The sequence below is a fragment of the Cetorhinus maximus genome, unplaced genomic scaffold (assembly GCF_964194155.1).
Source record: "Cetorhinus maximus unplaced genomic scaffold, sCetMax3.hap1.1 HAP1_SCAFFOLD_431, whole genome shotgun sequence".
In the NCBI taxonomy this organism is placed as follows: Eukaryota; Metazoa; Chordata; class Chondrichthyes; order Lamniformes; family Cetorhinidae; genus Cetorhinus; species Cetorhinus maximus.
The window spans coordinates 141965-244392 of record NW_027596375.1 but is presented as its reverse complement, the minus strand read 5'-3'; the positions used below and the strand labels follow the sequence as shown (position 1 = coordinate 244392).

At 44.7% G+C, this 102428-nt stretch overlaps 1 protein-coding gene and 3 non-coding genes across 4 annotated transcripts; 1 reads left to right on the top strand and 3 right to left on the bottom strand.

Moving 5' to 3' along the window:
• Positions 1 to 26797: 26797 nt before the first annotated feature.
• On the bottom strand, positions 26798 to 92792 carry LOC144673673 (uncharacterized; the record flags this gene model as incomplete). Its single annotated transcript, XM_078535400.1, is given in 6 exon segments — positions 26798 to 27208; positions 27293 to 27990; positions 32328 to 32833; positions 52989 to 53918; positions 92035 to 92063; positions 92066 to 92792. Coding segments are annotated over 6 exon segments (3156 nt in total), but the record flags the coding sequence as incomplete, so codon positions are not given.
• Positions 67069 to 67142, bottom strand: trnan-guu (transfer RNA asparagine (anticodon GUU)). The gene has a single exon. It is a non-coding gene; the product is annotated as a tRNA-Asn (tRNA).
• trnas-aga (transfer RNA serine (anticodon AGA)) lies at positions 72427 to 72508 on the bottom strand. Its single transcript has one exon. It is a non-coding gene; the product is annotated as a tRNA-Ser (tRNA).
• On the top strand, positions 77461 to 77532 carry trnae-uuc (transfer RNA glutamic acid (anticodon UUC)). The gene has a single exon. It is a non-coding gene; the product is annotated as a tRNA-Glu (tRNA).
• Positions 92793 to 102428: the final 9636 nt, after the last annotated feature.

Sequence of the window (102428 nt, the reverse complement as noted above, 5' to 3'; positions counted from 1 at the left end):
CCTAACAACATTGTGTGAGCACCTTCACCACTCGGACTGCAGCAGTTCAAGAAGGTCAAACATCATCTTCTCCACAAGCAACTGGGGGTCACAATAGGCTCTGTTATCTGTGGACAGTGAAACAGAGTTAACATTTCAGGGTTCACAGAATGAATTACAGGGGATAAAAATGGTGCAGAATTTGATGCTCAATGTAAGTTCAGAAGTGGAAGAGAAATGGACGATAGCGCAGGAAAAACAATTCCTGACTGTGAAAGATACTGTGGGAAGATAAAGCTGGTAAGACAGCAGCGCATGGTCTGGGGATGGGCAGCAGTGGAAACCTCATTTAGACACAGTGGGCAGAAGTTACAGTAAAATCCTAAACATACATCCTAAACAAACACTACACGCAGTATTAGAGACAGAGGATGTCAGGCAATGGTAGAGAGGTGATCAGGGAGGGCAGAGGTGAAACAGAGCAATGGATGGACATGGATTCAGGTCCACAGTGAGGGAGTCACACCAGCCCCAGAGCCATGGAACCTCTCACATATACAAAGCATAGAACTAAAAGCTGTAGCTGAAAGGTGAAAATACTCAGCTCTGAAACAATTTAACAGTTTTCAATTTAAAATCTCCTGCTGGAGCCTGCAGCTGGAAAGCTATCAGAAGCACTGGAGTCAGAGAAAAATCTCCCAGTTGAGGAAATACCCGGGGAGCGGGGTGATGTCACAGTGTAATTGTCGATGTGTGATGATGTCACAGTGTAATTGTCGATGTGTGATGATGTCATAAACACAGAACATCTGGGTTTGTACAAACCAGTCATCACTACACATTATGAAGGATGTGAAGGTGTTGAAGTTTAGATGAGGTAGTTAAAGAAAAACTATTTCCATTAACTGATCGTAAAATGGTTATGGGAGACAGTTTAAAGAGTTTGGGAAGATCTACTAGAGGGATATAAGGAAGAAACTTTACACAGTGAGCGGTAATGACCTGAAACTCAATGCTTACACTCAGAGACCGATAATATCCAGGTCCTGATGAATCGAGTGATTCTTGCTGACTCTCGTGTGATGTTTGGTTTGAATTTCCCACCTGCAAAATCTCATCTTCTAGTATCCTGTAATTGGAGATTACAAAATCCATCATTGTCAGTGCAGGATAGAAATTGAGAAGAGACAAACGTTTCTCTTGGTTTGAGTTTGCTGCGTGTAAATCCTCCCCTTCTAACCCCCTGTAAAAGGAATTTCCAAAATCCATCCCTGTCAGTCCAGGTTAGAAATTCACAACATTCTCTCCTCCTGCTACCTGGACCAGGATGACCGCGCATGCGCCCTGCTGCACATTTCCCCCTAAAAAGATGGCGGCCGTTACCCCGGGCCTGGCGAAGGGAGAAATCCAGACTTTTTCGGCCCGTTCTCTACAAACGCAAGACCGGTACCTTGTTGTTTGTGGTCTGCGGCCTGCACTGTGTCTTTATGAAGCCTCCGTGCCCACTCCGCTGGCTCCATTCCTCCTCACTAACCCACTAACTCTGTTAGTTTGCTCCGCTCGACATTCTCTCCCCCGTTCTGAGCAGCTGCAATCACAGACCAGCACTGCGCATGCTCGTGAAAGAGACAATAGTGCGCATGCTCCAATCACACACCGTAATGCGCATGTGTGGGGAGCTGCTGTAATGAGGATAGAGCACATTCTGTACCGCGGTGAATGCTGGGTGACCGCTCCGCCATTGAAGGCTAACATTGTAGAATGAAACTGAAGTCCAGTAATTAGAATGCGATGGGTGCCATCGAGACAAGGTATAAAGTCTTCGAATGAATTGATACAGCAAGTAAAATGCTCTGGACTCCACATAATTCTCCCCTGGGTGTTATGAACAGCTGAACAAATACCCTGCAGTTAGATCTGAACTCGATGCAGGCTTAGCAGATGGATTATTTTTCACCAGACATGGAACATTTAAACCCTGCCAACAGGAATGCTCTGTCAGAGGATTTAATCCTTTGAATTTTAAAGTTGGTGTGTTTACTGCTTTGCAAACTGAATAAATCGCTTCACACATATGAAGTATCTGGATGGTCTTGTACTGGTGTGACTGTGTTAATGAGTCAGTAATTGGGACAATGGAATGAACCATTTGCATTTTCAGCTTGTGCACGTGAGTTTACTTACACATTTTCAGCTGAAACATCGATCTCAAGCCTTATGGCTTCCACATTCTTTGTGGAATAATTAGTTAAAGAAAATCAAAATGCTGCAGATGCTGGCTTTCTGAAATAGAAAAAACAGAAAATGCTGGAATTCTCAGCAGGTCTGGTCGCGCCTCTGGAGAGAAAAACATAGCTTTTATTTCAGGTCTGTAACATTTCATCAGAACTGCACTCCATCAGTGCACAGGTCTGGCAGGTCAGGAATTGAAACCTAAAATGGGCTTTGGTACAATATCAGACAAGACACCAAAAGGCTCGAAGTGAGAATCTGTTGTATGACAGGTGGTTCCTGGTGACATGGATGTGTCTGCAGTGGGTGAGATCAGACTGGTTCCATGTTTCCATAATCAATGTCCTACCTGCTCTTTTCGAAGAGTGAAATTGATAGAAAACAACTGTCATTCCAGTATTGACAATCTGAAGCTTTAACTCGCTGAGTCAGTTTAAGATAGCTTGCAGGTTTTGATTGTGTGAGCTTCTATTGTATGATTGGTAGGAATTTGGAAGGTAGCCGAAAGGTTAGTGCTTTAAGACCATCAGGGACGAAGCCTTTGCTGTTTTCTCCCATCATCATTCATTGTCACACAGTTCCAGGATAACACCTGGCATTTTGGCTGCAAGAAAATATTCGCCAAACATTGCCAACTCTACTTTTATGCAATGGATTCCCAAACTGACAGTGTTTTTTTCATGAATATTCATTTCAGATATAATGAGAAAACAATCAAACCTACCATGTACCTACGTGTAACCCATTTGAAATCTATGAAGTTATTGGATTTGAACAAACCCATCAATAATTCCCTCGTCCTCAGCTCCACAGTGAGTGAGGCAGGGAAAAGAAGAAAAGCAGCTATATTCCTGCCCCGCAGTCTCCAATCACCCGCTGCCAGCAGAAAGCGGCGACTGCAGCTTCAATCAGCGGGTTACTGCCCATCCCTGGGACACAAGATACTCCAACGCGGGCCAAACCTCCCAATACACCGAGCACAGGCTCAGGAAAACTCAGGTGGATTATATCACGATCACTAAACCTCCGAGCAGCATTTACAGAATACCCGAGTGAGTGAGTCACAAATAAAAGTCACACCAACTTTGTATATCTTTTCAATAAAAATGCTTTCATTTTATTGAAAAGCGGACCATTGTGAATCTGAAAGTGAGCACCATGGGATTAGTGTTACCGTGTCACTTGCTTTCCATTATTTGTCCATCGTGTTAGCAATTCAAATTGTGTTGGATATTGAAGCGAACCCCATTTCAAAATGAGGGCACAAAGCAGGTAAATATTAAATCCAGAAACAAATCCTGAGGAAAATGGACCCCAGTGTTTGGAAGGAGGTGCAGCTAAGAAGCGGAAGCTGTGAATAATGCTATTGATTATTGAGTGGAAAGCAGTGGTCAATTATCATGGCCGAGTGGTTAAATGGATGGTTTCAAAATCTATTGGGGTTTACCCAGGTAGAATCAAATCTTACCAACTGATCATTATGCTGATTTCAACCAGGTGTCTGCAGAACTAACTATCGGGTCAATGGGAGGAAAAGCATTTAAAAATCGTCTTTAGCTCTGAAGAGGAGTCAAACGGACTCGAAACGTTGAATCTGTTTCTCTCTCCAACAGCTGCTGCCAGACCTGTTGAGTTTTCCAGCATTTTCTGTTTTTACTTCATATTTCCAGCATCCACAGCATTTTTCTTTTGTCCACAATTTCTCGTGATTTTTTGACTCTAAGGGAATGCAGGGCCATCGGGATCGGGTGGGAAATTGGTGTTGGGACTGGGGATCCGCCATGATCTTATTAAGTGACGGGGGAGGCTTGTGGGGCCTTATGAAGTATTGTTGCAGCTTTGCTTCTGTTCTATTTCAGTATCAATACCAGCCAAGGCGATGGGGAGTAACAGCCTGAGCTTGATAGTGTGGTCGAGCAGTCTAAGGTGCTGGATCGTGCTTCTACTTTCTGTGGAGGCGTCGGTTTGAAGCTTACAGTTACCAAACTTGCACTTTCGGAACTCCCATTGGTCGAAGAAGTGCCAGCCTAAAGTTGGAGCAGGTGTGTGCGGTGTTTTATTTTAACAGGAAGAGCGAGGAGAGACGATAAAAATATAAATTGCTGTGCAGAAAAGGCGAGTTGGCAAAGTCGCTGAATTCCTCTTCCATCGGCTGGCACGGACACCAGAGGCCGCATGTCCTCCTCCTCTGCTGTCCCCATCTATGCTTGTATACTATAGGGCCAGTCGTCATCGCAGAGTGGTTAAAGCCACTGAGTCCAAATACATTGGTCATTCCCGTTTTTTTTACTATGCCTGGTTTTAACTATGTCTACAGCGTTAATTATTGGTTAAATGGAATAAAATCCATGCAAACACTCGGGCATTTTCCTATTTCTGGTCATTCACGAAACTTACAGTTGGAACTGGAAAATAAAGTTATTGGTCATGCTTGCTGTCTGGGTGTTTGTCTCTCCTAAGAAACAATCCCTTGCCCTCCGTCACTCTTGGTGTAAATGTCTGTGTGTGTTCCTCTGTGTGTGTCAAAGTGGTCCAGTTCCCGAGGGGGTGAACACATGTTTACCATCACAATCTTTATTCACAATAGTTGTGCAGCTTCAGATTAAAATGTTACAGACAAAAATGTCGGGATGAAAGATGCAAGAGAGAGTTTGCAATGTTTGGATGGAGATGCAGCTGGGAAGAGGAAGATGTGAATGATGTTATTGATGATTGAGAGGAATGTATTGCAACCTTGGGGCTTTGGTAGGTCGATTACCTTCTACACTTTGAAATTCAGAACAATCTGAGGCTCCAGGTGGAAAGCAACAGTTGTTTACATATATGTTGTGATATGAATTACTGTTCCCGTATAGCCTGCTAGCTCAGTCGGCAGAGTATGTGACTCTTAATCTCAAGGTTGCGGGTTCAAGCCTTGCTTTTAACGCCAACCCAATCCCTGCGGCAGCTGTGAAACTTACAAGGCAGACATTAACCACTGAAAGCAGCCGATGCTCATAAAATTCAAGTCACTGTCATGTTGCATATCTTTCTGCTTCTGCCCCTCCAGCTCCCTCTGCCCGTCCAGCTCCCAGGTCAATTAGCTGCTTGATGCAGACCCAGTCAGTTGATGGGAATGGAAGACACAATACCATAGATTTGCAGACCATAGAGTAAAAAGACACCAGGATCTCATCTTCCTGATTCTCCCAGATACTGATCACAGTAATGTGCACAGTGCTGATTATGCACAGTCACACTCTCCTTCCAGTCTTGTCTACGTTGTTCAGCTTTGAAATTGCTCATATTTTCACACTGAATTTCAATGTGAAGAAAGCAGAGCTGTCGTTGGCTGAAGAATTGGTTTGTCTTGAGTCTAAACATGCAGTTTTGAGGTAAAAGAGATCTGAAATATTTTTTAAATGGTGAAAGCAGCGTAGATAAGCCACACCGGAAGAAGACTTGACAGCTTTTCTGGTGGTCCAGTGGTTAGGATTCGGTGTTTTTAGCGCCTCAGGTGGTGTTGGATTCTTGGTCAGGGAATGAAGATTTATTGATCTTGTGAAATGGTTATAAACGAGTGTTGCGAATTTATTTATTGAAAACATTTAACATTTGCACCGGAGTCAGTGGAAGGGGAGTTGGAGTTTTGCCTCAGAGCACAAAATGTCACATTGGGAACAGGTCAAGAACGAACACAGTCGCGGAGTGAAGAAATGAAAGAAGGAGAAGAGAAGGGCTGGTTGTAGAGCACTGACAATAGAGATGGTGGTGCCAGGCAAAATATGGGTGGGAGAAGGATATATTTTGCTGATTCCTGTTTGCACTGGCACAGATATTACTCCTGATCGACCAAACAATCAGAACTACTCTTTGAAAGCAGTACACAAGGCCGAATGGCCTCTTCCGATGTTGCAACTTTCTGTAGTTTTATGTTTTCCAACACCACGACTGCTTCTTTCACAATAATTCTGCCATTTTATAGTCCACTCCAGCGAGATGTAATTTCTTACCTTGGAATCGGCTCCTTTGAAACCTAAATACGGAGCAAATTCAGTGAGTTTCCTTGTCATTTCCAGCCCGAGATTTGTCACGAGACTAATTGAGCGACACATTAATGGTGCCAATCCTTCACTGGAGCTCACCACGTCCAAAGAGCACTGTTATCATCAGCCTGTCATATGCCTTCCTACAGTACACCTGCCGATCAATAACAGCTTATCACAACTCTGCTTTCTTCACATTGAAATCCAGTGTGAAAATATGAACAATTTCAAAGCTGAACAACGTACACAAGACTGGAAGGAAAGTGTTACTGTGGATAATCGGCACTGTGCACATTCCTGTAATCAGTATCTGGGAGAATCAGGAAGATGAGATCCTGGTGTCTTTTTACTCAATGGTCTGCAAACCGATCGTATTGTGTCTTACATTCCCATGAACTGACTGTGTCTGAATCAAGCAGCTAATTGACCTGGGAGCTGGGCGTGAAGAGGGATATGGAGGGGCAGAAGCAGAAATAGATGCAACAAGACAATGATTTGATTTTTTTGTGCATCGGTTGCTTTCAGTGTTTAATGTCTGCCTTGTACGTTTCACAGCTGCCACAGGGATTGGGTTGGCGTTAAAAGCAGCAAGATTAAAAGCAAAAGTGAAGCTCGAACCTAAGATTAAGGTTGGCATGCTCTGCCGACTGAACTAGCCGGCATATAGAAAAATCCATCCATATACCAACATACATGGAAACAACTGTTGCTTTCCACCAGGAGCCTCAGATTGTTCTGAATTTCCAAGTGAAGAAGGTCATCGACCTACAAAAGCTCCAAGGTTGTAATGCATTCCTCTCAATCATCAATAACATCATTCACATCTTCCATTTCTTAGCTGCACCTCCTTCCAAACATCGCAAACTCCTCTTGCATCTTTCATCCTGACATTTTTGTCTGTAACATTTTAACGTGAAGCTGCACAACTATTGTGAATAAAGTTTGTGATGGTAAAAATGTGTTCACCCCCTCGGGAACTGAACCACTTTGACACACACAGAGGAACACACACAGACAGAAACACCGAGACAGAGGGCAAGGGATTGTTTCTAAGGAGAGACAAACACCCAGACAGCAAGCATGACCAATAACTTTATTTTCCAGTTCCAACTGTAAGTTTCGTGAATGACCAGAAATAGGAAAACGCCCGAGTGTTTTCATGCATTTTATTCCATTTAACCAATAATAGACTCTGTAGACACACAATTAAAACCAGGCAGAGTAATGAACGGGAAAGACCAATGGATTTGGACTCAATGGCTTTAACCACTCGGCGACGACGACTGGCCCTATGGTATACAAGCATAGATGGGGACAGCAGAGGAGGAAGACATGCGGCCTCTGGTCTCCGTGCCGGCCGTTGGAAGAGGAATTCAGCGACTTTGACAACCCGCCTTTTCTACACAGCAATTTATATTTTTATTGTCTCTCCTCGCTCTTCCTGTTAAAATAAAACACCGCACACACCTGCTCCAACTTTAGGCTGGCATTTCTTCGACCAATGGGAGTTCTGAAAGTGCAATTTTGGTAACTATAAGCTTCAAACCGACGCCTCCACCGAAAGTAGAAGTACGATCGAGCACCTAGACTGCTCGGCCACACTATCAAGCTCAGGCTGTTACTCCCCATCGCCTTGTCTGGTATTGATACTGAAATAGAACAGAAGCAAAGCAGCAACAATACATCATAAGGCCCCACAAGCCTCCGCCGTCACCTTTTGAGATTATGGCGGATCCCCAGCCCCAACAACAATTTCCCACCCGATCCTGATGGCCCTTCATTCCCTTAGAGTTCAAAAATCAGGAGAATTTTTGGATAAAAGCAAAATGCTGTGGATGCTGAAAATATGAAATAAAAACAGAAAATGCTGAAAAACTCAGTGGTCTGGCAGCATCTGTGGAGAGAGAAACAGATTCAAAGTTTCGAGTCCGTATGACCCTTCTTCAGAGCTAAAGGTGATTTTTTGGATGTTTTTCCTTCCATTGATCCGATAGATCTGTAGACAACTGGTTGAAATCAGCAATAATGAGAACCACAGTCGGTAAGACGACTCTGCCTGGGGAAACCCCAACGGATTTTGAAACCATCCATTTAACCACTCGGCCATGATGATTGACCAAGGGCCCACTGCTTTCCACTCAATAATCAATAACATCATTCACAGCTTCCGCTTCTCAGCTGCACCTCCTTCCAAACATTGGGATCCATTTTTCTCAGGATTTGTTCCTGGATGTAATATTTAGCTGCGTTGTGCCCTTATTTTGAAATGGGATTCGCTTCAATTGTGAACACAAACTGAACTCCAAATCTGACCGACAAACAATGGAAAACATGTCACTCTGTAACACTAATCACATGGTACTCATTTTCAGATTCACAAGAGCCGGATTTTCATTAAAATGAACGAATTTTGTAGTGAAAAGATTTAGAAAGTTGGTGTGACTTTTATTTGTGACTCACTCACTCGGTGTTCTGTAAATGCTTAGTAAACAGCATATAATCTACCTGCGTTTTTCTGAGCCTGTGCTCGGTGTATTGGGAGGTTTGGCCTGAGTTGGAGTATCTTGTGTCCCTGGGATGGGCAGCAACCCGCTTATTGAAGCTGCAGTTGCTGCTTTATGCTGGCAGCAGGTGAGTGGAGAGTGTGGGACCTGAATATTGCTGCTTTTCTTCTTTTCCCTGTCTCACTCACTGTGGAGCTGAGGACGTGAGAATTATTGATGGGTTTGAATGTAATAACTTCATAGATTTCAATGGGTTAGACGTAGTTACATGGTAGGTTTGATTGTTTTCTCATTAAATTTCAAATGGATATTCATTAAAAAAAAACAGTCAGTTTGGGAATCCATTGCTTAAAAGTAGAGTTGGCAATGTTTGGTGAATATTTTCTGGTAGCCAAAGTTCCAATTGTCATCCTGGAACTTTGTGACAATGAATGATGATGGGGAGAAAACAGCAAAGGCCTCGTTCCTGATGGTCTTAAACCACCAACCTTTCGTTTACCTGCCAAATTCCTACCAATCATACAACAGAGACACAAACAAAAAAAAAATCTGCAAGATATCTTAAACCAAGTCAGCTATTTAAAGCTTCAGATTGTCAACACCGGAATGACATTTGTTCTCTATCAGTTTCACTCTTCGAAAAGAACAGGTGGGACATTGGTTGATGGAAACATGGAAAAGATCTGATCCTACCCACTGCAGACACATCCATGTCACCAGCAACCAGCTGTAACACAACAGATTCTCCTTTCGAGGCTTTCGGTGTCTTGTCTGTTATTGTCCAAAAGCCCATTTTAGGTTTTAGTTACTATCTGCCAGATTTGTGCACTGATGTAGTGCAGTCCTGATGAAAAGTTACAGACCAGATATAAACAGCGCTGTTCTCTCCAGAGACTCTACCAGATCTGCCGAGAATTCCAGAATTTTCTGGTTTATTTTATTTCAGAAAGCCAAAATCTAAAGCATTTTGATTTTCTTTAATTAATTAGTGCTAAGAATGTGGAACCCATTCCCAGAAGAGTTTAAGATCCATGTTTCAGGTGAAAATGTGTACATAAACTCATGTACACAAGCTGAAAAAGGAAAAGGACTCACTCTATCGTCCCAATTACTGACACAGCAACACAGTCACACCAGTGGGAGACCAACCAGATATTTCACATGTGTAAAGGGATTTATTCAGTTTGCAAAGCAGTAAACACACCAACTTTAAAATTCAAAGGATTTAATCCACAGTCAGAGCATTCCTACTGGCAAGACACGGTTTTAATGTTCCATGTATGGTGAAAAATACCCCATCTGCTGAGTCTCCATTGAGTTCAGATCTTAGTACAGGGGTTTGTTCTGCTGGTCATTACATCCAGGTGAGACTTTATGGCGGATATAGAGCATTTTAATTGCTGTACCAATTAATTCGATAATTTTATATCCTGGCCCTATGGCACCCATCGTATTCTGATTACTGAACCTGAGTTTCGATTTTACAATTTTACCGTTCAATGGCGGAGTGCACACCCAGCATTCGCTGCGGGACAGAATGTGCCCTATCCTCATTACAGCAGCACACTCGCACATACGCATTGCTGTGTGTGTGTGTGTGTGTGTGTGTGTGTGTGTGTGTGTGCTTGGAGCATGCGCATTGCGGGCTGTTTCACGAGCATGCGCAGTGTTGGTCTGTGACTGCAACTGCTCAGAGCGGTTGAGTGAATGTCGAGCGGAGCAAACTAACAGAGTTAGTGGGTGTGTGAGGACGAATGGAGCCAGCCGAGTGGGCATGGAGGCTTCATAAAGACACAGTTCAGGCCGAAGACCCGAAATAACAAGGTATCGGTCTTGTGTTTGGAGAAAACGGGCCGAAAAGGTCTGGATTTCCCCCTTCGCCAGGCCCGGGGTAACGGCCGCCATCTTTATAGGGGGCAATGTGCAGCAGGGCGCATGCGCTGTCATCCTGGCCCATGTAACAGGAGGAGAGAATATTGTGAATTTCTATCCTGGACTGACAGGGATGGATTTTGGAAACTCCTTTTACAGGGGGTTAGAAGGGGAGGATTTATACGAAGTCAGCTCAGACCAAGAAAAATGTTTGTCTCTTCTCAATTTTTATCCTGCACTGACAATGACGGATTTTGTAAATTCCATTTAAAGGATACCAGAAGATGAGGTTTTGCAGATTGGAAATTCAAACCAATCATCACATCAGAGTCAGCAAGAATCACTCGATTCATCCCGACCTGGATATTATCGGTCTCTGAGTGTAAGCATTGACTTCCAGGTCATTACCGCTCACTGTGTGAACTTTTTTCCTCATATCCCCCTTGTAGATCTTCACAAAATCTTTAAACTGTCTCCCATAACCCTTTTATGATCAGTTAACGGAAATCGTTTTCCTTTGTCTACCTCATATATACCTCAGGACCCTCCCATCTTTCATATTGTGTGGTGATCACTGGTTTGTACAGACCCAGATGTTCTGTGTCCGTGTCTATGACATCATCACACATCGACAATTACACTGTGACATCATCACAAATCGACAATTACACGGTGACATCATCTGCTCCCTGGGTATTTCCTCAACTGGGAGATTTTTCTCTGACTCCAGTGCTTCTGATATCTTTCCAGCTGCAGACTCCAGCAGGAGATTTTAAACTTGAAAACTGAAATTGTGTCAGAGGTGAGTATTTTTCACCACTCAGCGACAACTTTTAGTTTAGGTTTTAGTTCTACGCTCTGTATCTGTGAGAGGTTCCATGGCTCTGGAGCTAGTGTGGCTCCATTACTGTGGATCTGAATCCATGTCCATCTATTGCTCTGTTTCACCTCTGACCTCCCTGATCACCTCTCTGCCATTGTCTAACTCCCTCTGTCCCTAATAGTGGGCATATTTTAGCTCTGTTTAGGATTTTACTGCTACTTCTACCAATTGTCTCTCAATGAGGTTTCCTCCGCTGCCCATCCTCCGACCATGTGCTGCTGTCTTACCAGCTTTGTCTTCCCACAGTATCTTTCATAGTCAGAAATTGTTTTTCCTGCGCTATAGTCCATTTCTCTTCCACTTCTGAGCTTATGTTAACCATCAAATTCTGCAGCATTTTTATTCCCTGTAATTCACCCTGCACACCCTGAAACATTAACTGTGTTTCTCTCTCCACAGATACCAGCAGCTATTGCGATCCCCAGTTACCTGTGGGGAAGATGATGTTTGACCATCTTGAACTGCTGCAGTCCGTGTGGTGAAGGTGCTCCCACAATGCTGTTAGGTAAGGAGTTACAGGTTATTCACCCAGCGATGATAATTGAACATTGATATATGTACAAATCAACAACAACAATTTGTGTTTATATCGCACATTTATTGTTGTACAGTTTTCCAAGATATTTCACAGAAATGTTGCAAAACAAGGTTTGACCCTGAGCCACATGAGGAGATGTTTAGGCAGGTGACCAATTATTTGGTCAAAGAGGTTGGTTTGAAGGAACATCTTAAAGGATGAAAATGAAGTAGAGAAAGGAGAGGTTTAGGGAGGGAATTCCAGAGATCGGGCCTTGGAAACTGACAGAATGGCAAACAGGGATGGAGTGATTAAAATCAGGAATTCGGAATTCGAGGAGGGTGGATATCTCAGGGGGTAGATTGTGAGGCTGGAGGAGGTTACAGAGATAGGAATGATCACAACTGTGGGGGAAAACAAGGATGAGAATGTGAAAATTTAGGTGCTTCTTAAATGGGTGCCTTCAAATCATTTTTCTAGTTTGTGAATGGCTGTGGGCCAAGCACTGATCCTTGGGGTACCCCACAAGTAACAGCCTGCCATCCTGAGAATGAGACGTTTATTCCTACTCTCTGTTTCCTGTCTGTTTACTGACATCCTGTGCTTTGTTCACTAACCTCCTTCCTCTGCCTCTCCCACTCCCTTCTCTCTTTTTCTCTCTCTCTCTGTCACATAGAATTCTCTAGCCCAGCGAGTTGTTTATGCTCCAACATTGAATATATTTCCGGCTGAGATGGAGAGATTTTTGGTCTCTAAGGGAGCTGAGGGAAATGGGGAGTGGGCGGGAAAGTGGAGTTGAAGCCCAAGATCAGCCACAATCGTATTGAATGGTGGAGCAGGCTCGATGGGGTGTTAGGTCTTCTCTTGTTCTTATTTCTTCAGTTCTTATAGAAGCCAGAGTCTTGTGTAGGGCCAGACCGGGTGGCAGGTTCCCTCCCCTGAAGGACATTAGTGAACCAGTTGGGTTTTTATGACAATCCAGCAGTTTTCATGGTCACTTTTTCCCAGTGCCAGCCCCACAAATTCCCAGATTCATTCAGCTCAATTTCGCAACCTGCCTTTGTGTTTTGTGGTTCTCTCTCACTCCCTTTTTTCTGTTTTAAATCAATTTCACAGGGGATTAAAAGGGGAGGATTTGCAGTCGGGAAACTGAAACCAAACATCACACCAGGGTCTGACGGAGTCGCCCAATTTATCAAAACCTGAATATCATTGGATTTTGAACATGGAAGGAAAAAGCACTGTTCACAGTGGGGAGAAACCGTACACGTGTTCTGTGTGTGGACGAGGCTTCAGCCAATCATCTGGCCTGTCGAGACACAAGCGCAGTCACAGCGGGGAGAGTGCGTGGAAATGTGGGGAGTGTGGGAAGGGATTCAGATTCCCATCTGAGCTGGAAACTCATCGACGCAGTCACACTGGGGAGAGACCGTTCATCTGCTCCGAGTGTGGGAAGGGATTCACTCAGTCATCCAAACTCCTGAAACACCAGCGAGTTCACACTGGGGAGAGACCTTTTAAATGCTCAGACTGCGGGAAGTGCTATAAAAGCTCCTGGGATCTGATGTTCCATCAACGTGTTCACACTGACGAGAGACCATTCAGCTGCTCTCAGTGTGGGACTGGGTTCAGGTGGTCATCTCAACTCACTGCACACCAGCGCACTCACACTGGGGAGAGGCCGTTCACCTGCCCTCAGTGTGGGGTAAGATTCACTGATTCCTCCACCCTGCTGACACACCAGCAAGTTCATGAGTAACGACAGTAATGGGATTTTGCTGTTCATCCCATCCAGGACTGAACCGTGTTCAGTAGGGTTTGTTTCTGCTGATGTTAGTAAACCCCAACTCAGTTATAAGCCTTAATCACCTGGCTAAAAATCAAATCAATCAGCTTTGTGTTGAATGCACACTTTCTTGAGTGTTTCTAATATCTCTAATACAAGTTAGTTCCTTTTGAAGGGCTCTCCCTCTCCCCCGTCTCCTCCATCCTCACCTCCAACAACAAGTGTGAGGAGCTCATGGAGCTTCTTTGTCACTAAGATTGAGACAATCCGATCAGCTGCCTCTGCTGCTTCCCTCCCTTCCACTAGCCCATCGGGACAAACTGTCTCTAAAGATCCCCCTTGTCTGAGCCCTGAACCCACATCTTTCTCCAGTTTCTCCCCAATCTCCCCTCCTGCCCTCTCAGTGTTCATCTTGTCCATGAGACCCACCTCCTGCTCCATCAACCCTATTCCCACTAAACTGCTGATCACCCAACTTCCCCATGTTCACTGAGATTTTAAACACTTCTTTCTCTCAGGTACTGTCCCTCTCTCCTTCAAATCTGTCATCATCATCCCCCACCACCAAAAAACAAACCTTTCACCCCCACGGTCCTTATCTTAAGGAGGACAGAGTCTTGTGTCGGCCCAGACCGGGTGGCAGGTTCCCTTCCTTGAAGGACATTAGTGAACCAGTTGGGTTTTTATGACAATCCAGCAGTTTTCATGGTCACAGTTTCTCTCCTCTCAGTGCTCATCTTGTCTTCTGCTGTATTGACCCCATTCTCATTAAACTACTGATCACCCAGCTTCCCTATCTCAGCTGATATTGTTAATGGCTCTCTCTCTTTCTTCTGGTACTGTCCCTCTCACCTTTAAATCCACTGTTATCACCTGAAAAAACACTTGACCCCACCATCCTAAAATTCCACCCCATCTCCAAACTCACTTTCCTCTGCAAAGTCCTTCGACTTAGTGTCCCCCAGGGACTTCAATCTCCATGACATCACATGTCCCCACCTGACCCCAGCTCATCTGCTGCTCAAACCCTCATCCCTGCCCTTGTTACCTTGGGACTTGACGATTCCAATACATTCCTGACCAGCTTCTCATATTCACCCCACCCCCACGCGGAAACATGAATCATCGAAAACTCTGCTGCCCATGTGCTTTTTCACACCATGTCCTGTTCACCCATCACCCCTTGCCTCGCTGACATACATTGACTCCTAGTCAAGCAATGCCTCAATTTTAAAACTCACATCCTCGTTTTCAAATCCCTCTGTCACCTCGTCTCTCCCTACCCCTGTAACCTCCATCACATCAGGATATATGTGCCCTTCTCATTCAGGCGTCTTGAACATCCCTGCTTTTAATTACTCCACCACTGTTGGCCATGCCTGGCATGAAGTTCTGAAATTCCCTCCCTGAGCTTCTCCAGCTCTCTCTCCTGATTAAAGGTCCTTGTTGAAATCTGCCTCTCCAATGAAGGTTTTGTCCATTTACTCTAATATGCTATGTGACTTGATGTTAAATTTCTCTTCAGAATGCTTCTCTGAAGCACCTTGGGATGTTTTATTACATTAAACATGTTATATAAATACAAATTGTTACTGTTTACATGTTTGTGCACAGTAAGATTCCACAAATAGCAATCAGACCATCAATCTTTTTTTCATATTAATTCATTCTTGGGATGTAGGCATTGCCGGTTGGGCCAGCGTTTATTGCCCATCCTAGTTGCCTTTGCGAAGTTGGTGATGAGCTGCCTTCTTGAACTGCTGCAGTCCATGTGGTGTAGGTACACCCACAGTGCTGTTAGGGAGGGAGTTTCAGGATTTTGACCCAACAACAGTGAAGGAATTTCCAAGTCAGGATGGTGGGCGGCTTGGAGGGGAACTTCCAGGTGGTGGTGTTCACATGTGTCTATTGCCCTTGTCCTTCTAGATGGTAGTGGTCATGGGTTTGGAAGATACTGTCTAAGGGGGCTTGGTGAGTTCCTGCAGTGCATCTTGTAGATGGTATGCACTGCTGCTACTATGCATCATTGGTGGAGCGAGTGAATGTTTGTGGACGGGGTGCCAATCAAGCAAACTGATTTGTCGCAGATGGTGTCAAGCTTCTTGAGAGTTGTTGGAGATGCACTCATCCAGGCAAATGGGGAGTATTCCATCACACTCCTGACTTGTGGCTTGTAGATGGTGGACAGGCTTTGGGGAGTCAGGAGGTGAGTTACTCGTCACAGGATTCCTAGCCTCTGACCTGCTCTTGTAGTCACATTATTTTTATGGCTAGTCCAGTTCAGTTTCTGGTCAATGGAACCCCCGAGGATATTAATAGTGGGAGATTCAGTGATGGTAATGCCATTGATTGTCAGGGGGCGATGGTTGGATTCTCTCTTGTTGGGAAGATGGTAATTGCCTGGCACTTGTGTGGTGTGGATGTTACTTGCCACTTGTCAGCACAAGCCTGGATATTGTCCAGGTCTTGCTGCATTTGGACATGGACTGCTTCAGTATCTGAGGAGTCACAAATGGTGCTGAACATTGTGCAATCATCAGCAAACATCCCCACTTCTGACCTTATGTTGGAAGGAAGGTCATTGATGAAGCAGCTGAAGATGGTTGGGCCTAGGACACTACCCTGAGGAACTCCTGCAGCTGGATGTCCTGGAGCTGAGATGACTGACCTCCAACAACTACAACATCTTCCTTTGTGCTAGGTATGACTCCAACCAGTGGAGAGTTTCCCCCTGACTCCCATTGAATCTAGTTTTGGTAGGGCTCCTTGATGCCACACTCGGTCAAAGACTGCCTTGATATCAAAGGCAGCCACTCTCACCTCATCTCTGGAGTTCAGCTCTTTTGTCCATGTTGAACCAAGGCTGTAATGAGGTCAGGAGCTGAGTGGCCCCAGCAGAAACCAAACTGGGCGTCAGTGAGCAGTAAGCAAGTGCTGCTTGATAGCGCTGTTGATGACCCCTTCCATCACTTTACTGATGATGGAGAGGAGACTGATGGGGCGGTAATTGGCCAGGTTGGATTTGTCCTGCTTTTTGTGTAGAGGACATACCTGGGCAATTTTCCACATAGCTGGGTAGATGCCAGTGTTGTAGCTGTATTAGAACAGCTTGGCTAGGGGTGCGGCCAGTTCTGGAGCACAAGTCTTAGTACTATTGCTGGAATATTGTCAGGGCCCATTGACTTTGCAGTGTCCAGCGCCTTCAGCCGTTTCTTGGTATCACGTGGAGTGAATCGAATTGGCTGAAGACTGGCATCTGTGATGCTGGGGACCACAGGAGGAGGCCGAGATGGATCGTCCGCTCAGCACTTCTGGCTGAAGGTTGTTGCAAATGGTTCAGCCTTATATTTTGCCCTCTTGTGCTGGGCTGCTGCATCATCGAGGATGTGGATAGTTGGGGAGCCTCATCATCCAATTAGTTGCTTAATTGTCCACCACTATTCATGACTGGATGTGGCAGGACTGTTGAGCTTAGATCCATTGGCTTTGGAGGAAGGAATGGAGTTGGTAGCTCGGGAATGAAAATAATGTCTTCAGTCTTGCCAATATTGAATTGGAAGAAATTTCTGCACATCTACCACTGGATATCAGACAAACAGTCTGATAATTTAACCATAATGGAGAAGCGGAGAGAGGTGGTGATGAGGTAGAGCTGGGTACTGACAGTGTACATGTGATAACTGACACTGTGTTTTCAGATGATGTCGCTGTGGGGAGAATGTTGATGAGAAATAAGAGGCCAAGGCTGGATCCTCTGGGGACACCAGAGGTAACTGTGGGAGTGGGAAGGGAAGACATTCCAAGTGATTCTCTGGCTATGGTTAGATAGAGAAGAATGGAACCAGGAGAGAGCAGCCCCACCCAGCTGGACGACAGTGGAGAGGTGTTGGAGCAGAATGGTGTGGTCAACCTTGTCAAAGGCTGCAGACAGGTTGAGAAGGGATAGTTTCCCTTTGTCACAGTCACATAGGATGTAGTTGGTGGCTTTGATCAGAGCTGTTTCAGTCCAGTGGCAGGGGCAGAAACCTGATTGGAGGGATTCAAACAGGGAGTTCTGGGAAAGCTGGGCACAGATTTGGGAGGTGACAACATGTTCAAGAAGTTTGGAGAGGAGAGGGAGGTTGGAGATTGGGCAATAGTTTGCAAGGATGATGTGGTCAAGGGTTTGATTTTTGAGACAGGCGTGATCATGGCAGACTTGAGGGAGAGATCAACAGTACGTGAAGAGAGAGAACTGGGCTAGTGGAAGGGAGGGAAGCAGCAGAGGCAGCTGATCGGATTGTCTCAATCTTAGTGACAAAAGCTCCATGAGCTCCTCACACTTGTTGGAGGTGAGGATGGAGGAGACAGGGGAGAGGGAGAGACCTTCAAAAGGAACTAACTTGCATTAGAAATAGTAAAAAGATTCAACGCACTGTATTTAACACAAAGCTGATTTATTTTACTTCTATCCAAAATATGAACCACTATATCTGTCCTGGAGCTTACCAACTTCAGCAGAAACATACCCCAATGAAGATGGTTCAGTCTTCGATGTGACTGACAGTAAAATCCCATCACTGTAGTGACCTGTGAACTCGCTGATGTCTGTGTAGGTTGGATGATTGAGTGAATCCTTTCCCACAATCAGAGCAGGTGAACGGCCTCTCCCCAGTGTGAACTCGCTGGTGTACAGTGAGTTCAGATGATCGCCTGAATCCAGCCCCACACTGAGAGCACCTGAACGGTCTCTCATCACTGTGAACACGTTGATGTGCAATTAGGTTCCTGGAACTTTTACAGCACTTCCCACAGTCTGGGCGTTTGAAAGATCTCTTTCCTGTGTGAACTCGCTGGTGTGTCAGAAGGCTGGATGACTGAGTGAATCCCTTCCCACACTCGGAGCAGGTGAAAGGTCTCTCCCCAGTGTGACTGCGCTGATGTTTAGTGAGGTCAGATGATCGCCTGAACCCAGTTCCGCAGTGAGAGCACCTGAATGGTCTCTCGTCAGTGTGAACACATTGATGGGACATCAGTTCTCCGGAACTTTTAAAGCACTTTACGCAGTCTGCACATTTAAAAGGTCTCTCGTCTGCGTGACTTAGCTGGTGTTTGAGCAGGTGGGATGACTGAGCGAATCCTTTGTCACACTCAGAGCAGGTGAACGGCCTTTCCCCAGTGTGACTGCGCCGATGAATTTCCAGCTCAGATAGACATGTGAATCGCTTCCCACAGTCCCCACATTTCCACGGTTTCTCCCCAGTGTGACTGCGCTTGTGTTTTGACAGATCGAATGATCGGCTGAAGCCTCGTCCACACACAGAACACGTGTACGGTTTCTCCCCACTGTGAACGGTGCTTTTTCCTTCCATGTTCAAAATCCAATCATATTCAGGTTATGATAAATTGGGCGACTCCATCAGATCCTGATGTGATGTTTGGTTTCAGTTTCCCGACTGCAAATCCTCCCCTTCTATTCGCCTCTGAAATTGATTTAAAATGAGAGTGAGACAGAACCCACAAAAACACAAAGACAGGTTGTGAAATTGAGCTGAATAAATCTGGGAATTTGTGGGGCCGGCACGAGGAAAAAGTGACCATGAAAACTGCTGGATTGTCATAAAAACCCAACTGGTTCACTAATGTCCTTCAGGGAAGGGAAGCCGCTATTCACTCTGTGCCCACTCAAGACTCTGTCCACAAATTTGAAAATTGAGCCTGAACACCAAGGTCTGTGTCATTTATATATGTTCAGGAGAGCAGGAGTCCTCACAGTGACTCCTGGGGAACTCCACTATAAACCTTATTCCAGTCTGAAAAAATCCATTAACCATGACTCGCTGTTTCCTATACCCAGCCAATTTTGTATCCATGTTGCTGCTGTCCCTTTTATTCCATGAGCTAACTCTGCTCACGTCTGTTGTGCGGCACATTCTCTAATTCCATTCGGAAGTCCATGTACACCACATTAACAGCAGCATCCTCATCACCCACTCTGTTACCTCTCCAAATACCTTAAGCAAGTTTATTAAACACAATTTTCCCTTAACAATTCCATGCTGGTGTTCCTGAATTAGCCCACATTTGCTCACATGACTATTAATTTGGTCCCGAGTTGAGAAGGGGTAACACATGCACATGGATAGAAGATTAGTTAGCTAACAGGAAGCAGAAGAGGGAAACTGGGTTTTTTTCAGGCTGGCAAGAGGTGACGAGTGGAGTTCCACAGGGGCCTCAACTATTTACAATCTATATCAATGGCTTGGATGAAGGGACTGAATGTATGGTTGCTAAATTTGCTGATGACACAAAGATTGGCAGGAAAGTGAGTTGTGAAGAGGACCTAAGGAGCCTGCAGGGGGGATATAGACAGGTTAAGTGAGTAGGCAAAAATTTGGCAGATGGAGTATAATGTGGGGAAATGTGAACTTGTCCACTTTGGTAGGAAGCATAGAAAAACAGCATATTATATAAATGGAGAGAGATTGCAGAACTCTTAGATACAGAGGGATCTGGGTGTCCTGGTACATGAATCAGGAAATGTTAGTATTCAGGTACAGCAAGTGATTAGGAAGTCAAATTGTGTTGTTTTATTGCAAGGGAATGGAATATAAAAGTAGATGACTGAGTGAATCCCTTCCCACACTTGGAACAGGTGAATGGTCTCTCCCCAGTATGAACTCGCTGGTGTCTCAGCAAGTCAGATGACTGAGTGAATCCCTTCCCACACTTGGAGCAGGTGCACTCCAGTGTGAGCACATTGGTCTTTATTGAGTTGGTTTCATTGACAGGTTCCACAGTGAGATCACCTGAAAGGTCTCACGTCAGTGTGAACACATTGATGGGACATCAGCTCCCCAGAACTTTTAAAGCACTTCCTGCAGTCTGGGCATTTAAAATATCTCTTGTTAATGTGAACTCATTGATGGGACTTCAGGTCTTTGGAACTTATATAGCACTTCCTGTAGTTTGGACAACTAAACGGTCTCTCTGCCCTGTGAACTCGCTGATGCTTCAGCAGATTGGATGAGAGACTGAGTTTCTTCCCACACTGAGAGTAGATGAATGGCCTCTCCCCAGTGTAAGTGCGTCGATCTGCTTCCAGCTCAAACGGGTAATTGAATCCCTTGCCACAATCCCCACATTTCGATAGTTTCTCTCGGCTGTAACTGCAGTTATGTTTTGACAGGCCAGATGATTAGCTGAAGCCTCGTCCACACACAGAACACGTGTACCATTTCTCCCCACTGTGAACAGTGCTTTTTCCTTCCATGTTCAAAATCTGATGATATTGAGGTTACGATAAATTGGGCTGCACTGTCAGAACCTGATGTGATGTTTGGTTTCAGTTTCCCAACTGCAAATCCTCCTCTTCTAATACCCTGTGGAATTGATTTAAAACAGAAAAAAGGGAGAGAGAGAGAGAACCCACAAAAACACCAAGGCAGGTTGTGAAATTGTGCTGAATGAATCTGGTAATTTGTGGGGCCGGCACTAGGAAAAAGTGACCATGAAAACTGCTGGATTGTCATAAAAACCCAACTGGTTCAAAAATGTCCTTCAGGGAAGGGAACCTGACACCCCGGTCTGGGTGTACACAAGACTCTGGACCTTCTGGGAGGAGGGGAAGAGAGCAAGAATGAGAGAGGTGGTAGAGGCACCCGGTAAAGCAGGGGGATTTTATATTTCTAGAAATCAACCAGAACTTGGACAGAATCTTCCGAACCCTCAACCTCCACACGCTAGAAGATCTAGGGTAGCAGGTGTATGTGAACACCGTCACCTCCAAGTTACACACTGTCCTGACTTGTCTGACATCCAGTACTGGATGAACAGAAATTTCCACCATTTAAATATTGGGAAGACTTAAGCCATTGTCCTCAGTCCCCGCTACAAACTCCACTCCCTATCCACCGACTCCATCCCTCTCCCTGACAACTGTCTGAGACTGAACCAGACTGTTCACAACCATGGTGAAATATTTCACCCCAAGATGAGCTTCCAACCACATATCCACATCATCACCAAGACCGCCTATTTCCACCTCAGTAACATCGCCCAACTCCAGCCCAGTCTCAGCTCATCTGCTGCTGAAACTCTCATCCATTCCTTTGTAATCTCCTCCAGTCTCACAGTTCCTCCCCCAGAGATCTTCACTTTCTCGAATTCCGGATTGCTGACAATTCCTAACTCTTTTTTTGTCACAGCTGCTGCCCATTGCCCCCTAAAAAGATGGCGGCCGCGCATGCGCATTGCTACCCATTGCCCTATAAAGATGGCGTCCGCGCATGCGCATCAATCGGATCTGATATCGTTTCAAACGCCTCCGTCGCCAAAACGGAGCAAACACGGGGTCGGAAGCTTCCTATTCACGGTTTGCGGCCTGCAGTGTATATTTCTGAAGGCGTCCCACCCGCTCGCCAGTTCCAATCGCCTTCACCTGCCCCCTTGCTGCACTCTTCTTCTGCTCTCCTCCCTGATCCGACCCGACCGCCACTCTCCTTCCAGCACCGCAACTGCGCATGCTCCAGCCACAACCTGACAATGCGCATGCTCCGCCCATAAGACTGGAAATACGCCTGCGCGATTATCTCCCGCAGTGAAGATAGAGCATATTCTGCCTCTCTGTGACTGCTGGGTAACTGCAGCGCCATTAAACCGTGACGTTGTTAAATACAAAATCATATTCCGAGCTCCGATTATGATTGGCGCCAACCATATGTTATTATTATTTCAATTGATACAGCCAGAAAGTGCATGGGAGTGGTTCCTGCCACCTGGTCTGTGTCCATACCTGAGGAGAGAGAGAGAGGGAGACGGGACAAGGTGAAGACGAAGGATTTGAGACATCAGCAACACAACCGGAATTTTTATGGAACCTCCAAACCCTAAGGTTTACGCCACATAGAAGGAGAAAGGTAGCAGATGCTGGGGAACACCCTTATCCCCATCTTTCCATCTCAGTCACACACCTTGTCTTGTGCATATTCTCACTGCTCCTTTATCGCTAAGTGAAAATGGTGGATCTCAGGATTTTACGTCATGACCTTGTGGGAGCACCTTCACTAGACAGTGGGTCAAGGAGAAGGTGGCGCATCATTTCCTGCACAAAGACTAACTGGTGATGCGCAATATAATTAATAGACTTGCTACCAATGCCCATACATCAAGAATGAAAAGCCTGTACAGAAATATTTGTTTCTAAAACAAAACTCCTTTTATATTAGTTGGGGGGGTCGGTGTTTGCTTACTAATTTTAGATTTGATGCGTGAGGGCAGGTGGTTGGGGTTGTTTCTTCAACAAACTTATTTCCCAAGAATCTAACAGAAAATGTTTGAAATACTCAGCTGCTCAGGCAACATCTGTGGAGAAAGAGTCAACCTTTCAGGCCTTTGTTAGGGTTAACAACTGGGGGGTACGGGGAAAGAGGGGGAGTGGGATGAACTGGGTTGGTCTTTGAGCTGGTACAGACTTGATAGGCTGAATAACCTCTGTCGGTCCTGTATTCTCGGATCCTGACACTGCTGGACCTTCCACAATCTCCTGTTTTCATGTGGTTCTTGCTGCTGCCGCTCACCCGCATGGGAGGCTGGTCTGTGTATCACTCCATTTACTGAGATTGTGTTAAACTAACTGCAGCCCCTCAACCAGCTTCCTCCTTCCTGATCAGACATCGGCTGCTTTTTTCTTTTCTAAGACCACTAACTGTCAAAGCAGTATATACTTAAAAAAAATTCTGTTTATCTGCCACATGGAATCTGACTCATTTTCTCCTCTTCAATTAGTTTTTGGTCTCTCTCTCTTTTATTCTCTCTCTCGATCCATCTATCCCTTTAGCCTATCACTATGTTCCTCCCTCTATGCCATCCAACTCCAAAATCTCCCATAACTAACCAAGGGCTCTCTCTGACCATTTCTACTTCCTGTACAGACACACTCTGACCACACCATTTCTTGCTCATTCACATTTCTGTTCATTTACAGACCTTCACTGACAAGTCATATTGCTGTTCTGTTACAGACTCTCCCTGACAAGTCGCATGAGCTGCTCAGTTACAGACTCTCCCTGACAAGTCGCATTGTTGTTCATTTACAGACCCACCCTGACAAATCACGTTGTTGTTCATTAACAGACCCACCCTGACAAGTCACGTTGCTGTTCATTTACAGACCCACCCTGACAAGTCACATTGCTGTTGAGTTCCAAACCCTCCTTGACAATTCACATTGCTGTTCATTTACAAGTCCCTCACTGACAAGTCACATTGCTGTTCATTAACAGACTCTCCTTCAAACGTCACAATTTCTCCTCCATTTATAGATGTTCTCTGACTGGTTCCAATTTCTTCTCCATTTACAGGCGCTCCATAATCAGTCAAAAATTCCCCTTGATGTTTTGTGAATGGGAACAGTTTAAAGGGAGTAGAGGGCCAGAACAGTAAAGAGATGGGTAAATCAGTAGATTTGAGAGTCCAGTGTCAATAATTTTAGTACCTTTTTAAGAAACACAAGCTGAGCAGATTGTCTGTCCTCTACCGTATATTATATTGATCCATCAATCAGAGTAAATATGCATGTCCCATATGTCCACAGTCACTTACACGAGGTCAGCCCGCTGGATGGAACCTCGGGCACTCTGAGCTTGATCTCCGGTGCCTCCAGTCCAGACTGCCCCCTTACATCAGTGTCCCCTCACTTTTATAACCTGTGGTGATGCAGCTCTGGCCCCTGAATCTTCTTTGGATTCTCTGCTGGGTTTTGACAGGAAGTGAGGAAAAGACAGCTGGAATTTCTCTAACCTGTGATTTAAAAGGAGACATTCCCTGGTTCCCAGCAGTTACTTTTCTTCAGGAATTTTCTCATTCTCTCTAAACTCCCTTGCCCATTGTTAATTCTGTTATTTATGATAGTTACACAATTATAGGCATAAACATCACACATTATAATCTGATCTATTCTGTTCCTCACTCTGGTTTCAGTTTATATTGTGGTTAATAACAGGCAAACTTTGAACTTTTCCCTGATCTGATTCGAGTTTCCAAAGAGCTGATTCTGTGCAATGGAATGTCTTATCAGTATTGCCGTGGTGACCTGTCTGCATTGAACAGCCTATTTGAGTTTCTAATTCAGACTAAACTTCTCTATCCCATAACACACATTATATCAGAGAATTTACCTCAAAGTATTTTAGCCATGTTACAAGGGGTTCAGATACACGGATCTTTAAGTTTGAAGGGCAAGTTTAAAATGCTGTTTGAACCTGTTACTCCACTTTTCCTTATGAAATTAACTTGTAAATCATTGGTTAAGCTGCATTTAGAATATTGAGTCAAATCCTGGGCATCTTATAACAGGAATGATGTCAGGGCCATGGAGAGGGTGCAGGGGAGATTCACAGATGACACCACGGATGAGAGCCTCCAGCTAAAAAGGGATCCATTCGGCCCATTGAGCCTTTGACAGCTCTTTGGAAGAGCGATCTGAATAGTCACTCCCCTACTGATTCCCCATGGCCCTGTCAATGTTTTCCTTCAAGCATTTCTCCAATTCCATTTTGAAAGATACTGTTGAACCCGCTCCCACCAAACTTTCAGACAGTGTATTCCAGATGATAACAACTGACTGTGGAATGAAATGTTTTCTCATAGTGACCTGTCTGCTGTGAAGATCCTGTTTGAGTTTCTAACTTAATTACAATTTCTCTTTCCCAGGTGGAGAGACTGGAGAAACTGGGGGTCTTTTCATTAGAACTAAGCAGGATGAGAGAAGGTGTGAGAAAGGAGTTCAAAACTGGATCAAGGACATAATCCAAAATATTCCAGACACTCCTTGTCCTTCAGGATCTGTGTCCAGGGGGAAACTGATGGTTTTATCTCATCATCATTGAGGTCAACAACTACTGTCAGACTCAAACACTCTCCAATCAAATACAGCACGGATTAGGTACAGAGTAAACCCATCAGCCTGTCCCCCGGATACAGATACCGAGGGACAGGGAGTATCCGGGACAATGACATTTCTCACTCAGTAAGGTAGAAATTGACCCTGTATCTCTCCCCATTAATCCTGAGCTCCACACAGCTTGAATCCTCCTCCTGTTTCCCTCCCTGTAACAGCACTGAGCTAAAGCCAGCCCATAATGAGCAGGGCTCAGGGAGAATGGTTACTAGGCACTGCAGAGATGTCATAAAGCAGCATCATTCAGCCCAGCTGGTCCTCTCCCTGTCCCTTTAAAGGTAGAAAACTGGGGCATCCTGTCTCCAAACACATCCCACCCTGTTCACATTGAGAATCCCAGGGTGGAAAACTGGGACATCCTGTCTCCAAACACATCCCACCCTGTTCACACTGAGAATCCCAGGGTGGAGAACTGGGACATCCTTTCTCCAAACACATCCCACCCTGTTCACACTGAGAATCCCAGGGTGGAGAACTGGGACATCCTGTCTCCAAACACATCCCACCCTGTTCACACTGAGAATCCCAGTGTTTGGGAGATGACAGCAGGTTCGAACAGTGTGGAGAGGAGAGGGAGGTTGGAGATGAGGCAGTAAGGATGGTGGGGTGAAAGGTTTGTTTTTTGAGGAGGGGGTGATGATGGCAGATTTGAAGGAGAGAGGGACAGTACCTGGAGAGAAAGAACCATTAACAATCTGATTGAACATGGGGTAGTTGGGTGATCAGCAGTTTAGTGGGAATAGAGTCAATGGAGCAGGAGGTGGGTCTCATGGACAAGATGAGCACTAAGGTGGCATGAGGGGAAATGGGGGTGGGGAAACTAAAGAAAGATGTGGGTTCAGGGCTCAGACAAGGGGGGACTTTAAATACAGTTTGTTCTGGTGGGCTAGTGGAAGGGAGGGAAGCAGCAGAGGCAGCTGATCAGATTGTGTCAATCTTAGTGACAAAGAAGCTCCATGAGCTCCGCACACTTGTTGCTGGTGGTGAGGATGGAGGAGACAGGGGAGAGGGAGAGCACTTTAAAAGAAGCTAACTTGTGTGAGAGATAATAACAGTGTGCATTCAACAAAAAGCTGATTTATTTGATTTTTAGCCAGAATATTAACCCCTATATGTGAGTGGAGCTTATTAACTTCAGCAGAAACAGACTCCAATGAATATGATTCAGTTTTGGATGTGATTAACAGCAAAATCCATTCACTGCAGTTACTTGTGAACTCGCTGGTGTCTCAGCAGGTTTGATGACCGAGTGAATCCCTTCCCACACTGGGAGCAGGTGAATGGCCTCTCCCCAGTGTGAACTCGCTGGTGTCTCAGCGGGTTGGATAAGTGAGTGAATCCTTTCCCACACTCAGAGCAGGTGAACGGCCTCTCCCCAGTGTGAATTCGCTGGTGTACAGTGAGTTCAGATGATGTCTTGAACCCAGTCCCACAGTGAGAGCACCTGAATGGTCGGTCGTCAGTGTGAACACGTTGATGGGACATCAGGTTCTTGGAACTTTTAAAACACTTCCCACAGTCTGGGCATTTAAAATGTCTCTCATCATTGTGAACATGTTGATGGGACATCAGTTCACCAGAATGTTTATAGCACTTCCCACAGTCTGGGCATTTAAAAGGTCTCTCATCAGTGTGAACTCGCTGGTGTATCAGCAGGTGAGATGACTGAGTGAATCCCTTCCCACACTCGGAGCAGGTGAACGGCCTCTCCCCAGTGTGAACTCGCTGGTGTAGAGTGAGTTGAGATGATCGCCTGAATCCAGTCCCGCAGTGAGAGCACCTGAACGGTCTCTCGTCAGTGTGAACACGTTGATGGGACAACAGCTCTCCAGTACTTTTGTAGCACTTCCCACAGTCTTGACATTTAAAAGGTCTCTCCCCAGTGTGAACTCGCTGATGTGACAGCAACTCGGACAACTGAGTGAATCCCTTCCCAAACTCGGAGCAGGTGAATGGCTTCTCCCCAGTGTGAACTCGATGGTGCCTCATCAGGTTGGAAGACTGAGTGAATCCCTTCCCACACTCAGAGCAGGTGAATGGCCTCTCCCCGGTGTGAAGTCGCTGGTGTCGCATCATGGTGGATGACTGAGTGAATGTCTTTCCACACTGGGAGCAGGTGAACGGCCTCTCCCCAGTGTGAACTCGCTGGTGTACAATGAGGTCAGATGATTGCCTGAACCCAGTCCCACAGTGAGAGCACCTGAACGGTCTCTCATCGGTGTGAATATGTTGGTGGGACATCAGATCTCCAAAACTTTTATTGCACTTCTCACAGTCTGGGCATGTAAAAGGCCTCTCCCCAGTGTGAACTCGCTGGTGCCTCAGCAGGTGGGATAACTAAGTGAATCCCTTCCCAAAGGTGAAGCAGGGAAACGGTCTCTCCCCAGTCTGACAGCACCGATGGGTTTCCAGCTGAGAGAGGGATCTGAATCCCTTCCCACAGTCTTCACATTTCTGTGCTTTGTCTCCGTTGTGATCACATTTATGTTTTGACAGATCAGATGATCGGCTGAAGCCACATCCACACACAGAGCACGTGTATCATTTCCCCCCCACTGTGAACAGTACAACTTCTTTCCATGTTCAAACTCCGATGATATTCAGGTTGTGATAAATTGGGCGACTCCGTCAGATCCTGATGTGATGTTTGGTTTCAGTTTCCCGACTGCAAATCATCCCCTTCTAACACCCTGTGAAATTGATTTAAAACAGAAAAAAGGGAGTGAGACAACCCACAAAATCACAAAGGCAGGTTGTGAAATTGAGCTGAATGAATCTGGGAATTTGTGGGGCCGGCACTAAGAAAAAGTGACCATGAAAACTGCTGGATTGTCATAAAAACCCAACTGGTTCACTAATGTCCTTCAGGGAAGGGAACCTGCCACCCGGTCTGGGCTTACATAAGACTCTGGCCTCTATGAGAGCACATAGATAGAGAGAGAAAGAGGTATCTAGGAGCAGCAGGGGGTGAAGGAGAAACATTTCATATTTCTACAACGCAACCAGAACTTCGACAGAATTTCCCAAACCCTCAACCTCCTCCCCCTAGAAGGACCAGGGTAGCAGGTGTATGTGAACACGATAAACTCCAAGTTCCCCTGCGAGTCACACACTGTCCTGACTTGTCTGACATCCAGTACTGGATGAGCAGACATTTTCTCCATTTAAATATTGAGAAGACTGATGCCATTGTCTTCAGCCCCCACTACAAACTCCACTCCCCAGACACCGACTCCATCCCTCTCCCTGATAACTGTCTGAGACTGAATCAGGCTGTTCACAACCATGGTGAAATATTTCACCCCAAGATGAGCTTCCAACCACATATCCACATCATCACCAAGACCGCCTATTTCCACCTCAGTAACATCGCCCGACTCCACCCCAGGCTCAGCTCATCTGCTGCTGAAACTCTCATCCATTCCTTTGTTACCTCTAGACTTAACTATCCTAACACACTCCCGGCCGGCCTCCCACATTCAACCTCCCTGTAATCTTGTGGTCATTCAAAACTCTGCTGCCCGTGTGCTTACTTGCACCAAGTCTTGTTCACCCAGCTCCCCTGTGCTCAGTGACCCAGAAAGGTTCCTCATTAGGAAGCAACTAAACTTTATATTTCTCATCCTTGTTTTCCTCCATGGTTGTGATCATCCCTGTCTCTGTAATCTCCTCCAGCCACACACTCCTCCGAGATCTCTAAACTCATCTAATTCCAGCCTCTTGAGCATTCCTGATTTTAATCACTTCACCATTGGCGACTGTGCTTTCATTTGCCAAGGCCACAAGTTCTGGACTTTTGTCCTTGGACTTCTCCACCTCTCTTTCTCCCCTACAAATCATTCCTTAAAACCGACCTCTTTGACCAAGCTTTTGGTCACTTGCCCTAATATCTCCTTATGTGGCTCAGTGTCAAATGTTACTTTGTAACATTTCTGTGAAATGCCTTGTGAAGTTTTATTATGTTAAAGCCCCAGTATAAAAACGAATTATTGTCACTGACTTGAACATATACCGTTGTTCCAGCTCATCAATAAGACATTGTAACTCAAAGCATGAAGCAGTTTGATGGACAAGTTGTTCTTATTCTGTCAATGAAGATTCCAAAAAGTTGACCCCAATAAAGATGGCCGCCGCGCATGCGCTCCGCCGGGCCTTGCCCCCAATAAAGATGGCGGCAGTTAAGCCTGGGCCTGAAAGTGGGAGAAACCTCGGCGTAAACGAAGGGACGGTCCAAAGTTTACCATAAGTTCTTTTTCTGGGTTCGCCGTTTACACAATAAGTTTACGAAGCCAACCCGCCCACTGGCCTGTTCCATCGCTCCCTTCTCGCCACCATTTTATCCACTCACCGATTGCGGGACTAAGAAACAAGCGTCTTTTCATCGCCATTACTCACACTGCGCATGCTTCACTCCCAGCACGGCCCCGCCCCTCATTCACTCCGATTGGTTGGAGGACCATCCACTCTCGTTCGGTCCTCCAGTCCCGCCCCCTCTTCCTATTGGTCCGGACCTGCCGTCAATCAGCCGGGCATTGTGACGGTTTCAAATGGTGAGAGCGGCCACAGACTCAGCCTGACTTGCTGATTCTTGGCAGCATTTTCTGTTTGGGAATTAGAGCTAGAGATGGATGGTCAGTTCCCCTCTGTCCGGGGGGGATTCACACTCATTTCCTTAGTGCACTGATTATCACCTTTACTTTACATGAGAAAGTCCCCGGTTCAATCCCGGCTGGAAGCTTTGTGTTTACAATTGTTACTGAGGAGGAATTAACAGTGAGTTAACAGGGGGACAGTTATTGTCTCATTCTTTAAAATCCCCTTCTTCACCTTTAAACAGGGAACGATAATTCAGAGAAAACTGATCCACTGTGACCCTGAAACAAGATACTGCAGATGCTGGAAATCCGAGCACAAAACAGAAAATGTTGGAAACATTCAGCAGGTCAACAGCTTCTATGGAGATAGAAACAGAGTGAATGTTTCAGGTCGCTGGCTTTTTATAGAAAATTGAAGAATTTGGAGTTTACAAACAAGTACAGAGTCAGGGAAAAGAGACGAGGAAAGGACAAACGGTCTTGTGATGGGATGGAAGGCTGGAGTGATTAAATGAGAAAGGGGATGATGATACAACATTGGGTGATAATGAGACAAGTAAATAAACTAATGGGACAAGAGGAGAAACAAAAGACAGGTCCAGAGGAGGGATAAATGGCAACAGCAGAACCGACTGTCTGAAAAAAATGGGAGTGGTGGCAATGATCTGAAATTGTTGAAATGAAGCTTGAGTCTAGGAGGTTGTGAAGTGTCAAATAAAAGATGAGCTGCTGTTTCCCGAGCTTCCACTGAGCTTCATTGGAACAGTGCAGGAGGCTGAGGACAGAGAGTTCAGACCAAAAGTGATTCCTAGAATTAAAACAGTAAATGAGCAGAAGCTCAGGATCACAGTTGCAGACTGAATGGTGATGTTCCGCAAAACAGTCACCCAATCGGGAATTAGTCTCCTCAGCGTAGAGGAGATCACATTGTGAGCAGTGAAAACACAATACTGAATAGCAAGAAGTACAAGTAAATGACTGTGTCATCTGGAAAGTGTGTGGAAAATGCCCTCGAATGTGGGAAGGGAGAAGGTGACAATGAATCTGTTTCAATAAGTCTGTAACAGAGCAGTGCAGTGTCGTTCTGCTGTACCTTTCATTTTAAAGGGAATTTTCAGATATTTTTTCTCACTATGTGCTTGGGTTGTGGACGAGAATGTTTTCACTCTTCTCCATTGATCTTAAGAAAGACTTGGTCTGTAAGATACCGTCACTGTGAGACTGATAATGGATCATTTTTATATCTAAGTTCAGTGAGATCTGATCACTTACTGAGTGAGTCAATCTGTGAAATTGTAACTCAAATAGCCACAGTTACTGCAGGTGATTCTCTGGCTACAATGAGATTGATAAGAAAGGAATCAAGAGTGTGCAGTCCCACCCAGCTGGACACCAGTGGACAGGCATTGGAGGAGGAAGATTTGGTCAATGGTGTCAAAGACTGCAGACAGACGGAGAAAGAAGTGAGGGAGAGTTTGGGTGATCAAGAGTTCAGTAGGAATAGGCTTGATGGAGCAGGAGGTGGGTCTCAAGGACAAGGTGAGCACTGAGGGGAAATGGGAGAGAAACTAGATAAAGATGTGGGTTCAGGGCTCAGACAAAGGAAAGCTTTAGAGACAGTTTGTCCCAGTGAGCTAGTGGAAGGGAGGGAAGCAGCAGAGGCAGCTGATCGAATTGTCTCAATCTTAGTGACATAGAAGCTCCATGGGTTCCTCATACTTATTATTGGAGGTGAGGATGGAGGAGCGAGGGAGAGCACTTTGAAAGGAACTAACTTGTGTCAGAGATATTGAAAAGATTCATCACACTGTAAAACACCAAGCGGATTTATTTGAATTTTATCCAGAATATTAAAACCTATAACTGGGCTGGAGTTCATTAACATCAGCAAAAACAAACCCCAATGAATATGGTTCAGTCCTGGATGTGATGAACAGCAAAATCCCATCACTGTAGTTACTTGTGAACTCGCTGGTGTGTTATCACGTGGGATAACTGACTGAAACTTTTCCCACACTCAGAGCAAGTGAATGGTTTCTCCCCAGTGTGAACTCCCTGGTGTGTCTGCAGGTTCGATGACCGATTAAATCCCTTCCCACATTCAAAGCAGGTGAACAGCCTCTCCCCAGTGTGAATTCGCTGGTGTTCAGTGAGTTGAGATGACCATATAAACCCAGTCCCACACTGAGAGCACCTGAACGGTCTCTCATCAGTGTGAACACGTTGATGGGACATCAGTTCCCCAGAACTTTTAAAGCCCTTCCCACAGTCCAGACATTTGAAAGGTCTCTCCCCTGTGTGAACTCGCTGGTGTCTCTGCAGGTTGGGTGACTGAGTGAATCCCTCCTCACACTCGGAGCAGGTGAACGGTCTCTCGCCAGTGTGAATGCGCCGATGAGTTTCCAGTTGAACTGGGTAATTAAATCCCTTCCCACAATCCCCACATCTTCTCTGCTTTGTGACTGCATTTATGTTCCGACAGGTCAAATAATCGGCTGAAGCCTCGTCCACACACAGGACATGTGTACAGTTTCTCCCCACTGTGAACGATGCTTTTTCCTTCCATGTTCAAAATCCGATAATGTTCAGGTTACGATAAATTGGGCGACTCGACTCCGTCAGATCCTGATGTGATGTTTGGTTTCAGTTTCCCAACCACAAGTTCTCTCCTTCTGATACCCTGTGAAACTGATTTAAAACAGAAAAAAGGGAGTGAGAGAGAACCCACAGAAACACAAAGGCAGGTTGTGAAATTGAGCTGAATGAATCTGGGAATTTGTGGGGCCGGCACGAGGAAAAAGTGACCATGAAAACTGCTGGATTGTCATAAAAACCCAACTGGTTCACTAATGTCCTTCAGGGAAGGGAACCTGTCATGCTGTCTGGATCTATACAAACTCTGGCCTCTATTGGAGCAGAGAGAGAGAGATGTGAGATGCAGGTGATAAGCAAGATTTTGTATCACTGCAACTTGACCAGAACTTTGATAGAATCTCCCAAACCATCAAACTCTTCCAACGAGAAGAGCCAGGGTAGCAGGTGTATGTGAACACCATCACTTCCAAGTTCCCCTCCAAGTCACACACCATCCTGACTTGTCTGACATCCAGTAATGGATGGGGAGAAATTTCCTCCATTTAAAAATTGGGAAGACCAAAGTCATTGTCTTCATTCCCCGCTACAAACTCCACTCCCTTGACACCGACTCCATCCCTCTCCCTGACAAGTGTCTGAGACTGAACCAGACTGTTCACAACCATGGTGAAATATTTCACCCCAAGATGAGCTTCCAAACAAAAATCCACATCTTCACCAAGACCATCTATTTTCACTCAGTAACATCGCTGACTCAGCCCTCCACTCAGTTCATCTGCCTTTTGAGGATGAGAATTCCAAAGATTCACTACCCTCTGAGAGAGAAGCATTCCCCTCATCTCTGTCTTAAATCGGCGCCCCCTTATTTTTAAACAGTGACCCCTCGTTCTGAATTCTCCCACAAGAGGAAAGTTCCTCGCCACAACGACCCTGTCAAAATCCCTCAGGATCTTAAAGGTTTGATTCAAGTCATATCTTCCCCTTCTAAACTCCAGCGATACAAGCCGAACCTGTCCAATTTTTCCACATAACACAATCTGCCCATTCCTGGTATTAGTCTAGTAACCTTTTTCTAAGCTGCATCTAACACATTTACATGTTTCCTGAAATAAGGAGACCAATACTGTACACAGTTCTCCAGATGTGATCTCACCTGTGCCCTGTACAACTGAAGCATAACCTCCCTACTTTTGTTCTCAATTCCTCTCACAATAAATATTAACATTCTATTAGCGTTCCTAATTACCCGTTGTACCTGCATACTAACCTTTTGTGATTCATGCACTAGGACACCCAGATCCCCCTGAATCTCAAGAGCTCTGCAATCTCTCACCATTTAGATATGTTTTTTTTATTCTGCCTGCCAAGATGAACAATTCCACATTTGCCCACATTACACTCCATTTGCCAGATCTTTGCCACTCACTTAACCTATCTATGTCCCTTTGTAGCCTCCTTATGTCCTCTTCACAGCTTAATTTCCTACCTTTGTGTCATCAGCAAATTTAGCAACCATACCCTTGGTCCCTTCATCCAAGTCCTTTATATAAACTGTAAAAAGTTGAGGCTCCAGTACTAATCCCAGTGGCACACCATTCATTACATCTCACCAACCAGAAAAACACACATTTATGCCAACTCTGTTTCCTGTTAGCTAGCCAATCTTCTACCCATGCCGATATGTTACCCACTACACCATGAGCTTTTATTTTCCACAATAACCTTTGATGTGGAACCTTTATCAAATGCCTTCTGGAAATCTACATGCAGCACATCCAGCGATTCCCCTTCATCCACAGCACACATGACTCCAAAGAACTCCATTAAATTGGTTAAACATGATTTCCCTTTCACAAAACCATATTGACTCTGCCTGATTACCTTTAATTTTTCTTCATGCTCTGCTACAATGTCTTTAATAATAGCTTCTAACATTTTGCCTACAACAGACATTAAGCTAACTGGTCTGTAATTTCCTGCTTTCTGTCTCCCTCCCTTTTTGAATAAAGGAGTTACATTTGCTAATTTCCAATCTAATGGAACCTCCCTGAGTCTAGGGAATTTTAATAAATTAAAACCAATGCATCAACTATGTCACTAGCCACTTCTTTTAAGACCCTATGATGAAGTCCAACAGGAACCAGGGACTTGTCAGCCCACAGCTTCAACAATTTGCTCAGTACCACTTCACTGGTGATTGTAATTTTCTTGAGTTCCTCCCTCCCTTCCAGGTCCCGATTTACACCTATTTTTTGGGATGTTACTTTGATCCTATTTTCTGAAGACCAATGTAAATACCTGTTTAATTCATCTGCCAGCTCCTTATTTTCTATTATTAATTTACAGACTCACTTTCTATAGGACCAATGTTCACTTTCATAACTCTTTTCATTTTTCAATGTCTATAGAACTTCTTTTCTTATCTTACTATCTGCCTTTATCTTTCTAGCTGGCTTTCACTCATACTCTAATTTTCCCATCATTATAAATCCCTTCATCATCCTTTGCAGTTTTAAAATATTCTAACCAATCTTCTGATCTGCCATCCATCTTTGCGCAATTTCCTTTAAGTTTGATATTATCTTTAACTTTCTGAGTTAACTACATGTGAGGGTCATCCCCTTGAAACTTTTCTCTCTTGTTTGAATGTATCTATTTATTCTGTGTATTCTGAAATATCCCCTCAAATGTCTGCCACTGCATCTCCATTGGCCCATCCCCTTACCTAATTTGCCAGTTCACTTCCGCTAGCGCTATTGGAAAAACTTAGCAGGTCAGGCAGTATCTGTGGAGAGTGAAACAAAGAGTTAACATTTCAGGGTGTGCAGAATGAAATATGGGGAATAAAGATGGTGCAAAATCTGATGGGCCATCTAAGCTCAGAAGTGGAAGAGAAATGGACTATAACACAGGAAAAACAATTCCTGACTATGAAAGATACTGTGGGAAGATAAAGCTGGGAAGCCAGCAGCACATGGTCAGTGAATGGGCAGTGGTGGACACCTCATTGAGACAGTCGGCAGGATTAACAGTAAAATCCTAAACACAGCTAAACTACACACAATATTAGAGACAGAGGAAGTTAGACAATGGTAGAGAGGTGATCAGGGAGGGCAGAGGCGAAACAGAGCAATGGATGGTCATGGGTTCAGATCCACAGGAAAGGACTCACACCAGCCCCAGAGCAATGGAACCTCTCACAGAAACAGAGCTCAGAACTAAAAACTCGAAATTGTGGATGAATGGTACTTTGAAATACTCGCTTCTGAAACAATTTCACCATTTTTATATTTAAAATCTCCTGCTGGAGCCTGCAGCTGGAAAGATATCATAAGCACTGGAGTCAGAGAAAAATCTCCTAGTTGAGGAAATACCCGGGGGGCGGGGTGATGTCACCGTGTAATTGTCGATGTATGATGATGTCACAGCGTAATTGTCGATGTGTGATGATGTCACAGACACACAGAACATCTGGGTCTGTGCAAAGCAGTGATCACCACACATTATGAAGGATGTGAGGATCCTGAGGTTTATATGAGCCAGTTAAAGGCTGTTTCCATAAACTAATCGTAAAATGATGCAGGGACACAGTTTAAAGATTTTAGGCAAGATCTACCGGAGAGATATGAGGAAGAAATTTTACACAGTGAGTGCTAATGACCTAGAACTTATTGCTTACACTCAGAGGCTGATAATATCCAGGTCCTGATGAATCGAGTGATTCCATCAGACTTTGAGGTGATGTTTGGTTTGAATTTCCTATCTGCAAAACCTCATTTTCTAACATCCTATACATGGAGTACTAAAAATCCATTCCTGTCAGTCTAGGGTAGAAATTGAGAAGAGAAACATTTCTCCTGGTCTGAGTTTGCTGTGTGTAAATCCTCCCGTTCTAACCCCCTGTAAAAGGAGTTTCCAAAATCCATCCCTGTCAGTCCTGGACAGAAATTAACATTCTCTCCTCCTGCTACCTGGACCAGGATTACCGCGCATGCGCCCTGCTGCACATTGCCCCCTATAAAGATGGCGGCCGTTATCCCCGGCCTGGCGAAGGGAGAAATCCAGATATTTATCGGCCTGTTCTCTGCAAATACAAGACCGGTACCTTGTTATTTGGGATCTGTGGCCTGCACTGTGTCTTTATGAAGCCTCCCTGCCCACTCCGCTGGCTCCATTCCTCCTCACACACCCACTAACTCTCTTAGTTTCCTCCATTCGACATTCACTCGCTCTCTGAGCAGCTTCAGTCACAGACCAGCACTGCGCATGCTCGTGAAACAGACCGCAATGCGCATGCTCCAAAGATTAGTGGATGAACGCATGCGCATCGAGCTTCTCTAGTGAAGATAGGGCACATTCTGAGCCGCAGCGAATGCTGGGTGTCCGCTCCGCCATTGAACGTCGATATATAGAATCAAAATCTATGTCCTCTGATCAGAATACGATGGGGGCCATAGGGCCAACATTTCAAATTGTTGAGTAAACTGATGCAGCGACCAAATTGCACTGACATCCGCAACAATTCTCTCCTGGATGTAACTAGTAACAGCAGAACAAACTCTTACAGTTAGATCTGGACTCACTAAAGTCTCAGCAGATGGGGTGAACTGATGATATTTCTTCAATATACATGGAATATTTAAACCGTGTCTTGCCAGTAGCAATGCTTCAATTGTGGATCAAATCCTTTGAACTTTTAAAGCTGGAGTGTTAACTTGTGGGCTAACTGAATAAATCCTTTCACATGCATGAAGTATCTGAATGGTCTCTCACCACTGAGACTGTGTTGCGGTGTCAGTAAATGAGTTGATAGGGTGAATCCCTTTCCATTTCCAGCTGGTGAACAATATGTTAACATTGTGAGTTTACCTATACGGTTTCAGCTCAGACAAGGATCTTGGAGTCTACTGATCATGGATTCCACATTCTTAACACAAATCATTTAAAGAAAATCAAAATACTGCAGATGCCGGCTATATGAAATGAAACAGAAAATGCTGGAATTCTCAGCAGATCTGATAGCGTCTCTGGAGAGAGAAACATCGTTTTTATTTCAGGTCTGCAACATTTCATCAGAACTGCGCTGCATCTGAACTGTTAATTCTGCCTCTCAATCCAAAGATGCTGCCAGATGTGGTCAGGGAACTCAAGAATAAAAAGGAAGTCCCTTTTGAGGAATCGAATCCGAGGAGAATGAAGGGTGAACTGTCCAACTGAACAGAGAAAGGCAAGGCACCTTTCCCTTCTTTAAGATGCTGGAACATTGACTCTAATGTTATCAGTGAAATTAACTGATCTGAGACATTGAAAGGATTCCCGTTACTGCACATCAGGAATTCAAACCTAACATCGGCTTCAGGACAATCAGAATACTTGGTAACAGACAAGACACCGAAATGCTCGAAGGGAGACGGCACTTGGTGTAGGAGAGCTGGTTCCCAGTGATATGGATGTGTCTGCAGTGGGTAGGATCAGACTGTTTCCATGTATCCACAATGAATCCACAATAACCTTTCGGTTAACAGCCGAACGCGCTGACCAATTTCGCCACAGAGACTAATGAAAGCATTATTGGCAATTCCTAACTTTAGCAAACTGCCTTCAGAATTAATTATCAGTTAAATGAAATAAAAATCATTCAATCATTTCCACGTTTCTTATTTCAGTTCGTTTGCAAACACTCACTAAATTTGCAATATGAAATTGAACAATAATTGGCCAAGTTGGTGACATCCTTGTTTTCGGGGTGTTTGCCTCTCCTTTGCCCTCTGTCACTCTCGGTGTATGTGTTTGTGTGTGTTCCTCTGTCTATGTCAATATAGTTCAGTTCCCCGAGGGGTTGAACACATTTGTCCCATCACAAACTTTATTCACATTAGTTGTGCAGTTTCATATCAAAATGTCACAAAGAAAAATATCAGGATGGAAGATGCAGTTAAAAAAGTGGAAGATTCAGCGAGAAGTTTTCTTCTTCTTTAACACGAGAGTTGGAACCAGATCTGGGAGATATTTGTGCCGGTGTAAACAATGAAAGCTCCCCTATTACCTCTATATTTTGCCTTACACCATCATCCCGACAGTTGGTGCTATGCAACCGGTCACAACCCTTCCCTCATTCCATATCTTCACCTCTGTATTTGGTTTTGACCTGTTGCACGGATGACATTAACGACACTGATGCAATACTCCACTGATTCTGGCAGAGCTTTTATGCGTTTTGAGGTTTTAATCAGCTAAATTTTTAGCAATTTGCACGAGGGCGATAAATCACTGTTCCCTGACCGGGAATCGAACCCAGGCAGCGGTGAAAGTGCCAAATGCTGACCACTAGACCACCAGGGAAGATGCCTGTATCTTCTATTTTCATTTCAGGCCTCTTTCACCAGAGGGACGTTTCTCCCACAAAATGACACGTTTATGTAAAATACAAACAACATTCATTGTCACACAGTTCAGGGTGACATTGGGTCCTTAAGCGACAAAAGAAAAAAAGAAATTGCAACCTCTCCTGTTACCCAGCGAGTTCCAACAGTAATGATTTTTTCTGAGGATCAATTTCAAATATAATTTAACAAATGATCAACCATGTACCATTGCACATTCCAAATCTATGAAGTTATTGGATTCAAATAAACCCATTAATTATTCTCTCTTCCTCAGCTCTCCAGTGAGTAAGACAGGGAAAAGCAGCAATATCTGGGCCCGCACTCACCTGCTGCCAGTTTAAAAGTACGTTTACTTTGCTCAGTGTTTATTCTGTGAAATTATGAAGAGAGAACATAACGTGGTTGTAGGATACTGTGTTCAGTTAATGTTCCACAGTAAACAGGTACAACTCAACCACTTGACAACGTTTCTGCCCCGGATTCCAACCAGGGCGCCTTTATTGTGCAAGGCGAATGTGATAACCACTACACCACAGAAACACAGCAGGAGACAGTACCCCATACCCCTGATTACAATGCAGTCCTGCAGTAGCACTTTGGGTCTTTGATTTGAAGAAAGGGATTTCAGCTATTCTCATTAGGAATGCTGGAGACAGACTGATCAACAATGTCATCATCAAATGGTACAACATGTTGGAAAATCATTCGATCATCATATCTATCCAAACCCGGGGGCACGGCGGTAAGAGCACTGAATCCTAACCACTAAACCGACCTGTGCCAGCTTCTGTTGTGAAGAGGAACCAATTAGTCTCAATTTACTTCTCTCTTTTTATAAACATGATGTTTATCCACTTCAGGTAGTTGTCCAATTCACTTTCAACGAAGCAGTTTCTGCAGAATCCATGCACAGTTTGCCTTAATTACAATAGTTTCTCTGACCCAATGACATGGTGAGTTCGACTTAGGTTCCTGATACTGGTTTTGATATAATTTTTACTTATTTACACAATTGATTTCATATTGAATTTATGTAAGACGTTTATTCTGATTCAGCATGTCCTTATTCTTTCTGAGTTTATATCTACATTCTCAATACGTTTCCTCTTCAACCTGCCAACCGAGTCTGTTACAGAACAGGGATAAAAACAAACATACCTGGAAAAACTCAGCAGGTCTGGTAGCATCTGCGGAGAGGAACACAGTTAACGTTTCGAGTCCGTATGACTCTTTATCAGAACTCAGGGTTAAATAATTGTTACAGATTGTCCCTCTTCATAGAACAGGGATAAATGATTGTTACAGATATCCAAAGGTCCGGTTCGATCACATGCTTAAACAGATAGTTTAATTGGTTTAAAATAATTTAGATCTGGGAATGGAATGTTTTACAGGATAAGCATTTATCTTGGAAACAGGAAAGCGAGTCACTGTGCAATACAAATCCAATGGTGCTCATTTGGAGATTTGGTTAATGCTAGCAGATGTACGGGAATGAAGGAACATGGAAGTCAGACAGGAAAAACACATGGGAGAGTTTGGAAGGTTTTTGACTTCGTTTCATCAATAATTTATTCTGGAGGCACCGAAAGGGAAGTAAAGGGAGCAGCACAGTCGGCAGGATTCAAACCTATTTGGGAAGATTCCCAATGGGTTTCGAATCCAACCTTAACCACTCGGCCACAGCAATGAGCCTTCAAAGAGTATTAATGCTGTTCATATAAAATCTTGGGATGGCTACAGCAGAGGAAGAGGACATTCGGCCCGATTGATTCCAGATCACCCTGAAAATTATACTGCCTTGTTCTTCCGACCAAAATAAAGCACTGCAAACGTCAGTGCACGGAAACCAATCCTGACGTATTTGCTCAGGTGAGGAACCAGCTGAAGCTTTCAATGTTGGTTTTCTCAACTCTGAGTTTCCAAATGGGAATTGGACAATAGCTTCAAAGCGAAAAAAGAAACAGGGTTAAGAAGAAAGAGAAGGAAATTGAGATTAATTAGAAAGCTCTTTGTACACAAGGGACACAGACACGATGCGTGGATGTTGGTGGATGTGCGTTGTGCTATTTGATGATACTGTGCTGTGCCATTTGATGATGACATTGTTGATCAGTCTGTCTCCAGCATTCCTAATGAGAACAGCCGAATTCCATTTCTTCAAAACAAAGACCCAAAGTGCTGCTGCATGACGTCACCGCTTAACATTCCAGACAGCTCCATTGGGATCTTTACAGCGCAGGGTTTATAGAGGCGAGTGAGGTCACATTCGCTTCACATGTGATGGAGCTGCTGTTTGAAAGCTGGCAAGAGCATTATCCAAGCGTGTTTATTTAAGTGTGAGTGGAAGAGCAATCATTTACCTTTGTTGTAAATATAAACATCCTGCTGACGAAGATTTTTACCTTTTGTGATTTTAACCGAATTAATTATCATTTCAATAGAAGGAAACCCATCCAAATACACACGTATTTTCTGATTTCCATTCAGGAAATTTGCTTTTGGAAATCGAACAAAAACTGAGTCAAGTTAGTGAAATCGATGCTTTATTCGCCCCTGTCTCCCCTTAGGCCTCTGTCACTCTCGGTGTATATATCTGTGTGTGTTCCTCTGCGATTGTCAATGTGGTTCAGTTCCCTGAGGGGTGAAAGCGTTTTTAAAATCACAAATTTTATTTACATTAGTTGTGCAACTTCATGTTAAAATGTTGCAGAGAGAAGCAGCAGCATAAAAGATAAAACAGGAGATTGGCCCTGTCTATGTGTGTCTTACAACAACAACTTATATTTATAAAGCACGTTTAATGTAATGAAACGTCACAAGGCATTCCTCAAGATCATTATATTATAAAGTGTGACACCGAGCCACATATTCGGTCAGATGACTAAAAGCTCTGTCAAAGGTGGAAGCTTTAAGAACTGTCTTAAAGGGGAAGGTATCGATTTCATGTTCCAGCTAACAGCAATGGTTCTTCTCATTGGTGAAGAAGTCACTTGTGTTCAACCTAAACAGACCATTTGGTCGGAGCAAGTTGTCTCTGGTGGAAAAGATCTGAAATGAAAAAAAACATGTAAACAGTAGCCTCCATAAGTCAAATTTGAAGCCTTATTGGTAGTTTCCCTCCTGGCATAGTGACTATGATTCGGCACTTTCATTGGACCAACAGCAATTAGGCTGGAGGGTTTTGGAAATTGAAAGTTGCACATGAGCAGCTTGTGGGACTATTTCACCTCACTGTGAATTTCATGTTCCAGCTCACAGCAATCGATGTTTTCATTGGCTGAATAAGTCGTTTTTTGATGAATCTAAACCTCAACTGAAATGAAATAAAGGGCAGAAGCTGTAGATAAGCCAACCGAAAGTACGTTGGACAGCTAGTATGGTGGTCTAGTGGTTAGGATTCGACGCTCTCATGATTCAATTCCCAGTCACAGAATGAAAATTTATTGATCTTGTGAAGTTGTTAAAACGATTTCTTGGAAACATTTAACAGACCCACCGGAATCAGTGGAGTAAGGGTTGAAACTTTGCCTCAGCTGCAAATCTTACACTTGAGAACGAATCCAATGAAAAGCTTTAGAAAGTTGGTGTGACTTTTATTTGTGACTCACTAACTTGGGTATTCTGTAAATGCTGCTCGGAGGTTTAGTGACCAGGAAAGAATCTACCTGCGTTTCCCTGAGCCTGTGCTCGGTGTATTGGGAGGTTTGGCCCGGGTTGATTTTCTGCTTTTCCCTGTCTCACTCACTGTGGAGCTGAGGAAGAGAGATTAATTGATGGCTTTGTTTGAATCCAATAATTTCCTAGATTTCTAATGGGTTCGATGAAGGTATTTAGTAGGCTCAAATCTTTTCTCATTATATGTGTTTGTGTGTTTGCTTTTTGTGTGGGAGTTCACTGGATAACAGTAGATCTGGCACCATTTTGGGTATATTATTTTGCAGCCCAAGTACCCAGTGACAATGTGGAACGTGTGATAATGAATACTGATGGAGGGAAAACAGTAAAATCTTCGCCCCTGGATGGTCTTGAATCACCAACTTTTTGATAAACAGGCAAACACGCTGACCAATTGCGCCACAGAGACTTATGAAAGGTCAGCCTACAAGGTATCCCAACCAGGGTGAAGGTGAGTCAAATCTTCAGGTTGCCGCTACCCAGATGACTATCACTCTCTATCAGTTTTATTCTTTCAAAATAAAGCGTGGGGCACTCATTGTGGATACATGGAAACAGTCTGATCCCACCCACTGCTGACACATCCATGTCACCGGAAACCAGCTCTCCTACAACCTATGCCATCTCCCTTAAAGCCTTCCCATGTATTGTCTGTTACCAAATATTCTGATTGTCCCGAAGCCAATATTAGGTTTGAATTCCTGATGTGCAGTAATGAGAATCCTTTCAATGTCTCAGATCAGTTAATTTCACCGATAACATCAGAGTCAATGTTCCAACGTCTTAAAGAAGGGAAAGATGTCTTAACTGTCTCTGATCAGTCGGGCATTTCACCCTTCATTTTCCTCGGATTCCATTCCTCAAAGGGATTTTCTTTTTCTTCTTGAGTTCCCTGACTACACCTGGCAGCATCTTTGGATTGAGAGGCAAAATTAACAGTTCGGATGCAGTGCAGTTCTGATGAAAGGTTACAGGCCTAAAATGAAAAATATGTTTATCTCTCCACAGATGCTAACAGATTTGCTGAGAATTCCAGTATTTTCTGTTTTTATTTCAGATAGCCAGCACCTGCAGTATTTTGAGTTTCTGTAACTCCTTAGTGAAACATATGAGATCTTGAGGGGACTTGACAGGGTTAATGTGGAGACGATGTTGCCTCTTGTGGGACAATCTAGAACTAGAGATTACTGTTTAAAAATAAAGGGTCACCGATTTAAAACGGAGCTGAAGCAAAGTTCTTTTTCTCTCAGAGGGCCGTGAGTTTTTGGAACTCCCTTCCTGAAAAGATTGTGGAAGCAAAGTCTTTGAATATTTTTAAAACAGAGGTGGATATATTCTTGGTAAGCGAGGGGGTGATAGATTCTCGGGGGTAGGCACGATATAGATTTTGGGTTACTTTCAGATCAGCCACAATCTTATAGAATGGTGGAGCAGGCTTGAGGGGCCGAATGGCCTACTCCTGCTCCTTGTTCTTATGGACGAACCCATTACCAGTAGATTTCGAGATCCATGTCTGAGCTGAAAACATATAGGTAAACTCAAACTGTAAACAGACCATTCACCAGCTGTAAATGGAAAGGGATTCACTCATCATCTCTTTTACCGACACAGCAACACAGTCTCACTGGTGCGAGGCCATTCAGATACTTCATGAGTGCAAAGGGCTTTATTCAGTTTGCCCACATGCTAATACTCCAACTTGAAAAGTTCAAAGAGTTTGATCCACAGTCAGGGCATTGCTACTGGCAAGAGGCACTTAATGTTCCATGTTTGGGAGCGAAAAAAAGGCACCAGCTCACCCCAACTGCTGAGACTCCACTGAGTTCAGGTCTAGATGTAGGGCTTTGTTCTGCTGTTCATTACATCCAGGAGAGAATTATGGTGGAGACCAGACCAATTTGGTCACTGCATCGATTAATTCAAGAATTTTATATCTTGCCCCCTTGGCATCGTATTCTGATTACAGGACATATGTTTCTGTTGCACATTATCACCTTTGAATGACGGGGTGGTCACGCAGCATTCGCTGCGGGAAAGAATGTGCCCTATCCCCGTTAAAGCAGCTTCCTGCACATGCGCATTACTCTGCGTGTGTGTGTGTGTTTGAAGCATGCGCATTACGGCCTGTTTCATGAGCATGCGCAGTACTGGTCTGTGACTGAAACTGCTCAGAGCGGAGAGAGATTGTCGAGCGGAGCAAACTAAAAGAGTTAGTGGGTGTGTGAGGAGGAATGGAGCCAGCGGAGTGGGCAGGGAGGCTTCAATAAGACACAGTTCAGGCCGCAGACCCCAAATAACAAGATACCGGTCTTGTGTTTACAGAGAAGGGGCCGAAAAATTCTGGATTTCTCCCTTCGCCAGGCCCGGGGTAACGGCCGCCATCTTTATAGGGGGCAATGTGCAGCAGGGCGCATGCGCGGTCATCCTGGTCCCGGTAGCAGGAGGAGAGAATGTTGTGCATTTCTATCCTGGACTGACAAGGATGGATTTTGGAAACTCATTTTACAGGGGAGGATTTACACACAGCAAACTCAAACCAAGAGAATCATTTCAGAATTTCTGTCCTGGACTGACAGTGATGGATCTTGTGTACTCCATTTACAGGATTTTAGAAGAAGAGGGGAAACTCAAGAGAGATGAGAAACTCAAACCAAACAGCACATCAACATCTGAAAGTCACTTGATTCCTCAGCACCTTAATATCACCAGCCTTTGAATGTAAGCATTGAGTTCCAGGTCACTACCAGTCACCGGGTAAAAAATCTCTTCCTCACATCCCCCTTGTGGATCTTGCCTAAAATCTTAAATCTCTGTCCCTTAATCCGTTTATAATCAGCTAATGGGAAAAGATTTTATTTAACTACCCTATACATACCTTTCATAATCTTGTACACCTCTATCAAATCTTCCCTCAATCTCCTTTACACCAAGGAGGAAAACCCCAGTTTCCCGAACCTAACCTTACAATTAAAATCCCTCACCCCTCAAACTATTCTGGCAAATCTACTCTGCAGTCCCTTAAGGACCCTCACATCCTTCATAATGTGTGGTGATCACTGGTTTCCACAGACCCAGATGTTCTGTGTCCGTGTCTATGACATCATCACACATTGACAATGACACGGTGACATCATCCCGCTCCCCAGGTATTTCCTCAACTGGGAGATTTTTCTCTGACTCCAGTGCTTCTGTTTTCTTTCCAGTCGCAGGCTCCAGCAGGAGAGTTTAAAGTTGGAACAAGTGAAATAGTTTCAGAGGTTAATATTTTTGTGTATTCATCTACAATTGAGACCTTTAGTGTTGTACTTTGTTTTCTGTGAGATTTCAATGGCTCTTGGGCTGGTGTGACTCCTTTACTGTGGATCTGAATCCATGTCCACCTATTGCCCTGTTTTACCTCTGCCCTTCCTGATCACCTCTCTGCCATTGTCTAACTTCTCCTGCCTCTAATACCGGGTGTGTTTTAACTATGTTTAGTATTCTACTGTAACTTCTGCCAACTCTGTCTCAATCAGGTTTCCACTGCTACCCACCCCCTCAGCATGTGCTGCTGGCTTCCCAGCTTTATCTTCCCACAGTATCTTTCAGAGTCAGGAATTGTTTTTCCTGTGCTTTAGTCAATTTCTCTTCTGTTCTGAGCTTATATTGACTATCACATACTGCCCACCCTGAAACACTAATTAATTAATTCTGTTGTGTAATAGAATGCTCTAAGATGTTTCACAGGAGTGTTAGAAAGAAACATCTGACACCAAGCCACATGAAGAGATATCAGGGCAGATGAACAAAGGTCTACTAAAAGAGATAGGTTTTAAGGATTATCTTAAAGGAGGAAAGAGAGGTTTAGGGGGGAAATTCCAGAGCTTGTGGCCTTGGCAGCTTCTGGGGGAGACACCAAAGGTGGAGCAGTTAAAATCAGGAATGCTGATGAGGTCGGAATTCGAGAAGTGTAGATATCTCGGAGGGTTGTGAGGCTGGAGGAGATTACAGAGATAGAGAAGGAAAGACCTTGCACGAATTTAAACTAAGGATGAGAAATTTAAAATCTAGGTTCTCCTTAACCCAGAGCCTTTGGAAGTCAGTGAGTACAGGGGTGATGGGTGAACAAGACTTGGTGTGAGTAAGCAAGTTCTGGATTACAGGGGTGCTGAATGTGGGAGGCCGACCAGGAGTTGAGTCTAGAGGGAACAAAGGAATGGATGAGAGGCTTAGCAATTACTTAAAGGGATATGGGGACAGTGTGGGGAAAAAGACATTGATCGGATTGAAAGGTGGAGCAGGTTCGATGGGCTGAATGGCCTACTCCTACTCTTATGAACAGGCTGGTTCAGTCTCAGTCAGTCAGGGAGAGGGATGGAGTCGGTGTCTAGGGAGTGGAGGTTTTAACTGGGACTGAAGACAATGGCTTCAGTCTTCCCAGTAATTAAATGGAGGAACTTTCTGCTGATTTAGTACTGGATGTCAGACAAGTCAGGACGGTGTGTGACTTGCAGGGGAACTTGGAGGTGATGGTGTTCACATACACCTGCTACCCTGGTCCTTCTAGTGGGTGGAGGTTGAGGTTTCTGGAAATTTTGACAAAGTTTTTGTTGTGTTGTAGATATCCCTTCACCCCCTGCCCCTCCCACCTCTCTCTCCTTCTCCTCCCTTGTGCCCTTGTGGGCCAGAGACTTGTGTAAGCCCAGACCGGGTGGCAGGTTCCCTTCCCTGAAGGACATTAGTGAACCAGTTGGGTTTTTATGACAATCCAGCAGTTTTCATGGTCACTTTTTCCTCGTGTCGGCCCCACAAATTCCCAGATTCATTCAGCTCAATTTCACAACCTGCCTTTGTGTTTTTGTGGGTTCTCTCTCACTCCCTTTTTTCTGTTTTAAATCAATTTCACAGAAGAGGAGGATTTATAGTCAGGAAACTGAAACCAAACATCACTTCAGAATTTGATGGAGTCGCCCATTCTATTGTAACCTGAATATGATCGGATTTTGAACATGGAAGTAAAAAGCACCGTTCACCGTGGGGAGAAACCGTACACGTGTTCTGTGTGTGGACGAGGCTTCAGCCGATCATCTGACCTGTCAAAACATAAACACAGTCACAACGGGGAGAAACCGTGGAAATGTGGGGACTGTGGGAAGGGATTCAATTACCCTTCCCTGCTGGAAATTCATCGGCGCAGTCACACTGGAGAGAGGCCGTACACCTGCTCCGAGTGTTGGAAGGGATTCACTCGGTTGTCCCACCTGTTGACTCACAAGCGAGTTCACACTGGGGAGAGACCTTTCACCTGCTCTGAGTGTGGGAAGGGATTTATGGATTCATCCAACCTGCTGACACACCAGCGAGTTCACACTGAGGAGAGACCTTTTAAATGTCCAGACTGTGGGAAGTGCTATATTAGTTCTGGGAATCTGATGTCCCATCAACGTCTTCACACTGACGAGAGACCGTTCAGGTGCTCTCAGTGCGGGACTGGGTTCAGGTGGCCATCTCACCTCACTAAACACCAGCGCAGTCACACTGGGGAGAGGCCATTCACCTGCTCAGAATGTGGGAAGGAATTCACTCAGTCATCCCACCTGCTGACACACCAGCGAGTTCACACTGGGGAGAGACCATTCACCTGCTCCGAGTGTGGGAAGGGATTCACTCAGTCATCCCACCTGCTGAGACACCAGCGGGTTCACAAGTAACTACAGTGATTGGATGTTGTTGTGAAATTCCATCCAGGACTAACCATGTTCATTCTGGGCTGTTTCTGCTGATGTTAATAAACTACAGCCCAGTTATAGGGGTTGATATTCTAGATAAAAGTCAAATAAATCAGCTTTGTGTTAAACTCACTGTGTCAAGTCTTTTTAAGATCTCTAACACAAGTTACTTCCTTTTGAAGGGCACTCCCTCTCCCCTGTCTCCTCCATCCTCACCTCCAACAAGAAGTGTGAGGAGCTAATGGAGCTTCTTTGTCACTAAGATTGAGGCAATCCAATCAGCTGCCTCTGCTGCTATTGCTATAATATTCAATACATTTCTATAGATTTTATAAGGTTTTTAGACAATGATTTCTTACAGATCTCCCCACCTTGAGAAGGGAATATCCTTTCTGACTTCTCACACCTGATTTCTGACTAACCTCACTATTTCTAAGCTCCGAGCTTGTTTTCCTAATTTCTTGATGACAAACTGTAGAGAACGTACTAAAGCTACTAGAATGATCAGAATCAGCAACACAAACCCTTGAGCTGCCACCAAGAATAAACGTAAAAACTTTTCGACTAAAATGTGATAACTATCGACTTAGATTCATCCTCCCCACCTGCCCATCATCTCTCACAATTCTACATTTTTGGAATGTTGTAAATACATCTGGTTCAAACAAAAGTTCATGCACGGACTTTAAAGATTCTCCAGCTCTCTGTTCACCCGCCTCCACCTTGTGGATATTTTCTAACTTCAGATTCTATTTCCCTCTTCACTTTAACTTTACTCCCTCTGATAGGTACCAGTGCTTACACTCAGAGGCCGATAGAATCGATTTCCTGAATTTCTATCCGGGACTGTGGCAGATTTGGGAAATGGTTTGTACAGAGCATTAAAAAAGGAGGATCCAGGTCCTGATGAACTGAGCGACTGTCAGATCTCACCCGTCTGTAAATGTTGCCCTTCTAACCCCCTGTAAAAGGAGTTTCCAAAATCCATCCCTGAGAGTCCAGGAGAGAAATGCACAACATTCTCTCCTCTTGCTACCTTGACCGGATGACTGCGCATGCGCCCTGCTGCACATTGCCCCCTATAAAGATGGCGGCCGTTGCCACGGGCCTGGCGAAGGGACAAATCAAGAATTTTTCGTTCCGTTCTCTGCAAACACAAGACCGGTACCTTGTTATTTAGGGTCTGCAGCCTGCACTGTGTCTTTATGAAGCCTCCCTGCCCACTCCGCCGGCTCCATTCCTCCTCACACACCCACTAACTCTGTTAGTTTGCTCCACTCGACATCCTCGCACCCGCTCTTAGCAGCTTCAGTCACAGACCAGAACTGCGCATGCCCATGATACGAGCCGCACTGCGCATGCTCTAAGATCACACCCTAATACGCATGTGTAGGGAGCTCCTGTTGTGAGGATAGGGCACATTCTGGGCCCTATTGAATGCTGGGTAACGAGGCTGCCATTGAGAGGTCGTTTTTTTGAAAATAAAATTATGTTTTGTGATCCGATGACGAACAAAGCCCAAGACCAATATATAAAATGATTCAGTCAATTGGTATGACAAACGAAGTGCATGGGTCCTCTGCCACAATACTGTCCCGGGTGTAAATAACTGCAGTAAAACCACCTACATTTAGATGTGAACTCACTGGAGTCTCAGTAGGCGGTGTGAACAATTATTTTTTCTTCCTATACACAGAACATTTAAACTCTGTCTTGTCAGTAAGAAAGTCACAATTCAGCCGGTGAACAATCCTTTCACAATGTCATTTTACCCCTAAGTTCCAGGACCATTGTGCATGGATTTGGGAGGTAAGCATGATTTTGGAGACAGAAGAGTGGTCGGAGGTTGGATGCGAATTGCAAGGATGTCGGGGTCAAGGATGTACTCGTGGGAGGGAGTGAAGCAGCAGAGGCAGCTGATCGGATTGTCTCAATCTTAGTGACAAAGAAGCTCCATGAGCTCCTCACACTTATTGTAGGTGTGGATGCAGGAAACAGGGGAGAGGGAGAGTCAGAAACAAGAACTAACTTGTGTTAGAGATGTTTTTAAAAATTCAACATCCTCTATGTTTGACACAATGTTGATTTATTTGACCTTTATTCAGAATATTAACCTTATAACTGGGCTGGAGTTTATTAACATCAGCTGAAACAGACCCCAATGGATATAATTCATTCTTGTACATTATTAACAGCAAAATCCAATCAATGTAGTTCGTTGTGAAATTGTTGGTGTCTCAGCAGGTGGGATGACTGAAAGCGTATCTCCCCACACTCGGTGCAGGTGTACAGCCTCTCTCCAGTGTGAGAGCGCTTGTGCAGAGAGAGGTGGGATGATTGCCTGAACCCAGTCCCAGAAAGAAGGCATCTGAACGGTCTCTCATCAGTATGAATACATTGCTGGTGGATCAGTTCCTGAGAACTCGTAAAGCACTTCCCACACTCTTGAAATTTAAAATCTCTCTTTGATGTGCAATCAGGTTGGATAAATTAATGAATCTCTTTCCACACAGTGCAGATGAATGGCCTCTCCCCGGTGTGAAGTCGCTGGCGTGTCTGCAGGTGGGATAATGGAGTGAATCCCTTCTGACACTTTAAACAGGTCAATAGCCATTCCCCAGTGTGAACGCTCCGATGAGTTTCCAATTTCGATGGGTAAATGAATCCCTTCCCAGTGTCAACATTTGCACAACTGCTTTCAGTTGTGACTGCATTTATGTTTTGACCAGGCCAGATGATTGGCTGAAACCCCATCCACATGCAGAACACTGTGAATGGTGCTTTCTTCTCCCATTTTCAGAATCCCACAATTCTCTGCGGCCCAAAAACCGCTCTGTCCAAATGAGATGCCCTCTGAAGAAGGGTCATACAGACTCGAAACTGCTGTCAGGCGTCGCAAAGGCCAGCGACATAAAAGTTCAATCACAAATGTTCCAGAAACAGATAGGTTATAATCACCAGGAAAGGCCAAACAGCCTGAAGCTCTTTTCTCTAGAAAAGAGAAGGCTGAGAGATGACATGAGAGAAATAGGATAAAGAATGGAGTTGGTAGCTCAGGAATGAAAACAATGGCTTCAATCTTCCCAAAATTTAGTTGGAGAAAATTTCTGCACATCCACAAACAGTCTGATAATTTAACAAAAGTGGAGAAGTTGAGAGAGGTGGTGGTGAGGTAGAGCTGGGCACTGTCAGTGTATATGTGATAAGTGACACTGTGTTTTCAGATGATGTCGTTGTGGGGAGAATGTTGCTGAGAAATAAGAGGCCAAGGCTGGATCCTCTGGGGACACCAGAGGTAACTGTGGGGATGGGAAGGGAAGACATTCCAAGTGATTCTCTGACAATGATTAGATAGAGAAGAATGGAACCAGGAGAGAGCAGCCCCACCCAGCTGGACGACAGTGGAGAGGTGTTGGAGCAGAATGGTGTGGTCAACCAGGTCAAAGGCGGCAGGCAGGTCGAGAAGGGATAGTTTACCTTTGTCACAGTCACATAGGATGTAGTTGGTGGCTTTGATCTGAGTTGTTTCAGGACAGTGGCAGGGCAGAAACCTGACTGGAGGGATTCAGACAGGAAGTTCTGGGAAGGATGGAGACGGATTTGGGAAGTGTGAACACTTTTCAGGAGTTCAGAGAGAAACTGGGGGTTGAAGATGGGTCAATACTTTGCAAGGAAAGTAGAGTTAAGTAATTTCTTTTTGAGGAAAGTGTGATGATTTGAAGGAGAGAGGGATAGTACCAGAAGAGAGAGAACTGTGAACAATATCAGTGAACATGGGCAAGTTGGGGGATCAGCAGCTTAGTAGGAATAGGGTCGATGGAGCAGGAGGTGTGTCTCATAGACAAGATGACAACTGAGAGGGCAGGAAGGGGGATGGGAGAGAAACTAATGAAAGATGTGGGTTCACGGCTTGGACAAGGTGGAACATTAAAGAGACAGTTCATCCCGGTGGGCTAGTGGAAGGGAGAGAAGCAGCAGAGGCAGCTGATCGGATTGTCTCAATCTTAGTGACAAAGAAGCTCCATGAGCTCCTTACACTTGTTGTTCGAGGTGAGGATGGAGGAGAGAGGGGAGAGGGAGAGCCCTTCCAGAGAGACTAACTTGTGTTAGAGATATTAACAAGACTCAATATGCTATATTTAACACAAATATATTTTATTTGTCCTTATCCAGAATATTAGCCGCAATAACTGGGCTAGAGTTTATTAACATCAGCAGAAACAGACTACAATGAACAATGTTCAGTCCTGGATGTGATTAACAGCAATGTCCTGTTCGTTATTTGTGAACTCGCTGGTGTCTCATCAGTTGGGATGACCAGGTGAATCCCTTCCCACACTCGGAGCAGCTGAACGGCCTCTCCTCAGTGTGAATTCGCTGGTGCTTCAGCAGGTCAGAGGACACAGTGAATCCCTTCCCACATACAGGGCAGATGAACGGCCTCTCTCCAGTGTGAATTCGCTGATGTCTCAGCAAGTGGGATGACTGTGTGAAGCCCTTCCCACAGTGGGAGCAGGAGAACTGTCTCTCCCCAGTGTGAATTCGCTGGTGTCTCAACAGATCGGATAAATTAACGAATCCCTTCTCACACTCGGAGCAGATAAATGGTCTCTCCCCAGTGTAAACTCGCAGGTGTGTCAGCAGGTTGGATAACTGAGTGAATCGCTTCCCACACTCGGAGCAGGTGAACGGCCTCTCTCCAGAGTGAACTCTCTGGTGTGTCAGCAGGTGGGATGACTGACTGAATCCCTTCCCACACTCGAAGCAGGTAAATGGCCTCTCACCAGTGTGAACTCGCTGGTGTGTCAGCAGGTTGGATAACTGAGTGAATCCCTTCCCACACTCGGAGCAGGTAAATGGCCTCTCCCCAGTGTGAACTCTCTGGTGTGTCAGCAGGTAGGATAACTGAATGAATCCCTTCCCACAAACGGAGCAGGTAAATGGCATCCTCCCAGAGTGAATTCGCTGGTGCCTCAGCAGGTTGAATGCCCGATCGAATCCCTTTCCACACTCGGAGCAGGTGAATGGCCTCTCTTCAGTGTGAATGAGCTGGTGTCTCAGGAGGGTGGATGAATCAATAAATCCCTTCATACATACAGAACAAGTGAAAGGCCTCTCCCCAGTGTGTGTGCGCTGGTGAGTATCCAGCCTGGATGGATAATTGAATCCTTTTCCACAGTCTCCACATTTCCATGGTTTCTCCCCACTGTAACTGCATTTATGTTTTGACAGGCCAGATAATCGGCTGAAGCCTCGTCCACACAGAGAACACGTGTACGGTTTCTCCCCACGGTGAACGGTGCTTTTTCCTTCCATGTTCAAAATCCGATGAAATTCAGGTTACGACTAATTGTGCGACACCGTTAGATTCTGATGAAATGGTGGGTTTCCCAATTGAAAATCCTGGGGAAATAGTTTAAATAGACAAAAGTGAATGAGAGAGAACCCACAATATCACAAAAACAGGTTGTGAAATTGAGGTGAATGAATCTGGTAATTTGTGGGGCCAGTACCAGGAAAAAGTGACCATGAAAACTGCTGGATTGTATAAAAACCCAACTGGTTCACTAATGTCCTTCAGGGAAGGGAACCTGCCAACTGGTCAGGGACTATACAAAACACCAGCATCTACTGGAGGAAATAGAGAGGGAGATGAGAGAGGCAGGGGGTGAAGGAAAGGAATTTTATGCATCTGCAATTCTACCAACATCTCCCAAACCCTCACCCTCCATCCCCTAGAAAGACCAGGGTAGATGTATGTGAACACCATCACCTCCAAGTTCCCCTCCAAGTCACACACCATCCTGACTTGTTTAACATCCAGTGTTGGATGAACAGAAATTTCCTCCATTTAAATATTGGGAAGATTGAAGCCATTGTCTTCAGTTCCTGCTACAAACTCCACTCCCTAACCATCAATGCCATCCATCTCTCTGACAACTCTGAGGCTGAGCCAAACTGTTCACAACCTTAGTGTCATATTTCACCCTAAGCTGAGCTTCTGACTACATATCACTAAGACCGCATATTTCCACCTCAGTAGCTTTGCCTGCCAATAAAATAATAGCAAAATACTGCAGCTGCTGGAAATCTGAAATAAAAAGAGAAAATGCTGGAAATACTCAGCAAGTCAGGAAGTATCTGTGGAGAGAGAAACAGAGTTAACATTTCAGGGATGCAGAATGAACTACAGGGAATAAAAATGATGCAGAATCTGATCATCAATATAAGCTCAGGGGTAGAAGTGAGATGGACTATAGCACAGGAAAAACAACTCCTGACTATGAAAGACATGGTGGGAAGCTATAACTGGTAAGCCAGCAGCACATGGTCAGGGCAGCAGTTGGCAGAAGTAACCATAAAATCCTAAACAGAGCTAAAATACACCCACTATTTGAGACAGAAAAAGTTAGAAAACAGCAGAGAGGTGATCAGGGAGGGCAGAGGTGAAACAGAGCAATGGATGGACACAGAATCAGATCCACAGTTAAGGAGTCACACCAGCCGCAGAGCTGTCGGACCTCACACAGATAACAGAGGACTAAAAGCTCCAAATTGTAGATCAATTGTCAAAACTACTCACCTGTGAAACATTTAACTCTTTTCAGCTTTGGAAACTCCTGCCGGAGACTGTAGCTGGAAAGATATCAGAAGCACTGAAGTCAGAGAAAAATCTCCCAGTTGAGGAAATACCATGGGAGCGGGGTGATGTCACCGCGCAATTGTCGGTGTGTGCTGATGTCACAGTGAAATTGTCGATGTGTGATGACATCACAGACATGGACACAGAACATCTGGGTTTGTGTAAACCACTGATCACCACACATTATGAAGGATGTGAGGGTCCTTAAGAGGGTGCGGAGGAGACTTACCAGAGTGTTTCAACGGGTGAAGAATTTTAGATTAGTTTGGAAAAACTGGTGTTGTTCTCCTTGGAGCAAAGTAGACTGAGGGGAAATTTGATAGAGGTATACAAGTTAATGATTGGTTTACATGAGGTAGTTAAAGAAAAGCTGGTCACATTATCTGATCATAAAAGGGTTATGGGACACAGATTTAAGTTATGAAGCAAGATTTACAGGAGGGGTGTGAGCAAAAATTTTACACAATGAGTGATAATGACCTGAAATTCATTACTTACTCTCAAAGGTTGATGAATCGAGTGAGTCTGTCAGATCTTGATCTTACGTTTGGTTTGAGTTTCCCGTCTGCAAATCATTCCCAAGTGATATCCTATGAAAAGATTACAAAACAATCAATCACTGTCAGTCCAGGACAGAAATTGAGAAATATTTCTCTTGGTTTGAGTTTGCTGTGTGTAAATCCTCCCCTTCTATCCCCCTGGAAAAGGAGTTTGCAAAATCCATCCCTGTCTGTCCAGTATATTCACAACATTCTCTCCTCCTGCTACATGGACCAGGATGACCGCGCATGCGCTCTGCTGCACAGCCGCGCCCCCGGGCCCAGCAGAGGGAGAGGCCCAGCCATTTCCGGTCTGTTCGCTGCAAACGCGGGGCCTGTAGTTTCTTATTAAGGCTCTGCGGGCTGCACCAAGTGTTTATAAAACCTCCCTGCCCACTCCGCTGGCTCCATTTCTCCCGCCCACCCACTAACTCTGTTATTCTGCTCCAGTCGCCATTTTCTCACCCACTCTGCGGCTCCAGTCACAGGACAGCACTGCGCATGCTCTGCTAAGAGCCCGCAATGCGCCGGTGCGAATCAGACACCGCAATACGCATGCGTAGGACCCTGGCGCTCTGGATAGGGCACATTCTGTCCCGCATTGAATGCTGGGTGGGAGGACGTAATTGCATATCCAATAAATTTTTATGATCCGACGGTAATTGCAGCTTTATGGTCAAGGTTTAAATTATACAATCAATTTATACAAAAAATTGCATCGGCCCCTACCATGCTTCTGTCCTGGGTGTAATTAACAACAGAACAAATCCCTACAGCTAGATGTGGATTCACTGGATTCTTCGCAGGTGAGGTGAGAAAGTTATTTCTCCTTCCATACACCAAACATTTAAACTCCGTCTTGACAGTAAGAATGCGCCTATTGCGGAGCAAATCCTTTGAACTTTTACAGCTGGATTGTTCACTGGTGGCCAAACTGAGTAAATGCCTTCACACGCATTAAATCTCTAAATTTTCACCATCGGATGTGACTGCTGCTGTGTCAACTAATCAGATGATCGAGTAAACCTTTTTCCATAATTAGCTGCTGAATGATGTTTTCACAGTGTGACTTTACCTAGGCGTGTCCAGCACAGACTTGGATCTCTAATCCTCTGGCAATGGGCTCTACATTCTCTTCTGAAGAAAAAAGGAAAGCGATGCTGTAAATCTGAAATAAAAACAGAACATTTTCGAATTCTAAACAAGTCTGGTAGCGTCTGTGGAGAGACACAGTTTTCATTTCAAGTCTGTGACTTGTCAGCGGAACTGCACTGAATCAGTGCACAGACCTGAAAATATAATTCTGGTTCTCAATCCACAGAAATTCCCAGATTTGCTGAGTATTTCCATCATTTTCTGCTTTTATCTCTGGTTAAAGACGTTGCTTCCCAGTTGGACATCGGATTTCCTGGTGACCAACTTTTATTTATTCTTGTCAATCCGCAAGTAGAAGCATCTTCCAAACCCTTTCAGAATATTAAAGGCTTCGATCAGGTCATCCCTCACGCTGTTTTCTCGAGAAAACCTGTTTAATCAATTCAATCGTTGTTGAATGTTAAAACTTTTCAGTTCTAACATCAGTCCAGTAAATCTTTATTGTACCTTCTCCAGTGCTTCTAGATTCATCTTATAATATGGAGACGGAGCTAATCTGAGCATCAAACTGATAATTGCCCCCAACTGCCTTTAGATTGGAAGGATCAGTATTGCAGTGGGAGAGAGGAACATGGTTCCAAGCTGTTATTCACCAACCTCAATTTCGGCCATTTTCCCATCTGCAAAACTTAAAATGAAATGAACACATCCAATAAAAAGATTTAGAAAGTTGGTGTTACTTTTGTTTGTGACTTATTCCCTTGGGTATTCAGTAAATGCTGCTCGGAAGTTAGGGACTGGGATATAATCTACCTGCGTTTCCTTGAGCCTGTGTTCGATGAATTGGGAAGTTTGGCCTGGGTTGGAGTGATTTGTGTCCCAGGAACGGGCAGTAACCCGCTGATTGAAGCTGCAGTTGCTGCTTTCTGCTGGCAGCGGGTGATTGGAGAGTGCGGGGCCGGTATATTACTGGTTTTCGACCTTTCCCAGTCTCACTCACTGTGGAGCTGAGGAAGAGAGAATAATTGATGGGTTTGTTTGAATCCAATAATTCTATAGATTTCGAATAGGCTCGATGTAGGCCTAAATGTTTTATTCATTATATTGCAGATTAATATTCGTGAACATTGACCAGGACATATGGCTGTGAGATCAAGCACCTCCTCATTTTTCTCAGTCGAAATATACAATCTAATTTCTCTTGCTGTACAACCTGTTACAGAGGTTGTTATAGAAAAAAGGGAAATACTTGAAACAGCTATACAAAGCCCTGATTAGATCACACCTGGAGGACAGTGTGTAGTTCTGGGAGCGGCCCCTTTTAAGGATCAATATTTACCTTGAAAGTTTCAGAGGAGCCACATTGATTAGGTTGGTGGGTTTTGGAAATTGAAAGTTGTACATCCGCAGCTTGTGGCATTATTTTACCTCACTTCACTTCATGTTCACGTCTAACACACTCGATGCTGTTATTGGCTGAACGAGTCTTCTGTGTTTTAACTAAACATACTATTATTTTGTAGGAAGAATGAGGAGAGACAGTATTAATTGCAGGGTTCTGGAGAAAAGGTCGGGTAATGGTAATGACAGGACGGGCAGAAGGTCCACTTTCTCTGCTGTAACCATTCTATGATTTTAAACAAATAATATTAGCATGTTAGCAAGTTCTGTAGTTGTGGCCCAGTGTTTTAGACGAATGGATTTAAAATCCATTGAGGGCCTCCCGACATAGTTTCGAATCTTGCTGACTGTGCTTCTCATTATTTCTGCTTGCCTGTAGAATTAATCCTCATTCAAATTGAAGAAAAGCCATCCAAACAAACCCATTTATGTGTCCGTCTTCTGCAAGTCTTCAGTCGGATATGAAACAAAAACTGAGCCAATTTGGTGACATCTTGTTTTCTGGGCGTTTGTTTCTCCTTAGGCCTCTGTCACACTCGGTGTATCCGTCTGTGTGTGTTCCTCTGTATGTGCCAATGTGCTTCAGTTCCCCCAGGGGTTGAACACATTTTACCAGCACAAACTTTATTTACTTTAGTTGTGCAACTTCATTTTAAAATGTTACAAGGAAAAACTCTCAGGGTAAAAGATGCAAGAGGAGTTTGTCTATTTCTCTGTATGTTAAACTGCAACAACAATTTATATTTATAAAGCGCCTTTAACCTAATGAAACGCCACAAGGTGTTCCCCAGGATCATTATATAACAAAGTGTGACACCGAGTCACATATTCGGTCAGATGACTAACAGCTCTGTCAAAGGCGAAGAACTGTATTAAAGGAGGAAACTATCGATTTCATGTTCCAGATAACAGCAATGGTTCTTCTCGTTGGCTCACTGTGTTCAACCTGAACAGAGCATTTGGTCAGAAAAATTTATCTCTGGTGAAAGGGATCGGGAATGAAAAAATGCCATATCAGCCTTCATGAGCCAAATTTCCAGCCCTGTTAGCAGCTTCCCTGATGGCCGACTGGTTAGGGTTCAGCACTTTCACTGCTGCCCCTCAGGTTTGATTCCCTGTCAGGAAATTGAGATTTGCTGCCCTTGGGCGAACTGTTAAAAGCAATGTTATTGTCTTCCTGGCTGAAATCAACTCAGAACATCTCTGTCAGAGTTAGGGGATTGAGAGTTAAAGTTTCACATCAGAGCTGGAAATGTCTCACGTGCAACAAGTCAAGAACAGATCCAGAGGGCGTGAAAATGAAAGAGAAGGGCTGTGATGGGTTACAAAGCACTGACTATAGAGCTGGTGGTGCACAGCAGAACATTATTCCTGTATTACCCATGTTACTTGCAGCTCTAATTTCCTGATTTATTACAGTGCCCAACATTACCACTGCAGTTTGGTGACCATTAAACAACTCACACAAATGTCTGTTGCCTCTTGCCCGTTTCTTAGCTCCACCAAAATTGATTCGACATCTTGATCCTTCAATCTAAGACCCTCTCTCATGAATGTACCGATCTTGTCGTTATTAACTGTGCGACCCCGCCTCCTTTCCCTATTTCTCTATCCTTCCTAAATTACGAATACCCTTGAATATTCAGATCAATCACACTGCTCTTTGAAAGCAGCACACAGGGCCGAATGGCCTCTTTATTTGCTGTAACTTTCTGTCATTTTGTCTTTCCTAACACCCCGGTTGCATCTCTCTAAGTTATTCTGGCATTTCATAACTCAATCTAACGAGATGTACATCTTGCCCTTCTATCCAACACTTTGAATTCCAGACACTAAACAGATTAGGAACTGAATTTGAAACCAGACTAGTACAACTGCAGAAATGATCTGAACCATTCACTTGAGTTTCAAACACGCAGTGTTCGCACATGAGCATTTACCTTCTTGTATATCTACCGAACAAAATAAGCTCATTCCGATTCTTCACATTGAAAATCAGTTCAAAATAATTTCAAAGTTTAACAACATACACAAGAATGTGGATAATTGATACAGTGCACATTCCTATAATCAGTGTCTGGGACAATCAGGTCCTGTGAACCCTTCTCGTGTCTTACATTCCCATTCCCTGCTTTCCAGGGAAAGATTGGGTTCATAAACTGGACGGGTGGATAGTCCCTGGCTAGGTCAGTCCTCTTCCAGAGAGTATATAAGAGTTATTGCTGGGACAGCAGATTTTCGTCCCTACTGCCATTAGTGATGATCACAAGATTTTTTATTGAAAACAAATTTCACCATTTGCCATGGTGAGATTTGATCCCCAGAATCCCAAACCAGTGAAAGTACCACTGTGCCACAGCCTCCTACCAAGGTAAACGCGTTTAGAATTTGATGTGTGTCAGTTACTTTCAGTGATGAATTTCTGCCGGGTGTTCCCTTGTCAGTTTCACAGGAGCCGCAGTGATGAGGTTGGTGGGTTTTGGAAATTGAAAGTTCTTCATGAGCAGCTTGAACAGCGAGTCGAACAAGTGCCAGCTCAAATCGAATTGTACGGTTTGTGTGCGGTGTTTCATTTTAACAGGAAGGACGAGGAGAGACAGATTTAAAATAAATTGCTGTGAGGAAAAAGACGAGGGTTATGGAATGAGTTAAATTGCTCTTCCAGAGAGCCGGCACAAACAAGAATGTTCTCCTTCTCTGCTGTAGCCACCCATGATTTCATACTAACAACATCACCCTGTGCATTGAGTCAGTCGTGGTGACTGAGTAGTGAAGGCGATGGAGTCGAAATCCATTGGGGTTTCCCGCTTCTCATTATTCCTGGTTTTAACTCTGTGTTTACAGAGTTAGTTATCGGTTTCATTGAATCAAGTCCATCCAAACACTCGGGCGTTTTCCTATTTCCGTTCATTCACAAAAATATTCACGAAACTTCTAGTCGGAAATGGAAAAAAAACGGAGCCAGGTTGGTGTCAGGTTTGCTGTCTGGGTGTTTGTCTCTCCTTAGAAACAATCCTTTGTCCTCTGTCACTCTCGGTGTCGATGTCTGTGTGTGTTCCTCTGTGTGTGTCAATATGGTTCAGTTCATCATTTTTACCACCCAAACGTTATTTACGATAGTTTTGTGGCTCCAGATTAAGATGGTCCAGAGAAAACAAAAGTGCTGTTTTAAAAGATGCAAGGGGACGTTATTTTCTGTTTCTTTTTGGGTGGAGGCTGTTCAGCTACTAAATGCCCGGATGTTACAAAGCGGATTATGATTGAAGTTTTCACATGATCTTATGAAGTAGCTGAGAATGCCCGAGGGGCCGAATGGCCTATTCCTGAATATATTTTCCCACACTCTAATTCAGAGCCAATGCCGGCCAAGGCAATGGTTGTTTCTGCTCTAAATGTGGTACTGAGTCACTGAGTGGGCTAAGATGCTGGCCGAGGCTTTCCTGCTTTGGGCTCCAGTCCCGCGGCTGCTAAACTTTCCAGTGCTTTGTTGTTTGAGACACTTCCAAAAAATCCTCCGTGCGGCCAGGGGACGGCTGACCTGTGCAGTGTTGCATTTTGGTTGGGGGAATGGGGAGAGGTGGTTGGGGCAATGGCACGGACTGAAAATCGTTTTTCCCTGTTACTCTCTGTCTCCATTCTATTATTTTACACAAACAATAGCGAACTTTCACTCAGTATTGTGGCGAATTGGTTAAACTGATGGATTGCAAATTGGCTGGAGTTTTCTCACGCACGTTTGAGCCCTGTAGTTTATGCTTCTTATCATTCCTAATTTTAACTGACGGTCTGTAGAATTGGTTATCCGTTAAATTGAATATAAAACATCCAAATACCCCGTGATTTTTATTTCTGTTCATCTGCAAATATTCACTAAATTCACAGTCGGAAATGGAAGAGTAATTGACCACTCCTGATCAACCAATCACAACTGCTCTTTGACAGCAGCAGACCAGGCCGAATGGCCTCTTTCTTAGCTGGAACTTTCCACAATTTTATGTTTGCCAACAGCACGGATGCACTTTCCCAGTCATTCTGCCATTTTATAACCCATTCTATCGAAATGTACTTTGTTACCTTGTGTCCCGTCCTTCTGAAGTCAAGACCCGGAGTGAATTCAGTGAGAAGTTTTCTTGTCATTTCCAGCAGGAGATTTGGAACCAGACCAGTTCATTGAGTTTAAATGGTCCCGACCCTTCACTGCAGCTCGTTGTGTTTTTGTGTGGAGATGATTTCTATTTGTTACGAAGTGCAGGACGATCTGATTAACTGACGGAGCAGGTTTGATCTATTCCTACTCTGAAACAAAAACAAAACATGCTGGAAAGACTCAGCAGGTCTGACAGCATCTGTGGAGAAAAAGACAGAGTTAACGTTTCGAGTTCACATGACTCTCCTTCAGAACTAAAGGGAAGTAGGACTTCATATTTCTTCTTCCCTTTAGCTCTGAAGAAGAGTCATACGGACTCGAAACGTTAATTCTGCCTTTCTCTCCACAGATTCTGTCAGACCTGCAGTGTTTTTCCACGCATTTGTTGCTTTTGTTTAAGATTTCCAGCATCCGCAGTATTTTGCCTATTCCTAATCTATCGCTTTTGTTCTATTTCAGTGCCAAAACTTGTGAAGGAAATGGTTCATAAATTTCGCCCAGCGAGGCTGAGCGAGCAAAGGCAATGGCTTAAAGTATGTACGAAGTTATGAGTTCGCGTCCCACCACTGCTCAACATTTAGCAGCCTCATTAGGACAAGCAGATGCCACCTCATATTGACAGGAAGGACGAGGAGAGTTGCTGTGAGGAAAAGGTGGGGTGTGGAATTACAGTAGTTGAGTTGCTCTTCCATAGGGACGACATGCTGAATGACCGTCTGATGTAGCTGTCTGTGATTTTATACAAACAGCAGTGACGTCATTATTGGCCCTGTGTTCACGGTGGAGTGGATAAGGGGATGGAGTTGGAATCCTGTGGGGTCTCCTCACAGAGTTACAAATCCTACCGTCTCCAGTTCTCATCATTCCTGATTTTAATAAGGTGCCCATGGAATTAATTATTGGATAAACGGAATCAAAACGACGCAAACAGTCCCGTGGTTTCTTCTTTCCGTTCGTCTGTGTGTGTCGATGTGGTTCAGTTCCCCGAGGGAATGGGCACATTTTTAACAGAACAAACTTTATTCACATTAGTTGTGCAACTTCAGATCAAAGAAATATCGAGGTGAAAGTTGGAAGAGGAGCTTGTCTCCTTCTCTATATGCCCCATTACAACAACAGCTTATATTTAGATAGCGTCTTTAACGTAATTAAAGCTCCAAAGATGGTTGACAGGATCATTATGTAACAAAGTCTGACACTGACACACATATTGAGATGTTGGGCCAGATGAACAAAAGCTTGATCAAAGAAATAGGTTTTACGGAGCGTCTTAAAGGAGGAAAGAGAGGTCAAGGGAATTCCAGAGCTTGGGGCCTCGGTAACTGAAACCTCGGTCACCAATGGTGGAGCGATTCTGATTGGGAATTTACAACAGGCCAGGATAAGAGGGGCACAGATATCTCAGAGACTTGTGGGGTTCGAGGAGATCTCAGAAATAGGGAGGGGCGAGAACAACGGGAGATTTGAACACAAGGATAAGAAAGTTTGAAGTAAATGCATTCTTTGACCGGGAACGAATGTAGGTCAACGAGTAGAGGGTGATGGGGAATGGGACTTGCTGTGAGTGAAGACACGGACAGCAGTTTTGGATGACCTCAGTTTGCGGAGGGGAGAATGTCCACTTACATTCCAGAACTGACATTCTGCTGGATCAGCACTGCCCTGTTTCCAAGACCAATATTGACCCTTTATAATGTGCGGTTCCCAGAACTGTACACAGTTCTCCAGGTGTGATCTAACCAGGGCTTTGTATAGCTGCAGCAAACCTTTCCCTCTTTTCTATAACAGCTTCTGTAACAGGCTGTACAATAAGGGGAATTACATTGTATATATCGACTGAGATGCTTGGTCAGAATAAACTTCATTTAAATATTCAATAGGAAATCAATTTCATAAATAAATATTCCTCTTTATTTTGAAGACAACACATGAATCCCCAATTCAACTCTCCGTGTCATTGGGTCAGGGAAACTTTGTTAATTTTCACACACTGAGCATGGACACTGCAGAAGACCCTGCACCTCTTTCAATATTGTTTTTCTTAACTCAGAGTTTTCAAAAGGGAATTCATAATTATTTGAAATGGAAAACAAACCTGCAGGGTTATGAAGGAAGAGAATGATATTGGAGCTAAGTGGATAGCTCTTTGAAGAAAGCACACACCCGATGGGTCGAATAGCCTCCGAATGCGCGGTGTCAGTGTACAATTAGATCAATTTCTCTGCAGCATTCCAAAATGCCCCGCCCCAATTTTATACCTGTGAAACAGGATCTTGCAGTGCAGCAGGTCTACACAGTTTGAAATTCTATACAAGTCCCTTTGGCATTTTCTCGCGAATTGTTTCTGTAGTGTAGCGGCCTAGCCAGCGATGTCCACATCCCATAAATGAATAAAAATACAAATAGTGGTTATCACATTCGCTTCACATACGCAAGGTCACTGGTTCAAAAGCTGGCAGAGACATTATCAAAACTGAATCATCTAATTGCGAGAAGTTGCACAATTCCCATTTGTTGCTAAACAATAGCTGAATATATTATCTCACAGCCATGTGTCATTGGCACTTCTCCAGGCTTTGAATGATTTTCTCCAAAAGGCACGGTTATGAGAAAGAGACAAAAATGACACGAATTACAGTGAGATAGTTCGCACATGTGTGAAGTGTTGAATGACCTGCTGATGTGCTGTGACATTTTATGATTCTAATTTCAGATCAATTTCTCTGCCGCATGGCTATGTTTTTCAGCCAAACTGGACTTCCACAAACCAGGGTTCGGGCGTGCAGTAAGACTGCAGGGTTTGATATACTAAGTCACTCTCTGTGGTTCTGTCCATTGTTTCTGTAGTGTAGTGGTTATCAAGTACATGCAAAAAGTCCCCTGTCTGGAAATGGGTAGAAACATTATCGAGATTTACACATCTAAGTGTGAGGGAAAGTTCCATAATTCACATTTGTTGCTGAATATTAACTGAATATAGTATCTTGCCGCCACATTAAATTTGACATTCGCCAACTTCAAAAAGCATTCTCAAATTCAGGAGGGATGAAACTGACTAGGCACAAAAGAAATACCAGTTTCTTCAGTCAACAACAGGAATTAATGAGTTTACAAATGCAAATTCACAGTTACTTACTGATTGAAAGATGACTACTTGTGTTAAACAAAGACTAGCATTACCCTAAAGGCAGGCGCAACTGATACTGTGATTGAACACAAGGGAATGGGAGAGATGGTACCAAGTCACTTTTCATCGCTCCTCATCATGGATCTTCATTCTTTCATGAGCATCGTTGGCCAGCATTTGTTGCCCATCCCGAATTGTCCTTCAGCTCTGTAACTTGTTAAACCATTTCGGAGGGCCGTTAAGAATCAACCACATCACTGTGGGTCTGGAGTCACATGCAACTCAGACCAGGTAAGGACGACCGATTGAATTCCCTAAAGGACTGGTGAATCACATGGGTTTGTACGGCAATCAATGATAGTTTCATGGTCATCATGACTGAGAAAATACTGAGGACATGTCCGATCAGAATAATTTCGTCTTTTGTAAATTCAATATGAAATTAATTGCACAAATAACTAATGTTTATATCAAAAACTTCAGAAGGAACCATAGTCCAACTCTTCATTTCATTGGGTAAGGGAAATGTTCATTAAGGCAAACTGCATGGATTCTGCAGAAACTCCTTCTTCAAAAGGGAATTTGGAAATGGTTGAAAGGGAGAAATTTCTGATTCATGGAAAGGGAGAAGGAAACTGGGACTAATAGGCAAGATCTTTGTAAAAGGCTGGTTATAAATAGAATGGGTGGAAGGTCCTCTTGCTGCGCTGTGCCATTTGATGATGACATTGTTGATCAGTCTGTCTCCAACATTCCTAATGAGAACAGCCGAATTCTATTTCTTCAAAACAAAGACCCAAAGTGCTGCTGCATGACATCACCGCTTAACATTCCAGACAGCTCCATTGGGATCCAGGCAGGGAAATGTTCCTGTAGCGTTGTGGTTACCCCACTCATTTCGCGTGTGCAAGTTACTCCATTCGATGCTCGGGGAAACATTATCACCCAGCTGTGTGGAAAAGTTACATCGCTCCCATTCCTGTTTGTTGTTGAATGTGAACTGAATGCTGGATCTTGCAGCCACATTAGATTCGCTCTTCACCATTTCTGAAGATAACATTCAGCAAAATAAGAAGATGTTTCCACTGGAAGCGGGTGATTGGAGAGTGCGGGACTGGAATATTGTTACTTGTTCCTGTCTCACTCACCGTGGAGCTGAGCAAGAGCGACGAATTGATGGGCTTGCTTCAATCCAATAGCCTCATAGATCTCTATTGATTTAGATGGGGGTTTACGATCGTTCATATTCTTTGTTATATCTGAAATGAATATCCATAAACAGAGCTTGGTGTGGGAACTCAGTGGGTGACAGCCGAGTTTTCAACGTGGGGGGTGGGATAGATTTTCTTGTAGTTTCAGGGCCCCGAAACAAATCAGAGCGTTAATGAGTAATGATGGGGAGAAAAAAGTGCCAGTTTCGTCCCTGGGTGGTCTCGAACCACCAACCTTTCGGTTAACAGCCGAACGCGCTGACCAATTGCGCCACAGAGACTTGATGAAGGCGTTAGCACTCTGTAAGATATCCTAAGCAAATGGCTCAGCGAGAGAAAGCTTCAGATTGCCGTGACTGCAATGACAATTATTCCCTATCAGTTTTACTCTTCCCAAATAAAGGGTGGGACATTCATTGTGGGCACATGGAAAAAGTCTGATCTCACCCATTGCAGACACATCCAGGTCACTGGGAACCAGCTCTCCTACAACCGGAGTCATCTCCCTTCCAGCCTTTCGGTGTTTTGTCTGTTACTGAGTATTCTGATTGTCCTGAAGCCGATAATTCTAAAGGGGTTTCTCTGTTACACAGCGAGTGGTTAGGATCTGGAATGCACCACCTGAGAGTGTGGGGGAGGCAGATTCAATCGCGGATTTCAAAAGAGAATTGGACAGAAAATGCAGGTCTCCGGGGAAAAGGTGGGGGAGTGGGACCAGGTGAGTTAGTTTCCAGGAGAGTAAGAGATCTCCCTTTTCAGACGGAGTTAAGGAGATTTTTTCCTCTCAGAGGGTCATTAGCCCGTGGAATTATTTTCATCAGAGGTTTGGTCATTGCATTTACACAAGGCAGAATTAGACAGATTTTTGATAGACAAGGGGGTCAAAGGTTATGGGGGGCAGGCAGGAAGGCGGAGTTGAGACCACAACCAGATTTGCCGTGACCTTAATGAATGATGAAGCAGGGTTAAAGGGCTGAATGGTCTTCTCTTGCCCCTGAGTCTTTTGTTCCTACGCCCGGGCTGAATGGCCTCTATCTGTGTGTAGCCTTATATCTGATTCTCTGACACTATGAGGCACTGGTGAGGCAAATGGTCAATCCCAGCTCCTGTTTGTTATGTTCTATTTTGGAGCCGTTACCACCCAAGGCAATGGTTAGTTTACCTTTGATAGTGGGAGCGTGGCCGGCTGGGTTAAGGTGTTTTATTTGGCCTCTGTTCTCTTTGTGGGTTCGAATCAAAATTTCATTTGATTTGTTCTTTCAGTCACTTCACCTGAGCATCGGCTCACGGCCGTCGATGTATTAAGATCTTCATCTTGGCAGGAAGAACAAGGAGACACAGTATGAATTGCAGGGTGACTAGGGATATGTGGGGCCGAACTCCCTCTTTCTCTGTTATAACCTGTGATTTCATATGAACAAGACTGAAATTGATGTGAGATCTGTAATTGCGGATGAGTGGTTAAGACAATAGATTTGAAATCTTTTGGGCTTTCCCCGTGTAGATTTCAATCCTCGCTGTCTGCTGCTCCTTACTTTAGGTGAATCTAGAATTAAATTAATTGTTGGTGAAATGGAATAACAACTTTCCAAACACTCCCGTGTGTTTCTCCTGCTTCTGTTTCTCGTTTCTTCATTTCCGTTCATCTGCAAGCATTCACCAAATCTGCAGTCTGAAATGGAACAATAATTGGACAAGCTGGTGACATCCTAACTTTCTGGGTGTTTGTGGATCCTGAGGCCTCTGTCAGTCTCGGTGTATGTGTCTGTGTGTGTTTCTCTGTGTGTGTCAATGTGGCTCAGTTCCCTGAGGGGATGAACACTTTTTTACCATCACAAACTTCATTCACATTATTCGTGCAACTTCATGTTAGAATGTTGTGGTCCTTTTCCCCGGAGACCTACATTTTCTGTCCAATTCTCTTTTGAAATCCGCGATTGAATCTGTCTCCCTCACACTCTCAGGCCGTGCATTCCAGATCCTAACCACTCGCTCTGTAACACAGAAGCCCCTTCAGAATGGTACACTTTATGTGATGTTGCCTCTCCTCATTCTTCCGACCAACATGAATCACTTCACACTTCCCTACATTAAATTCCAGGTTCGCTTTAACAGTTTACACGAGGAATTCCTGTGAGTTGTGACAGTTCACACAGCGGTAAGGAAAAAGTTAGCTCCTGATCAGGAGTTTAACCTGGGCTGCGGCGGTGAAAGTATTAAATCCGAAGCACGAAACTCTCCGACTTCCAGTGAAGCCGAGGCTGTTTTCACTCAGAAGCCAGCGGCTGTGATATTAACAAAGCGGGATGGAGAAAGACTCAGTTTGAGCGGTGACACTGCTGGAGGGATGGGGAGTTGGGGGTCACCCATCAAAGCTTTAAAAAACACCACGGCGCCCAGCGTGGGGCTCGAGCCCACGATGCTGAGATTAAGAGTCTCACGCTTTACCAGGTAAACTAGCCGGGAATGCACACTCACTGTTCCCTATACAAAAATTCAGGGAGATCAATATTCCTTCCTCCCTGGAGCCTCAGCTTGTTCTGAATTTCAAAGTGTGGAAGGTAATCGGCCTTCGCCTTTGAATCAGAAGGTTGTGGGTTCATGTCCCACTCCCGGAAACAAAGAACTGTGAATGTACTCGAAAGAGTTACATGCGATCTGTTGATAACTCGAAAGAGTTACAAAAGCCCCAAGGTTGCAATGTATTCCTCTCAATCAGCAATAACATCATTCACATCTTCCACTTCTTAGCTGCACCTCCTTCCAAACATTGCAAACTCTCTCTTTCATCCTGATATTTTTCTCTTTGACATTTTAATATGAAGCTGCACAATTAATGTGAATCAAGTTTATGAAGTGAATATGTGTCCATCCCCTTGGGGAACTGAACCACATTGACACACACAGAGGAACACACACAGACACATACACCGAGAGTGACAGAGGCCTAAGGGGAGACAAACGCACAGAAAGCAAGGATGTCACCAACTTGGTCAATTATTGATCCATTTCAGGGATCAAATGTAGTGAATGTTTTCAGATGAACAAAAGTAAGAAACACGGGGGTCTTTGGGTGGTTTTCTTTTTCACTTGACGGATAATATATTCTGCAGACAGTTTGTGTCAATCAGGAATGAGAAGAAAGGGAGTTGGCAGGATTCAAACGATGTGGAAAAATGCCTTAAGCACTCGACCAGGACAATTGTGTAAAGGTTGCATGTTGTTTGTTTAAAATAATAGAATGAATACAGGGAGTTCCAGTGAAAGAAGGTCATCAAGACCGTGCTATTGCCCCACCTTTTCCCAGTCACCCTGGGATTTACACTGCCTCTCCTCATTCTTCCAACTGAAATATAACACTGCACAGATCAGCTGCTCCTTCACCGCATGGAGAATTTTTGGGAAGCGCCTCAAATAACCAAACACCAGAAAGTTTGGCAGCAGTGGGAGTGAAGCCCAGATCACCAGAGAGATCGAAACCTGAACCAGCGGCTGATCCCGCTCGGCCTCACTACCACATTCAGATTAGACACAAACATTGTCTTCACCAACATTGACACTGAATTAGAATATAAAAAGTTATGATCAGGAATTGGCCATTCGGTCCCTCGAGCGTTCTCAGCTACTTAATAAGATCATGTGAAATCTTCAATCATCATCCAGTTTGTAACATCCGGACATTTAGTTGCTGAACAGTCTCCACTCAAAGAAAAAGAGAGAAATGTTTTAAAACTGCTCTTTTTTTCCCTGTACCACCTTAACATTTTTTTTTGCTGATATGAAGCCACAGAACTAACATGGCCAATGTTTGGGTGGTAAAAATGGGAAACTGAACCACATTGACACACACAGAAAATCACAAATATGCACCTTGTTAAGATTTGAAATTGTGCTTATTTTCACACTGTCTTTCAATGTGCAGAAAGTGGAGCTGTGATCAGCTTGTAGCTCAGAAGATGTACAGCAAGAATGTATGTAACAGGCTGATGCTGACAGTGCCTGTTTGAACTCGGTGAGCTGCATCTGACGATTGAGAACATTTAGTTGCCGCTCAACGAGTCCGGTTCCAAATTCCCTGCCATAAATGAAAAGAAAACTCGCTGAATTTGCTGAATGTCTTGAATTCAAAGCATCACATGGAAGGTAAGAAAGTTCATCTTAACCGTGGTATTAGGAAAAATAAAATGACAGAAAGTTACAGCAAAGAAAAGAGGCCATTCGGCCCTGTGTGCTGCTTCCAAAGAACAGTGTGATTGGTTGATCTGAATACTTTTAGGAAGAATGGACAAAAAGGAAAAAGAGGCCGGGTCGCGCTGTTAATAAGGAACGAGATCGGTACATTAGTGACAGAGGATCTTAGATTGAAGGATCAAGATGTGGAATTAGTTTGGGTGGAGCTAAGAAACAACAAGAGGCAGCAAACATTGGTGGGAGTTCTTTATAGACCACCAAACTGTAGTGGTAATGTTGGGCATGGGATAAATCAGGAAATTAGAGCTGCATGTGACATGGGTAATACAGGAATGATATTCTGCCTCGCACCACCAGCTCTTTTGTCAGTGCTTTGGAACCCACCACAGCCCTTCTCTTTTATTTTCACTCCCTCACTCCGACTCTGGGTTTGTTCCCGAGTTTTGCCCTTGTGACATTTCCAGCTCTGATGTCAAACTTACACTCTCACTCCATCATTTCTAGCAGAGCTTTACAGTGTTATTTTCTACCAGCAAATCAATCACATTGATTTGAACAGCTCGCCCAGGAGGAATAAGTTTCAACTCCCTAACCAGGAATCGAACGCAGGCTGTACTGATAAAATTACCGCATTCTAACCACTAACCTAGCAGTTTGACACATGCAGGCTGCTTATGGCATTTTCCCTTCCCAGATCCCTTTTACCAGGGACAAGTTTCTTTGACCAAATGGTCTGTGTCGTTTGAACACAAATGACGTTTTCAGCCAATGAGAAAAACCATTGCTGTTTGCTGGAACATGAAATCGATACTTTCCTCCTTTAAGACAGTTCTTAAAGCCTCCCCCTTTGACGGAACTTTTAGTCATCTGACCGAATATGAAGCTCAGCGTCGTACTTTGTTATACAATGCTCCTGGGGAACGCCTTATGACGTTTCATTAGGTAAAAGGAGCTTTATAAATATAAGTTGTTGTTGTAGTCCATACATAGAAAGAGACAGACTCCTCTTGTCTCTTTCATCCTGATATTTTTCACTGTAACATTGTAACGTGAAGTTGCACAACTAATGTGAATACAGTTTGCATTCGTAAAAATGTGTTCACCTCCTCAGGGAACTGAACCACATTGACCCACACAAAGGAAAACAAACAGCGGTATACACCGAGACTGACAGAGGCCTAAAGAGAGACAAATGCCAGGATGAAATCATGTCACCAAATTGGCTCATTTTTTTTTCCATTTCCGGCTGGAGATTTGCAGAAGGCTGACAATCAATGGACATAAGAGATCACGGATATGTTTGGATCACTTTTCCTCGATTCAAAGGACAATTAGTTCCGTCTGCGCATGGTTAAAATCAGAAATAACAGGAAACGTAGTCAGCAGGATTCGAACCTGCGCGGGGTAACCCCAATGGATTTCTAATCCATCGCCTTAACCACTCGGCCACGACTACAGAAATTGCTCCTATTCCACTATTAGTTGTATGAAATCATAAAAGTTACAGCAGAGAAAGCAGTCTTTCTGCCCGTCTTGTCAAGGCCATTACCTGGCCTTTTCCCCGGAACCCTGTAATTTATCCTCTCTCCTCATTCTTCCCACCAAATTGGGAATGAAAGAGTGAGAATGATCTAACCTGGCCAATTACCGCCCCATCAGTCCACTCACCATCATCAGTAAAGTAATGGAAGGGGTCATCAACAGTGCTATCAAGCGGCACTGACTGAGCAACAACCTGCTCACTGATGTCCAGTTTGGGTTCCGCAAGTGCCACTCAGCTCCTGACCTCATTACAGTCTTGGTTCAAACATAGACAAAAGAGCTGAACTCCAAAGATGTGGTGAGAGTAACTGCCTTTGACATCAAGGCAGCATTTGATCGAGTGTGGCATCAAGGAGCCCTTGCAAAACTGGAGTCAATGGGAATCAGAGGAAAACTCCCCGCTTGTTGGAGTTATACCTAGCACAAAGGGAGATGGTTGTGGTTGTTGGAGGTCAGCCATCTTAGCTCCAGGACATCACTGCAGGAGTTCCTCAGGGTAGTGTTCTAGGCCCAACCATCTTCAGCTGCTTCACCAATGACCTTCCTTTCATCATAAGATCAGAAGTGGGCATGTTCGCTGATGATTGCACAATGTTCAGCGCCATACCCGACTCTTCAGATACTGAAGCAGTTCATGTCCAAATGCAGCAAGGCCTGGATAAATCCAGGCTTGGGCTGACAAGTAGCAAGTAACATTCACACCACACAAGTCTCAGGTAATGACCATCTCCAACACGAGAGAATCCAACCATCGCCCCTTGATGTTCAATGGCATTACCATCACAAATCCCGCACTATCAACACCCTTGGGGTTAACATTGACCCGGAACTGAACTGGACTAGCCGTACAAACACTGTGGCTCCAAGAGCAGGTCAGAGGCTAGGAGTCGTGCAACGAGTAAGTCACCTCCTGACTCCCCAAAGCCTGTCCACCATCTACAAGGCACAAGTTCGGAGTGTGATGGAATGCTCCCTGCTTGCCTGGATGAGTGCAGCTCCCGCAACACTGAAGAAAATGGACACCATCCAGGGCAAAGCAGTCTGCTTGACTGGCACTACATCCATATTCACTCTCTTCACCACCAATGCGCAGTAGCAGCAGTGTGTACCATCTACAAGGTGCACTGCAGGAATTCACCAAGGCTCCATAGACAGCAGCGTCCAAACCCACGACCGTTGCCAGCTGGAAGAACAAGGGCAGCAGTTAGATGGGAACACCACCATCTGGAAGTTCCCCTCCAAGTCACTCACCATCCTGACTAGGAAATATATCGCCGTACTTTCACTGTCACTGGGTCAAAATCCTGGAACTCCCTTCCTAACAGCACTGTGGGTGTACCTACACCACATGGACTGTAGCGGTTCAAGAAGGCAGATCACCTTCCCAAGGGCAATTTGGGATGAGCAATAAATGTTGGCCCAGACAGTGAAGCCCACATCCCGTGAATGAATTTAAAAAATCATTCATGTTAGCCTGCAAATTATATTGCCTTGTTCTTCTGGCCAAAGTAAAGCTCTGCAAACGTCAGTGCCTGGAGCAAGTCTGACGTATTTGCTCAGGTGAGGAACCAGCTGAAGCTTTCAGTATTGGCTTTCTTGACTCCGAGTTTCCAAGTGGGAATTGAACAATGGCTTGAAAGTGAAAAAGAAACAGGGCTAAGGAGAAAGAGAAGGCAATTGTCGTTAATTATAAAGCTCTGTGTGCAAAACTGACAGAGACACCATGGGTGGAAGGTCCTCTTACTGAGCTGTGCCATTTGATGATAACATTGTTGATCAGTCTGTCTCCAGCATTCCTAATGAGAACAGCCGAATTCCATTTCTTCAAAACAAAGACCCAAAGTGCTGCTGCATGACGTCACAGTTTAACATTCCAGACAGCTCCATTGGGATCTTTACAGCACAGGGTTTGTGCAGGGCAGTGGGGATCATGGTCATTTCACATGTGATGGAGCTGCGGTTTGAAACCTGGCAAGAGCATTATCCAAACTTGTTTATTTGAGTGTGAGCGAAAGTTCGATAATGTATATTTGTTGTAAATATGAACACAAGGGTTGGAATCCTGCTGACTAAAGTTTTCACCATTTTTGATTTTAACAAAATTAATTATCAGTTGATTAGAAGGAAACCTATCCAAATACGTCGGTATTTTCTGATTCCCATTCATTTGTCAGCATTCAGGAAATTTGCTTTCGGAAATGGATCAAACACTGAGCCAAGTCGGTGACATCCTTGCTTTCTGGGTGTGTGTCTCTCCTTCGGCCTTTGTCACTCTCGGTGTATATCTCTGTGTTGGTTTCTCTGTGATCGTCAATGTGATTCAGTTCCCTGAGGGGGTGAAAAAGTTGTTAACGTCGCAAATTTGATTCACATGAGTTGTGCGAATTCATGTTAAAATGTTGCGGAGGAAAGCATCAGCGTGAAAGGTAAAACTGGAGACTGAACCTTTCTATATATATCCTACACAACAACAGCTTATATTTATAAAGCGCCTTTAACCTAATGAAAAGTCAAAAGGCGTTCCCCAAGAGCATTATATTACAAAGTGTCACACCGAGACACATATTCAGTCAGATGACTAAAAGCTCGGTCAAAGGGGGAGGCTTTAAGAACTGTCTTAATGGAGGAAAGTATCGATTTCATGTTCCAGCCATCAGCAATGGTTCTTCTCATTGGGGAAGAAGTCAATTGTGTTCAACCCAAACAGACCAATTAGTCGGAAAAAGTTGTCTCTGGTGAAAGAGATCGGGAATGAAAAAGAAAATGTCATGAGTTGCCTCCATAATGCAAATGTCAAGCCTTGTTGGTAGTTTCCCTGATGTCCAGTGACTGGGAATCGGCGCTTCCATTAGACCAACAGCGAATAGGGTGGAGAGTTTTGGAAATTGAAAGTTACACATGAGCAGCTTGTGGGACTATTTCACCTCACTGTCAATTTCATGTTCCAGCTCACAGCAACCGTTGTTTTTATTGGCTGACAAAGTCGTTTATCTTGAACCTGAACAGACAGTTTTGTGGTGAAAGAGATCTGAACTGAAAAGCAATAGGCAAAAGCAGCGTAGCCAAGCCAAATCGAAAATTATTGGTGCAGCTTCCCTGGTGGTCTAGTGGTTAGGATTCGGCTCTCTCAGCGCTGCGGCCCGCATTTGATTCCCGGTCAGGGAATGTCAATTTGTTGGAACGAATGTTGATTTTTCATTGATTGGAAACGTTTAAAAGCTCCACCAGAATCAGAGAAGTGAGAGTTTAAGTTTTGCCTCAGAGCTGGAAAACATCACACTTAGTTCAAGTGGAGAGAGGGAATGAAGGAAGAAGAGAGGAGAAGGGCTGGGTGCAAAACACTGACTGTAGAAATGTTGGTGTGAGGCAAAATATGGGTGGGAGAAGTACGAATTTTGCTGCCTACTGTTTGCACTGACACAAATTTTACTCCTGATGGATCAAACAATCACTACTAATCTTTGAAAGCAGCACGCCCGGCCGAATGACCTCTTTCTGCGCTGTAACTTTCTATAATTTTATGTTTCCCAACGGCACGGGTCATTCTGCCATTTTGTAACCCACTCGAGCGAGATGCGCTTTCTTACCTTGTATTCGGCTCTTTTGAAACCTAAACACGGAACAAATTCAGGGACTTTTCTTGTCATTTCCAGTGCGAGATTTGTCACAAGACTAATTGAGCGACACATTAATGGTGCCAATCCTTCCCTGGAGCTCACCGCGTCCAAAGAGCACTGTTACCATCAGCCTGTTACGTACCTTCTTGCAGTACATCTGCTGAACAATATAAGCTTATCACAGCTCAGCTTTCTTCACATGGAAACCCAGTGTGTAAATCTGTTTCAAAGCTGAACAACTGGGAGGAGTGTGACTGTGGATAATAGGCGCTGTGCACATTCCTGTAATCAGTATCTGGGAGAATCAGGAAGATGAGATCCAGGTGTCTCTTTACCCACGAGTTTTACCCATTCCCACGAATTCACTGTGTCTGCATGAAGCACCTAATTGACCTGGGGACTGGACGGGTAGAGGGAGCTGGAGGCGAGACAGGGACAGAAGCAGAATGAGATGTGACATGAAAGTGTTTTGAATTAGATGTGTGTCAGTTGCTTTCAGTGATGGATGACAGTCTTGTAAGTTTCACAGGAGCCGCAGTGATTAGTTGGTGTTTCTTTTTATTTCAAGCAGCAAGATTTTAAAAGTAAAAAGATATAAGTCTGAACCTTTCCATATATATCCTACAACAGCTTATATTTATAAAGCACCTTTAACCTAATGAAACGTCATAAGACGTTCCCCAGGAGCATTATATATCAAAGTGTGACACCGAGACACATATTCGGTCAGATGTCTAAAAGCTCGGTCAAAGGGGGAGGCTTTAAGAACTGTCTTAAAGGAGGAAAGTATCGATTTCATGTTCCAGCCATCAGCAATGGTTCATCTCTTTGGTGAAGAAGTCACTTGTGTTCAACCCAAACAGATCAATTGTTCGGAGAAAGTTGTCTCTGGTGAAAGAGATCGGGAATGAAAAAGAAAATGTCATAAATTGCCTCCATAATGCAATTGTCAATCCTTGTTGGTAGTTTCCCTGATGTCCAGTGACTGGGAATCGGCGCTGCCATTGGACCAACAGCGAATAGGGTGGAGGGTTTTGGAAATTGAAAGTTATACATGAGCAGCTTGTGGGGCTATTTCACCTCACTGTCAATTTCATATTCCAGCTCACAGCAACCGTTGTTTTCATTGGCTGAAGAAGTCGTTTATCTTGAACCTAAACAGGCAGTTTTGTGGTGAAAGAGATCTAAACTGAAAAACAACAGGCAAAAGCAGCGCAGATAAGCCAAATCAAAAACTTCTGGTGTAGATTCACTGGTGGTCTAGTGGTTAGGATTCGACGCTTTCACCGTCGCGGCCCGGGTTCGATTCCCGGTCAGGGAATGTCGAGTTACTGAATTTGTTGGAACAAGTGTTGATTTTTGATTGATTGGAAACGTTTAAAAGCTCCACCAGAATCAGAGAAGTGAGAGTTTCAGTTTTGCCTCAGAGCTGGATAACATCACACTTGGTTCAAGTGAAGTGAGGGAATGAAGGAAGAGGAAAAGTTGCAAAGCACTGAATGTAGAAATGTTGGTGTGAGGCAAAGTTTGGGTGGGAGAAGTACGAATTTTGCCGCCTACGGTTTACACCGGCACAAATATCACTCCTGATGGATCAAACAATCACTACTGCTCGTTGAAAGCAGCACGCCCGGCCGAATGGCCTCTTTCTGTGCTGTAACTTTCTATAATTTTATAGCAACAGCACGGGTCATTCTGCCATTTTATAACCCACTCGAGCGAGATGTACTTTCTTACCTTGTATTCGGCTCTTTTGAAACCAAAACACGGAACAAATTCAACGGGTTTTCTTGTCATTTCCAGCACGAGATTTGTCACGAGACTAATTGAGCGACACATTAATGGTGTCAATCCTTCACTGGAGCTCACCACGTCCAAAGAGCACTGTTATCATCAGCCTGTTATGTAACTTCTTGCAGTACATCTGCTGAACAATATAAGCTTATCACAGCTTTGCTTTCTTCACATTGAAACCCAGTGTGAAAATCAATTAAAAAGCTGAACAATTTGGAGGGGAGTGACTGTAGATAATCGGCACTGTGCACAAGAGGTGTCAGCTGTGGCTCAGTCCATAGCACCATCGCCTTTGAATCAGAGGGTTGTGGGTTCATGTCCCACTCCCGGAAACCAAAAACTGTGACTGTACTTGAAAGAGTTGCAATCTGTGACTATTGATAACTCGAAAGAGTTTCCTGTAATCAGTATCTGGGAGAATCAGGAAGATGAGATCCAGGTGTCTCTTTCCCCACGAGTTTTACCCATTCCCACGAATTCACTGTGTCTGCATGAAGCAGCTAATTGACCTGGGAGCTGGACGGGCAGAGGGAGCTGGGGGCGAGACAGAAGCAGAAAGAGATGCGACATGAAAGTACTTTGAATTTGACGTGTGTCAGTTGCTTTCAGTGATGAATGTCTGCCATGTAAGTTCACAGGAGCCGCAGTGATCAGTTGATGTTTTATTTAAGCAGCAAGATTTCAAATTAAAAAGATAAAAGCAAATTACTGTGAATGATGGAAATCTGAAGCAAAAACAGGATATGCTGGAAAAACTCAGCAGCTGAAGTGAGGGTCAATGTTTCCAGACAGTACGACTTTTATTCAGATTTTCAAAGTATTACAGCAACAGCGAGGAGTTCGAACCCATGACCCAGAGATTAACATTCTCATGCTCTGCCGACTAAGCTAGCTAGGAACATGAAACATTGTTTTGTATCCCAATATACATGGTTAAACCTGTTGCTTTCTACCTGATACCTCAGCTTGACCGGAATTTTAAAGTGTGGAACGTAATTGGCCTACAAATGCCCCAAAGTTGCAATGCATTCCCCTCAATCATCAATCACATCATTCACATCTTCTGCTTCTTAGCTGCACCTCCTTCCAAATACTGTGATCCATTTTCCTCAGGATTTTCTCCTGCATTTAATATTTAGCTACTTCGGATCCTCATTTTGAAATCAGAATCGCTTCAATATCCAACACAATTTGAATTGCAAACCTGACGGGAAAACAATGGAAAACAAGTCACTCAGTAACACAAATCCCATGGTGCTCATTTTCAGATTCACAACAGTCAGCTTTTCAATAAAATGAAGGAATTTTACAGTGAAAAGTTTAGAAAGTTGGTGTGACTTTTATTTGTGACTCACTCACTCGAGAATTCTGTAAATGCTGCTCGGAGGTTTAGTGACCGGGATATAATCTACCTGCGTTTTCCAGAGCCTGTGCTCGGTGTATTGGGAGGTTTGGCCCGGGTTGGAGTATATCGCATCCCAGGGATGGGCAGTAACCCGCTGATTGAAGCTGCAGTCGCCGCTTTCTGCTGGCAGCGGGTGATTGGAGTGTGCGGGGCCGGAATATTGCTGCTTTTCTGCTTTTCCCTGTCTCACTCACTGTGGAGTTGAGGAAGAGAGAATAATTGAGTGGTTCGTTCGATTCCAATAATTTCATGAATTTCTGATGGGTTAGACGAAGGTACATAGTGGGTCCAAATCTTTTCTCATTGTATTTGACAGAGAACGTAATTTTAAAAAGAAGCTGTTTTTGTGGGAGCTCACTGGACAACAGAAGTCCTGCCACCGTTTGGGGATATCTTGCAGCCCAAGTACCCAATGACAACCTGGAACTGTATGACAATGAATGGTGATGAGGGGAAAAAACAGTAAAAATCTTCACCCCCTGGGTGGTCTTGAATGACCAACCTTTCAGTTAACAGGCAAACACGCTGACCAGTTGCGCCACAGACACTTACACAAACCGAACTGATGAGGTATCCAAACCAGGGTGTCAGTGAGTCTAATCTTCAGATTGCCACAACCCAGATAGCTATCACGCTCTATCAGTTTTACTCTTCCAAAATAAAGGGTGGGAAATTCATTCCAGATACTTGGAAACAGTCTGATCCCACCCACTGCAGACGCATCCATGTCACCGGGAACGAGCTCTCTTACAACCGGTGCCATCTCCCTTCGAGCCTTTCATTGTCTTGTCTGATACCAAGTATTCTGATTGTCCTGAAGCCGATATTAGGTTTGAATTCCTGATATGCAGTAACGAGAATCCTTTCAATGTCTCAAATCAGTTAATTTCACTGATAAAATTAGAGTCAATGTTCCAGCGTCTTAAAGAAGGGAAAGGTGCCTTGACTGTCTCTGGTCAGTCGGGCAGTTCACCCTTCATTTGCATTGGATTCCATTCCTCAAAGGGGATTTTCATTTCCTTCTTGAGTTCCCTTACTACATCTGGCAACATCTTTGGATTGAGAGGCATTATGAACATTTCAGATGCAGTGCAGTTCTGATGAAAGGTTACAGACCTGAAATGAAAACCATGTCTCTCTCTCCACAGTCACTACCAGATCTGCTGAGAATTCCAGCATTTTCTGTTTTTATTTCAGATAACCAGCATCTGCAGTATTTTGATTTACTTTACCTGATCAGTGAAATATATTAGGTCCTCAGGGTACTTGACAGGGCGGATTTGGAGAGGATGTTACCTCTTATGAGAGAATCTAGAACTCGGAATGGCTGTTTAAAAACAAGGGGTCACCCATTTAAAATGGAGATGAGGCGATTTTTTTTCTCTCAGAGGGTCGTGAAACTTTGGAACTCTGTTCCTGAAAAGGCTGTGGAAGCAAAGTCTTTGAATATTATTAAGGCAGAGGTCAATATATCCTTGGGAAGCAAGAGAGTGATAGGTTATCAGTGATAGGTGGGATACAGATTTCAGGTGACTATCAGGTCAGCCATGATCTTATTAAATGGCGGAGTAGGCTTGAGGGGCCGAATGGCCTACTCCTCTTCCTTTTTCTAATGTAGTGCTAAGAATGTGGAACCCATTACCAGTTGATTTTGAGATCCATGTCTGAGCTGAAAATGTGTAGATAAACTCACACTGTAAACAGATTGTTCACCAGTTAAAATTGGAAAGGGATTCACTCTCATCCCATTTACTGACACAGCAACACAGTCTTGCTGGTGGGAGACCAGTCAGATACTTCACATGTGCAAAGGGCTTTATTCAGTTTGCCCACATGTTAACACTCCAACTTTAAAAGTTCAAAAAATTTGATCCACAATCAGAGCAGAGATGCTGGCAAGACACGGTTTAAATGTTCCATGTATCGGGGGAAATGTTACTAGCTCACCCCATCTGCTGAGACTACACTGAGTTCTTATCTAACTGTCGGGGTTTGTTCTGCATCCAGGCGAGAATTGCGGTGGACTCCGGAGCAATTTGGCCGCTGTATCATTGATTCAACAATTTTATGTCTTTCCCCTATGGCACTCATCGTATTCTTATTACCTTTGTCCTACAACGTGATCTTTCAATGGCGGATCGGCCACGCAGCATTCCCTGCGGGGCAGAATATGCCCAATCTTCACAACAGCAACGCCATACGCATGCGCAGTGCTGGGAGTGGTGAGGCATGCGCATTGCGGTCGGATCCATGAGCATGCGCAGTGCTGGTCTGTGACTGAAGATGCTCAGAGCGGGTGAGAGAATGTCGAGTGGAGCAAACTAACAGAGTTAGTGGGTGTGTGAGGAGGAATGGAGCCAGCGGAGTGGGCAGGGAGGCTTCATAACGACACAGTGCAGGCCGCAGACACGAAATAACAAGGTACCGGTCGTGTGTTTGCAGAGAACGGGCCGAAAAAGTCTGGATTTCTCCCTTCGCCAGGCCCAGGGTAACGGCCGCCATCTTTATAGGGGCAATGTGCAGCAGGGCGCATGCGCGGCCATCCTGTTCCAGGTAGCAGGAGGAGAGTATACTGTGAATTTCTATCCTGGACTGAGGGATGGATTTTGGAAACTCCTTTTACAGGGGGTTAGAAGGGGAGGATTTACACACAGCAAACTCAGACCAAGAGAAACGTTTGTTCTTTCTGAATTTCAATCCTGGATTGACCGTGATGGATTTTTTGAATTCCATTTACAGGATGTTAGAAGAGGAGGAATTCAAGGGATACTTGAGGGAAATGAGAAACTGAAACCAAACATCACGACAAAATCTGAAAGTCTCTTGATTCACCAGGACCTGAATGTAAGTATTGAGGTCATTTTCAGTTACTGGGTAAAAAATCTCTTCCTCACATTGTGGATCTTACCTAAAATCTTAAATCTCTGTCCCTTAATCCTTTCATAATCAGCTAATGGGAACAGCTTTTATTTAACTATCTTTCATAATCCTGTACACCTCTATCAAATCTCCCCTCAAGCTCCTTTACTCCGAGGAGAACAACCTCAGTTTCTTGAATTTAATCTCACAATTAAAATCCCTCATCCCTCGACCCATTCTGATAAATCTCCTCTGCCCCCTCTCAAGGACCCTCACATCCTTCATAATGTTTGGTGATCACTGGTTTGCACAGACCCAGATGTTCTGTGTCTGTGACATCATCGCACATCGACAGTTACACTGTGACATCATCACACATCGACAGTTACACTGTGACATCATCGCACATTGACAATTACATGGTGACATCACCCTGCTTCCTGGGTATTTCCTCAACTGGGAGATTTTTCTCTGACTCCAGTGTTTCTGCTATCTTTTCAGCTGCAGGCTCCAGCAGGAGAGTTTAAATTTGAAAATGGTGATATTGTTTCTGAGGTGAGTATTTTTCACCATCCGTCTACAATTTAGAGCTTTTAGTGCTGTGCTCTGTTTTCTGTGAGAGGTTCCAAATCTCTGGGGCTGGTGTGACTCCTTTACTGAGGATCTGAATCCATGTCCATCCATTGCTCTGTTTCACCTCTGCCCTCCCTGATCACCTCTCTACCATTGTCCACCTTCCTCTGTCTCTAATAATGGATCTATCTGAGTTATGTTTAGTATTTTATTGTTACTTCTGCTGACCGTGTCTCAATGAGGTTTCCACTGCTGCCCATCCCCTGACCATGTGCTGCTGGTTCCCAGCTTTATCTTCCCACAGTATCTTTCATAGTCAGGAATTGTTTTTCCTGCACTATAGTCCATTTCTATTCCACTTCTGAGCTTATATTGATCATCAAATTCTGCAGCATTTTTACTCGTGTAAATCATTCTGCAAACCCTGAAACATTTACTCTGTTTCCCTCTCCACAGATACCAGCAAATATTGCCAATCCCCAGTTACCTGTGGAGAAGATGATGTTTGACCTTCTTGAAACGCTGCAGTCCGTGTGGTGAAGGTGCTCCCACAATGCTGTTAGGTAAGGAGTTACAGGTTATTCACCCAGTGATGATGAAAGAACATTGATATATGTCCAAATCAACAACTTGTATTTATAGAGCACTTTTAATGTAAGATAATGTTCCAACGCATTTCACAGAAATGTTACAAAGCAAGGTTTGACACTGAGCCACATGAGGAGATATTAGGGCAGGTGACCAAGCGTTTGGTCAAAGAAGTGGGTTTTACAGAGTAAATTAAAGGAGGAAAAAGAGGTAGTGACTGGCGGAGGTTTAGGGAGTGAATTCCAGAGCTTGGAGCCTTGGAAAGTGACAGAATGGGCACGAATGTGGAACAATAGAAATCAGGAACACTCAGTAGGCCAAATTAGAGGAGCGCAGATATCTCCGAAGGTTGTGATGCTGGAGGAGATTCCAGCAATAGGGAGCAGCCATGCAGAAATTTTAAAATAAGGGGTGGAGTCGGGCGATGTTACTGAGGTGGAAATAGTCGGTCTTGGTGATGATGTGGATATGTGGTTGGAAGCTCATCTTGGGGTGAAATATTTCACCATGGTTGTGAACAGTCTGGTTCAGTCTCAGACAGTTGTCAGGGAGAGAGATGGAGTCGGTGTCTAGGGAGTGGAGTTTGTAGTGGGGACTGAAGACAATGGCTTCAATCTTCCCAATATTTAAATGGATGAAATTTCTGTTCATCCAGTTCTGGATGTCAGACAAGTCAGGAGGGTGTGTGACTTGGAGGGGAACTTGGAGGTGATGGTGTTCACATACACCTGCTACCCTGATCCTTCTCGGGGGTAGAGGTTGAAGGTTTGGGAGATTCTGTCAAAGTTCTGGTCTATTTATAGGTCTCTGAAAAGCCCTCTCCTCACCCCTGCCTCTCCCACTCCCCTCTCTGACTTTCTCTCTCTCTCCTTTTCTCCAGCCTAGCAGGCTGTGGATGCTCCATCACTGAATATATTTCAGGCTGAGGTGGGGAGATTTTTGGTGTCTCAGAGAGTCGAGGGATATGGGGAGTGGGCGGGAAAGTGGAGTTGAAGCCTAAGAGAAGCCACAATCATGTTGAATGACGGAGCAGTCTCGAAGGGCCATGTTGTCTCCTGCTGCCCCTAATACTTGTTTTATTTTTGACACCAGAGTCTTGTGTCGGCCCAGACCGGGTGGCAGGTTCCCTTCCCTGAAGGACATTAGCGAACCAGTTGGGTTTTTATGACAATCCAGCAGTTTTCATGGTCACTCTTTCCTCGTGCCGGCCCCAAAAATTCCCAGATTCATTCAGCTCAATTTCACAACCTGCCTTTGTGTTTTTGTGGGTTCTCTCTCATTCCCTTTTTTATGTTTTAAATCAATTCAACAGGGTGTTAGAAGGGGAGGATTTACAGTCGGGAAACTCAAACCAAACATCACATCTGGATCTGACGGAGTCGCCCAAGTTATCAAATCCTGAATATCATCGGATTTTGAACATGGAAGGAAAAAGCACCATTCACAGTGGGGAGAAAACATATACGTGTTCTGTGTGCGGACGAGGCTTCAGCCGATCATCAGGCCTGTCAAAACATAAATGCAGTGAGAATGGGGACAAACCATGGAAATGCGGAGACTGTGGGAAGGGTTTCAATTACCCGTCTGAACTGGAAACTCATCGGCACAGTCACACCGGAGAGAAACCATTCACCTGCTCCATGTGTGGGAAAGGATTCACTTGTTCATCCCATCTGCTGACACACCAGCGAGTTCACACTGGGGAGAAACCATTTACCTGCTCCGTGTGTGGGAAGGGATTCACTCAGCCATTCAACTTGCTGAAACATGAGCGACTTCACACTGTGGAGAGACCGTTCACCTGCTCCACGTGTGGGAAAGGATTCACTCAGACATCTGACCTGCTGGCACACACACCAGCGAGTTCACACTGGGGAGAGACCATTCACCTGCTCAGTGTGTAGGGAGGGATTCACTCATTCAACTAACCTGCTGAAACACCAGCGAATTCACACTGGGGAGAGACCGTTCAAATGCTCAGACTGCGGGAAGTGCTATAAAAGCTCCGGGGAAATGATGTCCCATCAACGTGTTCACAGTGACGAGAAACCATTCAGGTGCTCTCAATGCGGGACTGGGTTCAGGTGGTCATCTCAACTCACTGCACATCAGCGAGTTCACAGCGGAGAGAGACCGTTCACCTACTCCGCGTGTGGGAAGGGATTCAGTCAGTTACCCAACCTGTTGACACACCAGCGAGTTCACACTGGAGAGAGACCGTTCACCTACTCCGCGTGTGGGAAGGGATTCAGTCAGTTACCCAACCTGTTGACACACCAGCGAGTTCACACTGGAGAGAGACCATTCATTTGCTCCGAGTGTGAGAAGGTTATCCCACCTGCTGAGACACCAGCGAATTCACAAGTGACAACAGTGAATGGATTTTGCGGTTATTCACATCCTAGACTGAACCAAGTTGACTGGGATCTGTTTCTACTAATGTTAATAAACTCCAACCCAGTTATAGCCATTATTATTCTGAATAAAGTCAAATAAATCAGCTCTGTGTTAAACATACAAATTAGGTCCTTTTGAAGTGCTCTCCCTCTCTCCCCGTCTCCTCCATCCTCACCTCCAACAACAAGTGTGAGGAGCTCATGGAGCTTCTTTGGCACTAAGATTGAAACAATCTGATCAGCTGCCTCTGCTGCTTCCCTCCCTTCCACTAGCCCACCGGGACAAACTGTCTCTAAAGATCCCCCTTGTTTGAGCCCTGAAGCCACAGCTTTCTTTAGTTTCGCTCCCATTTCCTCTCATGCCACCTTAGTGCTCATCTTGTCCATGAGACCCACCTCCTGCTCCATTGACCCTATTCCCACTAAACTGCTGGTCACCCAACTTCCCCATGTTCGCTGAGATTGTCAATGTCTCTTCAGTTACTGTCCCTCTCTCCTTCAAATCTGACATCATCAAGCCCTCGTCAATAAACAAACCTTTGGCCTTGCCCTTACAAATTGCTGTCCCATCTCCAACCTCCCTTTCCTCTCCAAACTCCTCAAACATGTTCACACCTCCCAAATCCGTGCCCATCTTTCCCAGAACTCTATGTTTGAATCCCTCCAATCAGGTTTCTGCCCTGCCACTGTACTGAAACAGCACTGATCAAAGCGCCAATCACATCTTATGTGACTGGGACAAAGGGAAACTATCCCTTCTCTACCTGTCTGTAGCCTTTGACAGGGTTGACCACACCATTCTGCTCTAACACCTTTCCACTGTCGTCCAGCTGGGTGGGGCTCTTCTCTCCTGGTTTTATTCTTCTCTATCTAACCATCGTCAGCGAATCACTTGTAATGTCTTCCCTTCCCATAGTTATCTCTGGTGTCCCCAAAGGATCCAGCCTTGGCCTCTTATTTCTCATCAACATGTTCCCCACAGCGACATCTTCTGAAAACACAATGTCAGTTATCACATGTACACTGACAGTGCCCAGCTCTACCTCACCACCACCTCTCTCCACTTCTCCACTTTTATTAAATTATCAGATTGTTTGTCTGATATTCAATGGTGGATGTGCAGAAATTTCCTCCAATTAAATATTGGGAAGACCAAAGCCATTGTTTTCATTCCCTAGATACCAACTCGATTCCTCTCCCTGGCAACTGTCTGAGACTAAACCAGACGTTTTGCACAAGTGATGTCAGGTTTGACCCCGACATATGTTCTGACTCAGGTGTATGTGTCTTGGTGAGTTTCCAGTCAAATTATGATGTGAAAATTCCCCACAGACAGAACAGACAAACACTTCTCCTTCCATAATCAAAGGCTGGTCATTTATGAATTCAGTGATTCTATAAGATCTTGTCGAGATTTTTGGTTTGAGTTTCCCCATCTGAAAATCCTCTCCCTCTAATCCCCTGTAAACACAGTTTACAAAAGTCAACACTGTCAGTACAGGATAGAAATTCAGAACAGACAATTCTAGTTTCGATGGAATATTCTTTCTCCTTTCATTTCCCCCAAATCTATAAATCCCTGTCCCACACACTCCTCCCTCTCTCTGCTCATTGTTCCAGATTCAGTGCCCAGTCACCTGCTAATTCTTTTCCCCTCTCCAGATTCTCTCTTCCTGTCCTTAAAGTGGTGGCTCAGGCTGTGGGTCAATCCCACTCCTTCACTCTAATTCTAGCAAATAATTCAGCTAAAAACAAATGCTCTTTAATGACTTGATTCGTCGTTTTGAATGTTTGGAAAGCATTCCCTATTCCCAATTGTGGAGAACAGAAATTCTAGTGGCTAATTCAAAGCTTCCTTCTCCCCAGGTCTGTTCCAACAAGCAGTGTCTATCTGAGTTACATTGATACAGACTCACTCACTCAGTTAGTGGTCAGGTCTCACTGAACAGCAAGAACAGAGGCAATACAAGTGCAGAGGCACGAGTGATAATCTTCCAGCCTTCCTCAGACACAGAAGAGGTGCCAGAGGACTGGAGACCTGTGAATGTTACACCCTTGTTCAAAAAGGGATGGAAGGATAAAGCTGGCAACTACAGGCCAGTCATTTTGACCTCAGTGGCAGGGACACTTTTGAAACAATAAGTATGGGATAAAATCAATCATCACTTAGACAAGTGCAGGACAATTAAAGAAAGCCAGCATGGATTCATCAAGGAAAAAAATCATGTTTAACTAACTTGCTGGGGTGTTTTGAGGAGGTAGCAGAAAGGGTTAATAAGGGAAACGTTGATGTGTATATGGATTTTCAAAAGGCATTTGATACGGTGCCACACAAAAGACTTTTCAGCAAAATTCTCGGCCATGGAATAAAAGGGAAAGTAGGAACTTGGATAAGAAACTAGCCGAGTGAAAGGAACCAGAGAGTAGTGGTAAATGTTTGTTTTACAGATTGGAGGAAGGTTTGTAGTGGAATTGCTCAGGGGTCAGTGTTGGGACCCCTGCCCTTCCTGATATATATTAATCACCTAGTCTGTGGTGCGCAGGGCATGATTTCAAAATTTGCGGATGATACGAAGATTGGAAATGTTGTCAACTGTGATAGGGAAAGTCATGAACTTCAAAAGGACATAGACATGTTGGTGGATTGGGCAGACAAGTGGCAGATGAAGTTCAATGCAGAGAAGTGTGAGGTGATTTGTTTTGGCAGGAAATGTATGGTGAGATAGCATAAAATAAAGGGAGACCCTCTAAAGGAGGTGCAGAAACAGAGGGACCTCGGTGTGTACGTACTTAAGTCATTGAGGATGACAGGGAATGTTGAGAGAGCAGTTAATAAAGCATTTAGTATCTTAGACTTCATTAATATGGGTATTGAGTACAAGAGTAAGGAGGTCATGTTGAACTTGTAGAAGACACTTGTTAGGCTTCACCTGGAGTACTGTGTCCAGTTCTTGGCACCATACTTGAGGAAGGATGTGAAGGCTTTGGAGAGAATCCATAGGAGATTAACAAGAATGATTCCCGGGATGAAGAACTGTAGCAATGAGGATAGATTAGAGAGGTTAGGACTGTTTTCCTTGGAGAAAGGAAGGCTGAGAGGAGATTTAATAGACGTATTCAAGATCCTGAGGGGTGGGGACAGGGTAGTGAGAAAATGTTCGCACTCAAGAGAACATCAAGAACTGGAGGGCACAGATTCAAAATAATTGAAAAAAGGAGCAATTGTGATGTGAGGGGAAAAAAATCACCCAGAGGGTGGTTGGATTCTGGAACAAACTTCCTGAAAGGGTGGTGGAGACAGGTTCGATCGAGGTATTCAATAGGGAATTGGATTGTTACATGGAGAGAGAGAATGTGCAAGGTTACGGGGATAAGGCAGGGGAGTGGGACTAGGTGGAATGTTCTTTCAGCGAGTCAGTGCAGACTCAATGGACAAATTGGCCTCCTTCTACACTGTAAAGATAATGTGATACTGTGAAGAACAACAACAACTTCTATTTATATCAAGCTTTTAACATGGTAAAATGTCCCAAGGAATTTCACAGGAGCAGGACATATTAGGCCAGATGGCCAAAAGCTTGGTCAAAGAGGTTAGTTATAAGGAGTGTCTGAAAGGGGGAAAGTGAATGAGAAAGGTGAGAGGTTTAGGGAGAAAATTTCAGAGCTTAGGGTCCAGGCAGCTGAAGGCACGGCCACCAATGGTGGAGTGATTAAAATCGGGGATGAAGGACATCTGGTAATGGTGCTCCATGTATGTGGGCCCCATAGCCCAGGCTCAAGGCCCAAATCTGAACTTTGGGACATAGTTTGACCATCCCTGGTCTCAGAGAAAAACAATTCCCCAAAAAAACATCTTGTAGGATTTTTGTTTATTGATACCATAAAAAGTTTTGACCAGTTGAGTCCTCCTGTGCACTCGATGGAGATTGACATTAACATAATTAAAATTCTCTGTATTTCAGTGTCAGAACAATATGTTTTAGCAAAGATAAAAAAATATATAAATACTGAACAGAACAAACCTGGAGAAATAAACATCAGGTCAATCACCATTGGAAAGTGATAAGTTAGTGGTCACTGTTTCAGGTGGGACTCCTTCAGAATGAACACTTCCCACCACCAGCACCAACCCCCCTCCCCCATCCCCCTCCCTGTGAACTGAACATTCCTTCAGCCACTCACCCACCCATTGCCCATCCACCCAATGGCTCCCAGCCTGGATTGACATTCAGCATGAACCCAGTGAGAGGGTGAGCTGGCCCACGGGATGTCAGAATGGACAAGAGCTGGAAGTGGTTCCAATGAATACATTTTCTGTGTCCTTGTTAAAAACAGGAAACTTAATATTTTGTCAAACCCCCATGTGCACACCCTTGGTGAATTAAAATTTCTCACCCAGGCCTTTCCTCTGGTTTCAACATGGTGCATCCTGTGTGGGTTCAGCAGAGGTAGAGACGGGCTGCTCGAGAGATGGGGGCAGAGTGTCAGGAGATGGGGGCAGAGTGTCGGGAGATGGGGCAGAGTGTCAGGAGATGGGGCAGAGTGTCGGGAGATGGGGGCAGCGTGTCAGGAGATGGGGGCAGAGTGTCGGGAGATGGGGCAGAGTGTCAGGAGATGGGGCAGCGTGTCGGGAGACGGGGGCTGAGTGTCGGGAGATGGGGGCAGAGTGTCGGGAGATGGGGGCAGAGTGTCGGGAGATGGGGCAGTGTGTCGGGAGATGGGGGCAGAGTGTCGGGAGACGGGGGCAGAGTGTCAGGAGATGGGGGCAGAGTGTCGGGAGATGGGGCAGTGTGTCGGGAGATGGGGGCAGAGTGTCGGGAGACGGGGGCAGAGTGTCAGGAGATGGGGGCAGAGTGTCGGGAGATGGGGGGCAGAGTGTTGGGAGATGGGGCAGTGTGTCGGGAGATGGGGCAGAGTGTCGGGAGATGGGGCAGCATGTCGGGAGTTGGGAGATGGGGGCAGAGTGTCGGGAGATTGGCGCAGTGTGTCAGTAGGTGGGGGCAGAGTGTCAGGAGATGGTGGTAGGGTGTTGGGAGATGGGGGCAGTGTGTCAAGAGGTGGGGGCAGAGTGTCAGGAGATGGGATATATACTGTACGTGTTGCTCAGCTTCATAATCCACATCTATCAGTAATGGACTTGCTGCCATCTCGAACAAAACTGTTTTCACCACTAAGGCTCCGCTGGTATTTAATAGTCTTCATGACATCATCGCACTGGGACTGGATGACATCATTGCACTGGGACTGGATGACATCATAAGAGTCCATTGTTTCTTAATGACCCACATCAATAACAAGAGGAAATATTAATAAACCTGAGCACATTATCTAGGCTGACACTCCAGGGTGACACTGAGGGACTGCTGCACTGTCAGAGACAGCATCCTTCACATGGAACTTGTGGAGGCTCTGGTCACAATCTTCCAATCCTCCTTATATAGTAGTGGTGTCAAAGAACTGATAGATTGTAAATGTTACACCCCTGTTCAAAAACACAGCTATTCTAGGACAATCAGCTTCATATCAGTTGTGGGGAAAGGCTGGAGACAATAATCTGGGAGAAAATCAATTGGCACTTGGAAAAGTATCGGTTATTTCCAGCATTTTCTGTTTTTAACACTGATACTTCCCTGGATCCCAAGGCTCTCTGGGAGTTGTGGGGAGCTGGGACGTATCCATGAGAGTAACCAAAGGTCTGAGAACTGAAAGAATCTAGAGTTAAGAGAGGAGAAAAGATCCAAAAATGGAGCCATTAGGAACAGGACATCAATCAGTCTTCTCTTATCCTGGAGAAATCAAGGACTCGACATTCTGAGAGTATGAAACAAAACTGATTTATTTAACAGACTTCAAGATATTAAACTTCAGCCCAGTTACAGGGATTATGAACAGCAATAGAAACAAACCAAAACTGTCAGAATGAACACAGTTCAGTTCCGCATGTGATTAACAGCAGCAATAACAGCAGAATCCAACCTCTGCAGACACTTGTGAACTCACTGCTGTCTGAGCAGGTGGGATGACTAAGTGAATCCCTTCCTACATTCGGAGAAGGTGAACAGCATCTCCCCATTGTGAACTCGCTAGTGCCTCAACAGGTTGGATAAATGAGTGAATCCCTTTCCACACTCCGAGCAGGTGAACAGCCTGTCTCCCATGTGAATTCACTGGCGTACACTGAGGTGGAATGAAGGCTGAATCTCTTTACACAGGAAGTGCAGCGGAATGGCCTCTCCTTGTGTGAATTCGCTGGTGTTTCAGCAGGGTGGATGACTGAGTGAATCCCTTCCCACACTGGGAGCAGGTGAATGGTCTCTCTGCAGTGTGAATTCGCTGGTGTGTCAGCAGGTGGGATGACTGAGTGAATCCCTTCCCACACTCGGAGCAGGTGAAAGGCCTCTCTCCAGTGTGAATTCGCTGGTGTACTTTGAGGTTCCATGAAGTCCTGAATCTCTTTTCACAGGAAGTTCAACTGAATGGCCTCTCCTCAGTGTGAACTCGCTGGTGTGTCAGCAGGTGGGATAACAGAGTGAATTTCTTCCCACACTCAAAGCAGGTGAATGGCCTATCTCCAGTGTGAACTCGCTGGTGTGTCAGCAGGTGGGATGACCGAGTGAATCCCTTCCCACACTCGGAGCAGGTGAAAGGCCTTTCTCCAGTGTGAATTCGCTGGTGTACTTTGAGGTTCCATGAAGTCCTGAATATCTTTCCACAGGAAGTACAACTGAATGGCCTCTCCTCAGTGTGAATTCGCTGGTGTGTCAGCAGGTGGGATAACCGCTTGAATCCCTTCCCACACTCAGAGCAGGTGAACGGTCTCTCCCCAGTGTGACTGCGTCGATGGGTTTCCAGTTCGGATGGACGATTGAATCCTTTCTCACAGTCCTTACATTTCCACCGTTTCTCCATGGTCCAGGTGTCCCTGTGTCTCTCTAAGTTTGATGATCAGTTGAAGCCTCGTCCACACAGAGAACACGTGTACAGTTTCTCCCTGCTGTGAATGGTGTGATGTTATTTCAGGCTGTGTAACTGGTTAAAGCTCTTTCCACAGTCAGTTCACAGGGATACTCTCACTCGGGTGTGTGTGTGTCTCGGTGCTTTTCCAGTCACACTGATGTTTGAAATCTTTTCCCACAGACAGAACAGACAAACGTTTCTCCGTCCACATTCAAAGGTGATGATATTCAGGTCCTGATGAATCGAGTGACTGTGTCAGATCTTGATGTGATGTTTGGTTTGAGTTTCCTGCCTGAAAATCCTCCCCTTCTAATTATCTGTAAAAGGAGTTTACAAGATCCATCACTGTAAGAACAGGATAGAAATTCAGAACAGACAATTCTATGGAACATTTTTTCCTCTCTTGTTCCCCCAAAGCTGCAAATCCCCATCCCACACACTCTCCCTCCTCCCTGTGCTGAAATCCAAACAGAGTTTTGGACAATTCTTTCTGTATATTTTTAACAAATTTCTATAATTGGAGTTGACAATATGTCTGATCATTCACCTCAGTGATTACTCGTGACAAAACATTAATCTGAAACCCCCTGACCGACCAGACAGAATAGCAGATGTTAACCTTGTGTTCAAAACTAACTGTGTGGAGATTTAATGAGCGATTATGAAGGTGGTTTCTCCCAATGTCCCAGAGTTTCCTTCCTTCCTTCTCTCCCTCTCTAACTGAGTTAAACCTGGGATCAGTCTCATGGCCCATTCTGGTTCCTGCTTCTCTTCCTGATGACTAATTAACTCCAATTAAACACTGAGAAGACTGAAGACACTGTTTTCAGTCCCTGCTCCAATCTCCATTTCCCAGATACCAACTCCATCCCTTTCCCTGGGAACGGTCTGAGATTAAACCAGTCTGTTCACAACCTCGGTGTCACATTTGATCTCGAAATGAGCTGCTGACCTCATGTCTGTGCCATTACTAAGATCGCCTGTTTCCACCTCCGTAATATCACCCGACCCCACCCCTGTCTCAGGAGTGTCTCATCTGCTGCTGAAACCCTTATCACAGCCATTTTTACCTCCAGACTTGACCATTCCAACACACTCCTGGCTGGTCTCCCACATTCTGCCCTCCGTAACCTTGAAGACATCCATATTTTTGCTGTCTGTGTCTTCACTCACAGCTAGGCCCATTCCCTGACCTTCCTTGGCTCCCGTTCAAGGAGCGACTCGATTTTAAAAATCTCATCCTTGTTTTCAAATCCCCCAATGGCCTCCTCTCTGTGGCTCCTGCAGACCCACAACCCTCTATGATATCTGCACTGCTCTAATTCTAGCATTCCCTGTTTTAATTTCTCCACCATTCGTGTCCGTGCCTTCAGTTCCCTCGACCCCAAGCTCTGAGATTCTCTCCCTCTGTCTACCACACTTTCCCCCTTTAAGACAACTTAGTATTAATAAAAAAAGACATTCTGTCAAAACATTTTATCTTGTACTCATCAGGATAGAGGGAAGAATACCAAATTTCAAAAATTATCAGTCAGGCTTGTAATGTGTCTCACTTACACTTGCTAGAAGCTACATATGTTCATCCACAGGGACCTGGCCTCTGCAGGCAGAAGGAACAAGTCCAGGCACGGGGTCTTTTGTGGAATTAAACAAAAGCAGAGGGGATGACAGCTCCTGGCTGTATTGTCCATGGCAACAACCAATCAGAGCCGACGGTCCAACCAATCAGCACCCTTTTCTCGTGCAGTATAAATTGTGGTTCCCTTTGAAATTTGGGATTCTTGCGTCTGTCCTGGTGAGTGCAACAGGAAAAGCTTTGACAGCTTGTCTCTTTTTTCAGTAATAATCAAATTCTGTACAAACAAGCGACTATTTAAGTATTTTGGTCACCTCCTTCTGTGTCTGAATGTTATACTTTATTTTATAATTTCCCTGTGAAGCTCACTGGGATGATTTATGATGTTAATAGAAGCTGTTGTTGTTTCTGACTGTTCCCCTGATCTCCTGTTTTACAACAACCCATTGATTTCACACCAAACTCTATCTCTGATTTATTGTCCCTCCTGCGGGTCATTCATCCGGGCCTGCAGCCTCTGTAAAGATGGCGCCCACGCATGCTCCCTGTTGGACATTGCCCGCTATAAAGATGGTGACCACACATGCGCTCTGCTGCTCCTTGCCCCCTATAAAGATGGTGACAGCACATGCGCTCTGCTGCTCCTTGCCCCTATAAAGATGGTGACCGCACATGCGCTCTGCTGCTTCCTGCCCCCTATAAAGATGGTGACCGCACATGCGCTCTGCTGCTCCTTGCCCTCTATAAAGATGGTGACCGCACATACGCTCTGCTGCTCCTTACCCCCTATAAAGATGGTGACCGCACATGCGCACTGCTGCGCCTTGCCCCTATAAAGATGGTGACCGCACATGCGCTCTGCTGCGCCTTGCCCTCTATAAAGATGGTGACCGCACATGCGCTCTGCTGCTCCTTGCCCCCTATAAAGTTGGCGGCCGTTAACTCGGGCCTACTTCCGGAGAAATTGCCTAATCTGTGTTTGGAAGGATGGTTCCTTATTGAGGGTTTAGGACAGAGACCGTGAATTCATAAAGCCTCCCAACTCACCCGCCAGCCCTATCTATGCTCACGGGCTTTTTTTCCAGCTCTCAGTCCGCACTCGCTCTTTGTAAATCCCGCATTTTAAATCGGCTCGCTCCAGTTCTCCTCACGCCTGATTTCACGCGCTACACATGCTCCAGCTGACAATGATTGACGGTAGCTCCGGACCAATAGGGACAGGGGGCGGGCCTGGAGGACCAGCGGGGCGGCTGTTCCTCCGGCCAATCGGAGTGAATGAGGGGCGTGGCCGGGCTTGAATTGGAGCATGCGCAGCGCGGGTGGGGATCGGGATCAAGGCGGCCGGGTTGAAAGTCCAGCGGGTGAGAAAGGGCCAAGTGCAGGAGAGGAATGGAGCCGGAGGGTGGACTGGGAGGGTTCACAAACACCCGGTGTAGGACTCCAAACCCGGATTACAAACTCCCGGAGCCCAGTTTACACCGAGTGTTTGGAAACTCCTTTTACAGGGGGTTAGAAGGGGAGGATTTACACACAGAAAACTCCAACCCAGAGAAATGTTTGTCTCTTAATTTCTATCCTGGACTGACAGGGATGAATTTTTTATAATCTCCTTTGTACAGGGTTTTCAATGGGACGGATTTGGAGACGGGGAAATTCAAACCAAACTTCACATCAAAATCTAACAGAGTCATTCGATTCCTCAGGACCTGAATATCATCGGACTTTGATTGTGGAAGGAAAAAAGTTTGTCTGTTCTGTTTGTGGGAAAAGCACCAACATTTTCAAAATCCTGGTTAGACTGCACCTGAACCACTGTAATAAAAATAAAAAATGCTGGAAGTACTCAGCAGGCCTGGCAGCATCTGTGGAGAGAAACAGAGTTAATGTTTCGAGTCAACATGACCTTTCATCAGGACAGGAATACTGTGTTCAGTTCTGGGCATCACACTTTTGGAAGGATAGACTATATTGGCCTTAGAGGGAGAGCAGTGCAGATGTACCTGAATAACAACTGGACTCCAAGGGTTAAATTATGAGGAGTGGTCAAACAAATGCATCAGTGTAATTACAGCACAGAAAGAGGCCATTCAGCCCATTGAATCCATGCCAGTTTTCAGTAGAGCAGTCCAGTCTGTCTCATTGCCCCGCTGTGTCTTCAACCCCCTGCATATTTATTTCTCTTAAACGCTGGTCCAATTCAATTTTAAAGCATTGATCATGTCTGCTTCCAGCCTGCTCGTAGGCAGTGAGCTGCTCGTAGGCAGTGAGTTCTGGATCAGGTTCCAGCATCTTTTCAGGTAGAATGTTCCAGATCCTGACAACTCTTTGTTGGTGCAGAGACTGCTGAACTCGATGTTGAGTGTGGAAGGTTGTAAAGTGCCGAATTGAAAGATGAGCTGTTCCTCGAGCCCCCATTGAGCTTCACTGAAACAGTGCAGGAGGCCGAGGACAGAGAGGTCAGAGTGGGAGTGGGGCAGAGAATTAAAATGACAAGTGACCGGAAGCTCAGATTCAAGCTGACAGACTGAATGGAGGTAGTTCCACAAAGTGATCACCCAATCTGTGTTTGGTCTTCCCAATGTAGAGCAGATCACATCGTGAGCAGTGAATACAGTAACTAAACTGCAAGAAGTACAAATAAATCACTGTTTGGTTTCATCTTGCACAACCTTGAGAACAGCCCGAAGAGAGATACTTTACTTGAAGAATAAAGGTTAAAATATAATTACATTGTCTATCTCAGGGTGTAATCCAAGAACAACACCTTGTATTTACAGGAAGGGTTGTGGGGCTGGAGGAGGTTACAGAGATACTGAGGATCCAGTTGACATTGTCTATCTCACCAGTGTCAAATTCATTTTCCATGGTGGCTCTGATCCAATATCCTGACACTGGGCAAGGGCCACATTCAGCAGAATCCATAAAAATGGAACTAGATACAAATAAACTATATCAGTATTTACCGACACCTCGGTTTTATTTATTGTTCCTGATGCTCCCGGTACCCGGCATCTCTTCACTTGAACCATCATATCAACACTCGGGGCAAATGACTGGGCTGAGGCCTGTCTCAGATAAAAACACGAGGACCACTTGTCACCACAGAATCTGTCGCAGAAAAACGGAGTGAACACTCAGAACCCAGAGGTTTGTCTAGGAAGTCTTTATTAAAGTCGTGATATCACGGAGAGCCGAGTCACATACAATGGAGTGAATCAGTCTCTGCCTAACACCTCTTTACACACATAGATATAGCAAAAGGTTCGTGACAGAAACTTGGGCAATTACAATAGTTTCAAATGGGTTTCAAAAGATAGCGATCAGTGTTAATGGCTTAACGATTAGACAGGACAATGTCAATGGTTTAGCAAATAGACAGGACAATGTCAATGGTTTAGCAAATAGACAGGACAATGTCAATGGTTTAGCAAATAGACAGTGATAATTGGTTACATATCCTGGGCAATGCACACACACAATAGTTTTTTTCTCTTAGATTTTGCCACCGTATCTGACATCCAGAGCCCCTTAGTCTGGGAAGGTAGCACTGGCCCTTTGATTTGCTAATTTATGTGCTGGCTGCGTGACTGTTTGGGGACAGTCTACAGTAAATTACATTATACATGTATTTTAAGTTTATTTCTCTCACAAATATAGGTGTATTTTATTTCATTCACAATTATACGTGTATTTTATTTCATTCACAATTATACGTGTATTTTATTTCATTCACATTTGTACGTGTATTTTATTTCATTCACAATTATAAGTGTATTTTATTTCATTCCCAATTACACACGTATTTTATTCCTCCACAGTCCCTCCTTGTTAATCTTTTCTTTTAGATTAACACCAGTGAGGAATAATATCTTCATCATCATACGAGGGTTCATAACCATGAGGAAAAGGCCGGTCCCTGGCGGGGTAAACTTTCTCTCCCCACCAGTGGGCTTCGCTGGGGCCAGTGTGCATCATTTGGGGAATGATTGGGGCACCCCCTAATCCAGTGGAGACACTATTGATAATCTGGGAGCAGCAAATCCATAAAGTAACACACGCACAGCACCCTATTATACATGCTACGACTATCCCAATTAAAAAGTATAGCAACCAACTTCCCCAACCGGAAAACCAACCTAGTATTGTAGACCACTGAGAATCATTTTTATAAAAATCGCTCCAACTTTCCCCAGCCTTCTTTATTTCTTGTATCTTGTCCATGACATGCTTTCCCAAGTCAGTGATATTTTCAGAGACATCGGGGACATAAGTGCAGCACTCTGAGCCTATCATAGCACAAGTGCCACCTTTTTCAGCTAGAAGGAAGTCAAGGGCCATCCTGTTTTGTAATACGGTTAGGCGTAATGCTATCATTTCAGTGGTGCTGGCTGAGATCTGCTTCTGTGTTTTAATCAGAGCATCAGCCGTTGAATTAGCGACTTTTTCAAGCGCAGCTGCCAGGTTGATAATTTCACGTGAATTACGAGCTGATCCATAAGGGGGCAAAGCAATCATCCAGAATCGTTCAGATTCCGAGATGCCACGGCGATGTAGGCGCCGATGTGGGTGCATATCTGATTTACCTATATGGCGAAGATAGGGATTTAAGTATGCTAGGTAGCAACAGCCACTCCAGGTGGGAGTGGTTTTGTTCTTTTCCGAATTTCCTACAGACATATTAGAGGAAAAGGACAGCTGAGGCATCCCAGGCAAACAGGGGTAAGCTTTATCTCCACAAACCCAATATGTACCATTAAGAGGGTCTGGTGGATGTTCAGCACCGGCGGACTTTCGGACAGATAGGCCAAAGATGTATGATACTGTAGTATGACAGGAGCTTCGTCCCAGATCATAAGTGCTGAGTGTAAGGTTGGAACACCAGCAGGTGGCGTTTACCAGCTCAAGTGGGGATCTAATTCTAATCCCATGTTCTGTATAGTTCCACCCATTGGCAGGTGGAGAGCGACGGAACTAACCCCTAAACATATTGTGCTGCGGTGTTACAATATCAAAAGTTCGAACGTCAGCATACTCAGTGTCATTTAGAGGAACAGCACGCCAATTACCCGTCTCTCTCCCATGTTGGGGAGTCTGGGCACATATCCAACAGGCACCCTGACCTACCTCTCTAGCATAGGTGCGGCATAGAGACAAAAAGGTGTTTGGGTGAGTGTCCCTTGGGCATACTCTGCAGAATATAACAAAGCACAATATCCTATACATAATGCAAGTTAAATCACTTAGTAACAGTTGCTATACTGTCAGGGGACAATGTTTTTTACGGCGGGTGACATGGATCCAGTCTTCCTTCCCTTCAACCTTCAAAGCTGTCCGAGCTGTTGGCAACACGAGGTAGGGTCCTTTCCACCTAGGAGAAAGAGACTCTTTATTTAGATTTTTTACATACACTTGATCACCTGGCTGGAAGTCGTGTATAGGAGTATCTTCTGCGGTCACCTGACCCTTTCATTGTATTCAGCTGCAGTTTTGCATAGTGCTTAGGCGTAAGCCAAAGTCTGTTCATCATTCCAAACTAAGGCTAATTTTTCGGCACATACAGGGGGCTGGGCTCCAGTAGTCATAGGACGTCCCATAAGAGCTTCATGGGGCGTTATTCCAGTGGCTCTATTTTTTCTATTTCACATAGCATAAAGCACTACTGGGAGTGCTTCTGGCCACGGGAGTTTATTATCCTGACAAACTTTAGACAGGGCGTTTTTTAATTCCCCAGTTACCCTTTCTACCATCCCTGAGGACTGTGGCTGGTAGGGAATATGCAATCTCCACTGAAATCCCATAACCTGCACGAAGTCTTTTAGTATCTTTCCGGTAAAGTGAGTCCCTCGGTCACTATTTATTCCCATAGGTATTCCGTATCTAGGTATTATTTCTTTCCACAATTTTTTCACTACCGTTTGAGCATCATCTTTTCGTGTGGGGTAAGCTTCTACCCATCGGGTGAACATGTCTACTATCACTAACATATACTTATATCCCAAGGCCGGGGGCATATGTACAAAATCAATCTGTAAATTTTCGAAGGGTATCTTGGGCATCGGGAGGCGATCATACTTGGCTGCTGGCCCTTTGTTATTCTGCTGGCAAATTGAACAAGAGCGAGTGATTTTTTGTATGGTTGGGGTTATGCCTGGCGCAAACCATTGTTGTTTAATCGCATGTTGCATCCCTCCTTTGCATGTGCCTGTGCATGTACTAGGCGATACAGGGGCAGAAACAGACTTCGGGGACAGACCACCCGTCCATCCGGATGAAACCAAAATCCTTCCTTAGTACTGCATTGTGCCCGTTCCCATGTCCGCTTTTCCTGTTGAGTAGAGTTTTGTTGCGCTATCTGTAGTTCAGAAGACTCTAAAACAGGGATGGGAGGGTGGCTGGAGACGCGGAGAGCTTGCAGGAGAGGTACTTGTGCGGCAGCTACTCCTTTGGCTGCCTGGTCAGCGCGGGCATTTCCTTTGGAGACATCATCAGTTAAATTAGTGTGTGCTTCACATTTAATAATTGCCAGGCGCTTGGGCAATTGAATTGCTTCGAGGAGGTATAATACAAGTTGGGAATGCTTGATGGACTTTCCCGCTGATGTAATAAAACCCCGATTTTTCCATATCTGTCCGAAATCATGCACAACACCAAAGGCATAGCGGGAATCGGTGTAAATATTGGCTGCCTGATCACCGGCCAGAATGCAGGCTCGGGTGAGGGCAAAAAGTTCCGCTGCCTGCGCTGAAGTGCCAGGGGGCAATGCATAGGCTTCTACAGTGCGGTGCGGGTCCACGATGGCATAACCGGCGAGGAGTAAATAGTCTCTTGGTCGATGAGAAGAGCTGTCAGTGTAAAAGATAACATCCGGATCGAGCAGGGGGTCTATCCGCAGATCCACCCTGGGGGAAGTGGACTGTTCGACCACTGTGAGGCAGTCATGCTCCGCATCAGTTGGGGGCTCCGGCACAAAGGTGGCAGGATTATTGCAGGCGATCGGCGGTAAGTATAATAGGGGTGTGGTAGCAAAATTACTTCGTATCCCATACATCGTGAGGCAGTAAGATGTTGTGTAGCGGCGGAGTTTAAAAGTAACATGACAGCATGGGGTACTCGCACCTGACAAGGGTGGTCGAGGACCAACGGTAAAGACTTTTCGAACATGGCAGCGGTGGCTGCGATGTCACGGAGACAAGCAGGCATTCCCAGTACTACAGCAGGGAGAGCCGTAGAGTAGTAAACAACGGACCTCCTTCCTCCTCCATGGTCCTGTATAAGCACTCCCGTGGAGATTCCTTCCTTCTCACAGACGTGCAACTGAAAAGGGCGCGCATAGTTAGGTAGCCCCAAAGCCGGGGCTGTTGTTACAGCTGTCTTGAGGGCTCGGAATGCTGACTCCCGTTCTGGAGTCCATTGAACGAGTGTGGGTGCTTCTTTCAGAGTAGCAGCACGGAGGACAGCATCATGCAGGCGATAATCGGGTATCCATTGTCGACAATAGCCAACCGTGCCTAGAAAAGAAAGGACTTCCTTTTTAGTCTTCGGAGGGGGTATTCGTAGGATAGCCTGTACTCGATCAGGTCCTATTTGCCGAGTTCCAGCCTTCAAGGTGAATCCCAGGTACTGGACTTGTGACTGGCAGAACTGTAGTTTAGACCTCGATACCCTGTGGCCTCTTGTAGCTAAGAATTGGAGCAAAGTCACTGAGTCCTCTACACCGTCCACCAGGGTAGGTGAGGCCACTAAAAGGTCACCTGCATATTGTATCAGGGTAGAGTTTCCATTCAGACAGCATTCTTCCAAATCACATTTCACAGCAGCTGCATACCCAGCGGGGCTCTCTGTATACCCTTCGGGAAACCGTGTCCAGGTATATTGTCGTCCTTTATATGTAAAAGCAAACAAATACTGGCTATCCAGGGCGGAGAGGGATAGAGAAGAATGCAGAACACAAGTCAACTACAGTGTAGACCGCAGCTTCAGACGGGATAGAGGATAGAATCACATTTACATCGGGCACCACCGGGGCTATGGGAATCACAATGTTATTTACAGCTCGCAAGTCCTGCACA